We start from the raw sequence: 108866 nt of genomic DNA on the forward strand, positions 1-108866 counted from the left end.
TTACTTTTTATCCTCCAAACCCATCTCTTTTCCAAACCGTTCCTTTTACGTCTTTACAGCGTTCGAAAGCGTTTTGAGTGGCTTGCCAACCTCAGAGCAATCCTAACTCCATTAGCCCCGACGGGGTCCCTCCCGGGCTTGAGGATCTAGGTCTTCGCGCTACCCCTGGAAGAACCCGTCTGATCGGTCTGCAGAACCAATCTGACTGGTCTGTGCAGGAGCATCGCCGGTGACGATCATTTGCGATCCGCGCGTTCTCGCTCATTCGGTGTGTTGACCAGATTTATGTCAACACTTACAAATTCTAAATTCTTTTTTTTAATCTTAGAGCTAGAGCTATTAATTACAAACAGGCTGTTAACCCACAAACCATATGTGTTTGGCAGTGCCTCGCAATGAAAGGAGGGACGCTACAGGCCATCCTGATCCTGAACACGGTAGTGCCATGGCTCTGTCTCGCATCATCGGCAGCATTGCTACCAGCATACGTGTGAACGCCGATGCAGCAGCTCTCAAAGGCTACCCACACAAGCGAAGGTCCAGCAGCGCTTCGGCGAGACCCCCGGGCCCGGGACGTACCGGACCTCCATCGCCGCCGTTCGTGCTCTCCGCTGGTGATCGAGCGGATCGAAGGGGAAGAAGAGCCATGGGACCAGCCCATCGCCCGACGACGGGCTGGTCCTGTTGGTGGGCTCGGCTAGATTTTCTACATTACATAGATTTTGTTATAAATGTTGCGTTCGGGTAGTCTCTCTCTCTTGTACACCTCTTCATTTTGTTTGCCAACCTTCTGGCATCAAGAAGCCGTCTTAATAAGTTCCTTAATGAGCATTGACCATTAAAAGCCGTATGCCTACATTTGCTTTTACGCAAATGAATTCCGAAGCCGCGTGTCCATGTGCAAGCCTGATCAACATCATTCGCATATTGTGACGACACCATAAGGACTTGAGCGGAGGATTCTAAGCTCGTGGAGCAACTTTTGCATCCACGACACACATGAAGATTTCCATGCTATCGATGCGTCGAATCTCTTCTATGGTCCCCAAATGGCACGTGCTTGATCGTGTTTTCAACATCATGTTCCTCAAATCTTGATCGTGTTTCCATCTTCGTCAACACCAAGGAGATGCTACATTCTCATCACCATTGGCTATGTACAGAACAAAATATGCGCTCTCTAAGCTTGTAGCACCCATCATTTGGATGGATGGATGGACTGGTTGAATTCATTGGTATGTCTCCAGATCTCTACTGCTAAATTTGCATCGACATTGCCACCAGCCTAGTTACGATTGCCTCGTGTTTTCACCAAATGCTGTTGAAATTAGTTCACTATATGAATGATAGAATTCACATATCAAGAGGCAAAGGAACAAAATTGTGAAGATTTTTATATGATGACTCCAAACTATGAGCACGTTTGGTGCGGCTCCGGCTTCTGCATTGTAGTACTACTCTGACATGGAGGAGGTGAAGCCGGAGGAGCCAAAATTTACATGATCCACCAGCTTCTTCCCTTTCCCGCGTTGGTTTCCACAGGAGAGACAAAAAAGATTCAATAGTGCTACAGTAGCATGAATAGTGCATGAGTTAGAGAACCGGGAGCCCATGAAACTGTGCCAAAGAGGATCTATACAAGTAAAAATTTAGAGTAATATGTACACATTCATTAAATAAATACAAATACGTACATGCACGGTACTCTCTCCATCCTAAATTATTAGTTATTTTAACTTTTTTAATTTATAAATTTTGCTATGCATCTATATATTTATATTATGTCCAGATGTATATTAAAATCTATAAATCCAGAAAACCCAAACAAACGAGGACGGATGAAGTACTACTTTGTTATCAGCTAGCCGCGCAATTGCTGGTTCGATCAGACAAACGACAAACGATTCTCTAGACGGGCACATGCTTGTTCAGACAACGATCTATCCACCACCATACAATCATGTGCGTGTGTACGGGCGGGACTGTGTCTCCGCACGTACGGGCCGTCGTGTTTCTCGCCGGCTTGCATCCTCGTGTTCCTCGACACGCATGGTCCATTGGCGCGCGTGACACACGTTGATCTGGCTTCTGGCCCAGGTGGGCCTGCGGCAGGCTGCCTCGCTGGCCGGCTGGCGACCGCCTGCTCGGCCACCCATGGCGGCGACGACGACGACGCGACGCGGACTCCGGCAAGCGCCATCGCGCCGCTCCTCCGGCTATAAAATGGGAGCGGGTAGGGAGGCACCATACCACCCATCTTCAATTCTCCATCCATCACCAACCTCCGTAGCAGCATCGCCGGCGCTCTTGGATTGGAGCCTCGTCCCTGCAAAGGGTACTAGTCCTCTGAATTATTACTCATGTTTTTCTTTATCCACTGTGTTTTGCTCGCTGCTCTTCACCTTTGAACAAAAAATAGATACATATTCAGATCATTTTATTTTGTTCTTCAAACTCTGAATCTTTTTTTTTCCATTTGGGGAGCTAGAGCTACTACAAACAGGCCTACACTACACATATACTATGCTACTGATGATATATCTTTGGTATGCAGTGCCTCTATGAAAGGAGGGACGCTACAAACCATCCTGATGCTGAACATGGCGGTGCCACTGCTCTGTCTTGCACTACTGCTCCTAGCATCCGGCTCCGCCGGCGCCCAAGCTCTCAAAGACTACCCGGAAGTGAAGTTCAGCACCGCTTCGGCGACACCCGAGAAGTACAGCAGCTTCATCGCCTCGGTCCGTGCCGCGCTGGTGAGCAAAGCAGGGGGGCAGAGCAACGGGATCCCCGTGCTGCTCAACCAGGACGACCCGCTCGCGCTTGAAACGTATCTGAACATCACTCTGACGAACAAGGCAGGGTACTCTGTAAGCCTGAAGATGGATGTCACCGGAGCTTACTTCACAGGTTACGTGGCAGGGAAGTACTCGTGCCTGCTCAAAAGATCAGGCCGCGCATTCTCATCGGCAATCTGTTATACTGATCCATGGTCATCAAGTTCAGTTGCTACGCTGCTGCAGTCCAGCATCAGCAGAGAGAGGAGCTATCCTGCAGGCCAGCATGATCTTGGAGCCGCAACGTGGCGAGCTAAAGATCTGGACCAGGCCGTCTCGTCGCTGTTCCTGTTCCCCACCGGCAACGCCACGAAGGAGGACCTGAGCCGGGCCGTCGCCGCCTGCGACATGATGATCGCGAGCGCGGCGACGTTCCCGTACATCCAGCGGCGGATGAGCGCCGGCATGCGGGATGGCAACGGCGTCTCCGACGATCCGAGCCTACACGTCCTCCAGGAGCGCTGGCTGGCGCTCTCCGCTGCGGTCCAGCAGTCTTTCCAGGGCGCCTTCCCGGCTCCGGTCACCGTCCAACGGAGCAACGGCAAGTGGCTGCGAGTGGACAACGTGCGCACGGCCGTCCCCCTCGTGTCCTTCCTGGAGCACGATACCTGCAAGTCGTCGGCGGCGGCGGCTTCCCAGCAGCTCCCCATAGTCATCAGGTCCGTCGTGGAGGAGGCGGACATGGGCGGTGGTGCTCCGGTGTGCAGCCAGGCGGAGCCGACGACGCGCATCGTGGGGCCGGAGGGGCGGTGCGTGGACGTGCCCTACAACAGGTACTACAGCGGGAGACAGGTGCAGCTGTGGTCGTGCAAGTCCAACGGCGACGTGAACCAGCTCTGGACCTTCAAGCGCGACGGCACCGTCCGCTCCAACGGCATGTGCCTGACCGCCGCCGCCGCCGCCCAGGCGGGCGCCCGCGTCGTGGTCGACGAGTGCCCGCCGCGCGTCCCGGCGGAGCGCGCCGTCTGGGAGGCGCGCGCCGACGGCACGGTGGCGCTGCGGTCGAGCGGCCTGGTCCTGTCCGTGACCTCGTCATCGGCGTTCGCCGGCGTCACGGTGCGGCGCGACGACCGCGGCACGGGCCAGTCGTGGACGCCCACCAACGACACCGCGCCGCTGACCGCCCCCGTCGTCGGGTTCGGCGACCTCTGCCTGCAGGTGGACTTCGCGGGGGCGGTCTCCCTCGCGGCCTGCGGCGGCGCCGGCATGGCGTGGTCTCTCTACCCCGACGGCTCCGTGCGCCCGCCGGCGTGGCTGTTCCTCCAGTGGAGGTGCCTGGCCGCGGACGCCAGTGGGCGGGTGGCGGTGAAGTTCTGCGACGGGTCCGGCTCGGCCTGCGAGCGCTGGGTGTTCCGCAGCGACGGCACCATCCTGAACACCGGCACCGGGATGGTCCTGGACGCGAGGCCGTCGGCCAGCAAGAGCGGCTGCTACGACGTCGTCGTGTCGCCGGCCACGGGCAGCGCCACCCAGCAGTGGGCGCTCATGCTGTGATCTCTGATCTGATCCATCAGCTTCCTGCTACAGGGCTAGTGGTGTGCCGTATACAATAAAGTCTTGTGGTGCATGCTTGCTGAATAAAGTCTAGCTCTGTACCATTGCAGGTTGGGCGTTGTTGTTAGTGCTGTGAGTATGTAATAACAATCGTTCTCCAGTGAAGTCTCTGTTTTCACCGAGCCAAAAGGAAAACCTTTCCCATTTCATTTTAGTAAATTCCTTTTATATGGCACCAAAATTTATACCATTCCTAGTCTTAAAAAAACTTATACCCTTTCCTTTCATATACACCATAAAGAAACCCACATGTCACGAGTTTTAGTTTCGCATCCATGAGATCCCTCGGTGCAAGTATATTGGAGCCGTCTAATATACGATCTCATGCAGTGACACGTCATTTTAAGACGACTGAACACACAACCTATACAATATATTATCATTTTTTGTTGTCTCATAGTATATCATATCCCTTAATTCGTGGAATGGAAAAAAAGAGAATATTGTAAGTAGTATGATAATAACAACTCGTACAATGGTGAGTAAGCGGTCTCATAGTCCTTAATTTTAGCCTATAAGATGGTTATTCGCGAAGCAACCATCTCATTCTCTCTCCTCCCCCTCTCTCCTCCACATCATCAAAAATCCTATATGGATCTGCATGAGACAATCTGTAAGACCGCTGACGTGAAGCCACTTGACCTTGGGGAAACCACAATATGGTGTAAAAGCAGTGCATAAGTAATATAATATTTCATCTAGTCTTCTTTTATGATACTGTGCTATAGGAAGGAAAAACTGAAACTACTCATAGCACCACGGACGTGCCACAAGATAATAAAATAGCATAGCTGTGTAGTGATATTGTACACAAACATTAAACAATTGAATTAGTTAGCAGCCAGTAACTAGACATTGTAACTCAGCAGGTTGTTGTTAGTTTCTGAACTCCTCCGCCTACAAAACTGAAGCACATCTACTCCATTTACAAACTCTTATAGCACTCCTAGTTTCAAGGGATTCCTCCTACACAAATTTTACAAATTTCTCGAATTAAGACTCCCCAAACTTATACTCTGAGAGTAGTGGCTAGATCTTGTCTCCTACACCCCAATTTCAGTTTCACTTTACATCATCCAATTTCCTGCGCAACTTCAACCTTTTTAGTCCTTCAGTAAACCAGCCACTATACGGCCACCAGTCACATTCCTGCTAGGTCCTAGGCTCCTATGTTGTCGATGGGTGATGGAGGGAAACACAAGTTTACATTAGGGAAGAAGTATTTTCTGCACATAGCACACTTACTCCTTCCATGCCCTTACACCCAAGTTCCTATATGTTACCTCTCTTTGAACTGGATGAACAAAATAGTATGAATACACACTTAGAAATTAAATAAACATATGTATACATAAATATGTGCAAACAGCAACATGCTGCAATCCATCGTCCACATAGACACAAGCAGTAGTAATTTGATAGCAAATATAGCATCATTTTTATCCATAAAAATTGTCAACCTTGTTCACGTCATCCCAGCAAAAAAATGAGAATTATTTGTTCATATGAACCAAGCAACTCAAGAAGTCATTGTCCATCCCTCCAGTCTCCAGGCTCCAATCAGTGGCTTCCTCAAGCTATCCGGCTATCGCCCTCTGCTCCTGCCCACACCCAACTCAGCCCCCGACCCCCGGCTCCTCTGCTCTTGGCTTGGCTCCTACCCACCAGCTTCCCTGGTCCTGATATCGAGGCAGGCGGCAAGGAAGGCCTTGGGGTGGCAGGATGCCAGGACAAGCTTGGTGGCACGGTAGGAGTGGATCGGGTGCGCGGATGGATACGAATTCGGATACGCTACAACATTTTTTTATATTTTTATTTTAACAAATACGGATCTAGATATTCTCGAATATTTTATTCTAAAATATTTTAAAATTGCAGCTCTTGATTTTTCTGGTACTCTATCATGGACATGAGTACCATCAGTGGCTCCAGTGCCATCCTACCGATATGTATGTCAGTGTAACCGGCCGGCATGCATGTATATCAGTATGTATGTATGATCGGCGCATCTCTACCGATATGGGCGTAGCCACTTACACCCTACTTTTTTTCCGAGCAAGTACACCCTACTCTACGAGCATCTCTAAAGGCTACAGTATATTTTTAAAATTGGGAAAAAAAGGAAATATTGCAAAGATCAGAACCCGTAATATGGTCTAGCACTCTCGCTATTTTCACTCCAAAACTGCTATGAGCTTTTGAAGACGAAAGGCTGCAGACCTGGTTATTTTCCCTCCAAAACTCTTTTTCGAAAGAATTTTTCCTCCGAACCTGGCGGAAGAGGAACGCGTGGTCGCGTGCCATGAGTTTGGCGGGAACGGTTGCAGGTCTGGCTATTTTTTTCTCCAAAACTGCCGGAACTCAAACCCCAAATCCCGATCCCCCCAATTCCCTCCCCATCAATCGAAGAGGAAAAGGAAAGAGGGCGAGGTGGCGAGAGAGATGGGTCGGCGCCGCCGGAGCAACCGCAAGAAGGCCAGGACTGACGCCGGCGACGGCTCCAGCGGCGACCGCATCACCGCGCTGCCGCTCGAGCTCCGCGCGCAGATCGCCTCCTTGCTCTCGTTCCAGGAGGCCGTCCAGCTCTCCACCCTCTCCCGGCCGTGGCGCCACATCCACCACCACACGCCCGTCGTCAGCATCAACCTCTACGACTTCCTCCACCTTGAGGAGATCTACTTCGACCACAAGCACTCCGTCCCCGGGTTCCTGGACGAGAGGTCCATCCTCGTCGCCCGCGTCGCCCTCGGCCGCCGTGCGCAGGACGCGTCCGCGTCCAGGGTGGACGCCCTCAGGCTCGCCTTCGGCGCCGACGACCCCCGCATGAGGCGCCACGCCGCCCGCATCGTCGCGCTCGCCGACGCGCGACATCCGCATCCGGGCGCCCTACCGCGACCGCGAGGGCCCCGCGCTGGACGCGGCGGACGTCTGGACGCTGGACCTGCCCCCCGCGGCGCGGGACCTGGAGGTCGTGGCGCCCGGCCATGCCGCGCCCGCCATCGCGGGGCCAGGCGCCGCCTCCCTGCGGAAGTTCAGCCTCGACAGGGTGGTGATCCGCGGGTGGCCGCCCCTCCCCTCCCTGCGCTCCCTGTCGCTCGACTCCGTCGCCGTCGAGGCGCCGTTCGCGCCGGGCGCGTGGTGCCCGCGGCTCGACGAACTGGACATCTTCTGCTCCAGGATCGAGCATGCCCGTGTCGACATCTGCCTGCCGCTCCTCCGGTTCATCGACCTGGACGAGGTCGATGTCAGCCCAGACGGCCGATCGGGAGGGGCGCCGTCCGGAGAGATCACCATCGACGCCCCGGAGCTGCTGGAGCTCGACGTGACCTGCAATGCGGGGTCCACCACAGACTACAAGTCCTTCAGGCTGCGGGCGCCGAGGCTGCGCCTCTTGTGCTGGGCTAACCAGTTCGCGGAGCGCGTGGCCATCGACGGTCGGCAGGCCGGGCAGCGTCACGGTGGGGGTGATCCAGCTGAGGTCGGTCTACACGCGCGAGATGAAGTACTACCGGGAGCAGATGATGCGGATGCTGAGGGGGCTGCTCCCGGACCTGCCGAAGGAGAGCATCGCCGGCGTCGCAAGGTCGGCCTCGGCCACACGGCACACCTCCAACGATTTCTCCACTCTTCCACTGCATTGCAGCAGATTGTGTTGGAACCTTTAATTTGTTTGTGATGTTCAATCATAGTCAATGCAGGCCTTTCATGAAGCTGGAAGAGTGCGTGGACTCTGATGATGACGAAGACGAGCCGAAGGACGAGAAGCTCACTTGCGACATCAGTGCCCTCACGTCGCGTGGCATCTGATTCCTGTGCTGCTCGGCGCCTGCTGAAGCATGACGAGGTCAGTCTTGTTGGGTTCAACATTATTTTCGTATCGTAAGCTTTTAGCCACCTGAAGCTTGGTGAATAGTCAGGGTACATTTGTTCTCCTGGCAAAACAAAAAAAATATCAAGGAAACTTGCTCTATAAAAAAAAAGAAAGTCAGCAGTATGTGTTCACTATCCAGGTCTTATTAGCCAAATCAACTAGATCTTGCCCAATTTTTTCATTCAATAAACATAAGTATATAACAGAGTGCAAATAACAACATGTGAAATTGAAAAAATATGTAAAATTATCGACTGGAGTTGCATTCCATACCTTAGATATGTAAGGTGCATCCCCTAAAAAATATCAAAATGTCATAGCAGAGATCCATTTCCTTATCATTTACTGCATTCCTATGCATTCTCAACAGTCAGCATTCCATACATCATCGAGTTCTTGTGATTAAAATGAAGTTTACTGAAACTCATCTTTTTATCCTTCGATGTGCTTTGTTGCCTCAGGTCAGCACTAAAGAAATGACAATAGTGCAAAACAGTAGCAAGATATACCTTGCATAATCCTTCTGGACATGGATATTCTTCTGTTCTTAAGTTAGTGATTTAGCAGTGTTTTGTTTTAGTTTTTTTTTCACAAATGTGATTATCCCTTCAGCTGCCAGTATACCATTCAAAGGCAACTATTTATTACATGGGTCACAATTCAACATAACATTCAAAGGCAAACATGCTGAAAGCTCAAGTGCCAACACCAAACTAGCCGATCATCCATTTGCAAGTTTGCAATGCATTGATTTGCTTGCATCGTCAGATGGCAAGCCCTCTCCATTGGCATCTGCAGCCCCTGTTCCCGAGGCATCAATCAATCTTATGATTGCATTTTCCTTGGCTGCCTTCTAGGAAGCCTACTAAATGAGCAATTTCCCGTGTCTGTCATGAAACCTTCAGAATTTTGGGCTTAGAGAGACAAACTTTTGATCAATCTGTGTTTGAAATCTTAATTTGGCACTGCTTTGTGTGTTGGTATTGGCCTATAAAATAAAAGCTATTCTGTATACATGTTCAAGGATCAAAGATCTGATGTTAAGCTCAAGATATGATATGTAGTTTTTGTACCTAAATTGAACAAACAATGGTGACATAGCATAAATACTGATATTTGCATCATTAAAGTTTACTGCATTACTCATGAAAATGTGACCCAACGGAGTCCCCATTTTCTATAATGAAAATGTGCAGTGTAGAGATCGATAACAGTATAAGATGAGCGCATAATCCTGGTAGAATTCAGAATGAAACCTGGTAACCAAGTCTAATCATGTCTTCTTCTTTCTTGATTTTTCTATCAAGTTGGTGCATCTTTTCTTTGAGTACACAAGCATGAAAGATCGAGATACACATCCATCCATTTATACGATTTTTCTAGATCCAATTAGCTAGTTACATTTACTGTCTTGACTTTTTAATATTGCAGTGCAGGTACACTTTTGGAGTTACTGCAGGCGGCGAAAGCTTGAAGGTTGAATCTCCTACCAGCGTGTTCACCGATGAACTAAATGTAGTCTGCATACTGTATCGTGCTGTAGCCTGTAGTTCAATCCCATAGTCCCATTTTAGGAATTGTCGATGGTATACATGTTTAGAAGCTTTCAATTGTCATGCAACGAAATGAATGGACAATCCTCATGCCTCGAGTTGATAAATGTGCCATCAAATTAAGAAAATTGCATATTTAGTACTTCAAACATCGCGCTTTGCAATTTTGCTATTTCTAATATCGGCTTCAACACGTGACACTTGATTTTGGTGCCATTATGTGTATTTTCTCTCTTTTCTAGTATTTGGAAATCCATTTTTATGATTTTTACGAAGTCAATGTTACGTGTTTGGAGATCCATTTTTTAAAATTAATATTATAACTGCGAAGCATGATATTTGGAATCCCAAATACGCAATTTTCTCGAAAATGGAGTTTAAGAACGGTTCATTCGTTGTGCCAAGCCGAATGAGCAGACCGGATTCACCAGGCGATGCACCGGGCGCACTTTCCCCACCGCGAGCGAACACCATCCCCACCGCCCGCTCCCCGAGGCCGCGGATGGCGCCGCCGGCCGCGGGAAGGGGGAGGGGGAGGAGGACCTCCTGGAGGTGCGGTGCGCAGGGTGCGGGGAGGGGCTCCCGCCGGAGCTCATGCCGCCGCCGCGCGCTGCCCATCCCGTCCGCGCCGGCGCGGGCGGCGGCCCCCGCGAGCGTGAGGCTGCCGTGCGGGGCGATGCCGAGGAAGGCAGTCGGGGAGACGATGCAGGCCTGCGTGCGCCCGCTCCTTCTTGGGCTGACGACAATTTTCGGCCCACTGGCACGGCGAGGCGGCTCCTCCCCTTGGTCTCTCCCCCACCGTCGTGGTCCACTCGCTGGGCGACAACCTCGCCGGACACCATCTCGGTGGCGCTATCGTCGCGGGCTCGCCGCGGCGGCGGCTGCGCGACGAGTGCAGCACAGACGGAGCGTCGCCATGGTGCTCCGACGCGCGACATCCCGCAGGATCCTCTGAACCAAGCTCTCATCGGCTCATCGCCAACATGCTCTGGTAAGTGTTACTGAACTTGACGAACTAAGGAATGGTTGTGCCGCTGGATAATTTAGCTGGCAACTCCCCCACCGTCGTGGACCAGTCGACCAGACCACTCGCCGGACAACCTCGCGGACACCATCCGGGTGGTGCTGCCGTGGGCTCGCGCAGGCGGCTGCGCGACGAGTGCAGAACCAAGCTCTCATCGCCAACATGCTCCAGTAAGTGTTACTGAACTTGATGAACTCGGGAATGCAGTTGTGCCGCTGGATAATTTAGCTGGCCCCTTCTTCACATTTATATGCAAGCATGTTACATGAGTGAAAGTACAAAGATGTTTGCCTACTCTTACTGCGGAGGCCATACTCCACTAACTACGATAGCCTAGGCCACATACAACCGAGTGACCAACCTATGTGCAAGGTGAAGCATGGTTGCTCCATACTTGTTACAGCCTGATGCCATCACACTTGATTGGCCTGATAGAAACCTTAGTGATAGTAGAAGGCAAAATAGGCATTTTGATCCCTCAACTTTATCCTAAAGGTCAAATTCGTTCCTTAGCTTTCAAGTTAGCCAATATAGTCGCTCAACTTTCATTTTGGGGTTGAAATCGTTCTTGTGCTGATATTATACTCCATAATAACATGAGATAAATGTAAAAAGTCCTTTTTACCCTTGACTCCTTCTTCCCCTCCTCAATTTCCACTATTTGTGTCATTGTTCGCTCAACTTTCCGCAATATTTTATACAATGATACGTAGTTATGCAACAAGTAGCTTTAATTTTACTCTACATGCGTCCGCAATACAAGTTGCTTTAATGTTACATTTTTTAGTAATAATAAACTGTTGCAAAATTTAGAAGGGGAAAGAGCCAAGCGTAAAGTGGAATTTTTGCATAAATCTCATGTTATTATGGAGTATAATATCAGCACAAGGATGAATTTGACCAAAAAAGAAAGTTGAGGGACTATGTTGGCCAATCTAAAAGTTGAGGGATGAACTTGACCCTCAGATCAAAGTTAAGGGACCAAAATGCCTATTTTGCCATAGTAGAATTCACTCAAAAAAGAATAGCCAGGCTACAAGGTTTACACCAATAATCGGCACCATTACACAAAGAAATATGTATAGCTCAGGGAAAACTTTTTAACTGAAACAGCAATTTGGATTTTTTTTTCAATATCAGGATCATTTCAACGAGCTTCTTGGTCAGAGCCACTCTGGATGTCTGATTATTGGAGGATGCTCTTTCTGTCTCATATTTCCCTGGAAGTTAACTGCCAAACATTAGGAATGCATCTCGGATTGCATGCATCTCTAATGCTACATCTCTTATTGATGGTCGCTCTCGAGGCTGTTGCTTCGAGCAGGACAGGCCCAGCCTGAAGACAGAAATCAAGCACTCTTGGACTCTACTTCTTGTAATGTTATCCTTTGGTTCTTCGTGCAGCCAGATTGTTGAGTCCACCATCTCCAAGGCTTTATCAGGAAGAGCATCCTCGATAAACTTATGCAGACCTAGTGAATCTCTGAACATGTCATCTGTGGGGCTCCTTCCAGTAAAAATCTCAAGCAGCAATATGCCAAGACTATAGATATCACCAGACGACGTGATTGCGGATCCCTCACCATACTCTACAGTTGAGCAAACATTTTCTGGTTAGCATGTCATATTTATTTGAAATACACAAAGTAACTTATATAGAACTTGAGTCACCTGGAGCAACATAGCCAATGGAACCTCTTATTCCGGTTGTGCTATATGAGTTTTGCATCCTCTTGCTTGCATTTTCTGGTAGAAATTTTGATATGCCAAAGTCTCCAACTCGGGCACTCATGTCTTCAGCAAGAAGGATGTTGCTTGGCTTAAGATCGCAATGGATTACTGGTGGTTGACAGCTATTGTGAAGATATTCTACTGCAGCAATGATATCAGCAGCGATATCAAGCCTCTGGTCAAGGTTGAGTGTGTTACTTGTACTGGATTTATGAATTTTTGGATGAAGCCAAACATCTAGGCTACCATTAGGCATAAACTCGAAAACCAATGCCTTGAACTCTTGACCTTGCAAATCAATGCTCGAGCAACAAGTAATGATCTTTATGAGACGACGGTGTCGTATCCTTCTCATGGCCTCACATTCCACCTCGAAACTCTTGGAAGATCCAGACTGACAAATGTTGAAGACCTTGACAGCCAAGGGTTTATCCTCATTGTCAAGAACACACTTATAAACAGTACCATATCTTCCACTTCCTAGCAAGTTTGATTCTGAAAACCCATCGGTTCCTTTGGATAATGCAAGGTATGGAATTCGTTCAAATTTCTCACCAGCAATTGGAGATTGTGCTCTTTCTTTCTGCTTTTGTTTGAGCTTTTTGCGGAGCATCCAAACAAGAAGAATAATTGAAACTGACAATGAGACAGTTACAGTTGTTGTCAGAGAAATTATAAGGGACTTAAACTTCTTTTTTCTGCCCTTTCTTGTAGGTCTTGTGGAGCAAGGTGCCAAGTGAAGTTGAGGTGCTCCACTGCACAACTCAGTATTCCCAGCGACTGATTTGTAAGATAGGTTTCTGAATGCACCTCCATCTGGCACCTTGCCTTGCAGGTTATTGAAAGATATATCCAATATAGACAGTGATGTCAAATTCTGTAGAATTTCTGGGATTGGCCCTGACAAGTTGTTGTGTGCTAGGTACAGCTGTTGCAGAGCTCCAATGTTACCGATGGCATCAGGGATCCCACCAGACAAATTGTTCATGGTCAGATTCAATACAATAAGTCCTTTAATGTTTCTCAGAGATTGAGGTATGCTTCCTTCAAACGAGTTCTTATCCAGTAACAGTTTTTCAAAAACGATGCAATTTCCGATGCTGTGAGGTATTTGGCCAGACAACTGGTTACCTGACAGGATCAATTGGTTGAGGTTGGTCATGATACCAACTTCTGATGGAAGGGGTCCTGAAAGAGAATTGTATGATAAATCTAAGTAATATGAAAGCGAAGGAAGCTTCAAAATTTCCTTGGGTATTGAACCATTTAGGTAGTAATTTTTCGACAGATCAAGAGTATATAGATTCTTCAGGTTTCCAAGACTTTCTGGGATTGGTCCTTCCAGGTTGTTGTCATATGCAAGGAAACTGGTTAGCTTTGTGAGATTTCCAATAGATGGTGGTATGAGGCCTGACAAGCCACTACTATAGAGGGCAAGTTCAACCAAGTTTTCTAGTTTCACTATGCTCTCTGGAATCACTCCTGACATTGAAGTATTCAGTATTACCAGTGAGTTGAGGCCGACAAGATTCCCAATTTCTGCAGGGATACTCCCAGAGATCTTATTGTCATTCAAGTATAACTTCTGGAGAGTACTTGAAAGGTTTGCAATTGAACCTGGCAGGTGTCCTCTGAAGGAGTTGTGGCTGAGTACTAAATGCTGCAGCTGGCTGCAGTTCACCAAAGAACTGATGAATTCCCATCCCACCTTGTCATTTGCTTCAAGCATGTTTACACTAAGGTACAACAGCTGCAGAGCTTGCAACCTCCCCAAAGTGGCAGGCACATAACCGCTCAATCTATTTCCATCGAGAAGAAGTGTTTTGATATCGGAGAGATTGGATACTGAAGAAGGGATTATGCCGGTGAAGTGGTTGTTGTTCAGGTTAAGGGTTTGCATGCCGGGAAATTTGTTGCCAATATCAGCAGGAATGCTTCCATGCAGCTGATTGCCCCCTACCTGAAAGCTGATCAGCGAAGACAAGTTGTATATGGAGAGTGGAATCTCACCGGAGAGGTTGTTTGCATAGAGATCGAGGAATAACATGCTCTGGATGCTGCCGAGCCCTGGTGGTATTGAGCCGTGGAGCTGGTTGCTGGCCAGACTGAGGTACTCTAGACGAGACAGATTGGTCAGTGATGCCGGGATGGGTCCTGTGAGGCTGTTGTTGCTCAAGGAGATTGCTTCCAGGGACGTCATCCTCTCTCCGAGCTCGGCCGGAATACGACCGCCAAGCTTGTTGTCGTGTAGCACCATGACGGTCATGCTGATGCAGGAGCTGAGATTGGCAGGGAACTTGCCGGATAATGAGTTGTCGCTCAGGACAAGTGTCTGGAGACGCCGGAGGCGACCGAGGCTTGCCGGGATCTCGCCGTACAGCCCATTGGAGCTCAGGTTGAGCGTCTGCAGGAAAGTCAGATTGCCAATAGCTGGGGAGAGCACTCCGCTTAGCCCGCAGCTGTACAAGTTCAACGCCACCACCACCCGTGTTGGCCGGCGGCGGCTGCAGGTCACGCCCTCCCAGCTGCAGAAGCTGGAGCTGCTGTTCCATGAGGCCAGCGTTCCAGAGCCGCCGTCGATGATCTGTGCTTTGAAAGCCAGCAGCGCGGCCTCATCGCTGCCGCTCACCATGGGGATCATCAGGACGGCCATGAGTGACGGCAGCAAGCTCAAGACCCCCATTGCCATGGCCGAGTTGTTTCTGAGCTTGGTAATTGGTAAGTGAAGGTGAACAATACAAAGTAGCAATGGCGTGTTTGAGTTGAACTAGTCGAATTTGGAGCGGTCCTACTCTATCTTCACTGAGCTACATTTGTGCTTTGTTGTCATGGAAGACTTTTGGAAACCATGATTTTGACTGGAGCTGTTTGCCGCTGCTTTCTCTTTTTGACATCTTCAGAGTTCAGATCTAGATCTTCTTACTGTAGGTGGTAAATGGTCTTAAATTTTAGTCTAGATAATTTAATGGCGAAGTTAAATTGTGAAAAGAACACTATGATAATTTTAGTCTAGATCTGAGTTTGGTTGCATGGTTGGAACTTGGACGCCCATGGATTTTTTTTTTGAAACCGACGCGGCGACGCACATGTATTTATCCTTCAAGGCTTCAACCTGTCGACGGCTGTCGTTTTCGTTCGGTCAAGATGCGCCGTTTCTGAACAGCATGGCATCATATCTTTTGGCGTTTGCAGCAAATATCTCTTGCAGATTCAGTTCAGAAAAATCTCTTGCTGACGAGAGCACCCAGGTTATTCCTTGCTGATGGCACCTCTTTAAAAGCCATCCTTATTTTGATTTCTACGGATTTGCCACCTCTTCATATGAGACTAGCTATTTACCAATTTTGATGACATGGCACGCCAAATCGGCTGGCCAGCATGGAGTATGCGAAAAACTCTAATACCACTGCCTTTTCCCATCCTAGAGAATGACGTCCACCTTTCTTCTACCTCCAGCTCTCTCTGCTTCTCCCTTCTCCGATCCAAGAAAAAACAGCAAGCAAGTTAACCTCCATTCCATTCTATAAGAAGCTGCTGCACGAATCCACCACCACCAGCAGCACTTCTTGGGCTTGTGCAGCATGAGCCAGATGATGCAAGGGATCTGCACATACACCCATCATGCAACCAGATCGATCAGTAAACCATTCAGGGGTAGAGTGAAACAGTGAAGCTCAGGCTCCACCGACCCGCCGAAGGCTTAGTACCCGCCGAAGGCGACGGAGAAGTAGCAGAGTGCGACGAGGGCGTAGGCCACCACGACGCCGCGGCCCATGGGCCTCTTGGACGGCGTCTCCGGCGTCGACGAGATGGTGGCCTGTATCTCCATCACCTCGCGTACGCGAACGCCACGGCGCCCAGCGCGTTGAGCACGCCGAACGCGCGCCCCGTCGCGGTGGACGCCCTGAGCCCGTAGTAGCATCGCCACTGCTCGCCGGAGCAAGCGCCGCCGCCGGCCGTCGGTTGCCTGATTTGTGACATCTCAGAAATTTTTCTGAAATATTATAATTGTGCAAATTTTAAATTTTTTAAAAATTTTCGTGTAAGTGCTTTAACTGGTTCCAAATATAAAGTTCTCTCAATCTCGAAATCTTAGTAATTCAACTTAATATTTTTAATTAAGAACCATTAAGGACCATTAAAATATTAGTGTGAAATAATTTGAAGTTTTTCGAATCTCTTTTGAACTTGTTAAATTCAAATTTAGTTTGGTCTGTTTGAAAATTGTATGGAAATTAATTTGAATTGGGCTATTCAAATTAATTTCAAAAGCTAAACCTCAACCTCCAGCCCAACTGACCATCTCGGCCCAGCAGAGTCAGCCCAGCCCGACGCCATCTCTCCTTTCCCCGCCAGCACAGCCCGTATGGCCCACGTTGGCCCGCTCGCCTCTGCACGCGTCGCGGCCCAGCCTAGCTCGCCGCCCCGCCGCCCGCGCCCACCGCACGACCCCTCGCCTTCCCCACCGCTACCGCTGCCGCCTCAACCCCACACGTCAAACGCACCTCCCCTTTCCCCCTTTCTTCCTCCTCGCTGCTTTACCGCCCGACGACCGCCGTCCGCGCGCCGGCGCCTCTGCCCTGCTCGCGTCACCTGCTCCGCCCTGCGCCGCACCGCCCTCACTCTGCGACAAAGGAGCGCAACCGCCTACACGCCCCTTTCCACCTCACCTTGACCGCCCGCGCGCCCTCGGAAACCCTAGCCCCGCTCCCGCAACCGCCGGATGTGTACCGCATAGCCGTGGCACGGAAGCCGAGCATCGCCGCCGTCCCTACGCGCCCAGACCCTAGCACCGCGCGTATAAGGAGCCCCCAACCGCAGCCGCGGAACCCTAGAGCTCCGGGGGTATTCTCCCCTGATCCGCCACCGCCGCCAAGAAGAGAGGGCTAAGGGAGGAAAGGAGGAGAAGAGGAGCTTGGAGAGGAGCCGCCCGGAGCTGAAGAGCTAAGGAAGCCGCCAGCGCGAGGAAGACCGCCGCCGGGAGTACTTCTGCCGCCGTCCTCGTCGGAGCCTCTCCACCGAGCCTGCGCCCGTACGTCTACGCGGCCGTTGCCGTGTGTCCTGCACGGCCTCGACTCGCCTGCGTCGACCCGCCACCGCACCGTGACCCTCGCCTGCAAGCCCGACCGGTGAGCGCTGCCACCCTTTCCCGTCCTTCCTCTTGCTGCCGGTGTGATGCTATCTGCCATCGATGAACCCACCGTAGAAGGCCGTAGGCACCCCCACCCGTCCCGCCTTCTTGCAGGGCCCTTGCCGTCACCCTCGTCCTCCCTTACAGCCACAACGTCGTTACGGCCCGGCTTGCCGGAGCACCGTACGCGTCCCGGCCATGCCGCGGCCATCCAGCTGCCTGCGCGCATGCGCTCGCGTCTTGCACCAGCCAGCCCCCCGAGCCATGGCCGTTGCTCCACCACCTCACCGCCGTCCTACCCCTGCTCCATGTCGCGTGACCCTCCACCTTCCCCGCCTTGCCTCACGCCGCCGTGCCGCGTCGTGGGTCCGGAACGCCGGTGGCCCGCATGCGCCACGGACACGCGCGGACCCGGACGCCGGGAGTGTGCGTGTGGGCAGGACCGCCGCCGGATCGAGCCGCACGCGCCTCTTGCCTTGCCTGCCCCGCGTCATCCTACCAGCGCCGCGCCTCAACCCCGCCCTGGCCTTGCCGTGCGCGGTGACCACGCACCGATGCCACGGCGTCGCACGCGTCGTGGCCAAGCCCTTTCGGGCATTTGATCGAACATGCCCTGGGCGCACACCGCACGCACACACCGGCTTGCACGCACACCATCCGCATGGGCCTGAGCCGCACCGGATCTGGCCGCCACACCAGATCCGATGGGAGACCGACAAGAGGGCCCCGCCTGTCGGGGGGAGTGAGGGGCGCTGCCCCCTGGGCCCACTCTGTCAGAGAGAGAGGGGAGGGAATGGACTGTGGGCCGGCTTGCTGAGCCAAGCCAACCCGTGAGTCCGAGTTGGCCTGCTGAGCCGTAGGCCGAGCTAACCCATTCGAGCTGAGCTAGGCCGAGTTGGGCCTTGAGTCGGCCCAACCGCTTTCGGCCCAAAAACCGGAGCCGAGCCCTTTTCCTTTTCGTTCACCCGGCCTGACCGAGAGCCCCACCCGTCAGCCTCGGGGTGAGGCTGACCCGTGGGTCCCACTGACCCGCTCACGTCACCATGCCACGTGGCACGCTTTGGTGCTGCCACCTGTTACTGCTATGTGTTTTTTTTCCGAAATTCTTTTATTAATTTAAGAAATAGGTTTTTACTTGGAAAATTCATAGCAAATCAACCGTATAATTCTTCTAAAATCATGAACTACCCGTTAGAGTAGATTATGTGGTGATTTGGATCTTATTTGTTGACTTTTATGCACTTTTGCATTTTGGTCCTTACCCTTACTCGTATGACGAATAAGCCCCGACTACGAGGAATTGACCGACGGCCAGGACCACCCGAAAGTCTAGGAGGACTTCAAAGAACCGCCAGGTTCACACCCATCTACAATTTGAATACCTATTAGGCATTGCTTGCTAGATATGCTACTGCTTCATGATGAATTACTATAACATGAACCTGCATAGCCTATTCATTTACCGGAACTCCTTGCAATCCTATAACACTTGAATATTATATGAGATGTCTTGCTATACTTTGCATGTGTATGTGTGGGAATGGATGGATAGTCTCGGCGTGAGTGGAGATACACGTTCCAGGAGTTGGTGAATATGGCTTTTAGCCGGGAGTGGGCGAACTTAACTCATCATGGATCGAGGGCTTGGTGTGTGTATCTTGGCACACCCTACGGAGTACTTGTGGCGGGTACAACTTATTGGTTACTTTGTTAAGTTTTTGGGGACACCCATAATGGTTGCAGTTGCGGACCATTGTGGTGGAGACGCATATGACGAAGATGTCCGCTTCGACAATTGAGGACCGGGTGAGAGTAACTATGATTAGTGGGACTATGTTAAGCGTGCACACCACTTATCAATTATGAGGGTGGGCCCGGTCCGAGGCTAGCAAGTGCGGTACCAAGTCGGTAGGAGGATCGAGTATCGGTGCAAGGGAAGGAGGTGTTGACCTCACATTCGCTGAGACGCAAGGGAGGCTTCACAGTCCCGGGGCGATCTCTTGCGGGAGGATGCACCCAAGATCTAGGAAAGCTGGATGGTGCTGTGACTCCTAGTCCAGTTTCAGTAGACCGGTGTCTCGTCGCTCAGTCGGCTGATCCCCAGCTGGCGTCTATTCGAGTGGTTCCAGGTGTACAACCCCTGCAGGGTGAAAACTATACGTATAGCCGCGTCCTCGGTCATGGACAATCCTACTCTTCTATTGCTCTTATTAGTTAGTGCTACTCATAATTTCTGCCTCCCTCTAGAGATGACCTCCTGCCTGGGGCAGTTGAGATGCGAGGAGAAGGAGTTCTCGCATCGACTTGGTGATTTTGGAAGGTGTGTGTTGGATCGAGAGTCCGGAATGCCGGAAGGGCCCGAGTTCGAAGTTGGAGAAAGTTATATATATGTATATGTTGTTGCGCATGTATAGGAAACTCCAGCTTAATCTCTTGAATTTTTGTTATATCCTTAGTTTAGTCCACTATAAAGCTCACATTCGGATGGTGATGTGGACCTATCCCATACCTTGGGGATAGCCTGGTACGATGCAGAATCTGATCCGGAGTTCGATCCTAACGATGACGATTGGTATGATTGAGTCCCGTGCTACACTCGAGTTGCCTGTGGAGGAGGTTCCAGAAGATGAAGGACGGCCAGAAGCCTAGTTACCACCTTCCGTTTTCTACTTGTTCGCTCCAGCCGAGAGGCTTGTAGTGAATTCTGTACTACAAATCCTATAGATTTATATAATAATTAAATCCGTGATTGACCGAAGTATGACTATGATATTATGATTGTAATGAGTTCTGTATGTGATAGCGCTTGATTGAAGAACTATCGTAATCATAATGATACAGTAGTCGAATTCTCGATCTGGGAATCCGGTTTGTTTCATGATTCTCGCGTCCATCGCGTGATTGACACATCTAGCACCATCAAGATGATCCCCTCGACGAGAAAATCTGTTTTGCCCGTCCCCATTGCCCATCGCCCACCAGAGCTCCTCGCCCGCGAGGGAGCCGATCGCCTCCGGCACTTTCACCGTCGCGTCCCCGACGTCCTGGATGAATTCGACGCCGCCGCCACCTCCACGATGTCGTTCCTCACCTCCGCCAGTGCTCGTCGCTCCCGTGCTACCGTCAGAGAGGACCCGCCACGGAGCAGATCGGAGCAGCCGCCGCTGCCAGCCTTCGACCGTGAAATGCGGCCGGCTCGGTCGTCGTCGGCGCAGATGGCCACCACCCCTGGGTTCCCCTCATCGAGCTTCATCCCCCCCCCCCCCCCCCCGCCCTTTGCCGTTGTCGGCCTCACACTGGAGCGCCGGCAAAACCTCCGTCCGAACCGGTAGCGCGCCGTCGAGGAGAGGAACTGCACGTTGGCCGGTACCCCAGCAACGAACGTCGCGCCCAGCTCCCGGCACAGCATCCGCACCCACTGCACCGGCTCCAGCACGGCCGCCGCTCTGCTCGCCGCCTGACTGCTGCAACAACGATCCCGGCTCCTCGCCGACGAGGCATTATGGAAGAAGAAGATGGAAGTAGAACAAGATGTGTGGGTTCCATTGGTCATGCAGATAGGAGAGAGAGCACTGTGTACTCAGGTTAAAGCAGAGGCATTAGAGACTTTTCACGTGTTCTCTCCACGCTGGCCAGCTGACTTAGGGTGCCACGTCATGAAAAGCTTGATAAATAGTTAATCTTGCGCGAAGAGGAGTGACACATCTACAGGAGCCAAAATAAGGATGTCTTTTAAAGAGGCGTCATCCATAAAGATAGCAAATAGTTAAATAATCCGGAGCACCCAGCCACCTACGCAGTTGTAGACAACCTTTAGAGTATATTACCTATGTCACGTTCATAAAAATCTAATATCTTGATTTCGAAATATATGACATCCTGAGCCGTCGTGAGCATGGAACTCTCACAGCCACAAGCTAAACCGCCGCATGCTGCGGATGCTGGGTGAGCGGACAACGGCGGAGCTGCAGCAGCTGGCCGAGATAGATGGATTAGAGAGAGAGGGGCAAATGTGTCTCGCACTTGGGCTGGAAAAAAGAAAAGGAAAGGAAAACAAAGAAACTGAAGAAAAGAGGAGAGAAACTCCCAAACTGAAAGAATTCACGTTCCCGGTGTCAAATTTTAAAAGGCATACAAATTGAATGTCAAATCCAGTGAGACACGCTAATTGAGTATCAAATATCAAAATTTCTCGCCACGATACCGTCCGTGTCCTTGACGGCACGGTCGAAAATCATGCGGGCTCCCTTGACTCTCATTTAAGAAATAGCCTTGGTAAATCATGAGATTTAATCTTAACGAAGTTTACATGTAATTGTCATCGACGATCACCATAGATGAAAAATATAAGCCAAAAGGTGCACAAACTAGAGAAAAGAATAGAGCTAGGAGCTGAAAAAAACCCAGCTTACGCATTTCAGTGATTCTGTTTTCAAAAGACAAAGAACGGGGGAGATCCACAGTATTAATTTCAATCGTAAACAGAAGGGACAAGAGGTTGACTCCATCATGCTGAACGACACCAATAATAAGCAATGTTATATAGTGTTGCTGATCAAGTTCCGCCAATGTATGCAAAATACTAACCTGACCGCAAAGCAGAATGTAACGGCACACGTATCATGTGTGTTTGCGAAAAAAGCAATGTGACGAGTCAAAATAAACAAATAGCTAGCTTTTGCGACAAGAGAAAAACACCAAACGCCAACAAGTTACCTTTCAAGATTTTGGTATACTTTGCTAAAATTGCATGTCATTTTATTACACCAAATGCTCTTGGTCTTACTTTCTGTTCAAAACAAAATGTTGTATCCCTTTGAAGGAGGAAGGTGCCGAATTTCACTGGAATTTCAAAAAACCGGGGGAAGCCTCACCGGAAAATCCGTGTTCTGAATCGAGCTTAGTTTGGATGTTTTTTGGAAGAACAACTATTTGTAGGGTCTAGTGTGAATTAGATTGACAGAAGTAATTAATTTTGCAAATAAACTCGTGCAGCGAGGCTCGTGCACGGTTTCGGTGGGCACACAGTCCGCGAGGAACTCGGCTAAACGGCAGGCTTCTCATCAACCCGTCAACGTGGCCAAACATTTCAATTCAGACTCCGATCGTCCGTGAATTCAACATCTCATAATTCATGGAACAGAAAACTTTTTATTAACAAAGACCAACAGAAAAGATATACAAAAAATACTACTGATGAGATATATTTAAAGATCATATACTACGTCTTAAACCTATCTGGGCTTCTATGTGCTAACAATGCCGACATACGATAACTCTACGGATCCAAGATATATTTTGCCATCCTCCCTCTCCACCGCTTCGGTCGGCCTCACGTTCTTGTGTCCTTTCATCTCTTGCAGCTTTTCACCTTCGACGCCAACCCTAATGGCAAGCAAGTGCCTGTCCAAACCAAACGGAAGCTCGAACTTCTCCCGATGCAGCGCCACCCAGTATCCTCCCTTCCCGTCGGGCCTCACATTGTCCGGGTATCCCGGCAGATCAGCAAACGGCTCGGACGTGTTGGCCTTTGGCCCTCGGATCCAGTACCTCATTAGCTTGCACGGTCCCGTGAGCGCGACGACAAGGTGGGTCCTATCGGCACTAATGGCGATGCCGTTGGGGTACGTCACGCCGGACTGGAGCACGGTGACTCGATCCGTCCGCGGGTCGTATTTCATGATGCGTCCGGTCGAGTCTCCGGTCGCGGTGACCATCTGATGCTGCGCCCGCGTGTACGTCGTGCTGCTGTCGGTGAAGTAGACGTCACCGGTGACCTGGTCGACGTCCACGCCGTTCGTGAAGCGCAGCGGCGCGCCGCCGGCCTCCGTGGCCAGCACCGTCGCCTCCCCGCCGTTCGGTCCGACACGCATCAGGCCCATGTAGGCGTCGGCGATGTAGAGGTTCCCGGAGTCCAGATGAAACCTCAAGCCGAGCGGTCGGCCGCACGAGCTCTCCCTGGCGACCGGCGGGAGCTCGGAGAACGCGTCGCAGCTGTTCTTGGTGTAGCTCGGACTGTAGGAGAAGGTCTTCCAGCCGCCGTCGTCGTACTTGAGGACGCGGCCGTCCGAGACGCTGACGTAGGGCCCGGCGCCGTGGCCGTCGAACGCGACGCTCTCGGGGCCGATCGCCGTCGTGTCGCCGGGCAGCTCCAGCCGCTGGGTCTTGCTGGCGTCGATGGCCTTGGCTACGGCGGTGGCCGCGGCGGCGGCCAAGGGCAGGAGCAGCAGGCAGGCGGCGAGAACGAAGATCGCGAGCAAAGGCAGCTTCGACGGCGTGATTCGCTTCATGGTTTCTTTCTATTCCGGCAGGTGAGTTCTCTCTTTCTGTTGTCGGTCGATTTGGTTTGATTTGTTGGAGGACGGCGTCTCTGCTTTCCGTTTTATTGGGGGCTTCTTCAGGCGAGCAGTCCGATTCGGCGTCGGAAAAGGAGGTGAGCAGACGCCGAGTCGGAGTCGAGAACACACGCGGTCTTCCCCCAACCGGCGGGAAAAAAAGAAACCGGAAACGCGGCTGTATCGCCACTAAAAAAGAATCCGGGAGCGGACCCGGAGTGGCGAGGCGTGCGACGGGCCCACTTGCAGCGACAGCCGCGGATACGCCTGCCCGCTCCCACCCCACCCCACCCGTTCCGCATCCCCCCCGCGAGTGAACCCTACCCCACCCGCCCACTCCCCGAGACCGCGGATGGCGCCCCCGCCGCCGGCGGCCGCGGGGGAGGCGGAGGACTTCCTGGAGGTGCGGTGCGCCGGGTGCGGGGAGACGCTGGAGGTGGAGCGCGGGCTGGCGGAGTTCGCCTGCCCGGACTGCGCCACGCCGCAGGCGCTCCCGCCGGAGCTCATGCCGCCGCCGCCGCCGAGGCGCCGCCGCGCGCTGCCCCTGCCCCCTTCCGCGCCGGAGGCCCCCGCTCCCGCGGGCGCGAGGCTGCCGTGCGGGTCCTGCGGGGCGATGCTCGGCGTGCCGCCGGGGCTCGCGCGCTGCGGCTGCCCAGTCTGCGGCGCCGAGCTCGCCGTCGACCCTGCGCGCCTCCGCCGGTACCTTCTGTCCGCCGCCGCCGCGCCGCTCGTTCCGGTCTCGCTGCCGCCGGTCTTCCGGGCCCTGGAGGTACGCGCGCAAGTGTCTCGTTCCTGCCGCCTGTGCTTCAGGCTTCCTCCTCCCCGCGGGATCTCTCTCGATTACCTACGCTACTGTGCTTGCACTTGCTATCTCGTCGATCGGTAATCTTATATTGTTGGTCTGTAGCCTTCCCAGTGCTAATTTTGTGCTACTCCGCGGAAATTCAGAAACGTAGGAGCAGCTCCTGCGTTTGTGCTGTTGCAAAAATTGGGCGAAAAAAATTGCCAAGTGGACCTAGCCTGCTATCTCCTATTGAGATACTAGGGGGCGTAGGGAAATGCAGTATCACCAATAGTTTTTTTTTCTTGAACACGCAGGAGAGCTGCTTATCTTTGTATTAAAAAGAGTGGTGCAACTAAGCCAAACCCCCACCTTGGACCAGAATGGGGGGACGGTAGAAAAACACACTAAAAAAGACTCTTACAAAAGGATAAAAAGATGGGACCTGACCACAATCAGCACCCTACTGGTGCAACTAAGCCACCAGGCCTACACCGAGGGCCCTAAGCCCCTTGGCACCTGCAACTTGCCAGAGATGCAGCTCATCCCTAAAAGCCTGCAGGGCAACTTGGAGGCAAGGAGCTGATCCATCAAAGACACAAGCATTTCGGTGCTTCCAGAGGATCCAAGCGCCAAGCATGACCAGAGAATTAAAGCCTTTTTTGTGCTGCTTTGGTAATTTCCTCCAGGCCCTCTTCCACCAATAAGCCAGAGAGATAGTTCTTCAGTAAGGAATCAGCGCGACCAGGTTCAGGGGCTGCAGGACGGCAAACCAGAATTGTCTGGCAAACACACAAGATGTGAGGATGTGCTGTACCGTTTCTTCTTCTTGTCACAAAGGGGGCGGTTGTCAGGGTGAGGGAGTCCTCTTTTTTGCAACCGATCAGCTGTCCAGCAGCGATTTCGGATGGCTAACCAGATAAAGGTTTTGCATTTTCCCTGAGTCCAGGACTTCCACAATCTCTTCCATGGTTCAAAGGTAGTGGACCCAATGAAGAAAGCTCTGTAGGCAGATTTAGTGGAGAAAAACCCCTGAAGATTCAAACTTCCAATGATGAACATCCTCCATAACATTCAGTGCAATGCCCAAAATTGTATCCCAGAGCTGTAAATAGTATCACCAATAGTCAAGGTATATTTTTTTAAAAAGGTACTTTGCATTTCGTAATAAGAAGCTTAGAGTCTAGATTCATGAACTGCAACAGGTTTTTAGCCCCAATATTAGAACTTGCTCTGTCCTGGCAATGTTCTCAGTTTGAGGAGAGTGAAAAGATAAACAAGATGATCCTGTAATCATTTTTAATGTTTCCATCAATATATGTAAAACTATGTTGTTTGACTGATTAACTGAAATCTAGTCACTGGATTTTCATGCTAAATACTTCTGTCTACCATTATTGCTAGAACATCATGTTAAGCAAACATAGTTGATGTTTGCATCAGAGAGTGTGAAAATCGAAAATAACTGACCTCTTTTCTGAGACACTGCGCTTCTTAATTTTGGTTTGCTTTTACTGCAATGCAGGGACGGCAAGACTATCCTGATTCTACAGTTGGTGTGGGACATATTCAAGGGCATCCAAATAATCAACTGCGCCATTTAGAGCGATCACAGGCCATACGTCAAAATACGCAGGCATTTGTGGAGTTTCCTGATGCTGGCACTGATAGTGATGATATAGATACTGAAATGTCAAATGAGATTAATGAAATGCCCTGCCATAGGAATGGATTCCCGGCTGCTGATAGATCTGTTGGTGCAAAGGGGAGACAACTGGAAACTTTGAATCATGTCACATGTCAGGCACATGCGCAGCAATCCCATCATTCAGTTCATGCAGAACATCCTTCAGACCATATAATTCATGTCAGGGAGGCACAAAATGAGTCTGCTAGTCATGCAATGCACAGAGGTCTGGGGCACGTTGAGCTGGTTAAGGAGAAAACTGTTGTAAGGCACACCAATCAGGTAACTGGTACTGCTACTGGCCCCAAGTCTGTAAGTGTGCAGAAGAGGCAGGCTCAAACACCGAAACAGATCACACGGGACAGACAGCAAAAGACCAGACCTCCTAAACTACTTAGTCCTACTGAACACGACCCAGAACACTCCAATGATAATATTCAGGTAGAGCAGGATGAAGCTGACATGGGCCAGGTGACTGCAAGATTGGCTCATAAGAGCACAAAGAGGGATTTGACATCTTCAAATAAAGGGTTTGGTCATAGGCGTAGTAAGCGTTTGGCCAAACAATCAGCAGCCACTGCATACTACGAATCTCCTACAAACGAATCTGAGGAAAATGAGGCTGTTTCTCCAAGTCACACTATATCTGATTCTCAAGACATTGACGGAGTCAGCAATGATATTTCCTCTAGTTCATTGCCTCAGCACAACATGCCTCATAGAAGATCCAATGAGGCCGACGATCTGCATGCTACAACACAGTCAGCTTCAATTCCTGATATGTCTGATCCTGAAAGTTTTGCATGTTATTACAGTAAAACATGCCCTCCAGAGGTTAGAAGAGCTCTTGAAAGGAATCCTAATTTCGGGCATGCTGGTAAGGAGTATTACATTTTTCTTGTGTGTTGGCTGTTTAATATCTTAATGCATGATGAGCTGACTCTAAAAGAAACTGATGATATTTTTATGTAATAGATTTTATGTAGATATAAAAAGTTGTGACATGAGAGTAAAAATTCAGAGATTATCTTCTCAGTTGTTCAGTTCATTATTGGTTTTTGCAGGTGGCAAGGAAAAGAGAAAACGCGGCGGCCGTGGTCCTACACTCTGCCTTAAAGTCTGGACCATGCCTGAGGGTGTAAGGATTCGAGTGCCCTTCAATGATCTAGGCCAACCTATCGGAGACGAAGCAGGCACGTTGAGTAGCTTTCTGGGACAAATCGCACGTGATGGAACAGTGGCACCTCTGACGTATACAGATTGGAGGTATTTTCCGGAGAAAAACAAGAAAGCAATTATGCATTTAGTTAATGTAAGTAAACTGTGCCTTTATTACCCTTGAAAATATGATATATGTCTTCCAGTGGATCTTTAATTCGTTATTTTCCCATCCTCTGATGGTTGGTGCAGCTCAAGTTTGTGCTCCCTCCAATTGGTCAAATCTGGTCTATGAATGCTTTGGGAAAAAAGTGGAAGGACTGGAAAGTTGTCTTAAAACATGAACGATATGATTTCCATGAGACAGATGAGGAACGTCTTGCCAATCGAGATTTCCGTGTCCCAGAAGAACAATGGAAACTCCTTGTGGCGTATTGGGGCACTGAGAAGGCCAAGGTAGCGTTGAACATTCTATTGAATTTGTCGCCAACATAAAAGCTTATTAGGAATATTTGAATCTTGACAATATGTTTGGATTATTTGCTTAACTGTTGTTGTTTTATAGGCTGCAAGTGCTCGATGTAAAGCTTCTCAAGAAGAACATCCTCGTGATAGGCATCATAGAACTGGATCAAAGAGTTATGCACGGATACGTGAGGAAGAGGTAAGCTTGGATAGATCCTTTGTTTTCACCTAGGATTTCCCTTGATTATGTTAATCGTCATGAAACAGAGGCAGAAGCGACCAAACATGGTTGAACCAAGCCTCACAGATGTATCCATACTGACTCATACTCCCAAAGATGGTGGCTCTGCCGAAGTCATCGGTCCAGACCAGTGAACTTATGGACGTGTGCTCTTTACCAGTGAGCTTTGTGGAAAGGCTCCGTCATTTGAGTCTCCAACAATTATTCCAATAATTACATATCCGATTTGCCCTGCGGGTGCTAAGGTGTCTCAGGCAAGCTCAAGAGGCTGAACTAAAGGCTTAGGATCCAGACGCGCTTTGGAAGAAGATGCTGGAAGTGGAAGAAAATTACAGGAAGCCAATGGAAATATTACCTAGAACTGACGAAGAACTGAAAGCACCAAGACGGGACTTAAACCTTTGCTTTGTTTTGTTGCTTCCCTCTACCAGGGACCCCAGCATTACGATGGCTGACTGTGATTTGTATCTTGGGACTAAGGATCGTATAGATGTGGCTTCCTGAACATCCAGGGTAGGCTCTATGCAATGTTCACTAGCTAGATAATACTACTGAATATCTAACGTGTACTGCCTCTGCAGTTATGCACTCTTGTTAACTTGTTATTTTGTGCAAACTGCAAGGTTCCAAAAATATTAGGCTGTTTCTAGATATCAGAAACCTGAAACTAATGATTCAATCTGATGACATTCTCTACGGTCTGCTTCTGATTCTGTGACGATAATCTTTTTTTTTTTTGAGGAAATGACGACGCTCTTTGAGTCCGGTCCTATGATAATTGATATTGATGGCCCAACGAGCAGCGCGGCCCAGCCCGGCCTTGGGCTGGGTTTGGCTTTGTCATGGCACTGGTAACGAACCGGGCTGGGCCGTTCCATGACACTCGTGGTAAATAACTGGGCCGTGACTGGCACATCCATATTTTTGCTTGAAGCACAATCACAAATCACAAATAACTGGGCCGTGACGAGGCCTACGGCGCCGGCTGCATCACCGTCGTCGATGCCCCGGAGCTCGACGTGAACTGCGCGGCGGGGTACGCCGCCGCAAACTACCGGTCGTTCACCTTGCGGGCGCCGCGGCTGCGCCGCCTGACATGGAGTGACCAGTTCGCGGAGCGCGTGCACATCGATGTCGGCAGGACGGGGAGCGTCGCGTCGGGCCGGATCGAGTTCATGTGGAGGCGTGGGCTTGTCAGCTGCCGGGAGATGAAGGACCTGCGGGCACAGATGATGCGGATGCTCGAGGGGCTCCTCCCGGAGTTGTCGCCGGAGGACGTCACCGAAGCCGCGAGGTCAGGGACACCTACATCCGCTTCTCCTGCCTTCCATTCCATTGGGAATCTTGTTGGCTGAATAGGACTACGATGTGAGGCCTGTGCTGTTGAATGCAGGCCTTACATGTCGCTTGACAAGTCCACTGTGGAGGACCCTCACGGCAGCGAGCCGATCTCGTCGGAGAAGCTCACCTGCGACCTCAGAGGCCTCATGTCGTCACAGAAAGTCTGATCGGCCGTGTCCTTTTGATATTGAAGCCCTCCAAATGCAGAGTTGTCGTCTGAAATTCTGATCTCGATACATCATGACCAGGAGCTTCAAATCGAGAAACAGAGCGTGCGGAATTTGGGACTTGGCTTGCCGTTGTGTCATCTGGCAGGTGGAATTGTGTTGGATGAGTTTGTGCTATGAATGTGGATTAACTTGTTAATTTTCCTTGTTGAATGAAATCAAGCCTTGTCCTGTTTTCCGAAGATCCTGAATCTCTGTTCTAGAAACCAAATATTGATATTACTGTCCTTCTCTTGAAGTGAAACATCCAACTATCTAACCCCTAAATTTCCAGTTCCTAGAATTTTTTTTCCCACAGCAGGACCTGCGGTTGTTTTCCAGGTTTGACTTACCATAGAAAACCATATCCTCCTTCCATATAAAAAGATGCACAATTAATCTTCTAAAAGAAAATTATTCAGACATAGGGATGGCAATCCTACACTAGTGCGCGGCTACTCGCAGGTTTCGTACCTGATGGGCGAAGGTATAGGTATCAAATCTCATCCGTGGGCATGGTCGGGTCGGCTACCCGAAATAAGATAGGTAGGGTACACGTATTCAATCTTACCTGTGATGTATATTATATATTTATGGGTACCCGGAGTATAAGTTTTGTGACCTAGAAAATATATATTATTGTTATGTTTATGTCTCGCTCTAATGTAATTATGCGAACTATAGAAAATGAATATGAACTGTGAATAAGAAGTGAGATTTTATTTAATTATTTGCTAGCGCTGTGTCTTGTCATTGTTTGTTACTGGTAAGATGGAATACTTGATTCGAAATTGAATGTATTTGCTTACATACAACTACTAAACTACAAAGTAGATCCTTAAGAGAAGGTTAAACATTGTAGGATGGAATGTTTAGTTCTCTTTCTTTACTACTAGTATGAGTTAACTTGTATGGTTTTATATTCAAATAAATTATACTCCCTCCATCCCATAAAAAGTGCAATTCTGCATTTGAAAAAAAATCCCACAACGAGTGCAATTCTAGAAATTGGATCCAAAGTACCTGCCTAATTAAGTGGTTAGATTTATTTTGCATGTCAAAACTAACCGCATGTCGCAAATAAATGAGGGTATGAGAGTCTTTTTATGCCACTACTAATCTGTCTGAAAAAAATTAGAAATGCACTCTTTATGGGACGGAGGAAGTACTTGATTATACGATCATGATGATAATTCTCGTGTTATTTGCGTTATTATGAATAGATCCGACGGGTACCCGTCGGGTACGGGTAAGAAATTCTACCCGATTAGCTTGGTGGGTACGGGTACAAATTAGACTTTCGGGTTGGCAGATATTTGCTCTACTTGCATATTACCCGACCCGTTGACATCCCTATTCAAACCGTCTTCATAACACCTGAAAAGAGTAAAATACACCGCCAGACTTTAAACTTGATTTAGGATATCATCCAGATCCTCAAACTTTTAAAATGCACATTCAAATTCAAATTCAGAGACAGATTGATTCATTTGACGTTCCTCCAATTTGCTCAACACACTCCACACCAAACATGCAGGGGCGAAGCTCGTGGGTGCACCTGCAACCCCCTCCCCCACAACAAAAAAAAAATTCAGTTATTGCCCCTAGATTTTGGCCTTATATGCACCTCACACAGGCTTGGCAGCCCAACAGCAGCAGCCTGGAAAGTCCTAATGGCATCAATTTTTCGCATACGAGTGTGGCGACTCGTCGTATTCGCGTTCGCCTTGTTCCGCCATTCCGCCTCCCTCCTATCTCACACCTCACAGCTGCGCTCACTCTGGCCAATCTCCAATCACCGCCTACGGCCTCCGACCTCCGCCGTCGCTCGCCCCCTCGCTGGCCGCTGGTCTCGTCAAGTGAACGAGTTGATAATCATTCGCTGGTTGCCTGCTTCGCCCCTACCGCACAAGGCCTGACCACTAATCTCAGCAAGCATCAAGATTGGAACTAGATGCATAACGCTTCTTCAATTTGTCTATTTGTTTGTCAATTAATCTAGATTATCATAAACAAAGATGAAACTTAAAAACCCTAGTTGATTTTTGCTATTCATATGGAACTATCATAGAGTTATTGGTTACAATATACAAATTAGAGGATTGGAGATCTGGAGTGATTGCAAGTCAGAATAAAATTTAGAGTTAAAGCCTTGAAGGTGCTACTTGGATGTATGTCATGTCATCTGATCTCTTTGCCTTTTAAATTTTTATTGCTGATTCTTAAACTAAGAAACTAGAAAACAGTAAATTCAGTACATATTTACATTTTTTTAAACATGTGCTGATGTAGGTTAATTGATGGAACAATTTTCAAGAGAAAAGCGCTAGAGCTGGATAGTGACAACAATGCTAGGAATTCATGTTTGGATGATATCAACTGGAAAGAGGAGATTAAATATGATCCAGTATTAAGGAAAAAAGTTGATGATTATCATCCTAATCTTCAAGAGAGGGTGAGAAGAAAATATTTGGAGAATGGGCTTTGCCAACCTCAAGTTGATGACTACCATCCTAATCTTCAAGAGAGGATGATACGAAAATATTATATAAAGTGTGAGCCTTGCCAACCTCATCCTTAGTAAATGTCTTTATCTAATTCTTAATGAATGGCTTTATCCAATCCTTTCTAGGTGCATAAGCACATCTTTTGGAGCCTATGTGTAGTTCACACCTTGAATCTCATGGATGCTTGATACTTACAGCGCAAGTAAAGCTATTTTCAACTTTTCCCGGGGCCATCCCAATTGTACACATATGTTTAGAAAATAAATTCTCGTTTGGACCTACTGAAAGTGGCAAAAACTCGATTTTCTATGCATTACATTTTACTGGAAAGCCTCGTAACAGTGAGAGAAGGACTTGCACCACCGTGGTAACCAAGCAATGGAAAGATTGGGTGAAAAGCTGCAACAGTGATCACCAGCAACAAACAAGGGTCATTGTTGATAGAATCAATGATGAAAACTTTTTGAATGAGGTTGAGAACATCTTTGCCATCACAAGACCTATATACTCAGTATTGAGGTTCATCAACGAAGAAGGTCCTTGTTGAAAATGGGATGGACCTAACCAACTAATGTGAGGACCAATACTTAACAAACTACTCTCTGAATTCTATCGGAGGTTGGTGATAAACGGCCTTGTAGCCCGTGTACACGCCGTGTATACGCTACTCAATAAGCTACTGTGCAGTTTAGGGTCTAAACGATGATTACACGGTCCAACCATTTATACGATAAAAACAGGGCTACACGGCCTATACAATAAAAAAGGGCAACTACACAGTTTTATACGACGAGTATACCGTTTAAAACAACATTTAGGGTACAAAGAAGTATCAACTATGCCTTATTTTTTAAACGGTATGACATTTTTTATTTGTAAATTATGATTTGTCACGTAATATAAGAATGATCAATTGATAAGGAGCATATGATTATATATTTGGTCTATTTAATGGTTAAGCTTGGTAATATGTAATGTTTGGTTGATAAAATATTAGTTTTTAGAATTTCACTTGCATAAATATATGAATTTTATTTCTACTGTACAAACCGTGTAGCATGTGTACACACTGTTACATGACGTGTACACGGCCTACTCGCTGCTCGAGGGGTGACCAAACGACTACCGTTTAGCGTTTAGGTGAATACTGGTTGATAGAGAAAACATGTTGAACAAGATTTAGGAAAAAACTATCATTTTGCATAGAAATGGGCATATATTCTCTCCAAATCATATAACATAAAAGTTTATACATAACAATGTCGAAAAATATGTGTGATTGACCGGTAACCAGGTGTGGCGTCACTAATGGCTCTAGCTAGGATGTCAAGGGATGGATCGATGGAGCGAAAGTAATGTAAATGAATGGATCAGGGTTAAGAGGATGGCCACATGCCCTTATCCGTTTATTGGTGTGCTAAATAGTATGTTCACATGCTTATGGGTTAGGCCTCGTTAGCCGGCTGAATTCAAAATACTGATATTTTTTGTGATAACCTAATTTTATCAGGCTCCACAGATTAAACAGAAATAACGGAATTATCGAAAATCTTTCAGTGATAATGTGAACTTACAGGTGCTTTTGACAAAGAGTCAAAGATGCAGAGCAAATGGAATTCTGAACTTTGGACCTCAATCTGTCATCTGCCGCACTGATTGTGCATGAGTTTGACAGGAATAGCAAGTTTAATTATTTTTTAAGGAAGAAACCTGATTTTGTCTGACAATCTTAATATATTTGATGTTTCCTGCAACATGTTATTTGTCAATGCTGCTGTTCTTGTTCTAGAAATGAAATGTCCAATAGTTCTTGAGCATGGCCTGTAAATCCTAATCTGAATTTTTGTTCTGGTTGTTGTCCTGATCAGAAATGTAATTATAACTACGCTTCAATTAACACAACACGACAGAGAAGATAATTTCGAGCAATGAACGGTTCATGTTGATCTGTTCTTGGATTCTTCCGTACATGGAAGTATTTCATTTCATGAGACTGGCATTAAGTTTGTTTGAGGCAGCAACACGTCGCATTGCTCGACAAATTAGCAAACATAAGGTTACCTCTCAAGTTACCATTCATACCTGAATCATTCAGATTTCAGACATGTCCGCAGTTCACAGGGACAGTATGAACCGGATTAGACTGTCCATGGCCGAACTCGTAGCAGCAGACGCTTGCATCTGCAGACGGTGTGCCCTCTCCCTCATCTGAGCTCCATCTTCACCAGCCATGACTTCCGTCACCGCCTTGGCCACCGTTCCCCTCTCGAGCACCTCCCCAACCTCTAGCCCGACACCCCACTCGTGCGTCACGTACCTTGCAGTGACCATCTGGTCCGCGAAGCACGGCTGCACAAGCATGGGCACCCCTTCGCAGATGCTCTCCAATGTCGAGTTCCACCCACAGTGCGTCCAGAACGCACAAATCGCTTCGTGTGCCAAGACCTCCCTTTGCCGAGCCCATTTGACAATCTTTCCTCTGCCCCTTATCTCCTCCTCGAACCCATCCGGCAATGGTGGAGCCTCGTCGCCGGCGCCGCTGACCGAGCCCGGCCGGACGACCCACAGGAACGGCACGCCGCTGCCGGCCAGCCCCCACGCCATCTCCTCGAACACGCCGTGGTCGACGCAGGCCAGGCTCCCGAGGCTCACGTACAGCACGGAGCGCGGCGGGTGCGCATCCAGCCATGCCAGGCAGCCATGGTCGGGCTCGTGGAGGCTTTGCTCCGCCGGCGGTGTCTGGAAGAGCAAGTGCAGCGGCCCGACGGCGAACGCCGGTAGGGACAGCTCGCGCTGGATCTTGGCTAGCTCCGACGCCTCGATCGCCTCGAATGTGTTGATCACGATGCCGGACACCGAGGCTCGGACGCCGTCGGCGACGGAGGCGACGAAGCCACAGAGCTCGTCGGTGTCGCAGCCGTCGACGCGGATCAGGTCTCGCACGCGGAGCGGCTCGAGGTCCGGCACCGGCTCGTCCAGCTGCTCCTCTGCAGGAGCCAGGAACATTTGCAGCTAGCTCATGAACGCGGACTCAAGATCCAGTGTGAAAAAAGGTTGCTTGCCTTTGATGGGAATGTAGCAGGCGTCGCGCAGCCGCGGGCACGCGAGCATGTTCCGGAACGCGGCGGCGCTGTCCGTCCGGAGCGCGAGCGCGGGTACGCCGAGCTGGGCGGCGGCGCCCATCGCCGCGTAGCACTGCCCGTCGACCACCGCGCACGCGACGTCCTGGCGGTGGCCGCCGCCGCCGCCGCGCAGCAGCGACGCGAGGGCCGCCCGGAAGGGCGCCTCGCAGGCGGCGTTCAGGGCCAGCAGCTTCCTGAGGATGTCGGAGTCGGGGGAGGTGGCCTCGTCCGGGAGCGTCTCGTGGATGGGGACGAAGTCGACCTCCGGGTGGCGCGCGGGGTCCGGGGCGTTGAAGCCCGTGTGGAGGACGGTGACGCCGAGGCCCCGCGCGCGGAGGAGCGCCGCGAGCTTGAGCATCGGGTTGAGGTGGCCCTGGAACGGCAGGGAGAAGAGGACGACGCGGCGGCGGCGGACGCCGTCGCCGTGCTGCTCTCGTCCGGCCATTGCCGCCCGCCGGCAGAGTGGTTGCTGGGGAGGTCACAGACTAGTGATTCGGAATTTGGTTATGCACACTTGTCCATACGATTAGTACGACCATTGTCTTTGTCTGTGAACTGTGGGCATGTGATGCATGACGATAAGGAATCATCTGAATTGAGCAGCCGTGACGATTCTTTGGAGCCTTATGGAGATCTGCTTGCTACTCTAGCAAACATCACAATTGAAAATGGAACAAAAGCAAATTTTTCGCAAACGATATCTAGTCGTAGTGATTTTATTAGTAGACATATTTGTCATAAATTCATGGACAAATGTGAGGCGACGCATGCTACAGCAAGAGAGTGTCAGTTGCAAATTTGGTGGTCAGTCACCATCCGAAACTAGGTCCAGCCAAGCATGTGTGCTTTTGTTCCAGGAGGGGTGAGCTTGCCATTTCAAGGTGATGGGGCGAAGGAAGTGCAGGAGATAGTGGAAACTTGCGTAGCGTAATCGTGCTTGTTCTTGCAGGTACTCTTCTGGGGACGTATTGGATCAAGATTTGGTCAATCCTATCTAAAGAGGAAGAGAGACAGCTTGAAGAAGGGCAAATTTTGCAACGCATGTTTGTAGTTCACAGTGACAATATGTACTGTACTAGACTGTCCATGGCCGAACTAGTAGCAGCAGTTGCTTGCATCTGCAGATGGCGTGCCCTCTCCCTCATCCGAGCTCCATCTTCCCCAACCATCAGCTTCGCCACCGCCTCCGCCACCCTCCCCCTCTCAATCACCTCCCCAACCTCCATCCCGACGCCCCACTTGTGCGTCACGTACCTCGCGTTCGCCATCTGGTCCGCGAAGCACGGCTGCACGAGCATGGGCACCCCTTCGCAGACGCTCTCCAGCGTCGAGTTCCACCCGCAGTGCGTCCAGAACGCGCCAATGGCCGCGTGCGCCAGGACCTCTCTCTGCGGAGCCCATGCGACAACCTTGCCCCTGCCCCTTGTCTCCTCGCTGAACCCATCGGGCAACGGCGGTGGAGCCTCGTCGCCGGCGCCGGTGACCGAGCCGGGCCGGACGACCCACAGGAACGTTACGCCGCTGCCGGCCAGCCCCCACGCCGTCTCCTCGAACGCGGCGCGGCTGACGGCGGCCACGCTCCCCAGGCTCACGTACAGCACGGAGCGCGGCGGGCGCGCGTCCAGCCACGCCAGGCAGCCGCGGTCGGGGGCGCGCAGGGTCTGCTCCGCCGGCGCGCGGGACAGCAGGTGCAGCGGCCCGACGGCGAAGGCGGGGCGGGAGAGCTCGCGCCGGATCGCGGCCAGCTCCGGCGCCTCGATCCCCTCAGACGTGTTGAAGACGACGCCGGACGCCGAGGCCAGGACGGCGCCGGCGACGCGGGCGAGGAGCCTGCGCAGCGCGTCCGCGTCGCTGCCGTCGATGCGGATCAGGTCTCGCGTGCGGAGCGGCTCGAGATCCGGCACCGGTTCGTCGAGCCTCTCCTCTGCAGATAGAAATGGTAGATGGAAACTAAATCAGCGGCATGCTCATGCGTCCGCCAAACATCCGGTGCGAGGTCACCAGACTTTGCTGTACTACTTGCCTGTGACGGGAACGTAGCCGGCGTCGAGCAGCCGCGGGTACGCGAGCAAGCTGCGGAACGTGGCGGCGCTGTCCGTGCGGAGCGCTAGCACGGGGACGCCGAGCTGGGCCGCCGCGCGCAGCGCGGCGTAGCACTGCCCGTCGACCACCGCGCACGCGACGTCCGCCTGGTGGCCGCCGCCGCCGCGCAGGCGCAGCAGCGACGCGAGGGCCTCGCGGAAGGGCCCCTCGGAGGCGGCGTTCAGGGCCAGGAGCTGCCTGGCGATGTCGGCGCCGGGGGAGGTGACCTCGGCGGGGAACGCCTCGTGGATGGGGACGAAGCCGAGCTCCGGGTGGCGCGCGGGGTCGGGGGCGTTGAAGCCGGTGTGGAGGACGGTGACGGCGAGGCCCCGCGCGTGGAGAAGCGCGCCGAGGTGGAGCATCGGGCTGATGTGGCCCTGGAACGGCAACGGGAAGAGCACGACGCGGCGGCGGTGCTGCTCTTGTCCGGCCATCATCGACGGCGAGTGGTTGTTGCAGTGCGAGGTCAGCAGACGGTGATGCCGAGTTGGTCCGGATCATGAGCATAGGTGCACGGGATGTGGCCATGTGACGCGTCATCAGCTGAATAGCTTAGTCCTGGCCATGTGAAAAGTTTTAGTTATGTTATCCCCTGTCAAATTTCTGACTATTCAACAGAAACCCAATAATAGTTCATATTCGTGCTTCCACGCTAGGAAAGTGTGGTACTTTTTCCTAAATCGGAATACTGCAAATTTGACAGATTTTTGACTAAAAATGAGTCAGCCATGATTTTGTAGGATGTTTTATTTCACCTTCAAAACATTTTGTTTCTTAGGCCAGAAAAACAGATAAGTAGTTTCTCTTTCGACAAATGGAGGCGCTAGCATTCATACAGTTGAATTTAAGCATTGTTATAGTCAGGTGGTTTGTATTCATCTGACGTTGATCCATGATCACTTGCAGGTTCCAACTACTCGTCATCTCCCTCCTCATATCACTCTGCACTTCCAAAGCCATTCACCACCTCGTTCTCCCACCGCTCCCCTCCACCTCCTGCGGCCATGTTTCCTCTGGATCTACGCATTGCCACTTTCACCATGCTGACCTTGCCTTAGCTGACCGATTTATGGAAACAGAGCACTGAGCGCGGTGAGGCAATTCATTTCAACATGCAAAGCATAGAGCCCATACAGAGTCTTGAGTGTTCATTTTGCACATGACTGAACATGATATAAATAATGGCAAACGACAACTATAGACTATAAACCCAGTAGAAAAAGTTGGCTTATTCAGCTGGAACCATGCATGCACACACATGACAGCTCCAGACATCCATGGTCGTCCGGCGTATACCAGATGCTACAGCTAGGAAAAAGGAAACTTTCGAAGAGAAAGTATGTGATCTACCAACTTATCAACGGCCTGCTGAGAAGACCCACTACGCTCAAGGCACATCCTCACTTTCTCCTTCAAATCCTTCGCTCTTTCCCTCATCGCAGCTCCCTCGTCTTCTTCCATCAGCTTCCTGACCGCCTTCTCGGTCTCCCCACGCTCCAGCACACCCTCCAGCAAAATCCCAATCTTCCATGCATCCGCCACGTACCTTCCGGTAGCTAGTTGATCTCCAAAGAGAGGCCTTGACAGCATCGGCATCCCCCTCCGCCGCCGCCATGAGCGACGCGAGCGCGACGCGGACGCGCCCGGACGCCTCCATGGCCGCGTTGAGGGCGAGGATCTTGGGGATGCCGTTGGCCGCGGCGGCGGCGGCGGCCTCCGGGATGGCGTCGGGCACCGCGACGAAGGCGAGCCCCGGGTGGCGCGCGGGGTCCGGCGCGTTGAACGCCGTGTGGAGGACGGTGACGGCGAGCCCCCGCGCGCGGAGCGCGCCGGCCAGCTGCAGCATCGGGCTGATGTGGCCCTGGAACGGCAGCGGGAACAGCGCGACGCGGGCGCGCCTGCCGTCCGCTCCTCCTCCGGCGTCGGCCATTCTCGATCGCCGGCCGGCTGGCTGGCTTGAAAGCTTGTAGTTGCTATATATAATAAACAGTGGCACGAATGATCCATCAATAGCCTCAGATATTTGACCAGCTAGTTGACCATATACTAATCCTCCTCGGAGCTTGGTTGGAGGAAGCTTCGTAAAGCCACGGGTGCATGCGTGCTCACGCAGCAGCCACACGGATATGGTTAAGAACTGCTCCTCCGTTCAGAAAATAGTCATCCTAAGAATTTTATAGAAGGTAAAATGATCATGTTTGTCCCTATTTATTACCCATATTTAACACTAATTGATTTTTGCATGCACATGCACTATGTCTTGTTTTTTAAATAAATTTTAAATTCTATAATAACTTTATTTTTAAAACAGAGGGAGCAGACGATCCGATCAAAGGTGACTGCTAATGTCTGGAGTCTACAGTTGACGGATCTTCGAAAGAGATAGTATATCTTCTGCAAAAAAGAAAGAAAAAAGATTGTGTATTTTTTTCAGCGTCAACACTATTGTAACGCCAATTAATTGTTTTTATGCTCGGTATTGCCCATGATTGCAATGTACTCCACCCGTTCCAATATATAGTTCATTTTGCCTTTTTTAGATTCATGATATTTGCTATGCATCTAGATATAATGTATATATATCTAGGTGTAAATTAAAATCTATGAACCTAGAAAAGCCAAAACAGACTATATTTTAAAATAGAGTGAGTATACAACAAGCAAAGAAGATTAAATAAGGACGCATCACATTCAACCACCTCATAAGAATGGAGTGGCATGAATACCCAATTACTAATTTGATACTCCCCATTTCAAAATTCAAGATATTTTATTTTGTCTAAAGTCAAACTTCTTAATTCGATTAAGTTTATAGAAAAATAATGCACCAACACCTACAACACTAAATTAATTACTTTTATTAAATTTATTATAAAATATATCTTGATATTGCAGAATCTTAAATTTTTTTAGTAACTTGGTTAAAGCTAGAAAATTTTGATTAAGACGAAACGTGGCTAAACCTACATCTTACATTTAAAATGGATGGAGTCAAAACTATTATGTGCAGTAGAGAAGGTGTTGAATCAGATGACAAAATTATTTTTGAGATATTAACAATACGATACATATTCTAAGTTTTTCAGGAATAAGTTGAAATTATTTGAAAGAAAATAAAGGAAAACAGAAGCTGCTACAAGCAGCTACTAGAAAAAGAGAGTATCAGAATCAACACGAATTGTTCATCGACGATTAAAAGCCTTAGGCCTAAGAATATCAGCCATTAATCTCCAAGAATAATATGTAGCTACAGAATTTCACAGAGATAATATGTAGCTAACCAACTTGTCCATGGCGATCTGAGAAGACCCAGAGCTCTCCAAGCAGTCTGCTACTTTCCTCCTCAGCACCTTCGCCCTCTCCCTCATCTCAGCTCCCTCCTCCCCCTCCATCAACCTCCTCACAGCATCCCTGATCCTTCCCCTCTCCAGCTCGCCTTCCAGCTCGAACCCCACACCCCAGACGTCCTGCACGTACCGCGCGTTCATCATCTGGTCCACGGCGTCCGGCCGGCAGATCATCGGCACCCCCTCGCCGACGCCCTCCAGAGTCGAGTTCCACCCGCCGTGGGTCCAGAACCCGCCCACCGCCCGGTGGGCCAGCACCTCCTGCTGCGGGGCCCACCGGATCACCATGCCCCTACCCTTGACAGCATCCTCAAATCCATCAGGTAGCTGCACACTGTCACAGCCCCGTACGAGCTTGGGGCGGACGACCCACAGGAAGGGGTGGCCGCTGTCTGCCAGGCCCCAGGCCACCTCCAGGAACTCGCCGGGATCCATGGCCGCCAGGCTGCCGAAGCTCGCGTACAGCACCGATCCGGGGGGCCGGGTGTCCAGCCACGCGATGCAGCTGCGGTCCTGGTCCAGCAGGCTGCTCCCGGCGCTCCGGGAGGAGAGCTTGTGGAGGGGGCCGGCGGCGAGCAGCAGCGGGAGGCCGTCGCCGGCGAGCTCGCCGCGAAGCTGCTCCATCTCGGCGGCCTCCAGAGCCTCGGACGTGTTGATGACGACGCCCGAGGAGTTCCGCACGGATTCGGTGATCCGGGCGAGGACCTCGCGGACCTTCTCGTGGTTGCTGACCGGCGAGAAGAAGAGGTCCTTCACCCGCAGCGGCGGCAGCTCCGGCACCGGCGTGTAGAGGTTTGACTCTGAAGCACAGGAACATAGATAGAAGATAGTTCAGATTGTAAACCCAACAATTCAAAAATCAAATAACTAGTATGAAAAAAATGTCCTAAAAGTTACTGATGCAGAGAATGCTTTATTTGGTCGAGATTTGGTTCCCAAAAAAATTTTGGAGTCCTTTAGTGAAAAATGAAAATTCACAAAATTCTTGCTGTGGTAAGAATCGGCGGCAACTAGCTAGAAGAATTTAAAACTTAATTATGTTTCAAATTGACGATTAAAATAGGTTGACTGAACTCTCATGGTAGTTGCTCACTTGCTCCAGTAAGTATGGGAAGTATGCTCGACTGACCTTGGGGAGGCAGGAATCCTTTTTCATGGAGCATGGGGTAGGCGAGGAAGCACCTCAAGCACGCGGCGCTCCCGGTGCGCAGCACCAGCGTGGGCAGCCCGAGCGCGGCGGCGACCCGCTGCACGGCGAGGAGGTTGCCGTCGATGAAGAGGCACGCGGCGGCGCCGCGGGGCCGCCGCTCCGCCTCCTGCTCCTCCTCGCCGCCCGCGAGCATCGCTGACGCCAGGGCGGCCCGCACGCCCGCCGGCGACGCCTCCATGGCGGCGTTCATGGCGAGGATGACGTCGATGATCCGGCCCGCCGCGGCGACGTCGGCGGGCACGCCGTCGGGGACCTCGACGAAGCGGAACTCCGGGTGGCGCGCGGGGCGCAGCGCGTTGAAGCGCGTGTGGAGCACGGTGACTGCGAGGCCCCGGGCGTGGAGCGCGCCGGCCAGGTGCATCATCGGGTCGATGTGGCCCTGGAACGGCAGCGGGAACACCAGCGCGCGGCGCCGAGCCTCCCGGCCGGGGACGCCGCCGGCCATCGCCGAGTGTGCCGTGTGCGTGCTCGGCCGGGGAGCGGCGGTTCTGCGCCACTGACCAGTGAGCTTCTGCTCGATCCGCAGAGAGGCTGGGCTGTTGGACTAGCGAACAGATGATGCACTGGAGTCATTGGAGGCAGGCAGCTTCATGTGTGCCTGAACCTGTAGTGGGGTACTCCATTTGCGTCGCGACAGATTTGTCCTGGAGAAAAATAATGCTGCGCCCGCTACGCGCCAACGGCAACTCGTCTCGCGTCACTGGTGACGTCACGGCTCGCATTATCCAACCGCCGGCTGCTGTGTCTGTAGAACTGATTTTTTCAACCACTTTTTTTTTTAATTCCCTAGTACTACTGCATGCATGATCTGCACATGTTTTTTCTGCTGAAAGTATAGCATTGTTACGATGGCTTTGTCTCGTGCTGTCATCCTACAACCTACATACTCCTTCCATCCATAAAAGAACCCAACTCCCGCATCGTGAGAAATCAAACAATCTTAAATTTAATTAAATTTGTAAAAATCTACAAAAATTTATATCTCCATCAACGTTCGTACTAGCAGTAACAGCCAGCCAGCCAGCAACCGTACCGCGGATGGCAATGGGCTCAAATACAGAATGGGCGTAGCCAGCAACCATATCGAAATACATCGTCCCTGACGGGCCAGGCCACGGCTCAGCCCACATCGCGGATGGCAAAGGGCTGGGCCGTTCGTGCCGTGCTAAAGCACAAGACATATCGTCGGCTGACGTGGAGCTGGGGAACAAGTAGAAAAAAATAAATTCCCTTGCTCCTCGTTTTTTACATTAGACTAGAACCCTACCCTCATGAGTATTTTTAAAGACCAATCCGGTAAATTTATGAGATTGATGAAGCTACCACAGGCATCTCACTGTCGATGGAAACGTCGCTTACCACTGAAAGCACAACGCTGTTAAATTCTAGAAAATTCGCTCCCACAGTGAGTCAAACCTAGAACCTGAGGTGCTACTGAAGCTCAGGCCCTTTCGCTACATTAGCGCATTTGATCCTTGGATGCGTGCTATAAACCAATTCTAACCCAAGACAAGACACTACCGTTAGTTTCTATACTTACCATGTTATATAGACACCGTACATAGAAACTATATTCTTAATGCAAAGAATATATAGTTTCTTCAAAATAAACTATTATCCAATCATCTCTCTTCTTTTTTCTTGATTTTCGCGTAAATATAGTTTATTGCATTCATCTTTTTTTTCTTTTCTCATTAAGTCTCCTACCACCCAGCTTTTTCTTAGTTACATATTTAATACTATAGAAATCAACTGAGGTGGAGGGTTGAGACTGCCCTAAGCTAGCGAAGCGCAAAGATAAATGAACTTAACTCTGTATTTTTTGTTCTCTAGTTCAGTTTGGATCAGCTAGAGATTGCAGGAGCTAGCCTGTATCTTGTGGAATTGTAAAAGCTGGATCAAAAGTTGCATTGGTCTAGTTGGTTTAGCCGGAGCATTTAAAAGTCCCATTGCACAAATTGATAAAAGCTATGGTGGGGGTAGCCTTTAGGATTGTAAAAGTTGCGGTGAGTAAAAACTAGACCAAAAGCGGCATGTTTAGATCAGCCAGAGCTTTTAAAAGCTGGATCCCATGTTCTTTAGGGCACCTACAACGGTTAAACAACAGCCGTCTATACGAATCTATGCAAACAAAATAAGCTAACATGCCTATTATGAAATAAGAAAAGAATTTGTTACTATCTACTATCTCGTCTACTGCTCTGGTCCGTACTCCCATGCAAAATAACACCAAATAGAATATATATTAAGGGCCAGTTTGGTAGAGCTCCAACTGATCCTGATTCTCTATGGGAGCTGATTCTCTAATAGAAGTGATTCTGTAGCTGAAGGTGATTCTTTTTGATTCTCTAGCATAAACTTTTAAAATCAGGATGGAGAATCACTTCACAGAATCAGGAGAAGCTACTTTTTCAGCTCCCAGCCTCTTAGTTCATTTTAGAGAATCACTCCACAGAATCAGCAGAGAATCACTTCTCTCTGAAAAACTGTTTGGCAGAGCTCTTGCTGGATTCAGCAGAGAATCAGCTCTGCGAGCTCTGCCAAACTGGCCCTAAATATCAAAAACAGCTAACAGACAACCCTTGTAAAGTGGTCTGTATGCGTTAAATAGACAACAGCTGTCTAAACTTTGTACGTACCCTTGTAGCTGATCCAAACAAGCCTTTTGCTTGTGTTCTTTTGTTCTTTTGCAATAAGACAAGTAGTTATCTTCCGGAGAACCAGCGCAAGCTTAATGAGCTCCACTTGTCTATCTATTGTCGACAAACAGAAACTACAAATAACCTCACCCCTGACATCTGAAATGCAGAACCAACCAAGTTTCACTAGAATTTAAATCTTGCGTCGTGCTCCTCCTGCTTGTACCTGTGCTGCCGGCCGTGACGATCCGACGGCGATGGCCAGCGTCCATGAAGCGCGCACCGGCGGCGGCGGCGACGCCGGCGGCCGGAAGTCACGACGCCCGCGCCGCGTCCTGGTGTTCCCGCTGCCGTTCCAGGGCCACATCAACCCGATGCTGCAGCTGGCCGACGCGCTCCACGCGCGGGGGCTCGCCGTCACCGTGCTCCACACGCACTTCAACGCGCTGGACCCCGCGCGCCGCCCGGAGTTCCGGTTCGTGCCCGTGCCCGACGGCGTCCCCGCCGGCGTCGCCGCGTCCGGGGACGCCATCGACATCCTCCACGCCATGAACGCCGGCATGGAGGCGGAGGAGTCGGCGGCCCTCCGGGGCGTCCTCGAGTCGGTGCTCGCCGACGAGGAGAAGACCCCCGCCGCGTGCATCGTCTTCGACGCCAACCTCCTCGCCGTGCCACGGGCCGCCGCGGCGGTAGGTCTCAAGACGGTGGTGCTGCGCACCGCGAGCGCGGCCTGCCTTGGATGCTTCATGGCCTACCCGATGCTTCACCAAAAGGGTTACCTGCCTCCCCAAGGTCAGTTTACTAGAGCATCAATGGAGCAAAGTGTAGTAGTTCTCTCTTGGATTGAAACCTTAATTACCTTGGGGAGTACATTTCAATTTTTATGCTTTAGCCACAAGTTGTTTTACTACAGTAATTGTATTCATTAGGAAGTTAGGATCAATGCTAGAATAGTCAAATGAATATCAGACTTGCATCCGCCTAAAAATATTCCAAATATGCTTATAACTAAAAACAGGAGACAAACTAAATGTCATATCCTACAAGTAAATTTTGTACACATCAGTTTTTAGGAAAATTTCCAAATTTAACAAATGAACTTTTCAGTGATATTTCTTTCCTTAACTTGTTAGCATGAACTGAGCATTCTGGTGCATATTCTAACTCCATGTATGCTCTGTTCTAGAGTCAAAAATGTACATGCCGGTGAAAGAGCTACCGCCACTGAGGGTAAGGGACCTCTTCTACTCAAGCTGGAGTGACCAAGAAAAAATGCGCAACTTACTTGCTCGGGCCATGGAAGCAGTGAACAATTCCTCTGGTCTAGTGATCAACACATTTGATGCTCTGGAGCCAGCTGAGCTGGAGAGGATCCGCGACGAGCTCCGCATCCCTATGGTACTTGCGCCAGGGCCTCTCCACAAGCTCTCCTCTAAGAACACAGCTAGTAGCTTACTGGATGAGGACTGCGATTGTATCAAGTGGCTGGACAAGCAGCCCCCAAAATCTGTGCTGTATGTTAGCTTTGGGAGCTTGGCTTCATTGGACCCCAATGAGTTCTTGGAGGTGGCTTGGGGTTTGGCGACCAGTGGCCATCCTTTTCTATGGGTGGTTCGTCCAGACTCGGTGCGGGGTTTGGACGGTCCGGGTTTCCCCAATGGCTTTGAGGCTGCGGTTGAGGGTAGAGGCAAGGTGATTCGGTGGGCGCCGCAACAGGAGGTGCTGGCCCACCGGGCAGTGGGTGGGTTTTGGACGCACAATGGATGGAACTCGACATTAGAGAGCATCAGCGAGGGGGTTCCAATGATATGTAGGCCTCAGTTCGCAGATCAGATGATGAACACGAGGTATGTGGAGAAAACATGGGGTGTAGGGTTTGAGCTTGAAGGTGAGCTGGAAAGAGGCAAAATAGAGAAGGCCATTAGGAAGCTCATGGAGGAAAGGGAGGGAGCAGAGATGAGGGAAAGAGCTATGGAGCTAAAGATGAAAGTAGCAGACTGCTTGAAACCTGGTGGGTCTTCTGAGATTGCCATTGATAAGTTGGTGCGACACATACTTTCTTTGTGACTATTTTTTACGGGGAACATTCTATGTGAACTTCATGTTGCTTGGAATTCTTAGTTAGGAAAATTTGTAGGGAGTACTAATTTTTTGTTCTTAGCCATGTTGTACTTAATTATTCCACAAAACAATGGAGCTTATTTTCATTTGGTTTTCTCGTCCAAATTTCTGCTTGAACAAATGTGTTCCCACTTGAACTAGAACCATATTATTCGATAGGAACTCAATCCAGTAGCTTAAAAAAAGTTGAGGACCTTTCAGTGCAGTTCAATCGCTCATTGAAATAAATTTCCCCACTGATTTGGCTTGGATCATCATTAAAAAAATGTAGATGGTTGAAATTCTTCAGGAGCGTAGGCCGTAGGGAGCCTTCTGGGTCTCTTCTTGGTCCTGGAACGAGCAAATTCTTCTACTCCTAATAATACCTTGGGCCGAGTTTCTTTTTATAATGTTCAAAAGTTTTGTAACGAGGGCTAAGGTGGGAGGGAACATGGCATTTGCAACATGTAGATGGTTGAAACCTAAGAAGACCCGTCGCAACTATCTTGTGGGAGGTCTTCCCCCTATGTCCAGTTTTTTTTTTAATATAATGTTCACAAATTTTGTAATGAGGGCCAAGGTGAGAACATCACATTTGCAATGTCTATATGGTTGAAACCTAAGGAATAAATTGTTGCTGCTCTCAACAAGAAGAGTCATGCCGCTACTACCTCTTTTTCTGCAGTGTTTGACAAGATTCCAACACGTAAGTCTCGCTCAGATTTATCGAGATCTGTCCTTTACAGGGTGAGTACATATGGTACCAAAAAATTCTGAGTGTTCTGTAACCCGCCGGGACATGACCTTTTTAGGCAAATCCAATTCAGCGGTTGATCGCTAGTAGCGATTCCGACAACCAACCTATTCGCTCGCGTCCCGCGCGTGGGGACCCGCACAAGATTCGCGTGATCTGGTTTTCCGTTTCACACGGCTCTTCTAATTTCCATTCTTCTTCTCTCTCATCTCTCGTCGCATCATGGTGCGGAGAGTAGCGGTCCCTATTGGCTTCTCCGTTCATCGGCAGACGAAGACGAGGACTGGCGCGACTTTCGACGAGCCGAGCTACGGGCTGTCGCGGCAGCTCCCAAGGGTGCACACGGCATCGCCGCCCCGGTGAGGACTCCTCTTCCCTTCCGCCGCCGGTAGGCGGCTCGAGCTCCTCCGACGCGAAGCCGCCCCTATCCCCAACCCCTTGTTCCCCTTTTCGCAGCGGCAGCATCCGAGCAAGAGGAGACGACGGCGGAGAGAATGGCCGGGAGACAAGGAGCGTTGGCAAAGCCCGCGCGATCAGCGCCGCAGGACGGCGAGCAAGGCGGCCGTCGAGGTAGGCCGTGCGGCGGCGCCTTGAACTGCTGGGACAGGAGGCACTTGTTTTTTTCTTTTTTCTTTGTTCTTTTATTGCTGTGGAAAAGTTATATACATAACTTATGTTCTTATTTCTAATTTTGCTTCTTTTGCATGAGTTATATATATATATAACTTTTTTGTATAGGAAGAGTTATACAAATATATATATATGATCTTTTCTTTTTCTTGATTAGTTTTGCTTATTACGCATAATTACCTATATAATTTCTTCTAGAAAAAGTTATATACATATATATATATAACTTTCTTGTTTTAAAAAACTTTTGCTTCTTTTTTTCAATGATGAGTTTGGGGGCGGGGGGCACGGCAAGGGACCATCGGTTGTAGTGTTACGTTATGGGTTTTGCCTGACTGCATGAGCGATGGCGCGTGAACGTGCGGAAGCGTAGCAAGGCAAAAAAGGAAAGAACATAGTTCCGGAAAGGGAAAGTATACTGCTGTCTGGAAACCGATTGCTGGTTTCCTTCCTAGCGCGCGCTCGCGAATTAGCAACGCTCATCTTTTTACCCCTTATTACAGCTAATTTATATTGAAATACACTTGGTTTACGCCAGAGGTACCGTCAAGCTCCCATAACACCTAACTTTTTCTTCGCCCAAAGTTAGATCTACTAGCTGTAAATCCTAAAGTTGGATGGCTAGAAAATCAAATGTTGGAAGCATCTAAAAAATTCACATATGAATCAAGCAATAGGAATTAAATGTCAGATCTATTTTGACTCTACATTAAAAAATAAAGCTCACACATTGCAAGCTGTTGTAACACTTCTAGTGTTAGTTGTCTACTTAGGTGCTAATCATGTGCATAGCATGTTATTAGGATTATTCAAGCAGACATAATCATAGTTTACAAAAAAATTTATGAACTAGTTTCATGTGCACATGGTTCTTCAAGTAAAAGCAATTTAAAGGGCCTTTATACTAATTTTAATAATTAAATGCTAAGAAAAAAATACCAAAATAAGAAAAGTAAGTGAAAAATGACTAATAAATGTCAACCAAATCAGTTTGTGATGTCTAACAAGACCGGTGGCGCGTCCGGTGCGCTGGGAGGTGTCGGGTCGGAGGATGCGTGGCATCATCATGAAGCTTGCATCGAGGCGAAGAAAAGTCATGAAGGCACTGGGTCCGTTCAATGCAATGAGAAAAACTAGGACGGTTTTACTCCTGAGGGGCATTTGGTTGTATACTTCACATAAGGGTATATTGGTCATTTACCAGGCGCCTATATATATTGTGGATGGGCTGTTGGGGCAGCCATCTCTTCAGTGGAGGTCCTCTCATTTGTGTGTGGTTAGAAAGTGGTAGGATGTCAAATTCTAAGCTTAATAGCCTAATTTATTAAATAGATTTCAATTCCTCTAAAATGAGAGGATCCAAACAGCCTCTTAAGAGAAAGTACATGGGGTTTCCCTTTAAGCACTGTAATAACTATATAACAAGCCTCTTATTCTAAGGCCACACATAACTAACTATCCAACTAGGAGGCACATCTCATTGACTGTTGTGAATGTGCTATGTAAATGAAAACTAAATGCGGCCAGACAGAAGTAATATGTAACAAGATCATGTAAGTGGTGTACAATTTTCAGAGGAGTGTATTGGTTGTGATTTTAGTCCCTAATACAGCTCGAGAAATCAAGAGAGAGTGTCCGTTTGGCAAGCAAAGCATTAGAGGTTATCACTTTCGAAATCTTCATCAACAATGGATGAAGAAGCAATATGAGAATTTGCGTTAATTTACTTCTTTTAGTTGGCGTACACTTTTACTTGTTATTTATGATCAGCTTTGGAGCTGAGATTGCTGTAAGAATTGACCGTATGCGATTGCAAAGGCTGGAAATTTTCCCTTTTCTAAAATAAAATGGTATGCGACAGATTTGATGCAAGGATAAGTGCTGCCTTCTATGTATGTCATTTTTGCCATCCATGTGACCTAAGAGAAACAGTCCATATATATTGCATTTTCTACTAACCCACGAGCACTTAACAGCATGTGGTCAAACAATGGCTACATTCACTACAATAATACAATGGTTCATCCATCATTATCATATTAAATTGATATTAAATTAATGTTCGTTCCAAAGGATGTTCGCCTGTGTTCTTTTGGTAGACCCAACCGCGTGTTACTTTCTGCCACCTTTCTCTCCAAATTATATGGAACAACAATCATGTGATGAAGATATAAGATCGACGTCCATAATTGATTGATGTAGACCATTGTACTCCCATAACAAAACATAAACATCAAACAACCATACGCGTGGTGCCTTGTATCCATCAGTACATGAACCAAAACGTGCCCTATTCTTTTATTATATAGGTATGGTGGTCGTAGCAAGAGTAGCTCTCGTTGTTTGAATGGAAACATAACTACCATGGTCGGTGCATCAAATGGAGGTTGGCAACGACATGATACTCCTGGAAATAACGATCTATATAAAAATATAGAAATTATCCTTGAATTTTTTTTAATGAACCAGATAAAAGAGAACTGCCGATTATATTTAAAAAATAATACTCCCAGATTGAGCAATACAATAGAGCAACAACTACTCTCACAGCAACAACAACCTCAAGTGTATATAGGAGAGTTTCTTGATAAATACAGTTGAATCAAATATGCATGGAAAATTTATATAGGAGAGTTTTTTTTTCTTTTCAAGTATACAGTAGGGGTGGTAACGGATCATTACCCTAGTTCTCTCTTCACAATCCAACTTGACCCTTATATATTTTTAGCTTAAAATTATATAATATTAGAATCTGGCCTTTTCAGGACCCGATCCTTATATTACCTAGACTAAAATTTAAGACCCTTTACCACACCCCTAAGTATACTATCAAAGTGTTGAATTCAGAAGTGGGCACAATACAAGCATCTTAAAATAAATTGAGTTTTTTTGCCAAACCTAGCTTATACCTAAATTAAAGCCACGCCTATAGTGGCAAGCATGATACAACTAACCCACAGCTTCATTCACGCCAAAACTGATGCGTAGCATTTCAGTAAGCGGCATAAGAGAACTGCAATTTTGTTTTGCATATTGCTCTATAAAACTGCTCTACGGTTCTATATATATCAGACCCAAGGGACAAGATAATTAAGTTGGGCCTGTTTGTTCATGAACTATTATTGCATTTTTGAAGGAATTCTAGTCTGTCACGATGTGCAACCACTCTCACTAAAAGGCATCAACCTAGTTAAGTTTTCAGATAAATTAGATGAGATTTGACGGAGAAACCATAACATATTAATCTTTTTAAGACCTACTAGGAGCAGACCAAACCTGCCCACAAGCTCACGAGGGTCCGGTCACGATCAATGTTAGACAATATATTTATTTATTAAACCAGAACTATGAATAATTTAGCTGTGAAATTATTTTCAATGAAAAAATTTAATAGTGAACATGTAATCTGAAACCATCTGAGAAAAATCTCTTTTATCTCAGATGGTTCCAATGTAACTTTAAGTCTATATAGTTCATCTCTTTTTCACGAAAATAAATGCCTTAGCACGTGTTTCATGAAGATGAAGAAGAGCGTGACCTTACAGTGATCATGACCAGGCAAGCGAGCCAGGATCAAGAAAGCGTGAACCAAAGAATGATTACAAAAAGAACAACATGTCAACCTATAGACGGACCACTACATCTACACGTGTTTTAATTAGCTATGCAGATAATAATAAAATTTGATTAGGTTGAAAACATTTTCCAATTTATGGGAACAACATAACACATCTAACAACAATAGTTTCTTCATATACATGAAAAAAATATATATCTAGAATGACATTATGCGCTTCAGCAGCAACTCTATTGCGGATTTGGAAGAGCCTTCTTCCTCAATGCACTTAACCGCTTTGTCCCTCACATCCTTGGCCCTCTGCCTCATCTGTCTACCTTCTTCCGTACATAGTAACTTGGTAATAGCCATCTCGATCTTCCCCCTCTCCAGCTCTCCTTCTAGCTCAAATCCTATCTTCCACACTTCTTGGACGTACCTCATGTTTATCATCTGGTCGGCAAATTGGGGCCTGCATATCATCGGAACGCCCTCGCAAATGCTCTCCAGAGTCGAGTTCCACCCATTGTGAGTCCAAAAGCCGCCAACGGCATGGTGAGCAAGAACTTCTTGCTGTGGGGCCCAGGGCACGACCATTCCCCTACCACGTGTCGCCTCCTCAAAGCCATCGGGCAGGCTCACCTCGTGTGAGGACTTGACCATGTTATGACGGATCACCCACAGAAACGGCCTCTGGCTGTTGGCCAAGCCCCATGCTGTCTCCAACAGTTCCTTCTCATCCATAGATGCCAAGCTCCCCAAGCTCACATAAAGAACAGAATCAGCCTCTTGCTTGTCCAACCACTCTAGACAAGTCTGGTCTTGTGCTAGCAGGCTGCTCTCGGTGCCTGAAGAGATCTTGTGAAGTGGCCCTACCGTGTACATGGGAACACCGAGGCCATTGGTGATCTTTTGAAGGTCTGAACTCTCAAGGTCTTGGAAGGTGTTGAGGATGACACCGGAAGAACTCCTTGCTGCATCCAGTAAATCTCGTAAGCATCTTGCCATATTGGCATGCGTAGTAGTGGGCGAGAACACCATGTCTCCCAGCCGTAGTGGTGTAAGCTCATCCAATGGCATGTCCAACTGGGCCTTATCTGGAATTCCAGAAATGAAAGGAAATGATCAGCATCCCAATAGTAAACACAATTTGGGCATACCTTTAGCTTCTTCTAGGTTCCAACGTATATACAATTAGATCTTGTTTGGATAGGCTAAAATTGAGTGCTAAACTTTAGTACATATTAGCACGCATACCCATGCAAAAGTTTTTAAGTCTTAGCTAAAGCACTCTCACCTATTAGCACTTGGATCTAAACAGCCTTAGTATTATTATGACCTCCAATAACTTTACTTTGTACCTGCAAAACAATACATTGTACTTCGGAAAACTTCTCCCCCTCCCCCCAACGGAACCGGACAATTGGCCCCACTTGGTCAATCCTCATGCACGGCCTTTTTGTATTTGCTTTCTAGCTTGTCGTGTCCTTATCAGGTTTCCACCGGCCGTACTGGCGTACTCTATGAGGATTTGGAATCCCAAATGGCCATGACGCCCAGCGTTGATTGGGAGATGGTGACAAGCAAGGCCATGGCTGCATATAGCAGCAAGGTTAGCAGCAGTGGTCGATCAGTCACCTTGGGATGCCGGCGGGAGGAGGCCCTTGTCGCAGAGCGCCGGGAACGCCATGTAGGCGACGAGGCAGGCGGCGGCGCCGGTGCGCAGGACCAGCGTCGGCACGCCGAGCTCCTCCGCCACCAGCTGCATCCCGCGCAGGTTGGAGTCCACCACCAGGCACGCCGCCGCCCCGCCGCCCTCCTCCTCCTCGGCGAGCACCTGGCGCAGGCGGTCGCGGAACGGCTCCTGGAGGCGGTCGTTGATCCGCAGCAGCGCGCCGGCGAAGTCCGCGTCGCTGCCGGACGGGAGGAGGTCGCCCGACGGCACGCCCTCCCCGACGGGGACGAAGCGGAACCCCGCTGCGGCGTGGCGCGCCGGGTCGGGCGTGTTGAAGGCGGCGTGGAAGACGGTGACGCCCAGCAGGCCGCCGCTGCCGCCCCGCGCGTGCAGCGCCCCGGCCAGCTGCAGCATCGGGGTGAGGTGGCCCTGGAACGGCAGCGGGAACATCAGCACGCGCCGCCGACCGGAGCCCGCCGGAGACGCCGCCTCCACCGTCGCCATGGCTGCTCAGGAACTAGCTTTGCACGCGTGCAGTGCAGCCTTGGAGCGCGAGAGGTAGATGACGACGAATCTTGGCGTTTGGTGAGCCCGCAGCAGCTCAGGTGGGTGCGTTATATAGAATGCTTTGACTCGAGGCGATCGGGATAAGGATCATCGATCGAACCAAAAAAAAAAAGATCGCGAGGAATTGCGCTGGCGTCGGGAGGAAGACGCGCGAGATCGTCGGGAGGATTTGATATGCGAGGTCAGTTTGGGAAATGCGTAGGTTTGCAAGCTAGCAGCACGCCCTTTGTTTGGAGGCACTGCTGTCCGTTTGCTTTGCGAGGCAAAAGGAAGGACGACCGGGCGCCTGTTTTCTCACGTTTTCTGTCTCGTCGTATCCCTGCACTACACACTGTACAAAAATACAAGGCTACAGTACCACCTTTTTTTACAGTAACACTACAGTTTTACTGTGCTGCATGAATGATTTTATTTGCATTGCAGGAAGCATTTGGCACGTGCGACAATGGTTTTGCTGCCTGGTTGCTGTAACGGGTTCAAGAACGAACATCAATACAATAATGAAGGTGTCGGCGACATCCAACGGTCCGAGGAGTGGTTGCATGGATGTACTTGAATTCACATACAGCGGCGTCTATCCAAATGAAAGGGAATCACTGCATAACCCTAGCCTACCACATTGTGCAGCGTTTTGCTTTCGTAAAGCTAGACCTCGATCTGTCCCGCAATGCAGGAAAGAGGCTGCCAAATTCCTACTGGAAAATTCACAAGAAAACATGGACCAAGCTAACGAGATAAGACATCTTGTTGGCAATGTTTGCTAATGCTCCCAACTAAACATACAATTATTTCCCATACGACCACATCTTTCGGTAATATCTTTACTTGTCAGAAATAAATGATGTGGTCACACGGGATCTTGAGAAATCTTGGGTGACCACCAAGAACTCAAGAAGCTCTCTGTACAAAATAATGATTTAGGAGTGTCGCTGTCTTTAAGCTGTCTGTTTTTACTTTGTTGGATGTCTCGTTGTTGTCAAGTTTAATTTACAGGCACGTGGTTATTTGAGTAGAATAGAAAAGGGTCATAAGTGCGAGTTCATAATTGAGATTATATCACTGTCGGTTTTTTAACCAACAATTAATGAGTGGCATTTTGGCAATTATAGCCAATCTATGTGTTGGAACTGGCAGTAATAATACTGCATCTCTCTGTCGCTTTATCAAACGAAAGGATGATATAGTAAAGAGAAATTCCCTATTTGACAATCAATAAATGAATTCCCAGGGGTAAATGCAGCTGATGTTTATGTAAATTAAATGCCTATGATCGTGTTTGTTAGTGTGCTTATTTTGAGGTGAGCAAAGTGAATTGTTGCGAAATTTCATCAGCAAGTTGACCATGGACTGTACTTGCAAAGTTAGTGTACAATAATATAATTGTTGTATAATGGATGGATTGTATTGCATTAAGGCTTAAACCGATATATATAGAGTTACATGATTTGGAGGGCAAGGAGTCTCTCCTACGGATATGGTAGGATACGGATACAATCCTAATCTACCTAATATATAGAGATATCCCTAGTATACTCTAATAGTTAGTTAGATGTGCTAAGATTGAACGACCAATGATGGATCTTAGCTGCACATGACACTGTCCCAGATCCCAACTCGATCTGCAACTGTCCGAGGTATCAAACTGCTCTGAGTCTGTTCCTTTCAAAAAAAAACTCTTGAGTCTGTCATCATCTGCATCATGTGTGGTTATCTGAACTCTGCAGCATGGGAGGTTGAAACAATCTGGGGTTATCCCATTGATCGATGTAAACAGGAATATCAAATGGAACTCTGTTGTTTTTGTATGCATTTTTTAATAGAAAAAGCATTGTTTAGAGCACTCGAGCTGTCGAGCACCCTGTACATTTGCCAAGTGCTCCTCCACAGCATTGCCCATCATGATCTCTGATGATGAAATGAAACCCCAACCACATGAGTGTACAATGCTGCGTACTCTACTGAGCATGTACATGGGGGAACATATTTGGAGAGTATGCAACACATGGCACCCATGGGAGGCTTAGAGCAAAAGGTATCAACAAGCTTCCGAGTTTAGCAAGAAAAAGGTAGCAATGATCTTCCCAGTCTATAAACCAATATGCAGGTCAAAATAGTGAAAGGAGATAGCAATGCTTGGGAGCCAAAAATGAGAGTATATGTGTTTGTAAAGTCATGCTAATGATGCTCCATACAACTATTTAACCATGACATCCAATCCAATTACTCAAATAATATTTAAATATTTTTTAAAATTACGCTTCATCCTACATACAATCCAAATTTGACGATGCATATTTAAATATTTTTTAAAATTGCGCTTCATCCTACGTAGAATCCAAATTTGACGATGGATACAGCTATCCAACTCTATGTTAACTAAATAGCATATATTTCTTCTAAAAAATGGCATGTCTTCTTTTACTTCCACTTGCATCCAATTGACATTGAATGAGCGGGCGATTTATTTGATTAACCTTGCAGGATACTATTTTTCTTCAAACATAGAATAAGTACATACTCACATATAAGCTCGCATATTCATCCTTATTCATAAATGGACACGTACGAACTTTATCCTTATGAAAGCCTACAAGAGATTAAGCTGGTAAATTTTGATATTGATGAAGTTACCACGGCCAATACAATAGACACATCTACTTTTTTTTTCTCCGAGTTGCATTATGTTTGTGACATACAACTTTTACTTTTTGCACGTCTCCAAAAGCAAAGGTGGTGCTATTTATCAGGCATATGAAAATTGTAGATTTTTCAGGTGATCATTTTTTTTCGATCCTCAATCAACCGCACATCTTTATCCTTCAAATAATTTCACTTCTCATGTGTAACCCCATTCTCACCTTTCACCCATCCACACCTTTCGGGTCACGGTTCTTTCAGGGTCGTGCTTGCACGGCTCGCGAAACTTTACGTGCCGGGTCGGGACGGCACGGGCTGCCTCCAGAGGAGCCCAGGAACGGCTCGGAGGCACGATGGGCCAAATCGTACCGGGCCAGCCCATTCCTGATGTGTGACGCGTGGTACAGGCTGCTGGCCTGCTGCTCCGTCTCAACGTGAAAATATGAGAAGTACGTACTTGTCTTTTGTTGTTTGAACGAAACGGAGACAGACAAACAGACAGTGGAGCCGTTTTGTACTCACCAAGTCAGTTCAAGTAGATACCCCATCCCATGTCAAATTTACAGACTAGCATGTTGACTATTGCCTCCTAGAGCTGTAGTCTTGTATTTTTTGTTCTGCTATATCAAAAGAAACTCGCACTATCTTATGCGGTTCGGTCAGAAAAAAATTACAGACTAGCATGTCCCCTCATTACTTTTTTTTTAAAAAAAAAAGAACATGTCCCCTTAGCGTAGGCCCGGGCCTCAGTCATTTGACGCATCATCACGCATGCTGACACGCACACGCCCTGCTAATCGAACTGGCTGGCCCAGGCACGGCCTGTTTCTCGTGCCCGACCAGGCCTCCCGCATGGAGGCCCAACGCGGCCCAGATTCCTGCCAGACCAGTCCGGCCCAATTTTACTTCGTTCCGTGCTTTGGACCGCGCCGTGCAACCCGGGTCGTGGGCTGGCCCAAAACGCACGGCCCAAGTCCCACCACCGCGTAGAAAAAGCGAAGGGATAAACCCCACGCGCTTTCACCTTTGTTCCGGGGCCCCACCTGAGCTCATATGCACACACGTGCTCACCGACCCCCCAAACCCCCGCCCATTCCCCACCTGCCGGCACGGCACCACCAAGAATCCAATCCCCACGAGCCATGGACGGCGACATCGCGGCCGGCGGCGGCGGCGGCGGCGGGAGCGGCGGGGGCGGGGGCACGAGCATCCACGTCACGGCGCTGGACGGCATCGTGAACGTGAACTCGCTCTTCACCCTCGCCGCGTTCGTGGGCCTGGCGTGGCGCCCCTCCTCCGACGGCCCGGGGCTCGCCGGCGGCGCCGACCGCACGGGCAACCCCTGCGCGGCCGGGGACCGCGCCGAGTCCGACCTCGTCTCCTTCCACGTGCTCGCCTTCGCCTGCTTCCTCTTCTCCAGCCTCGTCGCGCTCTGCCTCAAGCAGCTCGTCCGCACCTTCCCGCCGCCGTACCGCCGCGGCACTCCCCGCTCCGGCTCTTCCTCCGTCCTGGGCCGGACGGCGCGGATCAACCGCGCCGCGCTCCGCGTCGGGATCCTGGCGTCCGCCGTGGGCTCCGTCGCCGGGTGCGGCTTCCTCATGATGGCGCTCGTCAACGTGGTGCAGGTGAAGCTCGGCCGCCTCGGCTGCGGCGCCGGCGGGTCCGCCGCCTGGGCCGCCGTCGTACCGCTCGTCACGCTCGTCCCCGCCGCCATGCTCATCTACGTCGGCATCGTCTTCTACGCCTTCACCCGCTAGCAGATCGACAAGCAAGAGCAGAATCTGGTGTTTGAACCAGATCTCGTCTGTGAAATGAAATCCTCAGATCTTGTGTGTGACCTTGTCTGTACAATGCAGCTGACTTTTGTAAATTATATGCTTATGGTTGTGTTTTCTGCTGTGCTTACTCTGAGCAAAGTGAATCTGTTGCAAACTTTTATCTGCATTCTGCATGTTGGACATGGACTGTACTTGCGAAGTTAGTCAGGTGTGCCAAGAGTGAAGCAATGATGGAGCTCAGGTGCTGGTTGGTCTCAGCATCAGCAGGATATGAAGCTGTCCCAGATCTGCAACTGTGCCAGGTCCCAAGCTTTGAGTTTGTGATTAACTGATTATACGCATTATGTAAGGTTGTCTGAACTCTGAAGCATGGAAGGTTGAAAAATCTGGGGTATCCCTTCCATCGAAGTAAACGGGACTATCAAATGGAACTTTGTTGTTTTTGTATGTCTTTTTTTTTTATGGAAGATGCATTGTCGTGGTTTTGAGCACCATGCACATTTGCCAAGTGCTACCCTGCTCCTCCACAGCATTGCCCATCATGATCTCTGATGATGAAATGAAACCCCAATCACCTGAGTGTTGATTTGGCCCGCCACAAGGAGCCAGCCACGTTGATTTCTGGAAAACTTGCTGGGGAGGTTGCCATCGAAGCGAGACAGCTGGTTGCTCTCTCAGTACCGACAGCTGACTAAATAAAGTTGAGTTCCACATCAACAATTTTGTTTGATTTCACAAAATACTGCAGCTTGAAGTTTCAGCAACGTTAAGAGAAAATGCAGGCATTGTAGCATTAGTACTATCTAGGTCCTGATTCGCTCACATACGGAACTTGCATGATCAAGGAGCCTGCATCTGGGAACTTTATAACTACGTCGAGGACATCAAGGAAAAGTGAACTTTGTTCAGACACGACACCTAAAAGAGCCCTTGCTGCCTAACCCATAGGCTCTGCCAATGCTTCTGCGAGACCATTGCAGCTTGACCGAGACCCAAACGGCAAGTTGCGTCGGGTCGACTGTCACTTGGATTCACGCGGCCAATGCAGAGACGTGCAGGTCCTCGACCTTCCTCATCAAGCACGCCGCAAATTCGCTGGCATGCTCAGGCCGAGCGCAAAGCTCACACCGGCGTCGGTACATGGCTCGACGGCGAGCATCGGCGGCAACCAGCCGAGATGGTTCGCCGGCGACCTCGACAGGAAAGGAGGTGCAGCGTTATGGACGTTCTTTACCCGCTTTGTATTGGGTGCCTGTTTTATATTCGGCGCTAGTTGCCTTCGAGGCCACCTGTTCAATTTCCTTGATTCGTATGTTGCCACTGCCACATAAAGTCAAATATATTAAGGGCCTGTTTAGTTCCTCACGTAAAGGTAAATTTTTTTTGCATTTACAGCGTTTTTATCTTTACGCATCTAAACAGACCGGCGTATTTTTTTAGCATTTGGACCCTGTAAACGTAAAAAATTTTTGCGACAGAATCTTGCCAATTTGAAGTATTAAATGAAGTCTATTTACAAAACCTTTTACACAGATGAGCTGTAAATCGCGAGACGAATCTAATGATGCTAATTAATCCATGATTAAGCAATAATTAGCGGATGGTTACTGTAGCATCACTGTTGCAAAATATGGATTAAGTAGACTCATTAGATTCGTCTCGCGATTTACAGCCTATCCATGCAAAAAATTTTGTAAATAGACTTCATTTAGTACTTCAAATTGGCAAGATTCCTTCAAAAATTTTGCGTTTACGGCTTTTTTGAGTTTACGGCTTTTTTACGTTTACAGCCGCCATTTTACGTTTACACATTTTTACGTTTACACGCGATCTAAACAGGCCCTAAATACTACGGAGGCAAAGCCATTTCAATCAAGCAGATCCGGCTACCCGAATCAAGAGGGCGACATCTTCAACAAGAAAACAAACGATTCTATCTCTTATGGTTCTATCCTGCCTAAGCACTCACAATGCTAGCTCCACTCAAACCCAGAATCACTGTGACGAACTATCACATTTTATTTTTGAGATCTTCTGCACCCCAAGCAATTATTGATATCACGTCTCTAACTTGTGACGGTGAAAATTCGACGAATGTGGGTGGAACAACAAACAGCAGCATCACTGTGAATGGTGGCTGCAATAACAAGCATACGAGTTGTCAGCACAAAGGTGGCCATTACAAGGAATGTACATCTACAGTTTTATCGGCTACATCAAGAGAAGAGATTGGTATATTCAAGAAGAGACAAAACGCATGAATATCAATAAGGAAAAAGAATATCTCACCACGAAAATATGAAAGCTTGCAACTCACTGGCAGCCAGTCATTCTCGCCCAGTCAACAAACTGCATTCCTCCATACACATTATTGGCAAAGCGCACGCCGACAGTGAACGCCAGAGAAGCAGCTGGGACACGCTTGGCAACAGGTGATGCCTCAACCAAGCGCTCTAGTCCATTAATAATCTGATAACGTGTGTTGGAAGAAACACCGAGGAATACACCTGCAACAATCAGGACGATTTATTGTTTAGAGAGCTTCAATAGATGCAATCAAGAAATATCAAAACATGTATCCTATGAGAACATCTGAGTAACAACCAGCGAAAATAACTATGCTTAACAGAACTGCAGATTTTGACTAGTGTAAAACTGAAAGTTGTAATCATGTGATCACAGTAAACTTTAAACAGATGCACATGAATGCCACCAGTGAAACAAGACATTGGGCCTGTTTGGATGCTGCCGCCGAGTAGCCCTGCCAAGGTGTTGGCCGGCCAAATATTGGCGGCCGATTTGGCTGCCCACGATTCGGCCGCGCGTGGGCCGCGATTTCGCGTCATGCACCAGCAGCCGCACCTTGGCATGCCAAAATTTGGCAACGATCCAAACATTCAGACCGGAGTCAGTCAACTGCCAAAATTTGGTTCGGCTAGCCAGGGTCAGCATCCAAACGCACCCATTGACTTCTAAAAAGACTGGCTAAATATCAGTCGTTGTCATCATATTCATACAACATGGCTTTCATAAAAAAATACATCTCGCTGAATCAACACACCCTCATTGTAACTTCACTAAGTCTTAATTCACTATCAGTGTTCAAAACAAAGTCATCCAAACAAACAAATAAGCATTTGAGAAACTTAAAATACAGCACCAGAACTATACAAATTCAGGAGCGGTGCAAGCAGGGGAAGGTCCATCTAGATGAAACAAATTATAAAAAAAATCCTTTTTTAAGAGAAGACCAAGATACTACTAACACACGTATATTCATAAGAAACTAAATTTTGTACATGATCATGTATCCAAAATATATAAATTCAGTGAATGCATTCTGTAAAGAAACCTCCACATATTTTGTTCAACCGCACTGGGATGAAAGAGAAACACAAATCTAGCAATATGCACGTGCAAATAATTCAGATATGAAAAGGTCATAGGACAATCTGGCTGGACACCCTTACCCCACAAAGCAGAAGTTTTGAGAAGAGGTGGAACAGGTACATCATGCTCTGACTTCTTAACACTCCTGCGGTATAAATTTCAAGGAAACGACAAAATCAGAGATTCTACATAAACAATTTGAGAAGAGATTGCTAAATTTGATCACCATAAACATCTTAATTTTTATAAGGACAGAAAGGTAAAAGAATTGTACTCTTTCATATTATACTTGTGTATTTTAAAATCAGAACTTAAAATTTGTTATAGCAAACTAAGTTCAGGAAAGATCAGTTTACTTTAATCTCCTTGTATATCAGAATGAATACCAAATAAAACACTATATAAGTTGGTTCACAAGCACCATGGCTGGTACTTGGTATCATACTAGCAATTGTAAGAACTTAATTGCAACCGATAGTGATTTAGTGAAATATATAGCTGAGATATATAATGTAAGTTAGCATAAATGCCTAATGAGCATGAATGAAGTATTTCAGTGGCCATGTGGTCCCTCTTGTTTACTCTATCCATAAAATCAAAGTGGTAGTCATCTCCTTTATAACAAAGACAATAAATCTACGTCTGAAATAGGCATTTGCATATATACATCTGATATTTTTGGGGGAGATATCAACCGCAATCACCATTAGATGTGCGTTCAAGCACTCTCTTTTGTTTGGGCTACCAAATCAACATGATAAAATTTTCTGTGGTCTATGGAGCGTTCTAGCACCATTTATTCTCATACTCAAAACAAAAGGAATAAGTTTGAAGAGAACACTAGAATTTGTTGTTAGCTTTTCATTTTACTTTGAACTTATCATTTGTCAGAATTTTCCTCATTTCGGTTACTCTCTCAGCATAATGAATTTGAACTTCATAATATATACACAGATTGTATTGAGCAGTATATCATCAGAATTTTTAAATTATTTCGCATTAATTAGGTACCCCTGAAACTGATAGCATAATTGCACCCACGTCACCCATTTGGGACTAAATAACAAACCAGGATCTGAAGAATTAATTAGCTGGGTGTTCCATTTTTATGTGCTATTGATCTTTCTTTTATCTATCCCTCATATCCTAAATCATGATGGCATGACCTGAAATATTCGGCTATCCTTTCACATGGCAATTCTTATCAACTCCAATTATCTTCATGTATCACTTCTTTTGGACAAAAGACTTCCTATATTAGTTATTGATGATTCAAGAAAAAACACAAAAGGCACACGATATTGTCAAGCTCCCAACCAAGCTCCATCACAAGGTGCAGTTGCCATCCTACCACCATTAATTGCTAGTTAGAACCTATATCAAACTCCAGTTCAGTAAACATACTAAGGCCCTGTTTGTTTCAGCTTCTGGGCACTTTTGCACTACTAGTTTTGGGATGTCCAAAACCTGAATGCCCCCAAAAGCCAGAAGCTGGAAAGCATGCGGCAGGGTGCCTCTGCCTTTGGGAGGCTTTTGGCTTTTGGAGATCCCAAAAGCCAATGGTCTAAAAGTGTCCAAAAAGCTCAACCAAACAGTGCCCAAACAAACCATTAACCACCCAACATGTTTGTACTAACAGTCTATGTAGCTATCACCTGATAATTGAGTAACTGACAAACAAGCGGGTAATAGATAAACACTGATTAAGCAACCAGTAATGAGCCTTATAATGCATAGACTTTAATATAACCTAGTCTGTACACACGTTTTTGCAGTGTACTTGAACAGATTACCAATGGTCATGCAAGCTAATGCCACAAGGCAGGATGCAACTCAAGTATGTTCCTTTTCCAGAAAAAAAAAAGAAAGAATAAAAAAACTGGACCACATATGTTTGTTAAACAGAACAAGATAAGACAGCAAAAATATAAACATGATAAGAATTTTGATGATAGCAAATATAGTACAAGGAGAATAAAATTACCTTTTGGCAGTCATTATCAAATTAGCAATCCCTTGTCCCACAATACCACAAAAGAATCCAACACAGCCATATAAAACTCCCTGTTCTCGGAGCAAATACCTCAGGCATTAGAAGAGATAGATAGTTGCCAACATTTCTAGGTGAAAGTTAGCAAGTAAGCCAAGTATTGCACCACCAAACAAGAGTTACCTTAAAAAAGTATGTCCCAATCCGTTGTTGTACAGAAAAATTGCATCCTGGCCTTTCAGCTTCAAAAACACTGCAAGAATTAACTTCTGTGAGCATTACTCAAGTGAATGGTGGAATGCACTAATGAGAGAAAAGTGAACGGCAATGCCATCATATGATAGTGGTGAAACTACAAGCCATGCTTTAATTCTGGAGGTTATAGAAAAAATAATATAGGCACTTGGCCATATGAGGATTGATATTCTGAAGGCTCTTGTGTTCCTTTCTAAAATAACAAAGATGTACTCCACGCCTGAACAAAAGTTCTAAGCTACAAGATGGAAACTAAACTTCAACTGACATGTGAGATAATCAATAGATGAGTTATGATAATTTCAAAATCAATTATTTATAAGCTGACTTTCACCCCCAAGAAAAATCTTAAATGCAGATTTCCAAGGTTTTAGAATGTTTTTGGGAATGAAAATCCAAGGTATGACAAGTAAATAACCATGCGCACAAAATAGTTATAGTTCAGGACTCACCTGCTTGGGAGGGCATCATAAGCATGCCTAACACGCCCAAGGAGACCTTGTGATGCAGATCCACCACCAAATCGAGCATATGGTGCCAACATGCCAACTAAAGCTACATTAACAACTACTCCTACCAACATATCCGCTGCATACAACTCAAACTCTGACCAAAACTCCTCCCCCCTCTTCTGAACCTCAGCAAATGTCGCGCAACACGTATCGATAACTATCTGCAGCATATCCCATGGAACACATGATCAAAACCATATCGACAAACAATCATCGATATCAATGCACAATACTGGTGAAAACAAACAGCCGAGCCTACCTCCGTCCCGATTTTGAAGAGGAATGCAGGATCAACCAGCATCCTGTTCCGGAGAAGCGCGCAGGACCTAATGGCCGGACCAAGGGGCCATGCCGACGCCTTCCACACCCAACCAGCAGAACAATTTCACGTCAGGCGAATCCCAATAGACTCACCTAATCAGCAATGAGAAGACTGCAGAGCTTACCTGCATGTCCAGGTATCTAAGCAGCAGCAGCTTCTGAATACCGACGCTCTTGGCCGCCTCGACCATGTCCGCAGGCAAGCTGGGCAGGCTGACCCCTCGCTTCTCCGCCTCCTGCACCACCTGCTCGAAGCTCAGGATGGGCCCGAACTCGTCCTCCCCCTCCTCGCCGTCACCCCCGCTGCCCCCGCCCCCGCCATCCTCTCCGTCCCCGCCGCCGCCGCCGGGCGGGTACTTGCCGTTCCCGCCAGCCCCGTCATCAACATCAGCGCCACCCGCCTTACCGTGCCTCTCCGGAATGGAGACAGGCTGGGCCACCGCGGCCACTTGCTCGGTAGAGTCCCCCGCTTCGGGCACCGCGACGGCCGGGCCAGAGGTGACCGCGCCGCCATCCGCGCTCGCACGCGGCGGCGGCGGAGGGAGGTCGGCGCGGATTCCCCTGGCGCTGGCGGCGCCCCACCTCCGGGCGCTCGGGCGGAAGCAGCTGCCCCGCCGCACGAGGAGGTCGGCCGCGGGCCGGCATTTGGCGGCGCCGATGCCGCAGCGGCCGCGGAGGCGCGCGCCCGCGCAGGAGAACGCCATGCTCATGGTCGCTCCGCTCGCCGCCGCGCTCCTGCGAACCCGCGCGCGCAACGCAGAGAGGAGAGAGAAATGGTCAGATTGGGGCGGCTAAAAAACCGCGGAAAAAATTCTGCGCGGCGCGAGGAGGGCCGGAGGAGGATCAATGAGATTCTGGGGGGAATTGGGTGGATTCGGCTGGGAAATAGCGGGATTGGAGGAGGAGGGGGGGGAGGGGTTGGTGGGGATTGGTGGAGTGGCGGCTGGCGGCTGGCGGCTGGCGGCGCGGCGGGAAGAAGCAGCGTGCGTGCGGTGCGGGCTCGGAGTGAGGTGGTGGTTGGGGGAGGCTGCTGGCTTTTGGGGGCGGCTGGAGGGCGTGCGGGCCGTGGCACGGACACTCCGGCCCACGTTTCTGTCCGTTGCGCAGCGGCGCTATGACAGGTGGGGTCCTAGGGCTGCCAAGTGGGCCTTTTATTCGTTTCTTCTACTCGCTCATGACCTCGTTTGGGTTTTTTTTCTTCTTCTTTTGATTCTTGACTGTTCTCTTTGATCCGGCTAATTTGATCAATTGTAAGTTCGTCACGGTGCTAAGAGTTGCGCACGTTTTCTCTGGATCTAGCATGCTTCGATGGTGATGGGCAAACCTCCATCGGCCATCGCACACAGGTCAAATCGTACGGGCCGTGACGTTTTTGTTTTTCGTTGCTTGGCAAGATGCGGGAGTATCTTACGCCTATTTGTGATGTTGATATGTTAGCTTTGCCTATGATAACCATTCTTACGAGTCACGAGTGATCGACCATGAGACTATTCTTACGTCTAAGATTACCAATATACTTCTCGAATATACGATTGGTAATACGACCTGACGGTGATAATGATACCAGGTTATAACATCATGTCGGTTCATATTAGGACTTGACGGTGATGTCCATTGTCATCATCGGTTCTAAAGAGAACCGGTGGTGATATTCTATCACCGCTGGTTTGGTTAAAAATAGCGGTGATGAGGCGTATGCAATGATACATTCTGCAGTAGTACTATGTCGAGGTTAGAACCGGAAAAAGAACAAACACATTTTAGGAGGGAGGGAAGAACACTTGTTTATGAATTCTACTTAAAAATTAAACATGCCTAGCTAATTGAAATTGTCGTTAATTGTTGCAACAACGTGAACGGGGAGCTAAATGTGAAAAGCTATGGACAGAGCAGCCGTGAGCATGGAAGAGATGGGGACGAGAAGGTCGGTGGCGGCTGAAGCGGCTCCCTCCGGCGCCGGCGAGGCTTCGGCTTTCTTCTCCGTGCTTCCCTCGCCGTCACCGCCGTCCTGATCATCAGTTAGTTTCATCAACCAAGCGAAAACCATTGGTCAGTGATTTCTGAAAGGTTGAACAAAGCTAATCGAAATCAAGCAGATCGTGTGCTCGTCATGGCAACCCTATGCATTGAAATGTTTGTTGCGTGATCGAAGGCTTCCGGCCTCCCTCTCGGATTTTGCGGTCAACGCATGACTACACGCAAAATGCGTCCATGTCACGCGAGACCAATGTCACATCATGCATGCTTCGCGTACCTTGGCTGCTGCCTCCGACGAGTCGCCGGCGGCCGCCGCGGCCGGAGCGTCACCTCCTCCTTCCTCCTCCTGCATGCACAAGAAGCCAAAGTCAAATCCCTTCGACATCTGCCTTAATTCACACGAACGATCGATGCATGGGTCATCGACATCTGTGAAATTAAGTGAGCGAACCGTCGTCTTGTCATCGCCGTCGGTCGAACCACCCTCTGCCGGTGCCGGTGCCGGCGCCCCCGCCGGTGATGGTCCGGCGGCCGCGTCGTCGTCCTCCGACGACGGCGCGGGTGCCGACGCGGTCGTCGTCTCTGCGGGTGCCGCTGCCTCCGTGTCGTGTTTCTTGGCGGCCTTGGAGGATTCAGGCGCTCCGGCTTCGGCGGATGTCTGGGTGGCTGCCGGCGCCGGCGCCGGCGCTGTCTTCCCCTGCATTATTACACATTGGCAATTGGCATTCATCAGGAGGAAGGCGCACCAAAGAAAGCCATGCAGCGCGTGCTCGTCGAGCTACGCCGGCGAGGAAGGCGTGCATACCCCGTCTTTCATGAGCCCGACGTCGTACACCGGCGTGAGGTCCGCCTGGAAGAGCCCGAAGTTGCGCTCGGCGACGGGGCCGGGCTTGAGGTTCTCGTTGAAGAGCGAGAAGATGTAGGTCTCGAAGGTGCGCTTGGGCATGAGCGGCGTGCCCGACCCGGCGCTGGCCTCGCCGATGAGGTAGCGGTTGTACTCTGCCGCGTCGGCGGCGCTGACGCCGACCTGCCCGTCCTCCGCCTTGGACGGCCACCCGGTCTCCCCCACCGCGATCGCCACGTCGCCGAACCCGAGCTTCTTCATCGCCGAGTACACCGAATCCAGCTGCGCCTCGAACATGCTGGTGTACGTGATGCCCGTGCCGGGGTCCGGCACGCCGGGGTTGGGCCGCGCCAGCGCGTACGCGAGCGTGTCGCCGTTGTACCCGAAGTACGGGTACGGGTTCACCATGAACGGCGACCTGGTCTGGCGGTGGAACTCGAGCATCGGCGCGAACACGGCGCGGTCGAAGCCGTCGCGGAACCGGCTGGCCGACGGCGGCTCGGAGACGGAGAGGATGCCCAGCGAGTGCGGCGTGGAGACGCGGATCTTGGGGTACCCCGCCGCGACGAGCGCGGCCTTGAGCGCGCGCATGGCGGGCACCAGGTTGTTGATGAGGGACTTGTCGGCCGTGGCCATGATCTCGTTCCCGACGGAGACGAGCGAGATGTCCGTGGCCGGGTAGTAGGGCGCGACGTTGGCGGACACCCACGCGGCGGCGCCGTCCTTGGTGGCGAGCTTGGGGATGTCGCCGTTGCCCGCGGTGACCATGAGCGCGATGCCCGTGCCGGCGAAGGCGCGGACCATGTCGGCATTGGTGTCGAACAGCTTCACGCGGTCGATGCGAGTGCGGTTGGCCAGGAACGACGCCACCTTGGCCGGCGGCGGGAGGTTGTCGCCCTTGGTGCCGTAGTTGACGCCGATGGCGGTGGCGTAGGGTGCTACGAGGAGGAGGAACACGGAGAGGACGGCGGCTGCGTGCCCGTGCCGCGACGGCGGCGCCATGGCGGTGGGCGGTGGGCGGCGGAGGAGTATGGCCGCGCCGGACTCCGGTCGAACAGCGAGCGGGTGGTGAGGGGCGTTCCGAGTTTAACTTCTGGCTGTGGTTACTATTCGCCAGCTAATTATGGCTAGGTTACTTTACTGGAAGTAAAATATTCCTTTCACGTCGGTACTTTCCCACAGGGAATATATATGGGCTGATTAGAGTTTAGAAGGGTGTTTTTGAATAACGCTTCTTTTTGACAATTGGATTTAGAAACAATAACTCACATTGCGTGTGGTTCCATTTTACACCCTCATTGTTGCCAAATTATAGACACGTGTAACCAAGAAAAACATAGACAGCAAACTTTTAATATCAATAATCAAGCGAAAACAAAATCTCCAGTGTCGTCAAACTTGATATCAATAATGCAAGTTTGGCACCAGAGTGAGTGATCAAGATCATTTCGGTCTAATACCTCTTACGACATCAAATCAGCACATGAGTCAAGGGGTAGTTTCATTTTCTTGTTTCCAAGAACGCCAAACACGAATGCCGCAAAATTAGAAATTTTTAACCATCCAATTTTAGTAGGTGGTTTTGCTGACGTGGAAGACATGTGGTAGCGAGGCCCAGACCCCTCTCTCTTTGACCTCCCCTCCCTCTTCTCTCCCCCCCTCCCTTTTCTCTCTCTTTCCTCTTCAGGCCGTCTGCCACAACGCCGATGGCCGGCTTGCTCCTCCGCCATCGCCGCTTCGGCAGCCGGCCATCACCGCCTACACAACCCCATCCTCCACCATCGCCTTCCCACGGCCACCGCGCGCACAGCTTGCTCCTCCGCGGCCATTCTGGAGGGGACGAAGGCGGGGATATTGGGTCCCTGCGGCCACTCCGGTGCCAGGCGTGGCAGGCGGTGGGAGGGGGCCTGGGGAGGCGGCGGGTCCCGTGGCCACACTGGCACCGGGCGCGCGGCCAGTGGGAGGCAGCTACGGAGGCGGAGGCAAGGGCCGCGAGGCCCCACGGCCACTCCAGCGGCCGGGCGCGGCGCGAGCGGCAGGGCCAGCGGCCCCTCCAGTGCCGGGCCCCGCGACCGGCTGGGGGCAGCTGGGGAGGCGGAGGCAAGGGCGGCGAGGCCCCATGGCCACTCCAGGGGCGGGCGCAGTTGGCTGCTGGAGATGTCCGGGGGAGCAGCGAAGGCAGGGGCGGTGATGGCGAGGCCCCACGGCCACTCTGGCGGCGGGTGTGGCAGGCCGCTGGAGGTGTTCGGGGGAGGGGCGGGGGCGGGGGCGGCGATAGCGAGGCCCCGCGGCCAGTCCAGCGGCGGGCGTGGCAGGAGGTGCCCGGTGAGGGGCGGCGAGATGGAGAGAAGAGAGGGAAGAGAGAGGAGGGATAGGGAGAGAAGAGAGAGAGAGAGGAGGATAGAGAGAAGAGAGAGGGTTCTGGTAGGTGGGCCCCACCGCCACATGTCATCCACGTCAGCGGAACCCATCAGACCCGTCGGATAGCCAAATATGAACGGTTTTAAGTGTTGGATGACCAAAGATTTCTTATTTTGCTATTTGATGGCCAAAATCAAACCGAGATGACAGTTTAATGGCTAAAAATGAATTTTACCCTGTGCTATGCAAGAAGAGAGGCCAAACCCACACATTTCTTAGGTACAAAACTTGAAGCTTACAATTTGAAGTTCAATATAATAATATTTTTTTATTTCGATTTTTTTTAATATAGAACTTTTGCTATACATTTAGATATACGCTATGTCTAGAGATATTAAAAAATTATGTATCTAGAAAAATTAAAATAACCTATAATTTGGAATAGAGGGAGTAGGAGCTTTTTCTCAAGACTAGTATGACTTTTCTATTGCTGATATGCTAATGTTTTTTTTCTCCATTTCCATTTTTGGGTTTTCTGTTGGATCTATCCATATGGTCTTTGCTTTCGCTGTTCTGATTTACTGATACTTGGTGGCATTTTACTTTCGGGTTATTATTTAGTCCTCACTCTTCACATACGCAGATAAACTGCTAATGCTAATATGTTATGACTGACATGATGAATATATAATGCCACAACTCCACTAAAATGCACGCAGCCGATGATGTAAACAAACCAAATCCTTCTCTATGCGCGTAAAGAGACCAAATGCTGGTACTGTGGAGCTGCATCCTGGGTGTCATTGTCCTCTACATCGTTACTAGAGATTCATCGTTGTCAACTAACATCAGAAGCCCTTTCCTTGATGCTCCTGATGTGCTATTTTACTCCCTTGTATTAAGTTACTATTACTACGTACAGATCTATTTCAGCTTTCTTTGCGTTGGAATTATTGCAAAAATGGATTTTACAGATGTATACAGAAGTGGTGCTCTAGTGAGAATTTCGTTCATTTCCCAACTTTCTTATAGCAGCTCTGCAGGTACCTTTTTGCCCTGTAACATGGATCAGCTGCTCCATAGCTTAAGGAAACCCGACCGGTTGCGGCTCGGCACCAAGTGCTCTAGAATGAGGTCCCGTTTAGATCGCAAATATTTATAATTTTTGGTACTTTTTGGTACTGTAGTATTTTCGTTTGTATTTGACAAATTTTATCTAATCATGGACTAACTAGGCTTAAAAGATTCGTCTCGTGATGTACAATTAAACTGTGCAATTAGTTATTTTTTTTACATACATTTACTGCTCCATGCATGTGTCCCAAAATTGATGTGATGGAGAGAGAGTGTAAAAATTTGGAAGTTGGAAGGGATTTAAACAAGGCCTAAGATCTGCCAAGTTTCAAAGGCATGTTTGGTTCAGAGGCATAAGGCACCTAGCCAAAATTTGACCATAATACGGATCTTGTTTTCTCTTGGTCGATGCGCAAGTCTGGTTACATTTGCAAGATTTGGCCATGCCCAAGTCGACTGCAAGCTGTGGCCGAGCTTGGCTCAAGCTTCAGAAAGGACAGACAATGAAGCTGGCAAACGAAAGATAGTCGGTCAGCAAGTTATTCATGGAAAAATGCTACTCATATGATGACGTGAAAAACAAGTACTGAAAAAGTCAATGAGGGAATTATGGGAAATTGGGAATGCAAGGGGTGGGCATGGCCTATCCTCTGCCCCAGTTTGCAGGCCGAAAACGGAGGCAAAGATGGGATTACCATTTTGCACATAACCCCCTCAATCCGAGCGCACTTCGCCGCACATTGTCCCCTTCGCTTCTGAGAACAAAAGAAAATTCTCACCAAGGCGGCGCGACGCCGGCGGCCGTGCGTGAAGCTGCGGAGGTGCGGCCGCTGTTGGAAACCGGTGGAAATGCCGCCCTACCTCGTCTACGGCGCGGGGAACGCCCTGAGGCGCGTTCGCTGATGGCCCGCGCGGCGAGGAATGGCGCCGCGGCCGCGCTGCTCTCGCCGCCGCCGAGTTTCTCCTCTCCCTCCTCCGCCGGGCTCCTGCCGCGGGCCCGTGACCTCCTCGGAAGGGCGAAGGAATCAGCCTTGTCTGGGACGCCCCGGGAGCGCGCGCACGGCTCTGTTATGGCCTGCCTGTTCAGAGCCCGTGGCTTCCACGGCGCGCGCGGGGCGTTCGACGGAACGCCTACGAGGAGCCTGCCGGCGTGGACGGCGATCATCTCCGGCTGTGCGCGCGGAGGCAGGCACGCGGACGGCATGCGCGCGTTCGCGGAGATGCTGGGCGGAGGCGGCGCGGCCGCGCCCAACGCCTTCGTCCTCGCGGGTGTCCTCCGGTGCTGCGCGGGGCTCGGCGACGTGGAGTCCGGCAGGCGCGTGCACGGGTGGATGCTGCGGAGCGGCGTGCGCCAGGACGTGGTGCTCTGCAACGCGGTCCTCGACATGTACGCCAAGTGCGGCCACCACGACCGCGCCAGGCGGGCGTTCGGGGCGATGGCGGAGAAGGACGCAGTCTCCTGGAACATCGTGCTCAGTGCGTGTCTGCAGGGCGGGGACGTTCTGGGGGCCATGCGGTTGTTCGATCAGTCGCCGTTGCGGGACATTTCGAGCTGGAACACGATCATCAGCGGCCTTATGCGGAACGGGCGTGCTGCTGAGGCGTTGGATCGTCTGCAGCTAATGGTGCGAGCTGGGGTTGTATTCAATCACTATACGTACTCCACAGCGTTTTCCTTGGCCGGGATGCTGTCATTGATGGACCTGGGCCGGCAGCTCCATGGTCGTGTAGTGATGGCTGCGCTGGAGGACGACGCATTTGTCTGCAGCTCTCTCATGGATATGTACTGCAAATGTGGTGAAATGAAGGCTGCTTTGTCAATCTTTGATCGCTGGTCGCGGTCCACAGGAGACGTGAAATTTGCATGGAGCACGATGGTCGCCGGGTATGTCCAGAATGGCAGGGAGGAGGAAGCTATTGAGTTCTTCCGCAGGATGCAACGTGAAGGAGTTCCTGCGGAGCCGTTCATTCTCACCAGTGTAGCTGCAGCGTGTGCAAATGCAGGAATGGTTGAGCAAGGCAGGCAAGTGCACGGACTTGTCGAGAGGCTGGGCCACAGATTTGACACGCCATTGGCATCTGCCATTGTTGACATGTATTCAAAGTGTGGCAGCCTTGAGGATGCTTGCAGGATATTCGACAGCGTTGAGGCCAAGAACGTTACTCTCTGGACTACAATGATTTGCTCATATGCATCCTACGGGCAAGGAGCAATGTCTATAGAGATCTTCAACAGAATGGAAGAGGAAAAGATTACACCAAATGAGATAACCCTTGTCGCTGTTCTGTCAGCTTGTAGCCATAGTGGATTGGTCAGTGAAGGAGATCACTACTTCAAGCTTATGCAAGAAGAGTATGGAATTGTTCCAGGTACTGAGCACTACAATTGCATGGTTGATCTTTATGGTCGAGCTGGACTACTTGACAAGGCAAAGAATTTCATTGAGGAAAATAACATCAGCCATGAAGCTATTGTTTGGAAGACATTGCTGTCAGCCTGTCGACTTCACAAGCACATGGAGTATGCAGAATTGGCTTCTGAAAAGTTGGTTCAACTAGGACAATGTGATGATGGATCATATGTTCTGATGTCTAACATGTATGCCACCAACAGCAAATGGCTTGACACTTTGAAGCTTAGAAGTTCAATGCAAAAAAGGAAAGTCAGGAAGCAGCCAGGCCAATCTTGGATCCATCTGAAGAATGCTGTGCATACATTTATTGCAGGGGACATGGCACACCCGAGATCGGTTGAAATTTATGCTTACTTGGAGAAGCTGATGGAGAGGCTGAAGGAAATGGGGTACACAAGTAGAACTGATCTTGTGGTACATGATGTTGAGGAAGAACAGAGAGAAACAACTCTGAAGTTCCATAGTGAGAGGCTTGCCATTGCATTTGGGATCATCAGCACCCCGATTGGGATGCCACTTCGAATCTTCAAGAATCTGCGTGTTTGCGAGGACTGCCATGAGGCAATCAAGTATATAAGCCGAGCCGTGGATCGCGAGATAGTTGTTCGAGACTTGTATCGGTTTCATCATTTCAAGTCTGGTAGTTGCTCTTGTGAAGATTTCTGGTGAAGGTTTTGCTCTAATTATTCTGGTGACAAATTTTAGGCTGTACTTTATCTGCACTTGTGCGCAACTCGTAGAGCTAGCAATTGACAAAAGGAGCAAAGTTTGATTAATAGTGCATGCCTTTAAGATATCTCGTGAGTCATGATATCTACATCTTCAGCTAGCTGCCTAGCTCGATATAAGATTTTGCTGAGAGCTTCGGTGCACCATCATTCGCCGAAGGGGCAGGTCTGTATTGTTTCTGAACATTTGAGTTCTCCTCGCTTTGTGTGGATCACTTGCTTATCTGGCTTGATTTCCATTTCAACAATTACCTGTTTTGTTACCTTTTGTTTTGTCCAGCTGTGTCCACTTTACATGTCGAGCTTTCCTTGCACCAAGCTATTTGTCATGGACCCAGATGACTTAGTTGCTTGCTACAGCTACAGGGCGTGTCTAGCTGTCTTCTTGAGCCATTATGTTGTCAGCATGCCTCTGTTCACCTTTTGTGGGGCTATAGAGTAAGTCTTGCCGTCTTGCTGCCACTCATTTAGATTTGAAATTTTGCAGCCAGAAAGAGCTTGAGAGACAGAGGGCAGAAACTTAAGAGGATCAGAGGTTGTGATCACGACAAGGCTGCTCAGGTAACAAGGCTCTTGACAAGATTGAGGTTGCACAGTTTGGATGACGGGCTCAGATTTTCTGGATCGAATAGCGCAATGGCCTTTCGCTTTCGTTTTCAGCCATCAGAGAAGGAAACTGGCTTGCTTCTGGAAACACTGAGGTTCAAGCTGGTATGCTATCTTCGCAGCGACTGCTTCAAGCTCTTCAATAACTTTGTAGCACCGCGGCTATTTGCCTTGTGATTTTTCTCATGCAGGGAGATGCTCACCAGCTAAAGGGGAACCTCCTACCGTCTGGGGGAAATCAAAAGGTAAGAGCTTGAAGCTCATCTGGATGAACTGAAGCTGCTCGATCCGTTGCATCATCAGTGGGCTCGATCTGGATGAGCTGAATGAAGCTTAGCCCAGCACTAGCGATGTACTAGTATCTACTGTATGATGTACCTAGGGGTGAATACGTTGTATGAACCATGTCCCCGACTTTTCTCTAATGCTGTATGAGTCCAAGAATTGAAGTGCACGTGCGATTAAAATCATCGTGTGAATTTGTGTGTACGTGTGTATTGACGGAGGAATGGACTGGAAATGTGCGGCAGCCCGGTTAGGCTACGCGCCCGTCTCTCATCTCTCTGACAGTGTTGGGCTGGGCCGGGTTGGCCTGGGGACTCCGACCCAGACGGACGCGTGGTACAGCCCAGTCGACGAGCCGTCAGAAGGGGCCCGCACTTTCCTTATGGGGCAGGTTCGAACGCAGACCAGATTAGGAACTTCTAGTCCTAGTTGATGAAGATCGATGATCTGAAAGTCGATGAACGGCCTCCGGTCGTAGTCGTCGGTCTTTCGACTCCTCCAGGCTCTAATTGATCGTGTTTAAGCTAACTGCTACTCCCTCCATTTTTATTTATATATTATATTAGATTTGTCTTAAACTTAGCTAATTTTGATAAAATATAGTAATATCTGTACTATCCAATTTATACACTATCGACGTATATTTCATAGTGGATTTAATAAAATAAATTTGATATTATAATAATATTATTATTATTTTCTATAAATTTGGTCAAAGTTGGTAAAATTTAAGTTAAGATAAATCTAATACGATATGTAAATAAAATAGAGAAAGTAAATTAACTGATTAGGGTTAGGGTTACAGAGGGTATTCCCCATCTCATATTTATAGCACTGTAGAGCACGGGCACACTCCTAGTTAGTTACGTTAGGTGCATCTTCTCATCACGGCGCGAAACTGATTTGTATCATATCTTTTTATAAGTGGACTTATTTGAGAAAAAAAATCTTGGTTAGTCAAGTTGGGGATGAGTTGGGTCCAACCCATATAGTGTTTGGTTAGTGGGAGGGGTTCAATCTAATTTTTTGTTTGGTTAGACGGATTTGGAGGGATGGTATACATGCTGATTTCACACGTTAGCATCCGTATAACCCACCTGTCATCCTCTTTTGTTTTTTATTTTTTTCGTGTGCTCATTCCCTTCCTAGAGCCTCCTCTGGCTCATCCCTTTGCTGGAGCCGCCTGAGATCCATTCTCCTCCACCAGCCGCACAGGCTCCTCGCCGCCCCCGCCGCGCGCGCTCACCCGGCCAGCCGCCGCGAGCGCCGCGTAATGCCGACCACGCCGTACGTCGCCGCCACTGGCCGCGAGCTCGTGCTGGCCGCGAGCTCCCACTAGCCCCGCCGCGTGCCTCGCCTGCTCGCTCATGCCGGCCGCACGAGAGACGGAACTGGGACGGCATCGAAGTGGCTCGGGGTGGTCCCCTCGATTTGGGCGGACCACTCCGACCCGCATTATAGAGGAATATTTCTTTTCAGGGATGGATTCAATTCACCTCGTTTTTAAACCAAACACCTCCAAAAACAGATTCGATCTAATCCAACCCACTTGAACTCTTGAACCAAACACATGCCAAGGTCACAAGATTCTAACCGTGAGAACCAGATCGAGGCGTTCCGCCGGTATGCCGGCGGTGGCCAGCAGGCGGAGTGCACAGGCTCCTGTCTATCCATCTCCGGCCTGCATCATCAGGTTCCCAGCCTCCTGGTACTACTTTCTACCCCTTCCTCTCCTCTGTCTTGTTAACTACTTTGGTAGATCCAGATGGGGCATTGGATTTTTGCAGGTTGTGTCAACAAAAATTACATGCAACTTTTTATCTATTCTTTTTATCTATATTTTTGTTGTTAGCCTAATAATTTACATGTAACTTTTTATTTGTTGTTTTCTCTATATTTTAGTTGTCAGGCTAAAAAATCGCGTGTAACTTTTTTATTTATTGTTATATCTTTTGACCTTTGTTTGTACTTTAGCTGGCACGAACAAGGCTGGAACGACTGCCAGAAATGTAAGCCCGTAAAAATCAATCCATTCAACATGCCCCAGACATAACAAACAACTAATAGGCCCACAGATAACAAACTAGCCATACCGGATCCGCAACGAAGAATATAGATAATCGTCCCCACAGCATCTGTGTCCTGTGGGCCTGATAACATCCATCCAACAAAAGCGAGCCGGTAGATGATTGATAGATAACAATATCCCAGTGGATTCATGTGGAGACATTATCCTTCCAACAATAAGTTGAAAACAACAAAGTTTGCATTTATTTGCTCTAAGCATTGGCACAGTATGATTGCTTACCGCCTCGTGCCATCCTACAGATGTAAACGTATAACAAACCGGCATGGAATATACTACCACCGCGCGAACAATGAAGCCGTCCGTCCAACGTGGCGCACATCATCACGCGGCTACACCAAACACTGCTCTTCTCAACTAACTTTTTTTTTTAACGAACCATGCAGAAAAGCTGCCGATTATATTAAAAAGGAGGAACAAGACTGGGCGCCACAACAAGCAACAACAACACCACCAGCCAAACACGACTGCACAACTCCTCTCGAATTCGACTCAACGACAACCGATTCAATTGCGACATCAACGCAATTGCGCAACTCAACTCGACTCCACCCAACATCACCATGCCGCACCACCACTACCTAAGAAGAAGCCGACAAGCAGCCCACCTAAGAAGAAGCCGACAAGCAATCGCAAGCTCTGTCGTCCCCAACGATGTTCCATGCCAACCAGCCGATGCCATGCAGAACTGGCCGCTGCACTCCGCTGCAAGCTAAGTAGCCACGAACTGACTTTTACTGCAGTGGTATGCTGCTGCTGATGACACAGCACAGGCACAGCAAACACCAACTAGAGCTTTGATGAATTGCCCCCGATGTTGATCACGAAGCGGTATCGGACGTCGTTGCGCGCCATCCGTGCCAGCGCCTCGTTGATCCTGTCCGTCGAGACGAGCTCGATGTCGCAGGTGATGTTGTGCTCGCCGCACAGGTCCAGCATCTCCTGCGTCTCCTTCAGCCCTCCCGTCATGCTCCCACTCACGGTCCTCTTCCCTGCAGGCATCATGAGAAAACCACCAAAATTTAGTTGTGTCACTACACCTATACGAAGCTCACCAAATAAGATAGATGAACGAAATGCTCACCAAATATGAGAGGGAAAGAAGGAAGCTCGACGGGCTGGTCCGGCGCCGCGACGAGCACTAGCTTGCCGTTCACCTTAAGCAGCTCCAAGATTGGACCCAGCGAATGCTTGGCCGAGACAGTGTCGATGATGTAGTCGAGGCTTCTGGTCATGGCCTGCATCTGTTTCTGGTTGGTGCTGACAATGAAGTCGTCGGCCTTGAGGCGCTCCCTGGCCTCCCGCTCCTTGGCCGGCGACGTGCTGATGACGGCGACGCGGAGGCCGAACGCCTTGCCGAACTTGACCGCGACGTGGCCGAGCCCGCCCAGCCCGACGACGCCGAGGCTCCCGCCGGACCGCAGCATGCCGTGCCGCTTCATCGGGCTGTACACCGTGATGCCCGCGCACAGCAGCGGCGCCGCCGCGTCCAGCGGCAGGTTGTCCGGGATCCGCACCACGAAGCGCTTGTCCGCCACGAGCACGCTCGAGTAGCCGCCGTACGTGACGGTGCCGTCCCAGAAGACGCCGTTGTAGGTGAGCGTGACCTTGTCACAGTAGTTCTCCTCGGAGCGGCGGCAGTGCTCGCAGTCGAGGCACGACGCGGAGATGCACCCCACGCCGACACGGTCGCCGACCTCGAAGCCGGAGACGTTGGCGCCGACCTTGGTGACGACGCCGGTGATCTCGTGGCCGGGGACGACGGGGTACATGGTGATGCCCCAGTCGTTTTGGATGAAATGGAGATCGGTGTGGCACATGCCGCAGTACTGCACCTTGATAGTCACGTCGTCCACGCCATTCTCCCTGCCGAACAGTACCACAGAAACTGGTGTAGTTGAATTGAATATCCTGTGCCATTGTATACGTGGATAAGCATACCTTCTCTTGAAGATGAAGGGCTCAACCTTGCCGGATCCTTCGTCCATGGCCGCCCACCCGGTCACGGTCTGAGTGTGGTTTGGTGTCACCTCCATGACTCTGGTCTGCGTTGTTCTGAAGGAGCGAGAGAGGCGGACAGAGAAAGAGCTAGCTTCTTGAGATGGCTGTGGCTAAAGCTTCAGTAGCCACGAGTTATTTAAAGGTCGAAGCACGCGGGTGACGGGTGATCTGCCGCTTTCTTCTTAGTGCCTTAATTAATCTCGAGCTTTTTATGACATATAATCTACATTATGAGTAGTCGTTGCATAACGTAACAATTTCCATGTCATTGCACTACGCGGCCGGGTGTCTCTTTGTAGGTTGTTGCCACGTTATTTTCAACAAAAATTAGAGCTAGTACACTTGAGCATGCTTGACTGACTAGCTAGTACACAATAAGAAAACTGTGAACAAATCAATCGAAAAGACCATGAAAGTGGGCTGATGGTCTCATGTCTCGCAACTTTCATTATATGTGAAGAAGCTAGACCAACAAAAAGAATTGATCGCCGGCCACCGAACCAAGTCAGGCCCTTCAGTTTGTTAATGGAACAGGCGTCAGCGGCCGGTCACCAGTGGGAAGGAAAGCTACGAACGAGACTGACCTGACCTTGACTTGAGTGACCATGGCCACACGGTTTGGCTCGGTCAGAACTCAGCGGGGACACACAAATGGGTACGCGTACGTGGATCCAAACTATTAGAAGAAACTCGGTAACCTCCGTGGTCCTCGGTCTTGATTAAGACATGTACAGCTGACTCTCGGAGTAGTTCCGGTCACAAGTTCTTAGTCATTTACATGTCTTTTCCCCGTTGATTTCAGATGAGTTGAACATTGACTGCGAGTTCGACGCGGTGGTCATTTAGGTACAAACGTAGCAGTTACCAATGAGCTAGCGGAGTTTTCCGATTTACTCCCGCTGTTTTAAATTGTAGGTTGTTTTAACAAATTTAGATGTATAATTTTTCTATGAATCTAGACACAATGTATATCTATATACATTGTAAAATTTATGCATTTAGATTTGCCAAAACGATAATCTATATTTTAAAACGAAGGAAGTAATTATTGTTCGTGACTTCGCTTATTTTTTCTTACCACGTCTTGATCGGATTTTCACAGCTTGTTACTTTCTCACTTATGAACGAACTAGTGAGTACTGACTACATGAACTGAACATTTAGCTTTAGTTTATAGACTTTAAAGCTTGTTTATAAACTTTTGAGCAATGTCAGTCTGTCTCAGATTAATACCATTGGATTGCACGTGTTGGGGATCGCTAAATATTTTGCTATCAATCCTTAGAAGCCTAGAGGATACCGTAAGACATAACCTTCACGAGTGCAGCTACTCCTGTTATGTGTTAGTTTGCTGTCCGCAGGTTCAATGTTCGCTCCATAAGCGATAACTATTATGCCTGCCGCCGCTGCCGATCTTCTCCTCTAAGATCGATAGTTATTGGAGCCTCGGAAGTTAAAATCCTAACCCCGCCGACCTGAATCACCACCCCAACCGCCGGCCGTGCCATCAACCGCTCCTCCTACCTCCCACCCCTCGCCGACGGCCGCTCCTCCGTCCGGTCCCAGTCCGAGCGAGCGGCGGAGAAGAAAATCGTGCGGCTCACAGCTCAAACACCGGAGTCCCCGGAAGAAATGGGCTTCCGGAAGCAAGCTAGATAGCTTTGGCGGCTCCTTGTTTGCTGGCAGATCAACGAACGACCTTCAACGACTCGGCCCAATTCGATCCACATCTGTCGTATGCACTTTTACGCCCATCTGTGTTCAGCAAACCGGCCCACTCGTGGCCTGGTTCCCACGCCGTTTCGTGTTATTGTCGCCAAAGCGATAACTAACCCCACCATCGGTTCGAACCGCCGTCCGAATCAGTTGCGCCTCGCCGTCGCCTCGCCGGCGACGAAGCGTCCCCAGCCCCGTTCCGCTCCCGCCGAAGCCTCGCCCGGTCGAGAGGCATCGCCCTCACCCTCTTCCCCGCCCTCCGCTGGTGCTGGGCTTGCGCGGCGCGGGGATCCGTCCGCGCTGACCTAGATCGGCCCTCTCTGTCGGTGAGTAATCCAAGCTTGCTCTGACGGTAGGGGTTTGGTTTAGTCCTGGAAGTTCCGAATCTTCTCGTTCTTGCTCCCTGTTCAGTTAGTTGTGGATGAGTGACCTGCGTGATGCCCTAGAAATCCAGTTCATTCCTGCACGGCTTGATTAGGCTATTCCTCCTCGTCTGCAGTTTATTTCCTAGAAAACTTGGGGGTGGGGGTGGGGGGGGGGGGGTTCAACTTTTTAATGTTCAGCATCGAATTGACTGAAGCGGAGCTGAGACGATAGAGATCAGTCGGCTCTTGTTGCGATTTGGGGGGATTTAGAGGTCGGTTGGTCTTTTTCGTGGCACATGTTTCAGCACTGCTACCTTTGCTGAATCATGAGAACCTAGTATTGGCTGGCTTTGTGAATACCTCATCTATTTATTTTTGGGTACTTATATGCTGGTCCTTTTGTTGAACCAAGCTTAGAATGATCCTTGTTTTGGCGGTAGAAAGTAGCTGTATCGAAGTCACAACATGGAATTTTATCGGGATTACAGCATCACACTTACTTATGGACATGGCATGATGGTGTTTGTTTAGGATCCCAAACATTTGAAATCCAACTCCACCATGATGGGCAGTTCTCATTTAATTTCCACTTATCCATGGTGGCAGTAGATGAACACTCTTTCCACATAATGAAGATTTAGTCATGAAACCGTGCTGCCACTTAATCATTCCCGGCTGCCCCAAAAGCAGACTTGCTTGCTAATCTGCATCTCTGCAAGTGCTGCCGAAGGGCGTCCTGCCACCTTCCACCAAAGCACCACCTCAAGTTTGACAACCTCAGCAAGGACTGGAGATTCATCCATAGATTTCTTTTGTTGGCAAGAAAGCCTTAACTAATTGGACTGATTTCACTTTAACTTAATTTTGTTTGGGGTTATCTACTGTGAACAATGAAGTCCAAATCACTCTTTTATACTCTTCTGTCTAATTAGTGCAAAAAACTGTGTAAGTTATTTGAAGGAATTTTCTTTTTAGTCATGGATTCATGTACTGTCAATGCTCTAATGAAATCCATCCATTTGATTTGGTCATCACCTCCATGCATTGTTTTCTTTTGAGATCCTGATGGATTTCATCATAGTGCTGAGGCCTTATGTTCTAAGAGTTAACATGACGTTGTCTTTCTACATTAAACACATTATTGGATGACAGTTTAACCCATGATCTTGATCACATATCTTAAGTTAGCATGATCTTGACTGTCTGTCCAAAATGAAGAGTTACCATGCGGCTAACTGTTACAGAGTTAGCTTGTCTATCCATGTTGAAAACCTCGACTGTAGATCCAAGTGTTCTTCCTTTTGATTGTGATATGCTGTAAGTAGGAAAAGGTTGAACTATTGTACTTCTGTCCTGAATCTAGCTGATTTGAGAGATAAGCACTTATTGTCTGTTTATGTAGTCCATCTTTCCTAAGATTTCTTCAAGACTTCAGTTGTAAAAGTTGCTTGTGATAATGAAATATATTTTTCCCTAGCAGCTCTAGTTTGCTTCGAGAGTACAAATTTGGTGCCCTTGCAAGATGGACGTTATTAGTGCACTTCTTGTCTGTTTATGTAGGCAATCTTTCCTAAGAATTTTTCAAAGTTTCAGTTGTAAGGTTTGGTTTTGATAATGAACTGTATTTTTTGCCTAGCAGCTGTAGTTTGCATACCTTTTGTTTGAGAGTACAAATTTGGTGCCCTTGCAAAATGAGTTTACAGTTGTGGCACCTTCTGCTACAAATAGGCTGCTCATGCTGTGTGATCACAACCATTTACAGTTGTGTTTTGCTTTCTGTTAATCATTTATATTTTGCTAATCAAGTTTTGGGATATAACCGTTTTATTCTTGTTTCCAGGTTTCGTCTCAATGGGGTTATTCAGGGGCAGCTTTACTCTCTTGGTGGGAATGGGATGCGGTGTCTATATAGCTCAGAACTACAACGTTCCAAACGTCAAGAAGCTGTTCAACACCTATGTTTTCCTGGCAAAGCACATCGAGGAAACCTACCGGAAGCCGAAGAAAGACGATGATTGATCCTTCTACATTGGTCTTCTCTGCTATGCCCTGGGAAAGTGAAGTACAGCTAACGTGATACGGAACATTTTTGAATTGGCGAGGGCAGTTTTGGTGATCGACAGGTTATGGACTATGGTGTATTATCTTGGTTAGTTGTGGCATTGAGTTCCTGTAAAAAATTTTGGTCTGTTTAGACCATGAAACGAGCACTCCCCTTCGGTCATGTTCCTGTGCCGGGGAAATACACTGAACTCTGCAGTTGAAGTGTGGCGTTGGATAATCTCGCATCCTAACATGGGATGCACTGATATGTTTAGATTTGCTTTGTTTTCTTAAATTGTAGTTTTCCTGGACCTGTCACTCAAAATAGAGGGAATGTTCGTTTGCTCCTAAAATGACTCTTTTGCCCGCCCACCATCTAGAGTAAGAAAAATCAGCCGAACTCAGACAAACCGAGCAGAAGTTCATGAGACTTTTGGGTTTTGGCATACCATCGCAAGAACAGTTTAGTGAGGACATGAACATGCCGCAGTTCGTCTGCCCGTTTGTTCCATTGTACCCGCGTTGCTGTTATGTTATGACCGAAAGATGTGTGGAAGCAAAGGTTCAGGTGCGCAGCGCACTTCGGTGTTTGTGATGCCTAAATCGGAGCAGTTGACAGTACATGGATCTGTAGCATTTGCATTTAGGAACTAAACCAAAAAAAGAAAATTTGATGAATTTGAATCTTTTTGCGATGATCGTGTGTTGGAGATGTACGATTCGTCTTAGGTGGCAGTTGAAGCTCCTTATCGTCAGAGAAGCAGCCTGCAGTCGCAGAACCAAACTAATTTAGGGACTATTAGATAAATTCAGAGAAGTACTAAATGGGCTAGCAGGTCAAATTGAGAGAACATTTTAGCATCCTCGGCTCCGGCTACAGAAGCATGTGGAATGCGAACGAAGTTTTTTCCCCCTAAAAGAAGTGTCGAGTCATTCCTTCGGAAAAAAAAAGTGTTTGAGTGATTCCTATCAGTTAGGCCAGACACGTGGAGACGTGGAAGTGGAACAGCGCCACTCCCTACGTGGCCGTGACGCGGTCCGCTCAAAGTCCACGGTGGACCACTTCACCACCCCGCCGCCCCCCCCACCTCGTCAAGTCCGTTCCGTTCTCTCCCACCACGCCGCACCCGATCCCGCCGCCTCCGCCTCCGCCCCAGGTGGCTTGCACCACCGCCGCCGCACCGCTGCTGGGCCGCCCCGACCGCCGAGGACGCGCGCCCCCGATCCGGCTTGCGGCGCGCGGCCGCGCCCACCCGGATCTAACGGTAGGTCGGTCGCTCGCTGCCGCGGGCTGTTGCTCCGACCGCTTGGGTACGGCTCGCGGCTGCGCACGCGGGGAGGTGCGGAGCCTTCGTTAGCGCTCCGAGATGGCGGCGCCGCCGGCGAGGGCCCGGGCCGACTACGACTACCTCATCAAGCTGCTCCTCATCGGCGACAGCGGTCAGTGGCTTTCAAAGGCCCCCCACCACTTAAACCTCTCGATTTGACTCGAGCCAGATCTGAACGCGAAATTCAAATTCAGTTCCGGTTCGGCTGGATGCACTGCATGCCTGTGTTGGGACGGGGGATCCGGGAGGGGGGGTAGAGGGAGCCGGCCAAAAGCCCGCGCTGTTTAGACGACGACGTGGCAGTTACGAATTAGATGAGGGAGCGAGTTGCATTCGTGGATCCGGTGATCCCACCATAAATAAAATAACTGAAGAAAACTCACTTTCGGGCGATGGCACCCTTATAAATTTGTAACGAAGTGATCATCCAAGCTCACGCAAATGCAAAACATGACCATATCTTAGTAGTTGATTTAGCTACTGCAGTAAGACTGGTTGAGGATTGAAATAACTCGATTCCAGATGATTCGTGATTGTTGCTAGTGCTTGATTTGATGGCAAACATCCCTTTGTAATTGTCTACCTCAAATAGTTAGTGGCCTTAATATTCAGTAATGAAAGTGCCAAAGATTTTATAGCTGCCTTTTATGTATGTCTGGCTATTCACCTGGATATTCTCCCTACTCTTTTAGCTTGTAGCTGCTTATGCACATGGGTTCAACCATGAAAGCATTACTTGTGCTGTTGAATTACAATGAGTCAACAAGCATCTAATATGATCACATAGCCATAGATCGTGAGTTCGTCGCTCAGTTCTAAATTGTGGTAGCTACTGCTATTATCTAGCGATGGCTATGTTACTATTTTGTCCAAAACCTCTAGGGAAAGTTTTGGAGTTTCTTTTAATTGTAGTCCAAATTAATTCTTGTTGATAAAAAATGAGTATTATCTTCTGCACATGGTATAAGGCACAACAGGTATACTTTTTGGCATATTTGTTGCCGAGAATTGCTTATTCACTCTTTTATCCTGTCAGTTATGCCGAACTGGATAAGATGTTATTGTTATTAGTACAGTTCTACATTATTTATGAGCTCCTGATTCTAACAATTGATGTTTCACTAACCTTGTTCAGTGAACCAAAACATATGATTAGTTGATTACTAGGTGTATATTCCATCTGTTGCTATGAAATTTTTGTGGCATGCATTGTTTCAGTAAGGAGTGAAAGTGTGAAGTACTATCACATTGTGTTCACTTACGAGAAGAAAGAATTGTCTTTTTGTTAGGTTGCACAACCTTCAAAAACTTAGCTGGTAATGTATTTATTACCTGTCCAGCATTATGGATGGGATTTTTTTTTTGGGGGGAGTTCTCATGACATGTAAAATTTACTGTTCAACTTTGTTAGTGTTGTTAGCAAGTATGGTTAGGCAGCAAAAACTACTTTCCTGAGGGAGTTCTAGAGTGGTGTGTTCACATTACAGTGGTCCAAACGGTATTCTGCTACATGTAGCACAACATGGTGGGAAGAGTGACATTGTTGCTTGTTCATGGATTCACATGCACTACTCTGTTTGTCCTAAAACTAATGGCTCTGTATGTTCCTGATCTTTTTAGTACAAATGACCTAACCAACTTAAAGTAATCATCGTGTAGGTGTTGGGAAAAGTTGTCTCCTTTTACGGTTCTCAGATGGCTCCTTCACCACTAGCTTTATCACTACCATTGGGTAAGCACTGTTAAAGTGTAAAAAGAGTTGTTTTTGAGTGGATCATTATTTCCGTAGGAATGCCGTTATTTGGATGGTTCTAAAATACTTTCTGTTTTATTCTTCGAAAAGGATCGACTTCAAAATAAGAACAATTGAGCTTGATGGTAAGCGCATAAAGTTGCAGATCTGGGATACTGCTGGCCAAGAACGTTTTCGAACTATTACAACTGGTACGCAATATGCCTCATTTGCTGTGGAGTGGAACTAAGTAGGTTTTTGAACTATTTATGGTGAAACTATTCTGAAACTGTAAACTTTTGACTATGCAGCCTACTACAGGGGTGCAATGGGCATTTTGCTTGTCTATGATGTTACCGACGAGTCGTCGTTCAATAGTAGGTATTCTTCAACTTCAATCAACACTTAATACAGTTGGTTTCCTCAACTGACCATGGTGTTATTATTGACAGATATAAGAAACTGGATTAGGAACATTGAGCAACATGCTTCCGATAATGTGAATAAAATTTTGATAGGCAACAAAGCCGACATGGATGAAAGCAAACGGGTATTTTCTTTTCATCTTTATTGTCTCTCACATTTCCTGTCCAGCTTATTCTGCATTCCTATTTGAGAATTTTTTGTAGTTTAATGTTCAGTTTAAGATGAAAAAATGGGTCGTTTTAGTGATTGTAATGAATGGAACTCCATGTGATAAACTAGTGCACCTCTAATGGTCATCGTGAGTTTATTCATGGCCTTGTCTTTTTAAATGACCTTATTGTTTGAATACAGGCTGTACCAACTTCTAAAGGGCAGGCTCTTGCTGACGAGTATGGCATCAAGTTTTTTGAAACGGTTAGTTGGTTTTTGACATTTCTGCTGCTAGCTATCCCTACACCTATTCTAACTTGAAGGAAAGAACTTGATGGGTGCCTCGTGATTGTTGTTTCTGCAGAGTGCAAAGACCAACTTGAATGTGGAGCAGGTTTTCTTTTCAATAGCAAGAGATATCAAGCAAAGGCTAGCGGAAACCGACTCAAAGCCAGAGGTGCAACTTCAATCTTGTTCTTCCTTTTAAACTAACTACTCGATGCTGCGGCGAAAACCTTAACGAGTAAGATATTCTGTGGTTTTAGGAGCGTACGATCAGTATTAACAGACCTGAGGACGCATCGACACCACAGAAGTCGGCTTGCTGTGGGTCCTGAGTGGGTTCTGTTGTCACACGGCGGATAAGATACTGGTGACACGATGCTTGTAATTTACCCTTTTACCCTTTTCTCTGGCTGTCATCATGTGCCTTAATCACAATTGCTTGGGTTCAGATTTCACTGTGAACAATTTTAGCTGAAACACTGGTAGAAATGCAAATGGTCTCGACTCAATGTTCTGGTGTGTGCAAAACTGCAGATCTATTAGGAGACCATTTCATTTCTAATCAATGTATAGACATAATTTTATCCTGGTGGTTGTCAAAATGCTTGCCAAATTGTTACAACTAGTTTGACAGGCTGATGTTTATTCTCAACAAATGCTAAGGTGAAACGTATGACTAACTCTGGAAAAGACATTTGCTGGAAGCGGAGTAACGCTGCTTAATTTTGCGGGAAACAGAGTAATCCGTTAATTCTAATGTTTGTCCCACTTGCTCGAGTGGTCATGGATTTATCATCATACGTCGGTTTCAGATTGGCGCCCGCCGTTTACTTGTGTTGGTTCGCTACATGTGAGCAGCATATATATACATATATATGAAATGCTGGTGAGTTCATCTCATGGGTGGTCAAGACTGAGAGCGACCAGCTCTGTGAGAGGTGAACAGTGTTTAGTGGAGAGGAAACCGGCTCCCGTGAACAGTGTTTTGTCTCGAGGAGCCGGACTCCGAGTCTTGCCCAAAACATTTTCTCCTATCTTTCACTGGGAGCTTAAGTTTAGATTAGGTGTATGCTGTGCGCTGCTATGGGATAAAACAAATTTTCTTTGCAAAAGTAAATCATGAATAAAAATGCCAGTCACCCACACCAAAATATGTTTGTAGCCATGTTTCCGACCATAATTATTCAGCTTGCACATTCATGCATTCAAACACAATTAATATTAACTCTAAGAGATATGTCATGTGAACAAAACCTGGACGTAGGAGCCACCTCGTACCCTTCTACTATGAACTTAACTAACCTTTTATGCCTACCAAATACTTAATGTTGAAAAAAAAACACTCTAATCATCATATATAAATATCCCTTTCTATTTACCTCTCTTACAACAAATAGTCGAGTGGTCGCGCACAGCAAAAGAAAAAACTAATCCTTGCAGCATGTACAAAACATACAAATCAATCGATGTATGAATCTACACAAGTTTACATAATATTGGTTTTATTTGCATATATAATAAAGCCACTGAAAAACAAGATACATGAGAAGCACCAAGGACGGCTAAGACTCAATATAGAAACATCATTGACGCGGACCTGTTGCTTCTGCAACTCCGAGCCGAGCAGTGGGTTTGTTCATGCATTGGCAATGTTGTGTGCCTGCTTGACCCCGTGTGATCATGCATCGTCCTCTCATGGAATATGTTAGATCACATGTCAAGAAAAAATAAAGAGATATTATGGATTGATGTAAAGGTAACTCATGTCAACAGCTAATGAAAATCAAAGTTTTGTAGCACGATATTAAAATTTCTCGGGAAGATGAGATAAATCACTGGTCCTATAAAGATTAAATCTCTTAATTTTCTAGTCAAAATACAAGCTCTAAGACAAAAGCACCTCAAATTTGGACAAGACAACAATAGAAACAAAATGCTTAGTTATAATTAACTAATTATAACTAAAGTTCGGACAAGCTTTCGCATAGGATACAATTAGATCTTTTATAATTTTGTCCTACCAATGCACATGTAAAGATATAACTTAGCTGATCAACTAATGCAGCATGTGCTCTCAATTTCGTTTGGAACCCACAATAAGCACAAACAGAGCAAAAAAAAAGGTTGGATTTCTTGGAGATAGCCTAAAACCTAGCTGATTAGTGTACCTTGGTGTACTAAACCTAGGATGGCTGGTTATCCTTTCCTGGTTTAGGCCATGGTCACGCAAAGACTATATCAACACATAGATGTCATAGTCAAGCTCACTCCATTCCATACATGGACAGCTATAGAAACTTTATCCCAAATTTGCAAGTTCAAAATAGTTTACTGGTATAAAATGGATTGGGTTTTTATAGCAATTGTCGTCAGCTCCAGCTAAAACAATCTAAATGCTATCGTGATCCTACCTGAAACCTGGGGATCATGTATGCAATATGGTCAGGGTACCCTCTTTGAGAGAGACCTTCCTCAAAAATCACAAACAGTCAAATACCTTAATTTCGCTGGTCGTTTTAGATGTTTCAGCCTTCCTCCTCCCTCCTACCTCAAGAAGAAGAGTATGTCAACGCCGCTAGCACCTGTCCTTCCCATCATTGGCCCTGGATCACATAAAGTTGGAAGATGAACTGATTGATGCACCATGTGTGAATCTGATATTGGTTCCATAGCATCCTCACTAATTTGAGTTAAAATTAATATGCAGACAGTCTGATATTAACAGAAAGCCAACACAATATGACATTATACATAAATTTTATAAATAAATTAAAAGAGAGCAAACAACTTATGTGACAATTGAACTGTGTAAACATTTTTTTATTAGGATAGTAATAGTACATACTCCATAGATAGGTGACTTTGGCAACACCATCATCATCAAAAAAGAGAGGAACAGAATAATTGATGGTAGAGATAAGAAACATCAAAGTATATTTAAGCAGAATTGAATATTGTGTACCACAAGTTCGCGTTCTGGTGCACTATCCCAGGCTAAAACCTCCTGTGCTTGTTGCAGTATCTTTGAAAACCATTTTGTCAGGTTGGTGCTTTGATTTACAAGAATGGAAAGTGAAAATTTGAGCAAACTGACACCTTTGTGAGGAATACTTGCGTATAAAAGAAAACATGAATACCAGTTGAGAAAATCTAAGACAGCACTACTTGTGAGTTTACATAAATTTCAAAACAGCACCTCTAAGCAAAGTATGTTGCAAGGCACTGTCAGACTCTGTTGCAGATCAGGGGTGGCAGGTTTCAGATTACATATTCCAAACCATATGTTAATGCAGTTTGCATCCTGCGGAGTGACCAAACCATTTGTTAATGCAATTTGCATCATGTGGAGCAACCAAAAGCTATCCACATAATAACAATAGATATTATAAGGGAGCAACATGGTGTGCTAAATAAAAACAGCAAAATGACAGAGTGACCACCTTCAGAAAGTTCTGACTACAAAGATAACAAGTATGAGAAGAATAAGATAAATGTTTTTCTGCAACATGCAATCCTTACTCTATGTTCTAACCAAGTACAGATGCTTAACCGCTGCTAACAGTTCAATTTTTCAACCAGTTGTCCTGCAAGTTACCAAAACTGGGTCTAAAAAAACAAGAGTGATATCACCACCACTCATATATGCAAGCTGCATAGTTATTCAACGATGCACCATATTCATTCATGTCATCTAAGCAATAATTACCAGAACTGCATCTAAACAAAAAAGAATGCTATATCAACTACTCATAGCAATCAGAAATAATTAGTGCCATAACATTCCCCTAGAAAATTACATACTATCTGAAGTACACTTCAACACTGTCTTTCTGAAGGCTGGAGTGCATACTTTTTTTCAGAACTACAAATTTCAAAGCCTACATTTGTACGGAGCAATACACAAGAGGCAGGTCGGCAGGTGCTTACCTCAGAAGGCTCGGATCACCACCAATCTTGACGGCAGTATTCAAACCACTATCTCATGGACCAGATCGTCCCATGGAAACTTCAAGTAGGTCAAGAGCACGGATGATCTAGCGTCATATTAAACCTGTCAAACTAATACAATCGAGAATGACATTTCATCGAATGGTTCACGCACAATCGGGGACGATCAGGCGACGGAAGAGAAGAGCACTTGTGGTCCTGCGCCAGAGGAAGGCGGCTTGAGCACCACACGCCTCCGCTGCCAGTATTTGGCGGTGGTAGTGGCCGTGGAGTTCTTGGTTCATCAATATCCATGAGAAGAGAAAGTCAAACGAATTTACACAATCAGGTTGTGCAGTGAAGCCTAGGTGAAACATCACAGGAAACAGATTAGTGGCCTAACAGAACCAATCATTCCAAGAACACCAGTACATCACGTGAATTCCCACCCCAGAGACACCACTTAGTCAAAGTCTGCACGAAATCTCATAATCTTTTTTATCAACATCAAGATGGGATCCCCCTCAACATCTACCAAGAGCTACAAAGACAAACCACGAATTGATGCATAGAGACATGACGAATCATTACAATGCAGTAGTCATTTCAGAGAGACTGGAACTGTGCGATTAAACATTACAACAACTTGTGAAATTGCAATGCAGATTGCTTATCTGAATTCAATGTAAGTTAACAAGGATTCAGAAAGTAACAGCAAAGCCAGATGCTAATTGCTAGACGAAGCAACCAAAACCCAACCACCGACTTGCTCTAATCATTGAAGTTCTGCTGCGATTTGGGAGTCAGATTGGTACCTGGAAGCTCCAGATTCCTTTGTTCGTGCTCCCCAAGAGCAGAGAGAGCCAAACGGGCGAGGCGCGCTCAGGTTCCGTGGAGGCGCTGTGGGGAGTCACGGTGAGGAGGGCGGCGTGGCGACGTCGTCCGCAGCGGTAGCGTGGTGGGGAGGGCAGCTTGGCAACGTCGGCGTTGCGGGGGCAAGCGGCCCGAGCGAACTTCCCAGCGCGGCGGCGCGGGACGGTGGGACTGCGGACCGTCTCAGGGAGTCAGTCGCGAGGTAGAGGGTGGAGCGAGTGGGAGGCCGGCGTGAGGGGTGCACGGGGCGAGGGGAGCACGGGGGATGGCGGCGGCGTCGGCAGAGAGGAACTGCCGGCAGGCGCGGGTGGACGGGGACCCTCGCAGCGGCACCTCGTGGTGGCGGGATGGCGGGACGGCGGGGCTAGGCTGGGATGGGATGGCTCGACGACACGATGGCGGCAGCTCGGACCGGCTCGCGGGCTGCGGTGGCGTGAGGGGGAGCGAGGGGGAGCGCTTCGGGGCGGAACGAGGGGCGAGCGCATCGGACGGAGGGGGCGAGCGGATCGGAGCGAGGGGTGCGGGTGTCGCACGGCAGATGTACTAAGGCCTGTTCGGATCCAAGAGATTGAGAAAGTGCAAAATTTTTACTCTTTTGTACTTTTTTTTTTACTTTTGGATTCAAACACCTGAAAATGTAAAAGGACAAATGCTACCGTAATTTTGCTAATTATGGATTAATTAGGCTTAATAGATTCGTCTCGTCATTTAGTCCTCATCTATGTAATTAGTTTTTTAATTAAACTATATTTAATACTTTTAATTAGCGTTCAAACATTTGACGTGACAGGAATAAAAATTTTACCATTTACCTTTTTGCCATTTGCCCTTGGATCCGAACAGCACCTAACGGCTTGTTTGGGGAGAGCTCCACTCCAAGGTCCACTCTACCAACTTCACTTTTAGCTTCACTCCATCAACTTCAAAAATATTACCATGTCGCTACAGTACCACGATGCTACAATGTTCCAGCTATTTTTTTTGATAAAAATTGCCATATCGGAGAGCCAAATAGAATTGTTCCAATTAAAAATATTCCAATAAAGGTCGCACGAAATAATATAAAACTAGTTAGACCAATATAAACTAGTTCCAAGCAAGAGAAAGGGCGGTGGCCAACTTATCACGAAATACATCCATAGTCGGACGTTGATTGCGAATGTTGACCCATCGGATGCAATGATGAAACGGCATATTTGTTGTATCTTTCTGGTATTGTTGGTGTGAAACTAGAATCACGATCAAAACGAGCGAAGTCTTCGTCCTCACCTCCATGCTCCCGGATGAAATTATGTAAGACCATAATTGCCACAACAATCATCTTTTGCTTGTACATAGGATAGCAAGGTATCTTGAAGAGAATCGGCCATTTCATTTTTAATAATCCAAATGATCGCTTAATGACATTTCGGATGGATGAGTCCACACGATTGAATCTTTCCATTGTAGTTTTAGGTTCCGTACCTCTGTACCATTCCAGCGTACAGTACCTTTCACCCTTGTACGGAGCGAGGTACCCAGAATGGTTAGGATATCCAGCGTCCATAACATAGTATTTGCCTATACATAGATAGGAAAACAAGTTTAGCACATATTATTATTGTAAACAAATATGGTTGTAATCATGATTAACACATGGTACCTTGCGGAGGACGTGGGAAGAATGTTTCGTCCATTTTGATTGCATTGTACAGAACATTTGTGTCATGTATAGCTCCCGGCTGTCCCGTGGAAACATATGTAAAGCATATATCAAAGTCACGTACTGCTAGAACATTTTGAGTAGCTACACCGATTTTTCCAATATATCTTAACTTGATCATCAGGTGTGAGAGAGACTCGAATATGAGTGTTATCAAGTGCACCAATGCAACCTTTGAAGTGTGGATAAGCACATCTATCATCTCTTATCCTCATATGGGTAGTGGGAAAGTTTGGATTTTTTGATCTAATGAAATCTCGCGCCATAGCCATCAAAGCATTCAGAACCTCATCAAATTTTCTACTAATGGTTTCTCCTGATCTATTTTGACATCTTGAATTTGACTCATTGCCACCACACGTGTATAGGAATATTGCAAGCACCATATGCATAGAAGATTCGAAGCCATACCTTTGCACCAATAAATTATTTAGATCCATAAATATTTCCGTGCTCATACAAATATATCTATAGCATTCACCCGGAGTGCGAAATATCTCCAAAAGCCATCCCATAACGCTAAGGGTCGATGTCCTTGGTGGATTTTTAGCAAGATAAAGATCGGTATACTTTAGTGCAATCTCACTTGCATCCAAAATAAGATTCAAATATTGATCGCTTTCATCAGAAGATTCATCACTGTCACTTACAATTTCCTACAAAGGATTTGGTCCTCACAAAAAAATTAGATACAAAGTTCAAATGACACCAAACATGATAAAATAAAATAGTTCAAATGACATAGGATACATAGTTCAAATGACACCAAACATGATAAAATAAAATAGTTCAAATGACACTAAACATAGTTCAAATGACGCCAAACACTAAAAGAAAACGACTAGATATCAATTGCCATATTTGTCATTGTACTTCCTGCTAAGCCAATTGAATTTAATCTCATTTGTCGGAATGGTCATGAACATTTCCCGTTGATCCTTCTTCACAAACAACTCAGTGGCAATGTAATGCTCATTCATATCATAGCCTGTCCCACATTCTAAAACAGCATCCATGACTTGTGCGACAGTAATTTCACCAAGCTTTTTTGATGTAAAAGCGGTGGTGGACTCGGATATCTTGGTCACTGCCTCTTGAATGACAAGTGCTGTGCCTACTCTAGATTTCTTTAATTTATCCGGTCCACCTTGTGCTCTTTTCTTTGGTAGAATAATGGAAGGAGAAGGGGTAGCCTTTTCAAGCTCCTCGTCACCAACAGCACCGTCATTGTTTATCTCATCCTCACCACCACCATTTTCGGGAACATCATAAACATCATCTTGAGATGGAGGTATGATGGGGTTAGAACTCAGAGGATTCCAATGATCAGATTCATCATTAGTGATATCGCCGAACATAATTTTCATGTCTTCCTCATTTTGCAATGGTCTCTTCTTGAACTTGCCGCTTCCTGGAATATCCTGAAATGTTAAAAAAATGAGATCAATCATAGCTAGAAAAAATAAGTAAGAGATCAATGATCGGGCTAGTAAAAACAATAATCTCACCTTCTTTGTCGTCTTCCACCACTCGTCATCCATAACAATCTCACCAAGGGCATTCCGCCCCAATCCGGTTTGCTTCAATAATTTTTGCCATGCCACTAAATCAGGCTTAAGCTTATCCCACTTGTTCTTCAATTGCAGCTTGGTTGCATGAATTCCTGTCATTTGATAAAAGCTTTCTGACACCTCCTCATAACCTACTGAGTTCAAGTGGGTGTTCGGCCTATTGCCCTTCTTAACTTGTTTGGCAAATAACGAACATATGATTGCAAGATTCGTGTCATTCCAATCTATTGCATCACCCTGACCATGATATTACAAATAACATTTCAAGCATTTGCACCACTACTTTTTAATTTTTGTATCATTGAAACAATGGTAATAAAATTACCAGCATGCTCAATTTGCAAGACATTGAAAATATGGTAAAGAAAATTTTCGCACATACCGAGCCTCTTACTTTCCTTTTCCCGGCAGGATGTTTCTTGGCTTGGACAGAATCATCATCGGCAGCGGCTACTCCATGTGCATCAGCAATATCTTTTTGGCTAGCCCCCTACCGGCAGCGCTTGTTCCCCTGCCGCCCGGGCTAGAGCCCCTACTAGCCGCGCCAGGGCCACGTCCCCGGCCGGTGCCACGCCCGCGGGTTGCTGGATGGCCGCGGCCGCGCCCGGCAACCTCGCTGGCCGCGGCAAGTGCCATGGCCGACGGGATGAATTGGGCCACGGGCCCTTGAGGAAGGAGCAGAACCTGTGGTGCCATGGATTGGAAGAAATTGTAAGTGAGAAGAAGAGAAATTGAGGAGATCCACAAGGGATTACACATCCATACCTAGATGGGGAGGAAGGTCATCTCCAGTAGGCTCCATTTCGCTTCAAATCACTGGCCGCCGGCAACATCTCAGGGGAGGGGAGGGGGCGGCGGTAGGGTTTCAGGGGCGGCGGCGTGTTGAGGGGAAGAAAAAAGGGGGCGCAGGAAGGGGTGACGGGATGAGGAAAGGGATGAGTCTTTTTTCGCGAATATGTAACCAGTGGCAATAGTGGATAATTTTACCCCAACTCCATGAGAATGTTTATAACAAGTGTTTTTGGAGCACCCCTTGAGGAGCTCCATGAAAAACATGGAGTTGGCCCCCAACTCCAGATTTTCTTTTGGAGTTTCTGGATCTGGAGTTCCTGGAGCTGGACGCATTTGGCAGGGAGTTCGTGGAGTGGAGCTAGAAAAGTTAGAGTGGAGCTCTCCCAAACACGCCCTAAGGGGAGCGACGAAAGGATCGCACGGGAGGTAAGACGATAGAAAATTTTATCACCGTTAGCTTATTTTAATAGTAGATAAAAAAATTTAGCTTCTTTTTGGGGACATCTCTCTGCCGCCACTTTTTATATATATGCATTGAAGTTGAGAACCACCCATTCTACGAACCTCCTAGATACCTTCTCCTCCACCCATCCCCTGCAGGACGCACCACCCATTACTTAAGGCAGGGCAGCATGATGCTCCTCTCTTCCCCTTTTGTTATTACAAGCGAAGAACAAGCACCAAGCAAGTATGATCGGAGCTAAGGCTAAGCTCAACATGACCGACCTAGGTATGTCCCTGGTAGTCGCCTTCCTCCTCCTGAGCGGCGCCGCCGCAATGGAGGGGATGATAGGCTACCGCGCGATTGACGCCGACGAGCCGCCCGGCAAGAACCCGGCGCTCTTCCACCCCGGCGACATCGCCAACAAGTACACGCGCGGCTGCGAAACTAGTGAAGAATGCAGGGGCAAGTGATGGTCAAATATATCGAGAGAAAGGGAAGATGCATACATGCAGATGGCAGTCCTATGACCTTGCATGCTACTTTTGCATATTTTTTTGTGTTTATTACATTGCTTTTCCATTTATTTTTAGGAAAAAGTTTGGTTTTTTATTGCATGCGCATGTGGTTGCTTAGATCATGAGCATTGATCGTTGTGGATCGCGCTTGGTTTTAGCTCGCATATTGTTTTGCTGTGTAGGTGCAACCATATTGTTTTGCTTTGTAAGTGCAGGCATATTTTTCTTATGAAATCCGAACTTCATAAGGAAAACAAAATGGCTATGCTGGCCATCCACTTTTACATTATCAAAAAAATAACCATATAGAACTTCACCACGCCTTCCATTTTCCAGTTTATTTGTTGTCTATAAGATTCCAAGTCTTTTTTTTTGATCCAGCTACAATTCTATTTTTTCTTGCGCAGGTGCCCAACTTCTAAGAAATGTTTTGCATATAATCCAATAGGTAAAATTCTTTCTTCCGACGAATTTTAAGTTGTCAATTCAATTTAAGTTGAAATCAATGGTTATATTTCTAAATTTTTACCGACTAAGGTAAAAACACTTCGATACAAGAGGTGCAAAAGATTAAAAAATATAAGGAAAAGTAAAAGAAGATAAGACCCAATGCAATATAAGATAATGTAATATGATTCATATTGCGGGAAAACACAAGTGCCAGTTTAGTAGAAAACAATTAATGTAACTTATTTTCTCTTTACCTCGGACCACATATTGGATGCTGAGCTAGAGCATATCGATGCTCGGAGCAAAAGAAAGGCACGCATGGGTAGATAAAAGCACTGAAGTGCAAGATTATTTGTGTTGCCATATCAATAAATATTAGATTTCATAAATCTTGGATCCTTTTGCAAGTGGTTATAGGCAATCTAATAAATTGCTTCTCCGAGAATAAAATATCAAACCATTCTTCTTAGATCCTATCATTTATAATTACTTGACGATCTTCCGTATTACCGAGGAGCAGCTAACTATAATTATTATAGTCGCAGAGAATATAATACTTTTCAGAAAATCATTCCCTCGGTAGAAAATCTTGTTTCATGAAATGAACGAGGCATGCTTAAATCAAATAAACAAGTGTCTTTTTTAACTAAAGAATCTAGTAGGGTTTTTGGCAAATTAAGCTCGTGTCTAGTGTGGTTTTGAAGTGGCACGTGAACACCAGCAAAACCCGTTCACTCCGAAATCCGAATAGCGAGAAAGGGAGCTCGTGCCGCACCCGCACCCGCCCTCGCCCGCAGTTCACACGACGCATCAGCCGCCGCCGCCGCCAGAGCACAGCGACGTCCCCGCCGTCTCCCGCCGCCGGGCCGGTTCCCTTCTAGCCGCCGGGGACCATGTCGAGTGGCCTGGACATGTCCCTGGAGGACCTCATCAAGCAGTCCAAATCCCGGCCCAAGTCCAACCCCGCCTCCTCGTCGGGGCCCGCCCGCCGCGCGCCACCCCCAGCCCGCGCGGCGCCCTACCCGCCGGCCGCCCCCAAGGTACGCCGCGTTGCGCCCCGCGCCCTCCTTGGTCCCCGGATTCACCTCCGCCTGAAAACCCTAACGCCGCCTGCGCCGGCGCTGGCCCGTGCCCGCCCAGGCCCACCGCGCCGCCGCCGACTCGCCCTACGGGGTCTACTCCGAGCACATCGCCACCATGGCCGCGGTCGCGCCGCCGCAGCCGGCCGCCGCGAGGTCGCTCGAGACGGGGACGAAGCTGCACATCTCCAACCTTGACGCCGGCGTCACCGTCGAGGATGTCCAGGTGCTACCCGTTCTCCTGTTGCTTGGCAGTTCACTAAACAAATTGGCAATTGGTTCAGTCGTATTGTGCTGTTTCTGAAGGACATAGTCTCACTGTTTGTGTTATTAAGTGAGCTCAGAGATGCTGTACTTTCATGTGAACAATCTAGCCGTACTTACCAAATTCTGTTTGATTGTTGTAGTCTTAGCTGTTTGTGGTAATGCTTTTGTTTTGAATCTTTGGTGACATTCAGTCAGTGGAGGAATGACATTGCACTAATTTCCTTTGGTTTGGACTATGCTAGATGCCCTTAAGCTTTTTCAACTGGGTTGGCTTATCACATATAAAGTGTGCTTGACTTTGGGTTGGGGAATGGGTGGAAGGAGATGAAGGAAAACATGGTTGGGAGAGTAGAGAGGAAGTTGAAATGAATTCTCTCATTTCCTTTCCTATTGTATTCTGGTACATAAAGCTCTTGTTCTCTTGGTTGGGTGGTTGTATGGCTCACGCCTATATGTATATTTAACATTCTAAATACTGGTATAAGTCACATGTACATACACATACTTTTGAATGTCATACTTTCGTAATTTCTGCAAATTCATTGTTAGCCTTCTCTAAATCTTAGCTTTTTCTCTGAGCATATAATCGTGATTGATGTGATTGCAGCTGATCAATTATGTTGTTCTGTTTCATCAGGAACTCTTCTCAGAGGTCGGTGAGCTCAAACGTTATTCGATGAACTATGATAAAGATGGGACATCCAAGGTTTATTGTTGACTGTACTATTTCTTTCACTATTATTAGCACTTTCTTGTTGTGGACTTCTTTGAGACCTTCATTTTCTTAGGGAACTGCGGAAGTTGTCTTTGCAAGGAAGGTGGATGCTTTGGATGCCATCAAGAGATACAATGGCGTTCTACTTGATGGGAAGCCAATGAATATAGAGCTCATTGGAAACAATGCCGAACCACCTCCCATGCCACCAGTAATACACAACCGTCCTTTGCAGAACTATAATGATATCCATAGCAGGTTGGTCAGACCAAATTCTTTTGTTATCCGTCGTTTTAAGTTCGTGTTAATTACCCTTTTTTATGGTTTGAATTGGGGGCAAAAACTTGTATGAGTAAACTTTTTCGATAAGATTACTTCATAGTACTAAAGGCATGCTGCATCAAAACCAATTTGGATTTTGGTCAAATGAGGGAGTGGGTGAATCTGCAAAGAAATAGATGTTTCAGTTCCATGCATTCAATGATGTTTGGAAATGTGCAAAAGTATTTACTTCAGACCAATTTAACTAAGGTTATCATTTAGTTTTACTGACATCGTGTCCCCCTACTCTCAGTTCTACAACTGTTTTGTTTATCCTACTGCAACTCTAAGATAGTAAGAAGATATCATTTGCAAGTATCGGAGTTGGCTAGAAATGGTATAGTGTTATGGTCGCTATTGTTGCTTGTAATGTAGCTCTGTTTTAGTTCGTCATGTTCAGACTTCAAACAATCAACCATGTTTAGAAAAAAATGCTTTTGTTTTTTCACGTGGCCATTCCTGCCTGTAATATAACTTGTGCTTTTGTTCATCATGTTCAGATAATCAAATCTATTTAGAATTGCTTGACGAGTTAAAGTCCATGTTTATGAACATGGCTCTAATTATTCATCTCTTTATTAGGGAACTTCGATCCATAATAAAAGAGTGAGGGTATTATGAAATTTCCTGTCTATTGCGAGAGATATGAGAGGCAGAAGAGCCAGTTTTTTGTGTGTGTGTGCGTGTTTTGGGGGGGGGGGAGTACTTGTGGATAAATGAACAGAACTGAAATAAATAAATTTAAGATTTAACTAAATACCTACATAGAACTGCCCTTTTTTTTTTAGCTTGCTGTGTTAGGATTGTACTATAAGAAGCAACAGGACCTTTTCATTTTATCATGGCTCATGCTAGAATTGAGGGGCTGGGTTATCTGGTCAGGAAGTATATACAACTAGTCATTTGCTTTGATTGTTGATCCACCTAAATTATTTGTACGTGCACTGTGATGGAACAGGATTATTTAGGTGTGCAACTGCGTTCTGGAGTACCCAACAATTTGCACATGCATCTTTTGCGAATTTTTTTGAGACCTGTATGATTTGATTTTAAAAATGTTTTCTTACATTTGGAAATGCTTTTAACATGCATCACTATGCAAGGCTGGAAAGTGAAAACTAGAAATGGCAATGACAGTTTTTCTCCATGTCCTTCCACCCGATATACAGCAAGTCCAGTACCACTGTTGCCCCATCCCTCCACTGAAGAACATATGTTTAGTGTAGAATTGTAGTACCACAGTAGCATAAGACTGGTTCCTGCAGTAGCAATAATTGTTTCCTTCGTTTTTGTATTCACCACAACTGGAACCATAGCGCCATCCAAGCCAAATGAAAAAAAAAATCCATCAAACACCACAGGTGGTTCATTCTTATAGCCTATAGGTCACTAGAGTTGGTACACCAGGCAAATGCTCTAACAGCTACTTCATGTAGGAAATATTCGACTTGCCAAGAGCAAACAATACTATCCTTGGTACCAGGCGCATTCACCTTTGAAAGTTTGTGCGACATATGTCAACTTGCATGCAGTTGGGAGTCGTGTGCTACTGTGCTGTTTAAGGATGTTACAAGAATGAATACTGTTAACCTGTATAGACCATGCTAACAACATTTTAGAAGCTCTTCCCTCCTATGGTAGCTGTTATGGTGCTTCTTATATTGTTAGTGATGGTATGGACCTTGATAGCTTGGGTGCTACATATATTTGGTCGCACAAGTGTATGTACAATGATGGTGCAACACAGCCAATTTTATTCAGGTCATCTGGTGTACTAACTACCGGGGGATTAAGCTGATGAGCCATACGATGAAGCTTTGGAAGAGGGTTATCGAGCATCGCCTAAGAAGATTGACAAGGGTGACCCAAAATTAGTTTGGGTTCATGCCTGGGAGGTCGACCATGGAGGCGATTTTCTTAGTACGACAGTTGATGGAGAGATATAGAGAGGAGAAGAAGGACTTACACATGGTCTTTATTGACCTAGAGAAGGCGTATGACAAAGTACCGAGAGACGTCATGTGGTGGGCCTTGGAAAAAAACAACGTCCCAACTAAGTATATTACCCTCATCAAGGATATGTACAAGGATGCGATGACTTGTGTTCGAACATGTGATGGCGATACCAGTGACTTTTCAATTAAAATAGGACTACATCAGGGGTCAGCATTGAGCCCTTATCTATTTGCTTTGGTGATGGATGAGGTCACAAGGGATATACAGGGTGATATCCCTTGGTGTATGCTCTTTGCTGATGATGTGGTGCTAGTTGACGAGAGTAGGGCAGGGGTTAATATGAAGTTAGAGCTGTGGAGACACACGTTAGAGTCGAGGGGGTTCAGACTGAGTAGGACCAAGACCGAGTATATGATGTGCGACTTTAGCCCGACTAGGCATGAGGATGGGGACGTTAGCCTCGAAAGTCAAGTGGTGGCCAAGAAGGATATTTTCCGGTATCTAGGATCAATGCTTCAGAAAGATGGAGACATTGATGAAGATGTTAGACATAGAATTTCAGCTGGTTGGTTGAAGTGGCGGCAGGCTTCGGGCGTCCTCTGTGACAAGAAGGTGCCACAGAGGCTAAAAGGTAAGTTCTATAGGACGGCGATTCGCCCGGCGATGTTATACGGTGCTGAATGTTGGCTTATAAAAAGGCGACATGTCCAGCAACTGAGTATAGCAGAGATGCGTATGCTGCGTTGGTTCTGCAGGCATACAAGAAGGGATAGAGTCAGGAACGAAGAGATTCGAGATAGGGTCGGGGTGGCACCTATCGAGGAGAAGTTGATTCAACATCGGTTGAGATGGTTTGGACATGTACAACGGAGGCCTCCTGAGGCGCCGGTGCGTAGTGGAGTTTTAAAGCGGGGCGATAATGTAAAGAGAGGTAGAAGTAGACCTAGACTAACTTGGGACGAAACGGTTAAGAGAGACCTTAAGGAGTGGAATATCGCTAAGGAATTAGCTATGGATAGGAGCGCTTGGAGATTAGAAATTAACGTACCTGAACCGTGACCTTTGTTACTTTTTGTTTAACCCCTAACTCTTCCTTTGGCTTGTGCCCTTTTTTGTTTCTTATTCTTGTTTTCTGTGGGTTTCATCTCTAGCCTACCCCAACTTGCTTGGGATAAAAAGCTAAGTTGTTATTATTGTCATCTGGTGTGGTCGTTTCCATCCCAGCTGTCTGATGCAATTTTGGTACTAACCCACAATGGGTCCCATCCATCCGTGATACAGCATATATTTGCATGCATCACTGGTGATATTCCCACCGTGTAGTCATAACATTCTGGCTATTGTGTTTGCAGTGTGCCTCAAAACCAAAGAGGTGTTCTGCGAAGAGCACCTCAAAGCAATGGTCGTGGTGGAGGCAGTCAGAGCAGTGGCGGTCGCGGACAGGGGAAAGGCCGAGGGCAGGACCGGAACCGCACGCCCCTATCCGCGGCCGATCTTGATGCTGAACTGGACAAGTACCATGCATCGGCAGTGAAAGAGAAATGATGCTCCGGCGTTCTGCTTATTTTACTGGCGGGGAGGTGTTGAGGTTGTGGCTTTGTTTTAGAAGTTTGAGGTTGTTACTATTCTAGCTATAGTGTTTTGTACTAGATATTTTTTTCGCATAGTTATTGAACCATTCAGATATCTTGTTTATGCACTACGATTATGGGGTGGACCATAATTGATCCAGTTAATGCTACATCCAGGATGTAAGTTAATGCTAATTTGCAGCCCTGCAGGCACGGTTGAGAACAATTGCAAACCAACGGTTTCGTCTGTGCTACTCTGGCTCTAACCTGATGCTGGATCTGCTGTACTTTAGGAGGTGTTTTATTCCGGAGGCCTAAATTTTAGCCTAATCACATTAAAGAGAATCTTATCGTATTAAATAAAGTCTAATTACAAAAACTAATTGTAGAATTTTTTGATTAATTCACGAGACGAATCTAATGAGATATACTAATCCACGAGTAGTGGAGGGTTATTGTATCATCACTGTAGCAAATTATAGATTAATTACACTTATGAAATTCGTCTCGTGGATTAGCACCGATCTGTGAAAAATTTTGTAAACAGATTTTATTTAATACTTCTAAATAGACTTTTTGATTTGATACACTGACCCTTCGGAACCAAATTGACCTCAGAAGTCAAGTTGACCCTGAATCCCTGTGTTCTGCGCTGTATATAGTTTTGCAGTTGTCTTACATATTTGTATTATGTCCGCAACGGTTTCATATTAGGGGTCTGTTTGACAGAGCTAAGAGAAGCGGAGCTGTGCTAATCGGTACTTTGTAAGTGATACTCTGCAATGGACTAAGATGATGGGTGCATAAAGTTTATCTTAGAGCATCACTTTTTAACCATACAGCCACTTCATCATATAGAGAATTGCTTATGGTTGGATCTCAAGAAATAAAACCAATATTAGTGGAACATGTTTTCAGAGAAATTTTAGGAACACAAGCTTTTAGTTATAGTTTGTTGAGATGATGTGTAGCGAAGACTATCGATTAGTTGTGCGGTGCAACAAATTATATGGTTTATTCCCGTGTTAGTTGGATACCTCAAAAAAAAAGATGCTTGTGGTAGTTGAGTAAAATCCGGTCTAGTAAAATCTAGATTGCTGATCCAAACAAGCCCTAGGTGTACTCAACAGGCCTGAAGTTCGGTTTCCTTATTTGAAAACCTGAACTAATTCATAAAAGAGTAACACAACTAATTCATAAAAGAGTAAATAGGCTCAAAGAGGAGAATAATTCAGTTACTTTCGTGATCTCAGTTCAGAGATGACAGTGAGCTTAAATGGTTCCTAAAACGCCGGGACAACCTGGCCGGCAACAAGACGCAGCATAAACAACGAACTAAACAAAACGAAGCAGAATCCTATTTTACTGGCTAAAACCATTCCTATGAACAAGATCGAAAAAAATCAACTGAAAAGGTAGAATAAAAATTGAGGAAGCCACTTTGTAATCCCTGCCCTTCGTTGTCACTCAGGAAGTGACAATCAAAATAATTGTTTCGAAATATGACTCGAAACAGAGGAAATGAAACTTGAAGAAATGATTCTAATGTCACCACGCTCTAACGAAACCCTAACCTATGATCTTTCTAATGGCACCAAGCTATGATTCTACCTAACCTATGACCTTCTTCTTCCTGCTGACACGCTCACATAACGTGTTTGTGAGGGAACACGTAGATGGGGCTCCTCACGTGGTGCCTCCCGTCGGACCAGACGACGGACGCCGACGCGCCCATGGTGCCGTTCACCGGCAGCAGCGTGCCGGAGACGCTCACCTTGAAGCTCAGCTTCTTCGTGCCGGCGCTGAACGCGAGCTCGTCGGGCGTGACGGCGACGTCGACGCCGGGCACCGTGGTCACCGTGGCGCGGTACACCGAGTCGGCCGGGCCGACGTTGGTGACCGTCCGGGGGAACTCCGCGGCGAAGCCCACGCCGTAGTTGAGCACGGGCACGGTGATGGACGGGTAGTTGAGGTCGCCGACGGCGCCGGCCCTGGCCCCGGCCGAGCAGGCTGCGGCGGAGGCCCTCCTGCCGGTCATGGCGGCAAGCTGCGACGAGTTGTAGCCCTGCGCGCAGAGGAAGCCGACGTAGTCGCCCTCCGCGGCGTCGTACACGAGCCCCGGGTACCGCGCGCGCACCGGATCCACCTGTCCGGCGCCGTACGCGAGCTCGGCCTCCGGCTCGCCGGAGCCCATCGGGGTCGCCGTGGTCATGAGCGCCGACTGCACGGCGGCGTGCGACCACTCCGGGTGGACCGACTTGACGTACGCCGCCGCGCCCGTCACGTGCGGGCACGCCATGGACGTGCCCGAGATGATGTTGTACCTGGTCCTCCGCTCGTCGACGTCGCTGCCGGACAAGGTCGCCTTGGGCGTCCACGCCGCCAGGATGTCCACTCCAGGAGCGCTGATGTCCGGCTTGAGGACGCCGTACGTGACCATGTTAGGCCCGCGGGACGAGAACTCCGCGACGCTAGGCGCCGCCGCGTCCTTCACCGTCACGCTCTTCTTCACGGTGGCCATGGGGTGGCTGCGGCGAACAAATCGTACGCGCATGTCAGAGCAAGTCGTTCCCGGCTAGTTGAAAGTAACGTAATGGTTGCCGGCCATGGCTGGCCGGCGCCGGCGGCAGCTGACCTGGTGCTGTTGTAGTAGTCGATGATGTGGTTGAACTCCTTCTGCATGACGACGACGATGGGGATCGCGAAGGAGAAGGCGGTGTCCTTGTCCTCGTCGGCGAACATGTACACGATGGCCCCGTCGGCGCCCGTGCGGCTGATGGCTTCTGAGCTGATGTAGGCACCCTCGCCGCAGAGGAGCACGGCGCCCTTGTACCTCTTGCCGTCGAGCTGCTCGTGGTCGCAGCCGCCGGGGTCCATGAGGAGCGACGGCTTCCCGAGGTTGGGGAAGACGGTGATGGCGTTCCCCACGACGCGCCTTCCGTTGCCGAGCACGAGCTCGCTGATGATCCTGCGGTCGGTGAGGGTGGCCGCGACGGAGATGCTCCACGGCGCGACGTTGCTGACGGAGCCCAACGTGGGCCCGCTGTTGCCGGCGGAGACGGAGACGACGACGCCGCGGCGCATGGCGTGGAACGCGCCGATGGCCATCGGGTCGGCGGCGTAGTCGAACGCAATGCCGGAGCCCAGGGACGCCGAGATGACGTCGACGCCGTCGGCGATGGCGTCGTCGAATGCCGCCAGGATGTCCTCGGACGAGCAGCCCTCCTCCCAGCACACCTTGTAGACGGCCAGCCTCGCGCCGGGCACCGCGCCGCGGGCCGTGCCGCCGGCGAGCCCGCCCAGGCTCGCGCCCGCGACCGCCCGGCCCGCCGCCGTCGACGCCGTGTGCGTGCCGTGGCCCTCCCGGTCCAGCACCGACAGCGTCGTGTTGCCGCCGTAGTACGACCGTGCTCCGATGATCTTGCTGCGACGGCCAGATCATATTTCAGTTAATTCAAATAGATTATAGATGTATCTGTTTGATGACTAGGCGATCGATGAGAATGTGATTGATCAAAATGATAGATACTGTACGTACTTGTTGCAGGAGGTGAAGTTCTTGGAGCATACGCCCTTCCACTTGGTGGGCGGCGGCGGGAGGCCCTCGTCGGAGAAGGACTCGGAGTCGGGCCAGATGCCGGTGTCCACCATGCCGATGATGACGTCGTTCTCGAACTTGAGCCGGGTGGCGTCGTTGTGCTGCGGTACGCCGAGAAAGTCCCATGACCTCGTCGTCTGAGGCCTGTACACCACCTTCTCGTGGATGGACAGAACGCCGTCCATGCCTGACAATCCATCCAATAATCAGCTAGTGTTAGACAGAAATGATCAACTTCATGATCAGGTAGATTGATCTACACTTGCAAATAATAACTAAAAGTATATATAGATTGGATCTAAGAAGATGAAGTTGCTAGCTGCAACCATTTCGATCTAACACTGCAGCATGTATGGAAGAAGAAGATTGTTTACCGGCGAGCCTGTTCTTCTCGTCGTCGGTGAGCCTGGCCGCGAAGCCGTGGAGGATCCTCGAGTAGTGGTAGACCACCCGGTCCGCCGCACTCGAACTGAACGAACACAGCAAGTCACCAAGTCATCATCAGAGCTACTGCAGCATATATATACTTGTACAAAATGAACAACTAACTTACCTATCGTCATCGAGCACGCCGGCGATCATGTCGTGGTGGTAGGACGCGATGGCCGCGCCGGCCTCCGCCTCCGGCAGCTCCGCCGTCGCCGGCTGCCTCTCCGTGAACACGACGTACACCTGTACGCCGCGCGCGATAACAGATTCAGATCAGATACGCACGCGCTGATGGCCGGACGAACTAGCTAGCGGCGAAGATATAATGCAGACTGGAGCCCGTGACGATCGATATGAGCGCTGACCTTGGTGCTGTCATCACCGTGGGCGCCGGCAGCCGCGGCGATCCTTGCTCCGCCGGCGGCGGGGTTGTGGACGGCGGCGGCGTGGCAGAAGAGCACGCTGAGGGCGGCGAGGAGGAGGGGCAGCGGCGACGTGCGTGTCGCCATTTTCGCTGTACGGCTGGGTGGAATGGTTACGTGATGGTGCCGGCGTGTATTTATGGTGGTTCGGCCCTCCGGATAAGTGAACAACCAGGCTGATATTTTCAGGTAGTTAGGATCTACCAGCTCCTTTGGCAAAGCTTTTAAACAGTTTCAAAAAGAGTTTCACATAAAGCTGTGTTAAAGGGATATTTTTCCAGCAACTTCATCCATAAAGTATTTGGTAAAGCTATTTTCAACTTACATTGGGAAGAAGAAATTGGAAATAGTAGTTTCGTCTAGCTTCTCCTGCAGGTTCATATTTCGCTAAACGATTCTGAAAATAGTTTCAGCTTCAAAAAAAACTGCTTGAGGAACCGTTTTAAAAGGCTGAAGCTGTACCAAAGGATCTGTTGTATTCTCGGCTACCTAACAGAACCGTGGCAGCTGCCTTGATCTCCTCCCTCGAAACATGCCATCCACGCCTAAGATGAGCCCCTAGCTTCTCCGACCGCACTCTACCTTCTCCAAGCTCCGTCATCCTCTACTCCTGCCTATGCTGAGCTCCCAATGACCTCGAGTTACAATAATGGTGGCCGTCGCCCTCTTCTTCCCTCTCCCTCTCCCACCTTCTAACCAAGCAAAACGGGTTAAGTACTGTTTCTTCCTCCTCCTGCCAGGTTCTATTTTTCAGTAATGCATTGTAATCTGTTGAGGCAATAGTTAAGCTAAAGTTCTAGTCTGCTATCTGTTGAGGCAATAGTT

The 108866-nt window shown here is 48.2% G+C and overlaps 20 protein-coding genes and 1 long non-coding RNA gene across 26 annotated transcripts; 8 read left to right on the forward strand and 13 right to left on the reverse strand.

Moving 5' to 3' along the window:
* The first annotated feature begins 2178 nt into the window (after positions 1–2178).
* On the forward strand, positions 2179–4540 carry LOC112883445 (ricin-like). The gene is made up of 2 exons (XM_025948744.1): positions 2179–2335; positions 2555–4540. Exon 2 carries the CDS (start codon positions 2562–2564, stop codon positions 4329–4331), a length of 1770 nt encoding a protein of 589 aa, XP_025804529.1. The 5' UTR covers positions 2179–2335; positions 2555–2561; the 3' UTR covers positions 4332–4540.
* A 7225-nt stretch (positions 4541–11765) lies between these two features.
* On the reverse strand, positions 11766–15283 carry LOC112882903 (receptor kinase-like protein Xa21). The gene is made up of 2 exons (XM_025948096.1): positions 12511–15283; positions 11766–12428 (listed from the first exon to the last, which is right to left on the reverse strand). The coding sequence occupies exons 1-2, from the start codon at positions 15257–15259 to the stop codon at positions 12067–12069; spliced, it is 3111 nt and encodes a 1036-aa protein (XP_025803881.1). The 5' UTR covers positions 15260–15283; the 3' UTR covers positions 11766–12066.
* Positions 15284–15892: 609 nt separating this feature from the next.
* Positions 15893–16512, reverse strand: LOC112882913. Its single transcript, XM_025948108.1, has 2 exons — positions 16278–16512; positions 15893–16174 (listed from the first exon to the last, which is right to left on the reverse strand). The coding sequence occupies exons 1-2, from the start codon at positions 16490–16492 to the stop codon at positions 16075–16077; spliced, it is 315 nt and encodes a 104-aa protein (XP_025803893.1). The 5' UTR covers positions 16493–16512; the 3' UTR covers positions 15893–16074.
* A 6428-nt stretch (positions 16513–22940) lies between these two features.
* On the reverse strand, positions 22941–23991 carry LOC112880804 (protein STRICTOSIDINE SYNTHASE-LIKE 10-like). Its single transcript, XM_025945553.1, has one exon. It carries the CDS (start codon positions 23989–23991, stop codon positions 22948–22950), a length of 1044 nt encoding a protein of 347 aa, XP_025801338.1. The 3' UTR covers positions 22941–22947.
* A 341-nt stretch (positions 23992–24332) lies between these two features.
* LOC112882904 lies at positions 24333–29019 on the forward strand. Its single transcript, XM_025948097.1, has 6 exons — positions 24333–24805; positions 26343–27381; positions 27569–27816; positions 27915–28118; positions 28228–28326; positions 28395–29019. The coding sequence occupies exons 1-6, from the start codon at positions 24389–24391 to the stop codon at positions 28500–28502; spliced, it is 2115 nt and encodes a 704-aa protein (XP_025803882.1). The 5' UTR covers positions 24333–24388; the 3' UTR covers positions 28503–29019.
* A 5351-nt stretch (positions 29020–34370) lies between these two features.
* On the reverse strand, positions 34371–36421 carry LOC112882909 (DIMBOA UDP-glucosyltransferase BX8-like). The gene is made up of 2 exons (XM_025948103.1): positions 35485–36421; positions 34371–35409 (listed from the first exon to the last, which is right to left on the reverse strand). The coding sequence occupies exons 1-2, from the start codon at positions 35987–35989 to the stop codon at positions 34538–34540; spliced, it is 1377 nt and encodes a 458-aa protein (XP_025803888.1). The 5' UTR covers positions 35990–36421; the 3' UTR covers positions 34371–34537.
* Positions 36422–36559: 138 nt separating this feature from the next.
* On the reverse strand, positions 36560–38242 carry LOC112882908 (DIMBOA UDP-glucosyltransferase BX8-like). The gene is made up of 2 exons (XM_025948102.1): positions 37568–38242; positions 36560–37468 (listed from the first exon to the last, which is right to left on the reverse strand). The coding sequence occupies exons 1-2, from the start codon at positions 38061–38063 to the stop codon at positions 36597–36599; spliced, it is 1368 nt and encodes a 455-aa protein (XP_025803887.1). The 5' UTR covers positions 38064–38242; the 3' UTR covers positions 36560–36596.
* A 468-nt stretch (positions 38243–38710) lies between these two features.
* LOC112882912 (DIMBOA UDP-glucosyltransferase BX8-like) lies at positions 38711–39847 on the reverse strand. The gene has a single exon (XM_025948106.1). The coding sequence runs from the start codon at positions 39554–39556 to the stop codon at positions 39014–39016; it is 543 nt and encodes a 180-aa protein (XP_025803891.1). The 5' UTR covers positions 39557–39847; the 3' UTR covers positions 38711–39013.
* Positions 39848–40647: 800 nt separating this feature from the next.
* LOC112882906 (DIMBOA UDP-glucosyltransferase BX9-like) lies at positions 40648–42989 on the reverse strand. The gene is made up of 2 exons (XM_025948099.1): positions 42103–42989; positions 40648–41773 (listed from the first exon to the last, which is right to left on the reverse strand). The coding sequence occupies exons 1-2, from the start codon at positions 42626–42628 to the stop codon at positions 40884–40886; spliced, it is 1416 nt and encodes a 471-aa protein (XP_025803884.1). The 5' UTR covers positions 42629–42989; the 3' UTR covers positions 40648–40883.
* Positions 42990–44835: 1846 nt separating this feature from the next.
* On the forward strand, positions 44836–47040 carry LOC112882907 (DIMBOA UDP-glucosyltransferase BX9-like). Its single transcript, XM_025948101.1, has 2 exons — positions 44836–45614; positions 46009–47040. Exons 1-2 carry the CDS (start codon positions 45080–45082, stop codon positions 46887–46889), a joined length of 1416 nt encoding a protein of 471 aa, XP_025803886.1. The 5' UTR covers positions 44836–45079; the 3' UTR covers positions 46890–47040.
* A 4862-nt stretch (positions 47041–51902) lies between these two features.
* On the reverse strand, positions 51903–54390 carry LOC112882905 (DIMBOA UDP-glucosyltransferase BX9-like). The gene is made up of 2 exons (XM_025948098.1): positions 53501–54390; positions 51903–52959 (listed from the first exon to the last, which is right to left on the reverse strand). Exons 1-2 carry the CDS (start codon positions 54039–54041, stop codon positions 52082–52084), a joined length of 1419 nt encoding a protein of 472 aa, XP_025803883.1. The 5' UTR covers positions 54042–54390; the 3' UTR covers positions 51903–52081.
* Positions 54391–57767: 3377 nt separating this feature from the next.
* On the forward strand, positions 57768–58945 carry LOC112882911. Its single transcript, XM_025948105.1, has one exon. The coding sequence runs from the start codon at positions 57884–57886 to the stop codon at positions 58496–58498; it is 615 nt and encodes a 204-aa protein (XP_025803890.1). The 5' UTR covers positions 57768–57883; the 3' UTR covers positions 58499–58945.
* A 1417-nt stretch (positions 58946–60362) lies between these two features.
* Positions 60363–65972, reverse strand: LOC112882910 (protein RETICULATA-RELATED 1, chloroplastic-like). The gene is made up of 8 exons (XM_025948104.1): positions 65113–65972; positions 64926–65024; positions 64607–64827; positions 64083–64152; positions 63894–63973; positions 61990–62054; positions 60809–61026; positions 60363–60656 (listed from the first exon to the last, which is right to left on the reverse strand). The coding sequence occupies exons 1-7, from the start codon at positions 65695–65697 to the stop codon at positions 60833–60835; spliced, it is 1314 nt and encodes a 437-aa protein (XP_025803889.1). The 5' UTR covers positions 65698–65972; the 3' UTR covers positions 60363–60656; positions 60809–60832.
* Positions 65973–66811: 839 nt separating this feature from the next.
* LOC112883292 (glucan endo-1,3-beta-glucosidase-like) lies at positions 66812–68810 on the reverse strand. Its single transcript, XM_025948575.1, has 4 exons — positions 67770–68810; positions 67416–67661; positions 67242–67310; positions 66812–66962 (listed from the first exon to the last, which is right to left on the reverse strand). Exons 1-4 carry the CDS (start codon positions 68808–68810, stop codon positions 66852–66854), a joined length of 1467 nt encoding a protein of 488 aa, XP_025804360.1. The 3' UTR covers positions 66812–66851.
* Positions 68811–71984: 3174 nt separating this feature from the next.
* On the forward strand, positions 71985–75445 carry LOC112879735 (pentatricopeptide repeat-containing protein At2g03880, mitochondrial-like). 3 transcript variants are annotated; one of them, XM_025944112.1, is made up of 3 exons: positions 71985–74946; positions 75046–75096; positions 75183–75445. In XM_025944112.1, exon 1 carries the CDS (start codon positions 72146–72148, stop codon positions 74324–74326), a length of 2181 nt encoding a protein of 726 aa, XP_025799897.1. In that variant the 5' UTR covers positions 71985–72145; the 3' UTR covers positions 74327–74946; positions 75046–75096; positions 75183–75445. The 3 variants fall into 3 exon arrangements, with proteins under 3 accessions (XP_025799897.1, XP_025799896.1, XP_025799894.1); XM_025944111.1 differs by having other exon boundaries at positions 71985–74551; positions 74666–75096; XM_025944109.1 differs by having other exon boundaries at positions 71985–74551; positions 74873–75096.
* Positions 75446–77724: 2279 nt separating this feature from the next.
* On the reverse strand, positions 77725–79459 carry LOC112881767 (probable cinnamyl alcohol dehydrogenase 6). Its single transcript, XM_025946627.1, has 3 exons — positions 79304–79459; positions 78447–79228; positions 77725–78354 (listed from the first exon to the last, which is right to left on the reverse strand). Exons 1-3 carry the CDS (start codon positions 79396–79398, stop codon positions 78152–78154), a joined length of 1080 nt encoding a protein of 359 aa, XP_025802412.1. The 5' UTR covers positions 79399–79459; the 3' UTR covers positions 77725–78151.
* A 3828-nt stretch (positions 79460–83287) lies between these two features.
* Positions 83288–83812, forward strand: LOC112881562. Its single transcript, XM_025946306.1, has one exon. It carries the CDS (start codon positions 83296–83298, stop codon positions 83461–83463), a length of 168 nt encoding a protein of 55 aa, XP_025802091.1. The 5' UTR covers positions 83288–83295; the 3' UTR covers positions 83464–83812.
* Positions 83813–84033: 221 nt separating this feature from the next.
* Positions 84034–92738, reverse strand: LOC112880620. 4 transcript variants are annotated; one of them, XR_003226374.1, is made up of 5 exons: positions 92151–92738; positions 91336–91699; positions 90605–90709; positions 89006–90011; positions 84034–84252 (listed from the first exon to the last, which is right to left on the reverse strand). It is a non-coding gene; the product is annotated as an uncharacterized LOC112880620 (long non-coding RNA). The 4 variants fall into 4 exon arrangements; XR_003226376.1 differs by lacking the exon at positions 84034–84252 and having other exon boundaries at positions 88828–90011; positions 91336–91630; XR_003226373.1 differs by lacking the exon at positions 84034–84252 and having other exon boundaries at positions 88828–90011.
* On the forward strand, positions 84550–88033 carry LOC112880619 (ras-related protein RABE1c-like). The gene is made up of 8 exons (XM_025945338.1): positions 84550–84927; positions 86475–86547; positions 86659–86759; positions 86859–86924; positions 87000–87097; positions 87325–87387; positions 87488–87580; positions 87669–88033. Exons 1-8 carry the CDS (start codon positions 84855–84857, stop codon positions 87738–87740), a joined length of 639 nt encoding a protein of 212 aa, XP_025801123.1. The 5' UTR covers positions 84550–84854; the 3' UTR covers positions 87741–88033.
* Positions 92739–98407: 5669 nt separating the features above from the next.
* LOC112879428 (THO complex subunit 4B-like) lies at positions 98408–103818 on the forward strand. The gene is made up of 5 exons (XM_025943675.1): positions 98408–98723; positions 98824–98988; positions 99667–99735; positions 99818–100002; positions 103374–103818. The coding sequence occupies exons 1-5, from the start codon at positions 98577–98579 to the stop codon at positions 103564–103566; spliced, it is 759 nt and encodes a 252-aa protein (XP_025799460.1). The 5' UTR covers positions 98408–98576; the 3' UTR covers positions 103567–103818.
* Positions 103819–105147: 1329 nt separating this feature from the next.
* On the reverse strand, positions 105148–108128 carry LOC112880805 (subtilisin-like protease SBT4.9). Its single transcript, XM_025945554.1, has 6 exons — positions 107985–108128; positions 107744–107862; positions 107565–107659; positions 107131–107377; positions 106228–107016; positions 105148–106120 (listed from the first exon to the last, which is right to left on the reverse strand). The coding sequence occupies exons 1-6, from the start codon at positions 108126–108128 to the stop codon at positions 105238–105240; spliced, it is 2277 nt and encodes a 758-aa protein (XP_025801339.1). The 3' UTR covers positions 105148–105237.
* Positions 108129–108866: the final 738 nt, after the last annotated feature.

This window comes from Panicum hallii, chromosome 2 (genome assembly GCF_002211085.1).
Source record: "Panicum hallii strain FIL2 chromosome 2, PHallii_v3.1, whole genome shotgun sequence".
In the NCBI taxonomy this organism is placed as follows: Eukaryota; Viridiplantae; Streptophyta; class Magnoliopsida; order Poales; family Poaceae; genus Panicum; species Panicum hallii.

Coding starts and splice junctions, on each gene's coding strand:
- LOC112883445 (XM_025948744.1), top strand. CDS start 2,562: ATGAAAGGAGGGACGCTACAAACCATCCTGATGCTGAACATGGCGGTG.
- LOC112882903 (XM_025948096.1), bottom strand. CDS start 15,259: ATGGCAATGGGGGTCTTGAGCTTGCTGCCGTCACTCATGGCCGTCCTG. Junction 12,429..12,510: donor CATTGGCTATGTTGCTCCAG/GTGACTCAAGTT, acceptor GCTCAACTGTAG/AGTATGGTGAGGGATCCGCA.
- LOC112882913 (XM_025948108.1), bottom strand. CDS start 16,492: ATGCTACTACGGGCTCAGGGCGTCCACCGCGACGGGGCGCGCGTTCGG. Junction 16,175..16,277: donor TTCTCCGTCGCCTTCGGCGG/GTACTAAGCCTT, acceptor GTGTATGTGCAG/ATCCCTTGCATCATCTGGCT.
- LOC112880804 (XM_025945553.1), bottom strand. CDS start 23,991: ATGAAGCGAATCACGCCGTCGAAGCTGCCTTTGCTCGCGATCTTCGTT.
- LOC112882904 (XM_025948097.1), top strand. CDS start 24,389: ATGGCGCCCCCGCCGCCGGCGGCCGCGGGGGAGGCGGAGGACTTCCTG. Junction 27,382..27,568: donor TCCTAATTTCGGGCATGCTG/GTAAGGAGTATT, acceptor TGGTTTTTGCAG/GTGGCAAGGAAAAGAGAAAA. Junction 27,817..27,914: donor CAATTATGCATTTAGTTAAT/GTAAGTAAACTG, acceptor TGGTTGGTGCAG/CTCAAGTTTGTGCTCCCTCC.
- LOC112882909 (XM_025948103.1), bottom strand. CDS start 35,989: ATGGCCGGACGAGAGCAGCACGGCGACGGCGTCCGCCGCCGCCGCGTC. Junction 35,410..35,484: donor CTGCTACATTCCCATCAAAG/GCAAGCAACCTT, acceptor TGGCTCCTGCAG/AGGAGCAGCTGGACGAGCCG.
- LOC112882908 (XM_025948102.1), bottom strand. CDS start 38,063: ATGATGGCCGGACAAGAGCAGCACCGCCGCCGCGTCGTGCTCTTCCCG. Junction 37,469..37,567: donor CGGCTACGTTCCCGTCACAG/GCAAGTAGTACA, acceptor TTCTATCTGCAG/AGGAGAGGCTCGACGAACCG.
- LOC112882912 (XM_025948106.1), bottom strand. CDS start 39,556: ATGGCCGACGCCGGAGGAGGAGCGGACGGCAGGCGCGCCCGCGTCGCG.
- LOC112882906 (XM_025948099.1), bottom strand. CDS start 42,628: ATGGCCGGCGGCGTCCCCGGCCGGGAGGCTCGGCGCCGCGCGCTGGTG. Junction 41,774..42,102: donor AGGATTCCTGCCTCCCCAAG/GTCAGTCGAGCA, acceptor CCTGTGCTTCAG/AGTCAAACCTCTACACGCCG.
- LOC112882907 (XM_025948101.1), top strand. CDS start 45,080: ATGGCCAGCGTCCATGAAGCGCGCACCGGCGGCGGCGGCGACGCCGGC. Junction 45,615..46,008: donor GGGTTACCTGCCTCCCCAAG/GTCAGTTTACTA, acceptor GCTCTGTTCTAG/AGTCAAAAATGTACATGCCG.
- LOC112882905 (XM_025948098.1), bottom strand. CDS start 54,041: ATGGCGACGGTGGAGGCGGCGTCTCCGGCGGGCTCCGGTCGGCGGCGC. Junction 52,960..53,500: donor CCTCCCGCCGGCATCCCAAG/GTGACTGATCGA, acceptor CTGGAATTCCAG/ATAAGGCCCAGTTGGACATG.
- LOC112882911 (XM_025948105.1), top strand. CDS start 57,884: ATGGACGGCGACATCGCGGCCGGCGGCGGCGGCGGCGGCGGGAGCGGC.
- LOC112882910 (XM_025948104.1), bottom strand. CDS start 65,697: ATGAGCATGGCGTTCTCCTGCGCGGGCGCGCGCCTCCGCGGCCGCTGC. Junction 64,828..64,925: donor TCTTCAAAATCGGGACGGAG/GTAGGCTCGGCT, acceptor GATATGCTGCAG/ATAGTTATCGATACGTGTTG. Junction 62,055..63,893: donor TTGATAATGACTGCCAAAAG/GTAATTTTATTC, acceptor TTTATACCGCAG/GAGTGTTAAGAAGTCAGAGC.
- LOC112883292 (XM_025948575.1), bottom strand. CDS start 68,810: ATGGCGCCGCCGTCGCGGCACGGGCACGCAGCCGCCGTCCTCTCCGTG. Junction 67,662..67,769: donor TCGGGCTCATGAAAGACGGG/GTATGCACGCCT, acceptor GTAATAATGCAG/GGGAAGACAGCGCCGGCGCC. Junction 66,963..67,241: donor CGTCGGAGGCAGCAGCCAAG/GTACGCGAAGCA, acceptor AGCACGGAGAAG/AAAGCCGAAGCCTCGCCGGC.
- LOC112879735 (XM_025944112.1), top strand. CDS start 72,146: ATGGCCCGCGCGGCGAGGAATGGCGCCGCGGCCGCGCTGCTCTCGCCG.
- LOC112881767 (XM_025946627.1), bottom strand. CDS start 79,398: ATGGAGGTGACACCAAACCACACTCAGACCGTGACCGGGTGGGCGGCC. Junction 79,229..79,303: donor CCCTTCATCTTCAAGAGAAG/GTATGCTTATCC, acceptor ACTGTTCGGCAG/GGAGAATGGCGTGGACGACG. Junction 78,355..78,446: donor TTCTTTCCCTCTCATATTTG/GTGAGCATTTCG, acceptor TGATGCCTGCAG/GGAAGAGGACCGTGAGTGGG.
- LOC112881562 (XM_025946306.1), top strand. CDS start 83,296: ATGGGGTTATTCAGGGGCAGCTTTACTCTCTTGGTGGGAATGGGATGC.
- LOC112880619 (XM_025945338.1), top strand. CDS start 84,855: ATGGCGGCGCCGCCGGCGAGGGCCCGGGCCGACTACGACTACCTCATC. Junction 84,928..86,474: donor GCTCCTCATCGGCGACAGCG/GTCAGTGGCTTT, acceptor ATCATCGTGTAG/GTGTTGGGAAAAGTTGTCTC. Junction 87,098..87,324: donor ACATGGATGAAAGCAAACGG/GTATTTTCTTTT, acceptor GTTTGAATACAG/GCTGTACCAACTTCTAAAGG.
- LOC112879428 (XM_025943675.1), top strand. CDS start 98,577: ATGTCGAGTGGCCTGGACATGTCCCTGGAGGACCTCATCAAGCAGTCC. Junction 98,724..98,823: donor ACCCGCCGGCCGCCCCCAAG/GTACGCCGCGTT, acceptor GTGCCCGCCCAG/GCCCACCGCGCCGCCGCCGA. Junction 99,736..99,817: donor ATAAAGATGGGACATCCAAG/GTTTATTGTTGA, acceptor TCATTTTCTTAG/GGAACTGCGGAAGTTGTCTT.
- LOC112880805 (XM_025945554.1), bottom strand. CDS start 108,128: ATGGCGACACGCACGTCGCCGCTGCCCCTCCTCCTCGCCGCCCTCAGC. Junction 107,863..107,984: donor ACGGTGATGACAGCACCAAG/GTCAGCGCTCAT, acceptor CGCGGCGTACAG/GTGTACGTCGTGTTCACGGA. Junction 107,017..107,130: donor AACTTCACCTCCTGCAACAA/GTACGTACAGTA, acceptor TGGCCGTCGCAG/CAAGATCATCGGAGCACGGT.